The sequence below is a fragment of the Pelodiscus sinensis genome, chromosome 4, assembly GCF_049634645.1.
Source record: "Pelodiscus sinensis isolate JC-2024 chromosome 4, ASM4963464v1, whole genome shotgun sequence".
In the NCBI taxonomy this organism is placed as follows: Eukaryota; Metazoa; Chordata; order Testudines; family Trionychidae; genus Pelodiscus; species Pelodiscus sinensis.
The window spans coordinates 44,026,925-44,152,716 of NC_134714.1; the positions used below are offsets into that span (position 1 = coordinate 44,026,925).

At 45.7% G+C, this 125,792-nt stretch overlaps 5 protein-coding genes across 16 annotated transcripts; 3 read left to right on the forward strand and 2 right to left on the reverse strand.

Annotated features, from left to right (window-relative positions):
* Nucleotides 1–10,147: 10,147 nt before the first annotated feature.
* On the forward strand, nucleotides 10,148–47,630 carry NEK9 (NIMA related kinase 9). Of its 3 annotated transcripts, none has more exons than XM_075926859.1 (22): nucleotides 10,148–10,587; nucleotides 12,396–12,573; nucleotides 17,985–18,040; nucleotides 18,951–19,021; nucleotides 20,296–20,401; nucleotides 26,380–26,511; nucleotides 27,525–27,635; nucleotides 28,680–28,744; nucleotides 29,963–30,013; nucleotides 33,884–34,076; nucleotides 35,520–35,664; nucleotides 36,005–36,205; nucleotides 36,730–36,776; nucleotides 38,077–38,232; nucleotides 38,676–38,784; nucleotides 39,507–39,668; nucleotides 40,130–40,300; nucleotides 40,530–40,589; nucleotides 41,753–41,943; nucleotides 43,484–43,648; nucleotides 44,369–44,581; nucleotides 45,142–47,630. In XM_075926859.1, the coding sequence occupies exons 1-22, from the start codon at nucleotides 10,399–10,401 to the stop codon at nucleotides 45,256–45,258; spliced, it is 2,889 nt and encodes a 962-aa protein (XP_075782974.1). In that variant the 5' UTR covers nucleotides 10,148–10,398; the 3' UTR covers nucleotides 45,259–47,630. The 3 variants fall into 3 exon arrangements, with proteins under 3 accessions (XP_075782974.1, XP_075782973.1, XP_075782975.1); XM_075926858.1 differs by having other exon boundaries at nucleotides 10,152–10,587; nucleotides 45,136–47,630; XM_075926860.1 differs by lacking the exon at nucleotides 12,396–12,573 and adding an exon at nucleotides 19,423–19,579 and having other exon boundaries at nucleotides 10,497–10,587; nucleotides 45,136–47,630.
* Nucleotides 47,631–50,603: 2,973 nt separating this feature from the next.
* On the reverse strand, nucleotides 50,604–55,174 carry ZC2HC1C (zinc finger C2HC-type containing 1C). 4 transcript variants are annotated; one of them, XM_006117763.4, is made up of 3 exons: nucleotides 55,037–55,174; nucleotides 51,784–53,050; nucleotides 50,604–51,062 (listed from the first exon to the last, which is right to left on the reverse strand). In XM_006117763.4, exons 2-3 carry the CDS (start codon nucleotides 53,041–53,043, stop codon nucleotides 50,799–50,801), a joined length of 1,524 nt encoding a protein of 507 aa, XP_006117825.2. In that variant the 5' UTR covers nucleotides 53,044–53,050; nucleotides 55,037–55,174; the 3' UTR covers nucleotides 50,604–50,798. The 4 variants fall into 4 exon arrangements, with proteins under 4 accessions (XP_006117825.2, XP_075782976.1, XP_025037758.2 ...); XM_075926861.1 differs by lacking the exon at nucleotides 55,037–55,174 and adding an exon at nucleotides 54,678–54,815; XM_025181973.2 differs by lacking the exon at nucleotides 55,037–55,174 and adding an exon at nucleotides 54,489–54,626.
* A 27-nt stretch (nucleotides 55,175–55,201) lies between these two features.
* On the forward strand, nucleotides 55,202–57,149 carry ACYP1 (acylphosphatase 1). 2 transcript variants are annotated; one of them, XM_006117765.4, is made up of 3 exons: nucleotides 55,202–55,348; nucleotides 55,747–55,842; nucleotides 56,685–57,149. In XM_006117765.4, exons 1-3 carry the CDS (start codon nucleotides 55,202–55,204, stop codon nucleotides 56,898–56,900), a joined length of 459 nt encoding a protein of 152 aa, XP_006117827.2. In that variant the 3' UTR covers nucleotides 56,901–57,149. The 2 variants fall into 2 exon arrangements, with proteins under 2 accessions (XP_006117827.2, XP_006117828.2); XM_006117766.4 differs by having other exon boundaries at nucleotides 55,300–55,436.
* Nucleotides 57,150–59,330: 2,181 nt separating this feature from the next.
* MLH3 (mutL homolog 3) lies at nucleotides 59,331–92,142 on the forward strand. Of its 6 annotated transcripts, none has more exons than XM_014570804.3 (13): nucleotides 59,331–59,481; nucleotides 61,534–64,862; nucleotides 66,452–66,583; nucleotides 67,402–67,469; nucleotides 74,716–74,820; nucleotides 76,480–76,552; nucleotides 77,588–77,659; nucleotides 78,979–79,087; nucleotides 82,850–83,009; nucleotides 87,276–87,299; nucleotides 87,529–87,607; nucleotides 89,137–89,288; nucleotides 90,995–92,142. In XM_014570804.3, exons 2-13 carry the CDS (start codon nucleotides 61,604–61,606, stop codon nucleotides 91,064–91,066), a joined length of 4,305 nt encoding a protein of 1,434 aa, XP_014426290.2. In that variant the 5' UTR covers nucleotides 59,331–59,481; nucleotides 61,534–61,603; the 3' UTR covers nucleotides 91,067–92,142. The 6 variants fall into 6 exon arrangements, with proteins under 6 accessions (XP_014426290.2, XP_075782978.1, XP_006117822.2 ...); XM_006117760.4 differs by having other exon boundaries at nucleotides 59,332–59,477; nucleotides 66,394–66,492; XM_006117759.4 differs by having other exon boundaries at nucleotides 59,332–59,477.
* EIF2B2 (eukaryotic translation initiation factor 2B subunit beta) lies at nucleotides 91,404–100,550 on the reverse strand. Its single transcript, XM_075926866.1, has 8 exons — nucleotides 100,286–100,550; nucleotides 99,209–99,329; nucleotides 97,901–98,049; nucleotides 96,539–96,702; nucleotides 96,097–96,192; nucleotides 95,319–95,456; nucleotides 94,310–94,376; nucleotides 91,404–92,650 (listed from the first exon to the last, which is right to left on the reverse strand). The coding sequence occupies exons 1-8, from the start codon at nucleotides 100,446–100,448 to the stop codon at nucleotides 92,493–92,495; spliced, it is 1,056 nt and encodes a 351-aa protein (XP_075782981.1). The 5' UTR covers nucleotides 100,449–100,550; the 3' UTR covers nucleotides 91,404–92,492.
* Between the last annotated feature and the right edge of the window lie 25,242 nt (nucleotides 100,551–125,792).

The following is a 125,792-nucleotide window of genomic DNA, read 5'->3' on the forward strand; positions in this document are numbered from 1 at the left end:
CTACACTGGCATGATTTTCCGGAAATGCTTAAAACAGAACAGTTTTCCGTTATAAGTATTTCCAGAAAAGCACTTTTTCCGGAAAAGCATCCGTGCCAATGTAGACACGCTTTTCCGCAAAAAAGCCCCGATCGTCATTTTCGCAATCGGGGCTTTTTTGCGGAAAAGAAATCTGTGTGTCTACACTGGCCCTTTTCCGGAAAAGGACTTTTGTCCGAACGGGAGCAGCATAGTTTTTCCGGAAAAGCACTGATGATTTTACAGTAGATCGTCAGTGCTTTTCCGGAAATTCAAGGGGCCAGTGTAGACAGCTGGCAAGTTATTCCAGAAAAGCGGCTGATTTTCCGGAATAAGTGGCCAGTGTAGACACAGCCTAAGAGAAGTGGAGTTAACCTCAAGTCTATTCTACAGAGAGAACTTACATTCCCAAATGGGCTTGCCCCATGTGAGTGACAAACATGCACTGAAAGGAGGGACTACAAGGCCATTCCCTTATCATATGCAGGCAGCGATCTCTGCTGAGCCCCTGTACCTCTTGCTGGGAGACACTGGGGCTGTGTCTACATTGGCACCCTTTTCCGGAAAAGGGATGCTAATGAGACCAGTCGGAATTGCAAATGCCGCGGGGGATTTAAATACCCCCCGCGGCATTTGCATGAACATGGCTGCCGCTTTTTTCCGGCTCAGGGTTTTGCCGGAGAAAAGCGCCAGTCTAGACGGGATCTTGTGGAAAATAAACCCTAGGAATAAGGGATCTTGCGGAAAAAGGGTTTATTTTCCGCAAGATCCCGTCTAGACTGGCGCTTTTCTCCAGCAAAACCCCGAGCCGGAAAAAAGCGGCAGCCATGTTCATGCAAATGCCGCGGGGATATTTAAATCCCCCGCGGCATTTGCAATTCCAACTGGTCTCATTAGCATCCCTTTTCCGGAAAAGGGTGCCAATGTAGACACAGCCTGGAACTTTAATCTTGGAAACCTCCACTATTTCCCAAAGTGCCCCATACAGTGAGAAGAATAGTCACTAACTCTCCTCATAACCAGTGCTGCTGCATCGTTCTTGGGACACCCCCCGGCTTTGCTGGAATAGTACAAGGAAGGATTTCAAACCCATGTTTTCAGGAGAGCGTCCATTCTGTCCGGTGAAGTTTTGTAGCCAAAACAAATCCATGTTTTTATGGCAGCTTACTTTCTCATGTGCATACTACAGATGTCTCCAGAAGAGCTGCCAGACCTTTTAGGGTTGGCTTCAGGTACAGTAGTCTAGGTCCTCTTATTCTGTATTCTTATAACATATTTGTGTTATGTTTACGCAGGGCATTGCACAATGGAGCTCAGACCTGTGGCTGCTACCGGAATAATAACTGGAAAGACAGCACTGCCATTCAGCATTTCTAGGAGGGAAATTCTCAGTCCTGTCAGATAAGGTGTAGTCTCCCTGCATAAATTTAAGTATATAATGACTATATACCGCTGTTCTTTCTTCTGGATAGTTTGGATTTGGGTCTGGATCGCCTCAAATTTCTTAGGGTATTGATGTGGCTTGTTAATTCTGTTCCAATTCTGAGCAATGGGCTCAAGCTTGTGACATACACATCATCAGTAGATGTCATTATTGAAGCAAACTGCATCAGACAGACACTGCCAGGCCTCTTCTACCCACTCATTCTAACTGAACATGACTAACAGTTACTACAATATTATTTTAACTAGAATTGCTTTAACTCAGCATATATTCTCATATATTCCATCTCTCTTCTTGAGTCAGGGCAAATTCTATGCTCCATGCAAAATACCTACTGCAGCTGCTCTGTTGTTATGAAAGTAACATCCTACTCCATATTCCACATCTCCCACGATGCATCAAAATGTGAGACAAATAACCTTGATGTGGAACACCTGTGTTTTGTTGTTATGCCATAACTACTGATATATACTCATTTTTTTAACCAATGCATGTAAAGGTTGTTTTCTCAGTGTATGAATCAAATAATCAATTTGGCAACTTTGGAGAGACAAGTGTAGTACAGTCTAACTTAGGAATCTCAGACTAGATGAGGTAACAGTCCTTTGTTAAATTAACCTCCTATGAGCCTGTAAAATGCTGGACCTAAACCTTTGTGATGGAAAGTCTTAGCTTGTTCCTCATTCTAAGCTGACAATCCTGTCTTCAGGTACAATTTAACGCACTCCTCCTTGTGGATCCAGTACATTGAGTGGTTTCTAAGGATATGAACCAGTAATCAGTTACCCGGTAAGCATCACCCTTACTGAGTGATGCTTACTGGGTAATAGTTAACTGGTTACCTGATGAGCAGCCCTCTGCGTCTGGTGGCTGGGGCCAGAAGTTGGCCCCAGCAGCTGGGGGCTGGGAGCTGGTAGAGCCTGTCCCAGCCCCAGCCCCAGCCCCGCCTGGGGGCCAGGAACCAGCAGAATAAGCCCCATCCCCAGCACGGGCCAGGTGCAAGAGCCCTGTGGGCTGGCGGGTTGGAGTGGTGAGTTCCTGCTAGTTTGTTAACCAGTTAAACATTAGATTTAACTGATTAACCAGGATTTTATATCCCTAGGGAAGTGAAAGGCATGGGGCTTTAATCTGCACCAAACTCAAATACTGGTAAGTAGTGAGGATTCAGCATTTCAACTCTGACTGGCTGAAGACATTTGTGGCAGCTCACAGGGAGCAAGACAAGGTACCTTACAGTTGATTGTCTTTTGCATAAAATATTCTGTGTGGTTCTTCATACACAAGTATTTTATTGCATAAGCATAGAGGCGTGTATGTTTAATGTATGTAATTAAAGATGTTATTACATAACTTACACGTTAAGCCACACTGTTCATCATGCAGCCTGCCTGGTTCATCTTCACTACCTAAAATAAACTGTGAGGCCTAAGGTCTTTCTCTATTTATCTCCTCTGCTGCCCAGCAGTGCTACCAAGCTAACCAAGGAAAGAAAGAGAGCAAAAGTACTCTGCATAGACTAGGAATGCTAGGAGGAAGTACGCACTAGGAGCGCCAGAGTTATGGGTCATGGGAGAGGAGTGGTAATGAGGAGCAGGATGCTCATGCAGTTTTATTTCTGATATTTGCCACAGTCCATTTGATTAAGAGCATTTCCTGTGTAGCTAAGGATTAAAGATAACCGGTATATGTAGTATATAAAGGTGAAATATAAGAATTAATATTGTAACAAGATAAAACAACAGCTTAGCTAAACTAACTAAGGCCTAAGACCCAAATACTTGACATAAGCCACTAACCAATAAGTAACCCTAGATCACAAATTGTCACAATATAACAGTAACCCTCTTATCACAAGATGTCACTAACATGAATAACTCACACAGAAAACTAAGTTAAAATTCAGGAGGAGCCTTAAGAACATGTTAAAAGGGTGTTTCCCATCAAACCCCTCTCACATTTACCCTTTTAAACAACAATGAAGTGGTTATGCTGAAAATTTTACATGTTGGCCTTTGTAAGAAGAAACTAGTTTATTTATATTACAGTGATGCTTAGAGGCTCTAGTCAGGATTGGAGTGCCATTTTGCTTGTAATTACACAAACATATTTGTCCTTGCTCTGAATCACTTCCTGTCTAAATTGGAACAAGATGTAGTGGGAGGTGTGGAACAAACCACATAGTGAGGGGAACGATAAAGTCAGTAATAGGAACACAGCTTGCATACATTTCTTAAGATTACAGTTGTGTGTGTGTGTGTGTAGTTAGATAGCTATCAAGGATCATTAAAGGCCTATGGTGATTCTTTAGTTTCACTTATTCACTCTTTTTAGGAATGCTAATACGGTTTTTAATATTTATTTTCTTATGCAGCACTATTAAATGTTATAAGGGACGGAGTCTCCCTTCCCACCTGTATGTGAACTTGCATGAAAGGCCCAATCAAGTAAATGGCTTCTCAGTATATCTACCCAGAACACAATTTAGGCAAACACCTATTGCCTCCTGGCTCACGGATCCAAGGTTGGTGACAGACATCACTGGGCCATGGGCAGTGAGGGAGGGGCTTGGCTCTGTGCCCCTATAAGAGGCAGGGCCTCAGGTAGAAGGGGCGGGTCTAGAGGCAGCCAGCCCTCAGCACCACCTGGATTGTGCTGCACCTCTCCACCCAGCGGTCAGCATTGCATGAGGCTCCAGCAGCAATTTAAAAGGCCCAGGGCACCAGTCGCTGTTGCTGCCATGGTAGCAGCAGCAGTGGCCAGAGCCCTAGACCCTCTTAAATTGCTAGGTGCTGGGACAACTGCTTCTTTACCCTTCTCCCTGTCAGCAGCCTCTCTGCATCCTGTACTTAAGCACCTGTGTCTGAAAGAGGGTCAGGGCTTCACATACTCTCCTCTTGTCAGTGTCTCCCATTGGCTAGCTTAGGCAGCTCCCAGTGTACAGTGATGACTCTGTGGATCACATGCTCAGGTACCTATCTGTTCCCATTCATTGTACAGAAATCTAGATACCTAACTCAGGCTTTGTGGATCACAGTAGTGTGCTTGTGATTTTCTAGGAACCTGAAAAGTTAGGCACCATGATGCTCATCCATTTACATAGCAATCTCAATGTAAAATTTGAGTAAAGATAAAGCACAGTAGTTTTTTTTCTTGGATGTAGCTTGTGGATATTAAGCTCAGGCAGGGAGGGGGGCATAGGGTTAACCTGCACTAGCTATATCAAGGTTTAACTCCACTTGCCCTCACTAGGATTTTACATTACAACAGTGATTCTCAGTATAAAACCACACTTTTTTGTAGCAAAAACATGGCTTCTCAGGATTGCATAGTAGCTGGGGTTATCTGATTCGCTGAGAGTATTTAAGAGAGAAGCTGGATGAAGTAGTATCTTTTATTGGACCATTTTCTGTTGGTGAGAGAGACAAGCCTTTGAGCCACCCAGAGGGCAAATCTACAATTCAGCTGCTAAAGCTACAATACAGTTATGGTGCTGCAGCTGAGTTGCTGTAGTGTAAATACTTCCTACATTGGCAGAAAGGGATTTTCTGTCAAAGTAATCTACCCACCACTCTGCGAGGCAGTAGCTAAGTTGACAGAAGAATTCTCCCATTGACCTAGCCACATCTACAGAGGAGAATAGGTTGACTACAACAGACAGTGCAAAATTTTTCACAGCTCCCAGTGACAGCTTGTTTGATCTCATTTTTAAGTGAAGACAAGGCCTAAGGCTTGCATAGCTATTTGCGTGTCTTTTGGTGCATCTCCTTGTGCCAATTGAGGTGGATAGATGTCTATTACATGTTGTCGCTTGAAATATGTTTTACAAGTTTGAGAATTTGCATCAGAGTGAATTATTACATGGTGCAGAATGTTTTTAATTCATTTTGTAACAGATGAGTTTGGCATATCTCAAATGACAATGAGTGTTTTGTCATATGCTTTGTTGGACCTTTTTGTGCCTCTGAAACAGCTGAGCCTGAGGTTTTGTTGCAACAGTAAAATGGTTGTATTCATCTATGTTGTAAGTGCTCGACATGGCCTGTCATCTTTCATCTTAAACTATTCATTGGCTTTTTTCCCCCATGTTGCCCAAACAGGCTCTGTCATGGGATTGATGATAGTTGGGTAGCATTCCCAATGCTCATGCACACACACAGCTGATATGAGAGCTGCTATTTCCTTGAGGCCACCTTTGATTTGTATTATTTCATTTTCTGATACTAGTGATTTAGATGTTGAATAATTTACTCCTGAGAACTGTTACACAAAGAATAGTTAGTGAATGGTTCTCATAAAACGTAATCTCATCTCCTTGGTGGTTTCCTCTCACTCATTTTCCTTCTATAGTTAATCACCTTGAGGTATCTTTGCCCTTGAGCTGTTGAGTCATGTACAAACTAACCCAGGAATGGGTTATAAAAGAACGGCGTCCTGCAGGGTTAGTTCTTGGCTGGCCACTGCTGCTGCTATGTTTACCCATGCCTCTGCAGGTATGGGAAGATCGCAGCTCTCATTGGCCACGAATCGCCATTTGCTGCCAATATGAGCGGTGGGAAGTGTCACGGACTGGGAGCCACTTCCTGCTGCTTACACTGGTTGTGAATGGTGATTTGCAGCCAACGAGAATTGCGATCCTCCGATACCTGAAAAGGTGCAGGTAAACATGGAGCTGGGGGCCTGCCAGGGATCAACCCTGCATACTGCATCTGGCCCAGGGGCCAGAATTTCCCCACCCCTGAATTAACCTGTGTAATTTTGTATAAACAACATTGGGGGGACTAGGTTATATTATAGCTTTAGACAGAGGAACTCATCTCTCTCTGCTTTGGGACATGGTGCCACAATAGATGCAGCACAAAATCTTTGCAGCCATATCACATGAGACTTCTGCCTGCTTTTCTGCAAACTAGGAATGTAACAGAATAACTGTTTAAATGGCTAACTGATCAGCATGAGCTGATCAGTTACTGTAATGGTTACATGCCAGCCCCCTGAGAGCCAGCTGCACTGCAAGTTCTTTAATATAAGCTTTATACTGCAGAGCCCACAGAGCATAACCGCTAATATTTTCAGCAGTTAGATTTACTAATTAACTGCTTTTTAACATCCCCACTGCAAATCTTCCTTGGTTTCGTTCGCCCATTCCTGCTTCCCAGGTTTTTTCTTCCCATTCAGTGTCTTGTTATAGAATAATTTTCCTCCAGGTGTATAAATATTAGTAGTGATGTTAAATGATTAACCATGAGCATACTGGTAAGCATGAGGCTTACTGGTACTCTTAGCAGTTATCCAGCCCTTGCTGGTGAATTCCAGCAGCGACATATTGCATCAGGCTGGAGCAGCACCTGTCACAGAGGAGCCAGCAGGACTTCATGGCTGCGGTGGGACTGGCAGCAGGCACTGAATTAAAAAGTTCACCATTTAAACATCCCTCAATATTAGCTATATTTTCCCATGCTGAATTTCATTCTGTTTTTATATTTCTAGACACTTTTCATTTCTCTCTCATTGGTCTGGTCTGCTGCTCTTAATTTAGTAACATTTAAGAACTTTATAATGTGGGGTCTTGACCCTTTTGAAGATCATCAATGAAGATATTAAATTACTTCCTATCAACAGATCCATCCATGAGTCTTCGTATTCAAATCAGTTTTGATTAATCTTTCAATTAAGATTTTTTGTCACATAATATGGAATGCTATGCTTCATCAAAATCCAAACATATTCTAACGTAAATAATTTCTTATTGGCTTTTTTTAAAAGCAAACAGGTCTGTCTGACCGGACATATTGGCTACGTCTAGACTGGCATGATTTTCCGCAAATGCTTTTAACGGAAAAGTTTTCCGTTAAAAGCATTTGTGGAAAAGAGCATCTAGATTGGCACGGACGCTTTTCCGCAAGAGCACTTTTTGCGGAAAAGCATCCGTGCCAATCTAGACGCGCTTTTGCGCAAAAAAGCCCCGATCGCCATTTTCGCAATCGGGGCTTTTTTGCGCAAAACAAATCTGAGCTGTCTACACTAGCCCTTTTGCGCAAAAGGACTTTTGCCCGAACGGGAGCAGCATAGTATTTCCGCAAGAAGCACTGATTTCTTACATGAGATCGTCAGTGTTCTTGGGGAAATTCAAGCGGCCAGTGTAGACAGCTGGCAAGTTTTTCCGCAAAAACAGCTGCTTTTGAGGAAAAACTTGCCAGTCTAGACACAGCCTGTATTCACTGCCAATGTTTCTTATTAGTCATAGTTCCATTACCCTCTTTAGGCCAGATTCTGCCATTCTTCCTTCTACTGAGGAATATTTTACGATGCAAGTAGTCTCACTGATTTGAGTAGGGCAACTTGCAGAGTAAGTAATGCTGAATATAAGGGTTGTAGATATTTTGTGATTTTTCTTCTCTCATCATTTTATGGACAGAAGTTAAATCTATAAGATAATAATGGACAAAATTACTCATTTTAAAAGGGGTACTCATTTAAAAGTGATTTTCAACTTGTCTTCAAGTATCCCACTCTTTACTCCAGACCCGTTAAACTCACTAGGGTGCGTCTAGACTGGCAAGATTTTGCGCAAAAGCAGTCGCTTTTTTGCAAAAATGTGCCAGCTGTCTACACTGGCCACATGAATTTGAGCAAGAGCACTGACTTTGTAATGTACAAAATCAGTGCTTCTTGCGCAAATACTTTCACGCTCCCGCTCAGGAAAAAGCCCTCTTGCACAAGAATACCAAGGGGTATTCTCAAGGGGACCAGTGTAGACAGGGAAGAACTGTTTTGTGCAAAAAAGCCCCGATGGATAAAATGGCGATCGGGGCTTTCTTGCGCAAAAGTGCGTCTAGACTGGCTACGGATGCTTTTGCGCAAAAGCATCCATGCCAATCTAGATGCGCTTTTGCAGAAATACTTTTAACGGAAAAACTTTTCCGTTAAAAGTATTTCCGCAAAATCATGCCAGTCTAGACGCAGCCACTAATGTTTTCATTGTGCAAGATCCCTTCTTCATGATGCAGGGATGAGTACAGGTTAGTCAAGAATACTATCTGAGCTTTCACGTGCTTCTGTAAAAATCCTTTATTTATGAAGCTGAGAATGTGGCACTACCATTTTTTCCTTTTAGAACACCTTAGCTTTGGAGGACAGGCCAGACAGAAGAGAAAACTTAGTGTGTAGATAATTATGTCACACAACAAATTAACTGGGCACATTATTGCTCTTAAAATATAATGAAAATGCTGAGTAGTTCTTTAGCCCTAGCAGCATTAGCTAGCACCATCATAATCATATGTATATATATGTTTGTTTTGTTGGCAAATAAGCTCTTGTTTAAAGTCATTAGTGCTTTCTTATAACAGAGGAGTTATTTAAACTTCAAGACTCAATATTATTTCTTGGTCTGCTGATAAGCTTACTTTGTCTTGGGTAGAGAAAGATTTGACATTGAGTTGCACAAAATAGTGTAATTCATTCTTTATTATTAAATGTTTGAGCTGTTTAATTTAAATGACATTAAGCCCATCACAAATCACCTAATCAGAAATGCCTTGCTGCCTTCTACCTGATATAGAACTAGACTCAACCCTCCCTTATTCCATTCTGTGCTTGATTACAGAAGAGTTTTTAATTGCACTAACCACGGAAGTCATTCGGAAGCTCGGGCTAGTCCAGAACGCAGCCCTATATTTTTAATTGTGCAGAACCCTATTGAACTGCGCTGACTCCCTCTGCTGGTTGCTATTTGCAAAGCCCTGAATACTTTTGATCCAACTTCCTTTAAAGGTGGTTGTTCATCCAAAATGCAGGACAATGTAGCACTTTAAAGACTAACAAGATGGTTTATTAGATGATGAGCTTTCGTGGGCCAGACCCACTTCCTCAGATCAAATAGTGGAAGAAAGTAGTCACAACCATATATACCAAAGGATACAATTAAAAAAATGAACAAATATGAAGAAACTCGCACAGATACAGACTATTTTCATATTTGTTCATTTTTTTAATTGTATCCTTTGGTATATATGGTTGTGACTACTTTCTTCCACTATTTGATCTGAGGAAGTGGGTCTGGCCCACGAAAACTCATCATCTAATAAACCATCTTGTTAGTCTTTAAAGTGCTACATTGTCCTGCATTTTGCTTCAACTACCCCAGACTAACACGGCTACATTTCTATCACTGTTGTTCATCCAGGCTTCCTTGCAGCCAAACACAACCGAATCACCGGCCCTTTCTCCAGCAAGAGCTTAAATAAAGTGGCATTAGCCAATAGGGCCACTCTTGACATTCGGGTCTGGAGAAACGGTAAAGACTTTAAACCCGAATGGCAGAAGATTTGTGACGAAGCAGGTGCATAGTCGCGGTCAGGCTTCCTCTCAGCACCATTGGTGCCTGGCCAGGCTCCCTCGGAAGAAGCCGCTTTCTCATGAGACAAGCTAACCGAGACAATGCGAACCCCCGGGCCCAGGTTCAAGCAATGATGGGTGAAGAAAAGGTCCCAGCCAACGGGACTAATGGAATCCACAGGGCTTCCCTCCCACCATAGCCCACCCCCTTGGAGTGCTCCTCGCAGAGCCCGCGCTCAACGCCCTCCAGCCCCGCAAGTGTTTTCCCCACGACCCCCCCATAGAGCCGCTCTCGGGACGCTCCCACAGAGACCCCCCCCTTAGCGTGGCCCCCCAACAGCGCTCTTCGCTCCCTCTTCCGCGGGTGTGCGCTGGGCGGCGGGAGCGCGCAGGTCACGGCGGCGGCCGGAAGCGATTCTGGGACTTGCGGGAGCCAACATGGAGCCTGTCGGGGCTGCGGGGCCTCGGTGAGGGAGGGGCGTCCGACCGGTGCGGAGCAGGCGTGGGGCGCAGCGCGCGGCCTGGGACGCGGCAGGTCTTTTCTGCCCGAGCGGGACCGCCCCTCTCCTGCGAGCGCCCGGCTCTGCGGCGGCCGGACCATGTCTCTGGGCGAGTACGAGCGGCACTGCGACTCCATCAGCTCCGACTTCGGCAGCGAGTCCTCAGGCCGGGCCGGGCCCCGCGCGGGCCCCAGCCTGGGCGCCGAGCAGGAGGAGCTGCACTACGTCCCCATCCGCATCCTGGGCCGCGGCGCCTTCGGGGAGGCCACCCTCTACCGCCGGACCGAGGTACCGCCCCGGGCTCCCCTGCACAAGGGGTCCCAGGCCTGAGGGCGTAATCCGCCCCCGGTTGTGGCTGAGCCAGCCGCCTCCTCCGCTCGCCAGGGCCGCGCAGCACCAAGCGGCCGCGCAGGCTAGCCCCTTGTGAAGCGGAGGCGGGCATGGCTAGCTTGGCACAGGCCCCCGCCCGGGAGACAGGTTCTGTGGCCTCTCTCTTAGCTTGTGCCTGGAAAGAGGGGCCCGGAGCGCCCCGCAGATAAAACCCCGCTACCGTCGGTCCCTTCTGTCTAGGAAGCCGGCACCTGCTTCCTAGACAGAAGGGGGACCAGCATGGGCCTGGCCACACCTCTTCACGTGTTGCTGCCACTGGCGTTGCTGTTATTGTCTGGGCTGAGTGCTCGCCAGTTTACTTCCAGATACTTGCCAATCTCTTTAGGGGACTGGGATGGCAGAGAAACTGTGGCGTGATGTGTGCTGAAATAGATATAGAGCCGAGTGTTTTCAGCATAATGCCTTTCCCGTGGAATCCTCCTTTCTGCATTGAACAGGAGGAATGGAGTCCAGAGAGAGCCTTTGGGAAAGAAGGGTAGTTCTTGAACGAACTGTCTGTCACTGGCTTGTCTCGTGAGGGGAGCTAAAATACAACAAAGTATTGCCATATGCCTTTGCAGGGGCCTATGTGGACATCACCTGGTCATGGCTATCCGAGATCTAATTATTATGGATGCTTACCATTGCAAGGCAGATATCTTCTGTCATACATAGTACAATTTCTGTGTCATACCCAGGCCTGAAAGCTAATTGTTTGAACAGAAAAGCTGAGAAATTGAGGTGCTATTGGCTTGCCCTGTGACAAGTTTCTCCCCAAAAATAGGTTAAGGCCCAAGTGATGACTGGAAATGTTTTTTTGGACTTGTGTCTGGCTAATGATGCTTAGAGGATTGTTGGCCTTTTAGCCTCCCTCATTTTTAAAGTGAGGCATCAAGAAGCCTTGCCATTAATTGACCTCAAACTTTTCTGCTGCTTTCACCCGTTATGACAGAAGCCATCTTGCAGAGTTGACTGAAGCTCTAATAGTATGTTCACAATCTCAGTAAAAACAGAGGAAACTCAAACATAGAAACCAGAGATCTCTCTTTTCCTCTTTGTTACATCCATCCAGATTCTTCCATTGATTTTTGTTGTTGTTGTTGATGCTGGCAGAGAGAAACACTTGATTCCCATTATAAAATTGTCTAGCATTTATTACATCTGCCGAAAGCAGATATTATAGCATGGATGGCTGAGGACAAACGATGTTTCACCGAGGCACTGGCAGAATGACTCAATTAATGGATAGTGTAATTCCACAATTGGGTTGGTCCATAAGGGCAGACAGTTAACATTTTCGGTTGCTCCTGAAGCCACCGTTAGGAGAAACTTGCGCCATATCCTACATTTATGTTTGTAGGGAAAATAATGAATCATAGCAGAATTATTGTTATACTGAGGAAAGCACAATGTGTTTGTGCAAGAGAAAAACCTGACTAATCAAAACAACAGCAAAAACCTCCCATACCCCTATAATACTTTACTTGGTAAATTTCTAATATGTTTTAAAACAAGGGAGTGCTAGCTGACTAGAAAAACAGGTGGAGTAATTTCTAGACTCCAAAGTAGAGAAACTTTTTAATTCTGTGCAAAAACTTTGTCTGAAATCTGTAAGCGGGAGAAAGTGTGTTTACCTTTCATGAAGGTTTAATTTCCTGATTCAAGGGTACATGTTGTTCTTTCCCTTTCCCAGCAATATGTTTTAATTAAAAGTCTTTGTGTTTCAGGATGACTCGCTTGTCGTGTGGAAGGAGGTGGATCTGACCCGATTGTCAGAAAAAGAGCGTCGTGATGCTTTGAATGAAATAGTTATCCTTGCTCTATTGCAGCATGACAACATCATTGCCTACTACAATCATTTCATGGATAACACCACACTGCTAATAGAGTTGGAATACTGTAATGGTGAGATCCCTAGTCCCACCTGTAAAAGGGAGGATGCTACACAGCAGAATCTCTGCTGCAACATTAACTGTATTTCTTGAAAAATCTCAGAGTGGTAGCCATAACTTTAAAAATAACAAGTAGTCCTGTGGCACCTTAGGCTACATTTATACTGCAGTGCTATTTCGGAATAGCAGAATATCCCGAAATAGCTATCCCACCTCTTAATAGCAAGCCCATTATTTTGGGCTCACTCTTCTGACGTCCCTGTAAACCTCATTCCACGAGGAGTAAGGGACATTTTGGAATAATGGGTTATTTCAAATTTGGTGCTGTGTAGACAGTGCCAAATTACGAAATAAGCTATTTCAAAGTAAGGACAAAATAAGAGGTGCAATTTGCGTAGCTCAAATTGTGTATCTTATTTTGAACTACAGAGCAGTGTATACATAGCCTTAAAGACTAACCAAAATATATAGAATCATGAGCTTTTGTGGGAAAACCCACTTCATCAGATGAATTGGAATGGAAATAACTTGAGTGACAAGACTCAAAATGTTCCTCTGCAAGAAGTCAGTTGTGCCCTCAAAAGCTCATGATACTATCTATATTTTTTTATCAAAGGGGTAGCCATGTTAGTTTGGATCTGCAAAAGTGACAAGGAGTCCTGTAGCACCTTATAGACTAAATATAAGGTGCTACAGGACTCCTTGTCGATTCAATATTTTTTGTTGCTCTCTAAGGTGCTACAGGACTACTCACTGTTTTTAAGGGTTTTTTAAAGTTACAGACTAGCATGGCTATCCCTCTGATAGGTTTATGTGTATTATCATTCCTCATGTCTGATTTGTGTCTATTTATCCTTTGTCATAGAGACTGTCCAGTTTGGCCAATATATATGGCAGACACACATTGCTGGCACATATCATATTAGAGGATGTGCAGTTGTATGAGCCCCTGATGTTGTGGTTTATGTGGTTAGGTCCTGTGATGGTGTCGCTTGTATAGTTACGTGGACAAAGTTGGCAACAGGATTTGTTGCACTGGTAGGTGCCTGGGTGAGTGTATCTAAGGTGTGATGTAGCTGCTGGAAAGGATTTTTTCAGGTTGTAGGGTTGTCTGTGAGTATTGGCCTAACTCCCAAGGCCTGTGAGAGTGAAGGATCATTTTCCAGGATATGCCTTAGATTATCAGTGATGCACTGGAGAAGTTTAAGCTGAGGGCTGTAGGTGTTGTTTTCCTTGTTGAGCCTGTCTTGAAGTAGTTGACTTCTGAATACTTGTCTGGTTCTGTCAGTATGTTTCCTTACTTCCCCAGGTGGGTATTTAAGTTTTAAGACTGCCTAATAAAGATCTTGTAGGTGTTTGTCTACAGCCAAGCCCTAAAATACAACTGGATTTGCTCTGATCCCACAGACAATCAGTAGTATGATGTCCTAGATGGAAGCTAGAGGCGTGTAGCATAAGAATAGTGGTCAGTAGGTTTCCCGTATAGGATGGTGTTTTGTGACTGCAGTTTATTTGTACTGTAGTGTCAAGGAAGTGGCTCTCTTGTGTAGACTGGTCCAGGCTGAGGTTGATAGTGAGGTGGAAATTGTTGAAATCCCTGTGGAATTCAAGGGACTCCTTCCCCATGGTCCATATGTTGATGTCATCAATGTATTTCTTGAGCATTTTCCAGAGAGGTGGTATACATCCAAATCTTGTAGTGCAGATAGTGAAGTAGGATATTGCAGGATGCCAAAGAGAGAAGCTAAGTGATCAGGCTTGGTAGTTCCGGAGACTGACCAGTTTGTGAAGAATTGTCAATAGATGGAGCATTGAAAGAAGTGGAGATATTTTTAATACAGAACTCTAAATAAATCTCTCACATTTGAGCATGTACATAGGTCTTTCTGCACTGTCCTTCTATCAGGTTGTCTGCTCCGTCTTCCTGCCAGTACAGGGCATATCTCTGTTTTAGAGATATGGACAGCAGACAAGCACCTTTTTTAAATGAGCCTTTTCTTTTGGTAGCGTTATAACCAGTACTTGAAAATCCACCACTCTTGCGTAAGAAGGAATCTTTTCTGAGCAAGTGCCATCAGCTTTTGTAGACATCTTCTATTGGAAAAATGGTTTCTAGCCCTTGTGGCTGTAGAGAGAACTCAGCCAAGTTTAAACCAATGCAAATCCGAAGAGAGATTGATCCTGTTTTGGGAATAAGGAGGCCAGCAGATGTCATTATTGGGAGGGGTAAGGGGCCAGGCTATTGCTAATGTTAAGGAAGCTGAGAGAAGAGCGAATGTGCAGTTGCTATTGTTAGAACGAGAGAGCTTTGGGTGGTGCTACTATCTCCACTTCCTGGAATAGGGGGCATTGTTGTGGGGGAGCCCAATCAGCCCAGAAGATGATTGTGTGTGTTTGGGGCGTTCTGTCAATGCTACCTGCTACTCGAGCAGATGATTTTGTGTGGGGAGAAGGTCCTTCATACTGCCACCATCACCACAGGAAAGGTGAGGACTCCACACATGCACAGCATTTTGGAGGTGCCTCACACTCAGGGTTCTCAGCTTGTGGGAATATTGGCAGGAAGAGGCCCTTGTACAAGAACCCTGCAGTAGAGTAGCAAGCAGAGGACCTACTTTCATTGGGTTTAATGCTGGCCAGAGCCTCTCTGTTCCTCAGGTCTATTGCCCTTGTTTTTAGGTGAGATTAGGTTTCAGTCGAGGAGGAGGGGAAACATTCTTTGGCATCACTGGTGGGAATCCTGTCACTCTGACAGAGACCCTGGATTTGGGGCCAGTATAAATTGATGTGAGGGTGCAGAGAATTGGCCATCATTAATAGTCACACTCCCACCATTTACATATATGCGTGTACATGCACTCTCTTTCTCTCTCTCTCTAAATTGTTTTACTTGAGGGCAGAGATGACCAGGAGGAGGGTGTGTGGCTTTAGGCATAGCTATATTTTGGCCTAACAAATGGGCTTTGTGTTTGAACTAGTCATTGTTGGGTGTTGGAAAATTGTATAATCCCTGAAGATTATAGTGGGGAAAATGAAATACTGGAAATGTTACTCTTCTTATGCCTCTTTGTTTTATTTCTGCTGCTAGCAGTGGGTTCTAGTTTAGTAATTAGATGTTTCTGCATTGTATCCTTCCAGATAACTAATGAATGTGTTAGATAAGACCATGCCTAGTTCAGTTATTCACAATGCCGTTAGACATCTCTTGAAAATGGGATGCTTTAAAAGTTTATTATTGCTCTGTCTTTGCAGTTCTTCAGCCAAATTTCAGTCCAAGATAATTTATTTTCAGTTTTCAAGCAAGATTTCATTAGATACTCTCAAATATACCTTGGCGATCCAAAACCATGTTATGGACAGAAATAATATTGGTAATACTTGTCATTTATATAACTCTTCTCTTCCAAGGATCATGAAGGGATTTACAAATGTAGTTAATTATTATCCTCTTTTTACAGATGAGGATTCTGTGGGAAGTTGTGACTTGTATAAGGTCATACAGCAGTAGTGGCAAAGCTGATACTAGACTCAGATTCATCATGAAAGAATGCTACATAATACATTTGTGGAAAATAACCTGAAGTGTAATTGATGGGGGGGGCGGCGAACCTGGGAAGCAAGAATGAACAAGAAAGACACCAGTGTATTAGACAACAAGATAGACGTGTGTTTGCAATGATTTGATATGACAGTTAAAAAGAAAAAAGCAAATAGGCATCACATAACCAAGCAGGGAGATAAAGTGTCTCCTTGCATACGACAATGGAGATACTGTACCTGAAACACAGCATTTATTTCTGGGCAGTTCTGTTCCAAAAAGATGCAGGTACATTTAAAGGAGTTCAGAGAATAGTAATAAAAATGATTAAGGGGCTGCAAGTATGAGGGGGAAAGGGAGTTTGATTTTTGAAGCAGGAAAAGAGCTAAATATATAAGCTTGGCTTTTAAATTACTAATGGGGAAGATGCATTGTTTTAAAATGTTTTAGAAGTGTGAATGCAAAGTGGAAAAAAGTTTCCGTGCAGCCTGGGTATGACTAGGAAGAATGGGAAGACATTAAGCAAAAGGAAATTTACACTGAATATCCTTATTGGGAGATCTATAGACCTCTCTCTCAAGGGATGTCAAGGAGTGCCATCACCACCTCTTAGGAAACCTGAGAGTTGGGGGGGAAAAAAAAAGCCTTGGAGAATGTTCTTCCAAATGTCCTGTGCCATCCCCATGGAAATGGAAAAAGAGGGCCTTCATCCTTTACATCTATGATAATCATCACTAGAACACGAGCAGAGGATGGCTGAGGACTAAAATGGCACAGGAGGTAATCAGTGGAGATTGGGACTTGTCAATAAGATGCTGGCTTGGTCGGGAGTTTTTTCTTGCTCACTGCTTTCCACAATCCATTCGTACATCATTCCATTTAGCTTTCCTTGAGCTTCAACTCATCTTCCTGGAATTGCAAGGCAATATAAAGAGAGAGATTGATCACCAATTAAGGCTTCTGCTCTGGTTGTATCGCTGTTGCCATGTAATATATCTTTCATCAGGACATTTGATAGTCACAAACCTAGATAACGGGACTGGCATAGGCAGGGAAGATGGGGATGTAATCACTGCTGCTCTTGGGGACTTTTCTGAAATGATTGGTGTTATGTTTATTTTGTGTTGAGTTTTTTTTGCTCTGCTTTTCAGAGCAGTTTAGTTTGGTTTCCTGTGCATGGTATAAAAGCCAGCCCATTTTAGGAAGCACTGTTTCCTAAGGAACTAAGGAGAACAGGCTATTATTTCATATCCATCTTTTAGAACAAATAGAAGGTGAGGCTTAGAGAGAATAATCCCTTTGTGACGGCAGCCCCTGTCCGCCGGGATCCCGGCCCCCCCATGGACAAGGACTGCTGCTGTAGCAACCTCTGTCTACGGCCAGCACCAAAGTACCATTGTATCAGAGGCAGCAGCATGGGGTGGCAGGCAGCCGGTCTGTGAGGGGAGCTGTTTTTTTAACCGTCTCCCCTCATGTACCAGTTCCTTCCTGGCACCCCACGCTGCTACCTCTGTATCAGAGGCACATTGAGGGAGGGCAGAGGGCTCCTCGGTAGTGGGGCCATATTTCATTGGCTGCCGTCCACACTGCTGAGGACTATAGAATAGTCACTAACTGCTAAGAATTCATCAGTTGATTGACTGTTCAATTAACTGATAGCTAACATCCTACTTTCTAGCTTTAGAGATGCCAGTTTACTTATTAATGAAAAGAGGTGGGCATTCTGAAGAACTTGTTTATGGGAGACACTGCAGAGTCAAAGTGAAGAGCACAAAGGGAGAAGAGCTACTTCTGAAGAGGGGCTTCCTAACTGGATTCAAATGATACATCAACAGAACATTTACCATCATTAACTAAGATGTTCTCTCTCTCTCTTTTAATTATAGGTGGGAACCTCTATGATAAGATCCTGCGGCAGAAAGACAAGTTGTTTGAGGAAGAGGTAATTTGGGCTGTTTGAGGAGAGGAGTGGCATTGGTTTCCGTGCTACTTGAACCTATCTAGTTGCATGGTATAATTACCTACACTCCTTCCCATAGCATTAGCTTACCTCTATTCATGTCAGGGGTCTCTTTCTTGTATCCTTTGGGCTGTAGTTCTGCCTCTCCTTTTGGACATCATAAGCAGATCTGAGGCAAAAGGAAGCCTTTTTCTTTGTCTATAAATATCTCTAGACAATCATACCATGCAAAGAATAATGGAGGAAGAATCAGTGGCTGTGGCTCCTTTATAGTCTCAGATGAGATTTTGCTCCAAGATTTTTCCATTCTGCATTCCCTTCTGGCTATCACTCTGCTTATTTCTCTGTTACGGCCTTCCAAGGGCTTTTATAAATATGGCTCATTCGCTAACTACTTTATAAACATTTCTGATGATGGGCTTTTTCTTGGGCCATACTTGTTACTTTACTGTTCTTTTCTCATTAGCTCGTACATTCTCACGTCTTCCTTCTCCCACCTTATATTAAGATTCTCACATTTGCACAGCTTATAAAATAAGTTTAAAGAATTTGAGAGTGTTGTAAAGATAAAATGGTCCAAGTTAGGAGTTGCAAACTCCAACCCGCCCCAAATTCACTCAGTTTATTTTTACTGGTAAGTAAGATTTTTGTAGCACATATCTCAGTGCACTTTGAAGATTACTTACAGAAAGTTATCTTGTGGTGGTTCCCACTTCTAAGGATTCCCAAATTGGGATATTCCCCAGGGAATGAAAAAAGATGACCTCCCTGATGGAGCCTCCAGCCTGGATATTCATGGCTGATGGACACTAGGTTCTCTTTGTATCACTTGCCATGAGAATAGTGTGTGTTATTTTTGGGCCTCATGTGGCCTTTGTTTCTGCCTCTATAGATGGTGGTGTGGTACCTGTTTCAGATTGCATCAGCTGTGAGCTGTATCCATAGAGCTGGAATCCTTCACAGGTAGGTGTCTAATGTAACAGAACTCGGGTGAAAGTGGGATTCATGTGTCCGAGTGCAGAATCCATATGAAAATCTCTGTGCTCCCACTTCTGCAGCATCATACCCTTAGTTAGCAGGAGGCATGGGGAGATGGGAAATCTGACTATATCTGTTTGATGTTCTTTGGGAAGCTTTACTGCTCAGGGCATGTCTGGGTGCTTTGGCATGAAATGCCTGCTCATCTCATGAGTTCAGGTTAGAAGCTGCATTGCTGATTTTTCACAGTGAACTAGAAAATAATTGCTCTACATGGCCCATGCTGCAGCCATTGGACTCTATTTATTGAGTAAAAATAATTACCAATAAAGGGAATAAATAAACCTCTGACTTGAAGCACAAAACAAATTTATTTCCTAAATCAGGCAGGTTGGAGGTAATCACTAGTGGAGAACACTGTCCCCATCTGCAATAATATCCCAGCATCAGATCAGTGTGTGAATCTGCATCATTACTCATGTGGGCTAACCACATCAGACCAGTGCTCCATGGACTGCAGTGGCTGCTTCTTCATAATTCCAGGTGCTGATGTTGATATGTAGAACTCTAAATATAAAATAGTGGGAGGGACTATGTTTTCAAGGAGGGGCTTAAAGCTCTGGATTCACATTCCTTCATACTTGACTGTCTCCCAACCTTCAGGGCTTAGTATAAAGCTCAACTGTTCCCAAAGGCCTTTTCCTAAGGCCAGGGGTGCTGGAACAGTTTGTATAATGGGGGAGCAGGGGAGGAGCTGAGAGCTACTGAATCAAACTGTTAACACTGTATATAATGGAAACCACTTCAAGCCAGGGGATTTGGCAGTACCCCTAGTTCTAGCACCTATGTCCAAGGGTGAAGCAGAGCACTCTTGTGTTTAACAGATAAGTTCTAGGATTGGGGAGCTTTTACACTTTCTTATGCTAAAAAAAATTTCCATGGCAGATGTCAGAGAATGGCCCATTTCTGAAAATGGAAAAATAAAACTGTCTTTAATGGTCCTCATTAGGGTTCACAGGAGAAAGAACCAGCCTGTACATTTGTTTGTGCATGGGACTGTGGGATGAGAAGCTCTGTTAATAACTGCAACACTAGGCATTCCATGTCTGAAGAAGTGCTAATGAAGTATGATACAGTGAGAGACTCCATCCAAGGCTAACAGAAAAAGGAAGGCAATAAGTTCAATCCAAATCCTGAGGAGCAGAAAAACACTCAAGTGCCTCAGCTTCATAGTGACCCCTCTCTCTCTCTCTCACCAGAGATATAAAGACATTAAATATCTTCCTCACAAAGGCAAACCTGATTAAGCTGGGAGACTATGGGTTGGCAAAGAAGCTGAACTCTGAATACTCCATGGCTGAGACTGTGAGTATTTTGTAGCAGAGCAATTTTGGGGCAATGTAATCAGAGATTGTTTTTTTTTTTTTTTTTCAATTACACATGTGACTGTTTGCTGGATGGGGAAGTCCTTTGTAGTGGAGGGTTGGCAGGAACACAGACATGAGGCTGCATCAAATGGAGGGGGATTATGGAGAAGAGATAAATTAAGCTGGAGTTAGGGGCTTGAGTGCTCAAGTGAAGGGAAGGGATGCTAGCAAGGAGACATTGGGTAAATTTCAAAAGGACTGGAGGAGAACAGAGGCAGGAGTGCTGGTCAGCCGTGCTGGTCAGTTCTACATTTTTCCCTTCTGTTTTGTATGTGCCCTTCATGGAGCTGAGATATGGAGGGCCTTGTCTTGGGAGCTATGCCAGGTCCTGGGAGGCTGCTGTCCACCCTTCTGAGTTCGATCCTGCTTCCCTGATCCCCTCATGTGAGTCAGGTTCTGGAGGAGTCCCTGTACACAAGTTTCATGTGAGCTACAGGTGTCCATCTCTGGTGGGAGAGTGGCTGAGAGTCCATATCTCTGAGCCTTATGGTTATGTCTACACAGCAAATACAAATCCATAGCTGGCCCAAGCCAGACAACTTGGGCTGCAAGGCTATTTCATTGCTGTGTAGACTTCTAGGCTCCAGTCTGAGCCCGGAATTCTGCACAGCAGTAAAACAGCCTGAGCCCCATATACCCATGTGAGCTGGCACAGGGCGGCAGCAGCAGGTTTTCTTTTCTATATAGACATACCCTACGTGAGCCAGGATCTGGAGAAGCCCTACACTTCTGTGGGGAGCTGTGAACAGCACCAGGAACAGTCTGCTGATGCAAGTGAAGAGTTGAAAACAGTCCTGCTTGATGTATATCACAGCCCTTCCAAAGCTGGTGCAGGGAAATGGAAACACCTCCTGATAAATGGAGCAATGAACACATCTCAGAGTTATTGTTTTAGTCTGTGTTCATTTCTGTGGGCTGTTCTTAGTAAGCTGAGACCATCACACCTCTCCAAGCATCCTGTGCTTTTAGGATTATCCTGTAGGGTATCTGTATATAAAAAAGCAGTTGCGGATGATTAATTTCACCAGTATAGCAGAACAGTAGTTCTGCTATAGTTAGGATTGAGAACGTTTTGCAGTTTAAAGGATGATTTTCCTAAGATCTTATCTACACTGGATATCAATGTAGAATTTATGAAAGTCGATTTTCTAGCACTCAGTTTTGTAAAGTCGAAGGTGCATATCCCCACTGTGTGCAAGAATTGAACATAATTAGACATAGTGCATCCCCCTATAAGGTGGTTAGCATCAAATTTGAGAGCGATGCTTTGTGGGTAGCCATCCTACAGTTCCTGTCATCCCTTTACATTCTGGCTTATGCTCCCAGTGCATGCTGGGACAAAAACTGTGCAGTTGATGGTTTGGGGTACATGTTGTCATAATGTACTCATCTCCTCCCTCTCCTCAACTTGGAAGCAAAGGCAAAAATCTTTTCACGCCCTTTTTTCCCCAGGTTATCCATGCAGACACCATAGCAGAGTAAGCATGGAACCCACAATGGAGCCCATTCGGCATCAAAGTATTATGGCAGTCATATTAACCATCATTTGCCTTATCCTGGAGTATACCCAAAGCATATCTAGGGTCCACCAGAACAAGGAAGAATCTTGAAAGGACATGAACATGCTTTTCGGTGAAGCACTTGAGTTGTATGACTGGCAAATGCTACTAGCATTTGATCCTCTTGATACAGTGAATGCCGGTTCTGGTGCCATGAGACAAGCACAGTCTGGTGAGACCGCATAGTTATGTAGGTATGGCATGATCAGCAGTGGCTGCAAAACATTCACATGCAGAAGGCCACTTTCATGGAAGTTTGCAAACTGCTTTCCCCCAGCACTGAAGCACAGGAATAACAGAATGAGACTAGGGATGTGACTGATTAACCGGTAAGCATCACCCAGTCAGGTGATGCTTACTGGCTACAGTTAACTGGTCGGGGCTAGAGCAGCCTCCCAACCACTGTGGGCTGGAGCCCAGCTGGAGCAACCCCTGACCTGTCCAGCAGATGGGGGTGCTCCAGCCTGGCCAGAGCAGCCCCTGCTTGTGGCATGGGGCCGCTCCATCCCAGCTGTCCCCATTTCAGCAGTTAACTGGTTACATAACGTTTAACCGATTAACTGATTAAATGGGATTTTACATCCCTAAATGAGATCTGCACTGACGGTGGAGAAGTGAGTGGCAATAGCCCTGTGGAAACTTGGAATGCCAATAGATACCTGTCAGTTGGGAATCAGTTTGGATTCGGGAAATTTACAGTGGGGCTATTGTGATCCAAGTAAGCAAGGCAATCAATACCTTTCTTCTACAAAGGGTAGTCACTCTGAGAAACATGCAGGACTTTATGGATGGCTTTCCTGTGATGGGGTTCCCCAAATGTGGTGGAGTGATAGACAGAATGCACATCCTTATTTTGGCACCTGACCACCTTGCCAAAGACTACATAAACTGCAAGAGGTACTTCTCAATGGTTCTGTAGGCAATGGTGGATCATAAGGACTGTTTCACCAACAACAATGTGCGATGATTGGAAAAGGTTCATGATCTTTACAAACTCCTGTGTCTTCAGAAAGCTGAAAACTGGAACTTTTCACAGACCAGAAAATTAACATTGAAATGCCAGTAGAGATCCTTGGAGACCCAGCCTACCTCTTGCTGTTGTGGCTCATGAAGCTGTACACAGGCAGCCTGGACCATAGTAAGAAACAGATAAACTACAGGCTGCGCAAGTGCAGAATGGTAGTAAAATGTACTTTTGGACATTGAAAGGGAAGGTTTTGCAGTTTGACTAGATTAGATCTCAACAAAAGCAACATTTCCATTGTTGTGACAGCCCTGCTGTGTGCTTCATAATATCTGTGAAAGTAAGGGGGAAAGTTTTATGCCAGTGTGGGTGGCCGTGGCATAGTATCTAACCAGTAATTATGAGCTATGCTGCCTGCTCTGAGGTCTGCTTGCCACACTGGTCACACAGGAAATGAAACTCAGATTTTCCCTGGGCTTTTCCGGTGCACCTGGAAAGCAGTAGAGTTAAAAGTCCTGGCCAGAGCATTCACAGTGGGGCACTGTAGGACATCTCTCAGAGGCCAAGAATGCTGACTTTCACAGTGCTGCATCAACACAACCATCAAGTTGACTTTGCAAAGTCAAATTTAGTGTTACTTTTTTTGAAAAGCAGGAATATGAAAATTGATTTTAATGTCCCTTAAAGTTGATGGAATGGGCGTGGTGGTGTGGTTTTATTGTTTAGAAAATCAACCTAATGTGGCTGTGTTTGACCTAAACTCCCAGTGTAGATCAGACCTTAGTGTTCCAAAATCTGCAAGCCTGTCCATGTTGTCTTGAAATTTGCTGTGTCTTAGGGGTGCAGGGGTTTGTGATCCAAATTTGGGGGCCATTTGACCAAGGGTTTCCCTAGATGTGACCCCAACCCACCCCCTGGAGGAAAAAACTTTTCTTAACGTTCACAGATTCTTCCAGCCTCTTGTGGCGCACAGCAGACTTCTGAAATACTAATGGTTTAATGAGACAGGAAGAGGAGGGTGAACTAGAAATGGCGAGGGAGTTGTGTTGCAGGGAGTATTGGGGTGGAGGGGAGGAGAAAGAGATACCTGTCTTCTCTCACAAAACCAAAAGCACCAAGCCACTCAGACTCTGATGTAGCCCACGTGTTTGGAGCACATTGTCCTGGAACATCTAATACAGTTCTGTTAAAGGAACTCTTTTTCTCCCTCCATGATCTAATGTGTGATGTTTCTAAAGTATCTGCTACTTTGTAGTTTAATTCAGAGTTTAGATTTCAGACAAGCAAGAGAATTCAGAACAAATGGTATTTTCTCTTTCCCTCTTAAGCAAGGGGATATGAATAAAAATTAATTTTATTTATGATATAATTACTGAAAGGAACATTTTACACTTTAGTCTGAACAGTCAACTTGAGCTCACCACAGTCCCTTTCAGCAAGGAGTGACAATGTTAGAATTCTGATGCTGAGAATACTCTTGCTGTTAGCAGCTGATATCTTACTTAGACTGGGTCTCCCAGCTCCATTGTTCCTGTGGTGATTAATAGGCTTGGAATGGGAGACTGCTCTGAGCTCTCAATCTGTTAAGGATTTATAAATTAGGACACCTGCCAACACACACTTTTTCACACTATTGCAGCTGTTGGTGTTTTGTTAAGATGCTTCCTTCCTTTGAAAACTTCCTTCCAGAACATCAGCACTATTACACAACTCCATAACAGTGGGAATTTATGGTTATTGTACGATGCCCTGGTAGCTCTTATGTAACAGAACCATGTTAGTTTCCTCACATTCAGAAATTCACCTTTTGTGTTGAGAATTTCCATGCTTGATTTTTTTCTCAAAGGGGGCTCTGTGGAGGAGGGAGGTGCTCTTTTTTGGGGGGGGACGGGAGTGGAAGGTTTGATCAAAATTCATTGTGACAGTTTTGGATCCTCCGAGGGTGAAAGTAAATGCATGCTGAAGTTGATATTTGACTATGTGACTAAAGCTTGTGAAGTTATATAACTACCACCCAGCTGAAAGGAAAATGCGTAGTGGATGATAAAGTACGAAGGGATTGAAATATTCCCATGCATGTGTTCAGTAGGCCACTAGTAAAATTATGAAAGACTAATGAAAAACTCACCTCCTTTGTGACAAGCTGTCTGTTTTCCCAGGGTCTGTGGCTAAGACAGTTTGCATAAGGAGGATCATTAATGTTCCCTTTGATATATTCTCATTTTTTTCTTAATTTCATTCCACAGTGGTTAGTCTGACTCATTGCTAAGGGGAAGAGACTATTCATCTGGAAGCTTCTTCTAAGTTATACTGTTTGTCGTGTTCATTCTTAGTTTCTCAGGGTATGTCTATACTACCACTCTCGTTCGAACTAGAGTGGTTAATGTAGTCAATCGAAGTCGCAAATGAAGCCCGGGATTTAAATATCCCGGGCTTCGTTTGCATCTTGCCGGGCGCCGCCATTTTTAAATCCCCGGTAGTTCGGACTCCGTGCCCGCGGCTACATGCGGCACGGAGTAGGTAGTTCGAATTAGGCTTTCTAATTCGAACTACTGTTACTCCTCGTGGAGTAACAGTTCCACGAGGAGTAACGGTAGTTCGAATTAGAAAGCCTAATTCGAACTACCTACTCCGTGCCGCGTGTAGCCGCAAGCACGGAGTCCGAACTACCGGGGATTTAAAAATGGCGGCGCCCGGCAAGATGCAAATGAAGCCTGGGATATTTAAATCCCGGGCTTCATTTGCGACTTCGATTGACTACATTAACCACCCTCGTTCGAACTAGGGTGGTAGTGTAGACATACCCTCATTGTGATTTTGAGCTGTTCATCTTTCATGTGGTGTTCATGATGGCTTCTTCACTTAACTAAAATATAGATTCCATTGTTGAGGAAAGTTCAGTCCTGAAGTGAAAGTCTTCCAGATGGGACCCAGGACAGCTTTTTGGCTTCCTGATCCTGAAAGCTTCCCTCTTTGTTCTGAAACAGAGCAGCTTTTGTCTAACACCCCACAGTCAGAGCTGCTTAGCAGCTATGAGCTGGCAGCTGCTTTCACATGCTTTGTCAGATCCCTTGCCCTTCATCTTCCCAAGACAAGGTGGGAGGTTAGGAAGGAATGAATGGCTGAGCCTGAGGTGTTGTCATCACCTACTTGGCAGCCCAGTGTGCCTTCAACTGCAAAGTAGTGAAGTGGGAGGTGTGGGCTATAGGTCCTCTCTCCTGAAGGTAGTGACTTCCACTATGTGCTATATCAGAGTCAGAGCAGCTTGGGTACTATGGGTTTTCTGTAAACATTAGAAAATTAAGATCTGCAATGGAAACATTGATGGGCCCATAATTATTATGGTGGGTCTGGGTGGAATGTGTGTGAAGATTTTCTGCTTTTGTTGTCTAGCTGGTGGGAACCCCATACTACATGTCCCCAGAGCTCTGCCAGGGAGTGAAATACAACTTCAAATCTGATATCTGGGCTGTGGGCTGTGTTGTCTTTGAGCTTCTCACCCTGAAGAGAACCTTTGATGCTACAGTAAGTCCATAGATTGTTAATGTTCTAGTGTCTCTACTTGTCCTATAGCTTTTCTAACTTTTATTTTAATTTCTTCATGGCTATTGATAATGTGAGTATTTATGAAGGTGAGGGTCTGAGAGCATTACCAAGAACTGACGGTAATATGGGCAAACTTTTCCTGCCTGGCTTTGTTGATACTCTTTGATTCTCCTTGCAGACACGGAGAGTGCAGATGGTCCTGATTTGTACCATTGTTTGAAGGGAAATGTTCCCTTTTGACCAGAGCAGGACTTCATGAATTGTCTGTGCAATCAAGTTCCATCTTTTTTCCCTCCGTTAAGTTTTACGCTGATTGTTGGGAGTTTCACAGTACAACATCCTGTTGTGAGCGTTTGTAATCTCTGGACCTCTGAGGATTTAATTATGTTGTTGTGTTCCACAGCTTGATTATGTGAGGAATGTGGCTGGCTGGCACAGCTATGAGTTACCGCACAGCCATGTGGAGAACATGGCTGGCTGGCATATGTGGGTGGGTGTCAGCTAGTGTAGTGTAGTGTAGCCATGTGGGGAATGCAGCTGGTTGACATGGTGTGGCTGTGATATGTTCTGTGCAAAGTAAGGGGCCAGTCACATCACTGTCCTTTTCTGACTTTCCATTGTCAGTGATACCTAGGCTCCAGTACATGAGTGCCTGTGTGGTAGCTTCAGAGCTGGACAGCTTCTGTTCATTGATGGAGCCTGACATGCAGGGAGGAGCCCATCCTTCTCTCCCTTAGTGGCTTTTTTGGAGAAAAGCTTGGTGTTACCACCAAGCTCTAGATTGGAAAGGCTGCCTGGAAGATGTAGCATTTCTGCCGGGGAGGTGACTAGGTTGCTGCAGTACCTTATAGCAGTTGCACTGAGAAGAGGAGGGACATGTCAAATATCCATTCAGAGAAGGAGATGGTAAACATCAGAGGACTGCAGCAACCCTCTTTGGGAAGCTCAACTCCGCTCAGTTCCTTTACAGCTGGTCATTGTTTCTTTTCTAGAATCCCCTAAACCTGTGTGTGAAGATTGTACAGGGAAATCGGGCCATGGAAGTTGATTCCACTGTGTATTCCTTGGAGCTGATCCAGATGGTGCACTCCTGCCTTGATCAGGTTGGTAATGTTCTCTTCACATCCTCTGCCCAATTGCCTCAGTCTGATAGCTCCAGAGCTGTGGATGTGTATTTCAGAGGGGAGTATGTATGTGCAGTCAGATTCCCACATGCAGCTGCTAGGGATGTAAAGGTGTAATCCTGCCGGGTGATGCTTACCAGTAACCGGTTAGGCCTAGCTGGAGCAGTATGTGGATGGGGGGCTGCTCCATCTTGATGTGTCTGGCCCAGCCAGAACAGCCCTTGTCCGCAGTGCAACATGGCTGGATAGTTAAAGTTAACCGGTTAAACATATAGTTTAACTGGTTAAACATATATTTTAACCAGTTAACGTTGTGAACAGGATTTTACATTCCTAGCAGCTGCCTGTCTGTTTCTGGTGTATCAGTGAGAGTGACCTCTGCTTTCTCTTGGACTCTGAGAACTTCCTATTTGTATTAAGGATGTTAAAGACTGGTCGACTATCTGATAAGCATTTGCTTATTGGATAGTCTTTTGACTAGTCAATAGGCACTTCCACATTCCTACTGGGGCTCTTGTACATTTCAAAGGAGGAATGCGGAACTCCGTGTACAGCCCGGGGCCAGTGGGAAGTCCCGCTGACTCCTTCGAGTTGCACGTGGATGCCTTCTTTGAAATGCACAAGAGTCCCCAGTGGGGGCTCTTGTGCATTTCAAAGCCATGGAGCCTGGGATCAGCAGCAGACTCCCCAGCTGATCCCAGGCTCCCAGGCATTTCCCCAGAATGTGCGGTGCAGTGTCTGTCCTTTTGCGCTACACATCTGCACAATTCAAAGAGCATGTGCTTCTTGGAGGCAGTTAAAGTGCCCATATCTTTGGAGTGTGAGTCCATACTTTGAATATCTGTGCTGTCCAGAGACATGATGCTCTTTGGTTCATTTCAGTTTAAGAGCTTGTCTTTCTGAAAGCAAGCAGGACATGAAGGAGAGACCAATGGGAGTTGGAATGACTATTCTATGTCAGGCTTTCACTGTAGACAATGACCCCCTTTCCTTAGGGAGTGACATGTTGTTCACCTCTTTCAGGATCCTGAGAAGAGGCCAACTGCTGATGAGCTGCTTGAACATGTTCTTCTCCGTAAACGTAGGAGGTAGACAAATGTTCTCATCTTGGACATAGAAGGGCTGTAGGGGTCAGGAGGGATCTCGGAGCTTTATACAAATTAATAATTTTGATGCTTCCCAAATTTAGCCCTTAGATTGATTTCTGGCTGATAGGTGATGTGCCTTGAAATGGACTCCACTCATTGTGAAATAAGAGAGTGGATTGCTGCATGACGGAGTCATGATAGTACCTTTTAATTAATCCATGTACCTGTGAGAGCATGAAGGGCTGAGGAGTGCCCATCTGCCCTCTTTCACCTAACAGCTGATATGCGGAACTATGGTGTTTTTCTTTAAGACTCCTCGGGTGGACCGTGGTTACTGACATTCAAGTTAGACCTTTGGGAACACACAGCAGTGTTCAGACACTTAAAAGGGATTTTATAATGACCTTACATCTTCTGTATCCCATGAAATAAGCCTAGTCCAGCATTTTTCTCTTTACCGCTCTCTGTAGAGTTGGGATGAAAATGCCCCATTTCAGTGGGTGTCCCTACTTAGATGCACTAAAGACCATGTTGGCAACTTACCAGAAGCCTGCGGGCTGTGCTTGATTATATGACTACCCTCATCTGAGGAGCAGCCCACAGAGACTGCAAGTCATGTCCTGAGATGTGCTGCTTCAGGGTGTTTTAAGTGGTTTGGCTGAGATGCAACCTACCTATTCCTTCATAAAGGATGAGGGTGGCTGTGGTCCGTGCTGTTGGAGTGTTTGAATTACCCTTTGGCCACCCTGCTGGTAGTAGATTTATTTCTTTGTTTTAAGGTGCTTTTCATTGGTAGGCAGCCCCGAGTATGATGCTACACAGTGTTGTCTTGCTGAACATGCCATCTTTAAAATGAGATTTAAAACCCACATCCTGTCCACTTGTGGTTGTTAATGATCCATTGGCATTTTTCACAGAAGTTGGGGTATCAGCTTCAGCACTGTGGCCAAATTCTGGCTCTGGTATATACTATTTGCCTCTCTTAATTCCCATGACCGTTTGATAGCTCTGTGGTGTTACTTCTGCCCTAAAATATGTATTACTGTGGGATGTGTAAATAGCTGCTGTGATCCACCTGGAAGGAGCAGCATTTCATTTGAAGGGAAAGTAATCCCAATATATGGCTTGTCAATTTTTGGAATCTGTAAAGTGTTTGGGGCTATAATAATATGTTGTTACTATTTTCTGTAATGTTTTTATTTTTTTCATCTGTGGTAGGGAGATGGAGGAGAAAGTCACGCTGCTAAATGGGCCAACCAAACGACCAAGGTAATGATTTGGACATATATTTGAAGATAGATTTGTGGAGAATAGCTCTCACCTAGAAATTTTGCTGCAAGTGTTAAAGATGAGGCTGTAAAATCCTTAATGGGAGTATTAGGGTATGTCTAGACTACATGGCTCCGTCGACGGAGCCATGTGGATGAGTTTACTAGACATAGGGAAACAAAGCGGTGATTTAAATAATTGCTGCTTCATTTACATCAAAATGGCCACTGCGCTGTGCTCATCAGCTGTTTGGTGGCACAGTACGGTAGTCTGGACGCTCCGCAGTCAGCAACCATGGTCATTCCACGAGGCATAACGGAGTGGTCGACAAAGGCTTCCGTTGTCGACCGCGGAGCGTCCAGACTACCGCACTGTGCCACCAAACAGCTGATGAGCACAGCGCAGTGGCCATTTTGATGTAAATGAAGCAGCAATTATTTAAATCACCGCTTTGTTTCCCTATGTCTAGTAAACTCATCCACATGGCTCCGTCGACAGAGCCATGTAGTCTAGACATACCCTTATAGTTAGGAAAAAAAAAAAAAAAGCTGCCTTGAATATTTTAAATAGAAAGGTGGGGTAAAAATATTTCAATAAACAAACAAATAAATAAAAACTTCAAATGCTAGAGACTTGGAGGGTGGTGTTGTATGCACATCAGTGTCTGAGGCTATAATTTGACCTCCCATCCTTTCAGGCTCATCTCAAGTAGATAGGAGTCTACTCCATGTGGGGAGAGTGTTGGGTGGATCATTCTGTTTCTGAGATAAGTCATTTGTTTGAGGAGCCCCAAAGTTGGCAGATAACATGCAACTAACTGACACTAAAGCAGCATGTAAGACCCAGTTCAGAAGAGCAGGAGGTATCTTTTGTGTGTGTGTGTGTGTATGTTCTCAGGTTACATTTTTATGTCACTTTGCTTGATGAGTGACTTAGGGGAAAGGGCTGGGGTATGGAGGAGGTGCTGTTTGGATTCTGAAAAGGCTGCCAAGCACAGCCTATTTCTGTCAGCTGTCTATCCTTCTCCAGCAAGAGAGGGCTGGTTTACGCCTCTTCCCCCCCCGCCATGCTTGGCTGTCTGGTAGTTTGGGCTTCATGGACAGTATGAAGGTTGGCTCTGGCCTAGGGTATGATCTAGGAATGTTAAATTGCAGATAATCAGCTAATCGAGTAGTCGATGGAATTTCCATAGACTACTCGATTAGTTGATGAGGGGGCACTCGCTACCGGTGGCTCTGCTGTTTAAATGTAGTAAGAGCGACCGTACTGGGAGGAACCAGTTTTTAAGCTGGCTCCCCCCAGCACTGGCTCCTGCTTCATCCCCTCCCCTTGCTGCCTACGATATAGAAGCAACAAGGGGGGAATATTATTAGTTGACTATCCAGCTTCTCTGTTACAACCCTAGTATGATCTCTGATTGGCATTGGGAGGGTAAATGACATAGTCACAGTGGGTTTCTAGGCCAGATACAGAGGATAGTCAGTATAGACAGAACTCTTCAGGCCATAGTGGAATAGAGGAGATATGTTTATACTGTGTAGAGGGTGAAATGTGAGATGTTGGGGAACAGCAGAATGGTTAGTTGGGTAGATAATGGATTTGTAGCACAAGGGAGATGATGGGCTGTATGTGGTGGACAGAAACGTAAATGGAATAAGATGAACGTTGACAAGGGGACAAAACTAACGTTGATATTTTCTGATCTTTTACATGTGCAACTTTCTATAAAGTTCTGTTAGCAACCTTTTGATGGTGGTAAATTCTGAATCCTAATTCAATCCTAATGATGATTTTGCTGGAGAATTCCATTTTATTAAGTTTGGATGACGGAAATGGTCTTATGCTCAGAAAACTCAAAAATAGTACAGGCAGTCCCCGGGTTACATGGATCCGACTTACATCGGATCCCTACTTACAAACGGGGTGAGGCAACCCTGCACTAGTTGCTTCCCCCCAGCAGACCACGGAGATGCGAAGCTAGCGCCCGCCCCCCCCCCCCCCCCCCCCCAGCAGACCAGGGAGACGCGGAGCGGCTTTTCTCAGCAGACACCTCAGCTTGAAAATAAAGGACTGAGGGAAGTGAGGTGTGGGAGAATAAAACTGAGCTCTGGAGAAATGTTTGGCTAGAGTTTCCCCTACAATATGTACCAGTTCCGACTTACATACAAATTCAACTTAAGAACAAACCTACAGTCCCTATCTTGTACGTAACCCGGGGACTGCCTGTACTGGAACAATAACTCAAATTAGCTATGATTGTGGTGTGGAGATGAGCACATATTAACTGAGGCGGGTAGAACAGTGATTATACTCAAACAAAAGAAAATTACAATAAATAATCCATAGTTTTTAAGATAAATGCCATAAGAAACTCACATTCCTAGAGATTAGTTTCCACTTTGAAGCTTTTGAAAATAAGGAGGTCTAAAAGATAGCCTTTATTTTTTAAAACGAGGTGAATTGGTATTCATAACAGCCATCAGCACTCCAGGACATAGTTATCACTGCCTGCAAGCACCATGCTGCTAGTGAGATGTTGAACTATTCATTTGACTTGTGTTACAGGTTTTCGTAAAACTGTGTGTGTGTGAGTACTCCTTTGATCCCAGCTAATGAGCTAATTTTTATCAACTTCTGCAATAAATATAGCTGTTTTTCTGCTGGTGAATTATCAGTTGGATTTTCACAAAACAATTATTTAAAAGCATTGGCTCAGCCCTGTGTGTGACTGTGTCAGTCCTTGTGTTGTTCAGAAATGACTTGCTTTGACTGTAGCTTCTGTTTTGTGGTTTGTTGTTTGTGGAGTGATTGGTAACCCACGTTACATAGCATGTTTTTGCTCCCAGGTTGGATGGCTGAAATTCTGTTAGAGGGAATTATGTTTTTTTGTGTATGTTTGCCTGAATATTTGTGAAACTTACTTTTCTCAGCACTTTTTCCTGAGTACTCATGAGACCTTCACATTTGATGCATACAGACTGTCATGTCAGTGTTCTAAATGTCATCAGACTGGATTCTGTTGTTGTTTGAATGATTGTTGGGAGCTCTTTTTTCTGCAGTGCTCACCCAGCTCTGTTCCTGAGCATGTTTAGAACACACCAGATTAAGGATGTTAAGGAACAGGTATTTTGGTAATCGGGTAGTTGATAGTTTGCTTAGACTATACGATTAATTGAAAGCAGGAGCTCGCCCTGGGACCGCTACACCACTGCATTTAAAATGCAGTAAGAGCCGTAAGCTCCCTGGGCTCTTACTACATTTTAAATGTAGTGGCACAGTGGTCCCGGACTGGGGCGAGCTGGGACTGCTTCATCCTGGCTTGTGCCAGGTCCAGAAGCCCCTGTTCGCATCGGGCAGGAGCTGCTCCGGCAGCAGCCTCTGGGTGCGGACAGGGGCTGCTTTGCAGCAGCCTCCCCTACTGTCCCTCCCCTTGCTGCAGGAGTACTTGATTATTTGCTTTGGCCCCGCTTGCTGCCCGTTCTGTATGAGAGGCAGTGGGGGAGGCGGCTCTGCAGAGACAGTGCTGAGAGAACCTGCCTCATACAGAGGAAGCAAGCCGGGGGCGAAGTGAGTAGTTGAGTACTCCACTCAACTACCTGATAAGCTTAGGCTTATCGGGTAGTTGAATAGTCAAATACTCACTTACATCCCTACTCCAGATCTCAGTGTCTAAGAAGAGAAGAATTTTTGTAAAGAAAAACCTCCTAATGCTTGTGAAGTGCTGCAGCTCAGAACCAAGCAATCCAGTTCTCTTCTAGCTTCTTCTCAACATGAGAACCAGAGGAATGGTTTGGGTTGAAAAGTGTTGACAATGGTCATAGATTCATACTAAAAGCACTTGTGTTCTGTGGCGGGGTTTTTTTAATACAGATCGAGCACCGTCAGTGAGACACCAATTGCAGTGGTGACTTCACGCACTAGTGAAGTGTATGTTTGGGGGGGTGGAAAATCCACCCCCCAGAAGTTGGATGTCATCAAAAGTGGCTGCAGTGCACGCCAGGTGTGTGCTGGAAACACTCATTTTGCTGTGGTGACGGTGGAGAAGGAGCTTTACACTTGGGTGGTAAGTGAGCCCAGCAGAAAGAACTTGGGGATGCTGGGAGGCCAGGGATACAATATCTCAAAATTAGAGTATCCAGCCATGGGTCAGTTTATCAGAATATTAGAAACAGGAGCATGGGGGCTCAGGAAGGAGAGAGATGAAGTATAGACAAGTTTTTGGGGATTGGATGAAGTAGCAAAAATGATTGAAGGCATTGCTAACCTAAATCTCTCAAATATATTAATATTTTTATGGCATGGCAGGGTTCTGCTGTGCGATCAGGTGTTGAAGAGCTGCTTCATAAGTTAGGGAGTATGTCATGATGCCCTGAGCCAAGCACCGTCCTTTCCCTCTGCATCCTGAAGTGCACTGGTGGTCTTGTACTATTCCAGTGGCCTGTATCTGTTTTTTGGAAAGGGTTTTCAGAGACCATACAGAATGATTGTGGGAGCCCATTAGAATGCAGGACTGATGTGCTGAGTTGCAGGAATCATGGCTTGGCTGGATATAGGTAGGATTCTGAGTATTTTGCAGCAAGCTGGTTCCAGATTCTGCAACAAGAGCCCCTGCTTTCACTGACCAAGATGGAGTGAAAAAAATTGAATTTTACAGTGAATTTTAAAGCAACTCATTTTAGATTCCCCTGTTGCTTTGGTATCAAACTAAACAATTGTATTTTGCACCTATATTTTCAGTGTTCTTCAGATTTTTGTATGGACAACCCATAACTGCAGCATAAAACCTTTTCAGAGGAGAAAGGGAAGAAGCAAGAAATGTTGATAATTGAGTAGGGTCTCTTGGGGAGCGGGATTTGTCCCATAATCTCAGTTGGGGATTATGAGACAAATATATTCATTACTAAAATTATCAGTGAGATCATTAATATTGTTGATATTTTATTTGTCATATTTAGGTTTAATCAAAATGAATGGGGAAGTTCACGATTCTCAGAGCTATTGTTTGTCTGTCTGCAGACATTGCTGCATCAGACACACTTGTTGCATGTGCTAAAGGATTTCTTTACACCCATAAGCTTTAGTAGAGCATGTAATAATAAAAGCTGGAATCCCTGAGCACAATTCAGCAGTAATGAGTTATATTCTTCAGCCTCAGAGATTGTGGGGCTTTAACCATATAATGCGTCTGTCCATTTGGGTAAACATAGAAGAGGGGAGCATTCATTCCTGACCCCCATGGCCATCAACAGACAGCTTGAAACCTGGTTGCTCCTCCTTAGGGCTTAACCTAAGCTACCTGAAAGCCCAAGGTGTCATCTGAGTGATGCTTGATGTTATGCTCCACTGAGACATCAGTCCCTTCCTTAGGATAGGGTAGCTAAAGCACTTTCCCTTGTCTCCATTGCTATTTTCTTCTTTCTTCCTCATCTTCAGAAGCTTCAAGGATAGTAACAATATCCCCCTGAGATCTGGATATGCATCTTTACCAAGCTTCTATGTATTGCAGAATATGCAGGGGGGAACAAAGCTTCATGGTCAGCTGGGGCATGGAGACAAAGCTTCCTATCGGCAGCCAAAGCGTGTGGAGAAGTTGCAGGGGAAGGCTATCAACCAGGTGTCCTGTGGGGATGACTTTACTGTTTGCATCACAGGTGAGAGATTGATTGGGTGGCATGAAAAGAGACCCTGGTTTGTTTCACTGTGGATCAGTTAGCCTCCAAAACCAGATCAGCAAAGCAACTTTACAAGGGGAAAAGGCTACAATTTGTCTTTCTCTGAGCTCCTCAGACAAGAGGCCTGCTGGTCCCAGCATGCAATGATCCATCTTAATATGAACAACCGGGTTACATTTCAGTCAAAGATTTTATAGTCTCTGAAACCACTCCTCTGTATTAAAGAGGAGGGTGACCACAGGGATTGTGCTCAGGTGGTTAATAGGCAGCTTGAGGCAAGCTCCATGTGCTGATTGAGTTTCCACCTTCTTTCATGCAGATGAAGGCCAGGTGTATGCCTTTGGCTCAGATTATTATGGCTGCATGGGTGTTGACAAAGCATTTGGGTCTGAGGTCCTGGACCCCCTACATCTGGATTTCTTCCTTGGCAATCCTGTGGAGCAGGTTTCCTGTGGAGATAATCATGTGGTTGTTCTGACTAGAAATAGAGAGGTCTACTCCTGGGGATGTGGGGAGTATGGTAAGTATAGTCACACCATGTCCTCTTCCTGGGTCCTGTTCCAAGCTTTCGAGGCCTGTAGATTTGGACACTGTTTGGCCCTGAGAAGGAATGGGGAGACATCCACTTTTACTCTCAGCTGGCAGGATCGTGGCTAAGATGCAGTTACATAAGGCAGAGAATGCAGGTGGCCTGCCTAGGACACCTTGGGAGTCAAAAAACACTTAGTTGTTCATGGAGGTTTCTTTCCAATTTACATTGAGACAAGAGGAATGAGCCTTTGGATTTTTCTCTCTAAAGTTTGGAGGCAAAGTGATTTCCTTAGGAATAGATACTCTCTGCCTTTGGGATGGAGGATTCCTTGGGAACTGAAGCTGTCTTTGGAGGGGTTGCCCTGATGAATGGGAAGCAGCACTGTTTTCCCAGAAGCAGGACTCCTAGCTTTGGGGGATTCTTCTAGGAGTGGGGAAGGACGAGGACATGCTCCTCAGTCATGGGAATATTGTGCATAACTGTGTCTCACCAATGTCTCTTTGCTGACCCAGGGCGCCTGGGTTTGGATTCAGAAGAGGATCACTACACCCCTCAGAAGGTAAAACTTACCTGCCTCCTGAAACATCTCTTGTGTATTAATAAAGGTGCAAATGAGTCACTGTTTTTGAAAATTTGCTGCTTGAGTTTGTTTTTCTGAAGGCACTGCAGAGTTTTGAGGGTTCCATATACATATTCACCTAACCAGTCACTGGCCCTAGATTTAATGGCAGCTATGTGTCTGTATGAGAAGGTAAATATAGTTCTTAAAATGCTCCCCCTGCCTTGTTACTTCCAACTTCACTGCTCTGAGACCTCCTTGCAGAGAGAAACAACAAGGGCAGAATTTGACAAGAAAGCTCCATGGGAAGGGAGCTTCCCAAACTATTAGTACCAAATTCCATGCCCCAGATATACAGAGGAAAATTGCGCTTCTCTAACCTACTGGAATTCTTTCAGCGTTTCACAAAATAATGGCAAAAGGAAAATTTGGTATAATTTGCCAAAGATTATTTGGAAGTCCATATAAAATCCCTCTCAAAAAGGAGTGGGAGATAAAGTTTATAAACCACCTGATAAAGGATACTAATTTTCTTCATGGAGGGGTCAAGTGTTGTTTGGTGTATTAAAGATTAGAACAGGAGGATGAAGGGGTGGAGGGTTAAATTTAGAGGATTATACAAAATTAGGTAGGTTAGTCAAGAGAACACTGAGGCATTCTGGAACCTCACAAGGAAACAACGAATTGTGTGCATGGCTGAAATGTTTTTGTGATTATTTTCCCCCATTCACTACAAAGATCACTCCTCACTGTCTTTTCTTTATCAAAAAGATGTTTAGATAAACAGTCACTTGATCTTACAATTGTTCTTACTTCCCTTGCACTCATTGTATGTTCTAATTCAGTGAAGTATCAGATGCAAAAGATAATACAGGATAGAAGATGCAGAAGGGAAGAAAAACGTGTTGGGGATAAAAGCCAAATTCTGATAATGCTTAAGAAGTAATTTCCCTTATGGAATAATATTTGCTAATGCAAGATACCATTAAGGTCACAAGCTTGGTAGGATTCACTATAGGATTCACTGTAGGAGCATATATTGATATGAATGAATTTTAGGTCATGTAACCTAACTAATTGTCAAATTGTCAGGAATATATAACTTCCCTGTGGGCAATTTATCCTGTTATGAAGTTTCTTATACATTCATCTGAAGCAGCTTGGATTGTTAGGGATAGGATGAAAACTAGACAAGCCACTGCTTTGAACCAGTCAGGTATTTCCAGTGTTCTAGGTTTGGTCCTTGGTTTCTCCTCTGTAGCTGGTAGGATTTGATCCCTGGCATTTGTTTTCAATGTAGGTGGATGTTCCAAAGACCTTGAATATCGTCTCAGTCCAGTGTGGCTGTGATGGGACTTTTCTGTTGACCCAGACAGGCAAAGTGCTGGCATGTGGACTCAACGAGTTCAACAAACTGGGCCTGAACCAATGCACATCTGGGATCATCAACCACGATGTGAGTGCATCTGGTGTTCCTGTGCCTGCTCCCAGGGTTACCTAGAAGATGGGGAAGCAGAGGTCCCCCAACAATGGCAAGGAATCCATCACATGGGATACGTCCATCCACTGGATTCCAGCTCAGAACTGCAGGGGGAAGGGAAATCCTAAGGCACCTGCTAGTATGATGAGGCAAATCATTCCACAGTCTCTCATCTGCCAGTGGGTTCATTTCACTTCTGTGGTGGTAAAAACAGCATGTTAGCTGCATCTGGGGAACTTCTACAATGTAAGTGGAATGTGAGCTGGTAGGAGTAGCTTGCCTTCTTGCAGGGCTGATAGACCCAGCACTTCTCTACCCAAGACCTACATAGACAGATCGTGGCTGGTGAATGTGCATGTGTGCGCGCCCCTGGGGTTTTGGCACTGGGCGTTATCTGATTGACTGGTCTTTTCCTTCAGACCTACCATGAAGTTCCCTACACCACTTCCCTTACTCTGGCCAAGCAGCTCTCCTTCTACAAGATCCGCACCATTGCTCCAGGAAAGACGCACACAGCTTCCATAGATGGTGAGACCTACTCACAGTGCAAGTCGTGCTGTGGAACGGCTCCCCTTCCCCTCTCCCAGTTAGATGAGTTCGTTGTAGTCCACGGAGATAGGTTTTCATTGTACACATCACTGGCTTATATGCTGTGCTCAGAGTTAGTAAGATACCATTTGTGCTGGGCCTTTAAATCCGCTCTATTCCATTTAATTCCAGTGCCACTGAGCACTGTATGTGTTCCTGAAGCCCCATCCACTGATTCTGAGCTGAATGCTGACCCCTGGGCACTGAAGATTTTAGATTGGGTCTCAGCTCCCTTTGCCAGTGGCTGTCAGTTCCTGGAGCAGGCATGAATTTTAGGTTTTTCAGCAGCAGTATCAGAGCTTGGTTCAGTCCTTTTAAGGGAAAGAGAGGCTTGTGTATAGAAAGGATGATACCTTGGAAAAACTGATATTCAGTTTCAGAACCTGATCAGGAATCTTGGTTCCCCCTGTCAGAGTACCTCAGTTGAGGGACTGGGATTAGTCATGGAATCCAGAGTTAAATATGGGAAGCAAAAAGAATTGAATGTCTGGGGGATTTGCATGGGTTGAAGTAATTCTTACTGGCTTGTAGCCCCTTCCGGCATGACCAAGTTCTTAGCAGACTCCTTTTTGGTCATGGGCCATTGCTACTAATTCTCTCTGCATACATTGTTGTTTCCTGTCTCTGGTACCTGCTATGATTCTCCTCATTCCTTCTCTCAGAACGGGGTCGCTTACTGACCTTCGGCTCCAACAAGTGTGGACAGCTGGGCGTTGGTGACTATAAGAAGCATCTGGGAATTAACCTGCTGGGAGGCCCCCTTGGGGGTAAGCAGGTGATCAGGGTTTCATGTGGAGATGAATTCACCATAGCTGCTACTGATGGTGAGTAGGAATTTGGATTCAGTGGGCTCCTATGGGCTGGGTCTGCGGAATAGTTTCAGATATTTGGCTCCCATCTTGTAGTGGGAGCATTTCCTGTATCTTCTGCTATTCAGAGCTGCACAGAATGGCTGCAGTTTTTGCGGTTATCCTAACATCATCAAGCTCTGAAAGGCTGTGACTGAAAAAAGGAAAATTTTTCCTATCTTAGTGCCATATCAGTGGGGCAGTGCAGCACAAAGTTTTAGCTAATGTCTATGGTGAGCTGGAGACTGGCTACTAGACTTCACAATGCACAATTTTAGCCTTCCAAGAACTAGTTAGGAGCAGGTTGACTAGATGCCCTGTCTGTCTTGAAATGGAGTAGTTATGGAAAAGAAGTGAGGTCTCTATAATGAGTCCAGACTGGTGGTAGAGTAATAAGGTGTTTCTAAGTTCAGGCTGATGGATTAGTTTTTCCTTAGATAATCATATCTTTGCCTGGGGCAATGGTGGGAATGGACGTCTGGCAATGACACCGACAGAGAGAGCTCATGGCTCCGATATTTGTACTTCATGGCCTCGACCGATTTTTGGGTCCCTGCATCATGTTCCAGATCTGTCCTGCCGTGGCTGGCATACCATTCTGATTGTTGGTGAGTATGATTCAGGGACAGGGGTTGCTTCAAGGACATTTGTTGTGGTAACTCAGTACTTACAAAAAGGGCTTGCTGGTTGGGCAGGGGAGGTATCAAAATCATTCTGAGGAAACTCATTGGTGAGTTCATGTTAGCCCCAGTACTTGGAAGACTGGCTTTGTCCTGTCTTGATTTGTACCACCTTTGCAAGAGCTCTTTTCCAAAGAGATATTTTTTCTTTCCATAGAAAAGGTGCTGAATTCCAAAACCATCCGATCCAACAGTAGTGGCTTGTCTATTGGTACTGGTGAGTAATCAGTCCTGGGCAGAAGCGATGTGGGTCACTCCACATCTGGGGCTTCTGGACAGAAGCAGCTTTGACACAAACTGGAAAGCTTCAGACATGTGCAGTGTCATTTCAAAGGGCTTTCAGAGCCAGTCATTACCCACCAAACCATCACTGCTTCTTGCCTGCACTGGGTTTCTCATCTCCTTCCTTGCTGGGGCCAGCTGACTGCCTCCGTCTCTAGCATTATGGTACCTAGGAGGAACATGATAATAGGAGGGTATATGCCTCAGCGCTGTGTGACACATGCTGTCTGTGTAGGTGCCAGTAAAACTGGTCCTTGTAATTCAAACCCGGTTTCAGTCCAGTCAAACCCTCTAGAAGTGTAAGACCTCAGAAAACTAGAGCAGCTAGAATTGTTGAGGAGCAAATACCTCAGCTCCTTCCAGGAGATGACAGATGTAAGTGCCAAGCACCAGAAAACAACATCTTGTATACTCAGGAGGAGGCTTACAGATGAAGTTAGATTGAGTGCAGACAGGGAGCCTCATTGTCTATGCAGGGTGGTTCTGTTGTATCCAGTCACTGTGGTGTCTATGTATGAATTATGGTATCTGTGTAACTGTACAGGCTCAGGCCTCTGTATTTTTACAGACATGGTCGTTACACCCAGTGCACTGTGTGAGTCGATGCACGGAAGTCTTATCACAGGGTTTCATTTCTTTCTTTGAAAGGCCTCAAAGAATATGAGGGACTTTCAATAACAAGAGGGAGGCCAACTAGCGCACAAGATGAGGAAAGGCTAAGCCTAAGGGGAAGGATCTGAACAGCAGGGGAGAAGAGTAGCAAGAGATGCAGGCAAGCACTGAGCTGTATGGGGCCTTGAAGATGAGAAGCTTGAACTTGATGTGGAAGGCAAGAGGACTTTTGGGTGGGGAGGGATGGGAATAAGAAGTGAGAGTGTGTGTCTTGGGGAGGGCTTCATGGTGTTTTCTGAATTGTGTAACTGGAAGAAGAGATAGTCCAGGCAAATGCACTCACTCTCGGGGTTCTGAAGTTAAAGTAGCTTCCAGGGGGATATGCTCCTTTTCTGCTTTATCTGGGATCCATTAGCAGCTGCATTCCCTGAACTGGCAGAGTCAGTGAAATGTGTAAATTTGTTGCTTTTCTTTCTTGTCTGCCAGTGGCTCAAAGCTCCACAACTGGTGGTAGTGAAGAGGAGGAAAATGAACGGGAATCTGAGACCCCTGATCCAAGTGGAGGCTTTCGAGGAACCATGGAAGCAGATCGTGGAATGGGGGGCTGGATCAGTGCCACAGAGGCCATGGAAGACAGCAGTGCCAACAGCAGCTCCTGTCCTGGCTGGCTACGTAAGGTAACTAACTGCCTCATAAATTTATCTAGTCACAGAGTCTGGGATCATAGTTCAGGGAGAACAAACTGCCTCTTCTTCCTCACAAGGCCGAGCAAGAGGAGCTCAAAGAGGCTTCTCTAAATGTTTGTAGCCTCTATTCTTCCTCACCAAAAGGCACAGGAGACACCCGCTTCACCAGATTGACATTTTTCTGCACTCCGTTCTGTGGGAATTAGGCACATAGCAGACACCACCAGTTTGGTCAACTTAATGTACCCTGTACATCCCCACACCTCATGCATCATGTGAAAGCTCATCATGCCTGCTTTAAGATGAGGTACAATATGGAGCTGTCAAGTAGTGCCATTAACTTAGAAATAGGATAAACAATTATACCATTAATACTTTGAAATACTTGCATTCATTTGTTAGCTTAATTACTCTAGGCATTACTGGATTCCATAAAAATGGATTTCTTTGTGACCCAAGGCACCCCAACAATCTAAAGCAGTGGTTTTGAAACTTGTTGGCGTATGACTCGCTTTGCTCAGTGCAGTCCTTTCTGCAGACCACCAGCCAACCATCCACGATGACAGAATGGGTCCAGGATTGGTTGGGAGTGGGGGGACTGGTGAGCTGAAAGTGTAGTGCAGTGCCAGGCTACTCTCCAGAGGAGAACCTCTCACTATTAAGTCTGACTTCAAACAAGGTGTCTGCTATGTGAGGAGCCCTTAAGCCAGGAGTGGGTGGTAATTTTTGCAGAGGGACCACGCCACAAATTCTGGGAAATCATTCTGGACCGGTGACAGGGCTGGGGGGAGAGAGAGAGAGAGAGAGAGAGAGAGAGAGAGAGTTGCCACACAAAGATTGTGTATGTGACACAGACTGGGTGTTCTGGTTGCTGCTGGGTAATTAAGAGATTCCATGTGTTGTCTCTCTGCGACACTAAAAGCTCTCTTGTTTTGTTCCTGAGCCCTATGTCTTCTCCCTTCTCTGTGGAGATGGAGTACATGGATGGGGGGGTCAGTGAGAGAGGGACTGTGAACTGGCTAATGGAGAAATCTCAAATAGTGCACTGCCTCTTTAAGAAAAGCACTCACCTCAGAGTAGACCTCAGCAGCAGTTGTGAGACCTCCTGAGCCAGACTGTCACCTCTCCCTGACCCCTGCTCTGCACAAATAGGCTGCAAGGGGAGGGAGCACCCTTACATCAGCATTTCCCTCTTCTCCCCCTCCTTGCCTCCTTCCATCTGCACAGCTAGCAGTAGACTCCTGGCTGGGCGCAGCTGCAGGACAGAGCTACATTGGAGGAGGGGCACCTGAACACATGCTGCCAGCTGAGCGGCACCGCTAATAAGCTGGGAGGCATGTGAATCTTTCCTGTGGGAGGCTGACCAGATGGAAATGTTTGTAGGCTGGATCTGGCCAGTCTGACTCTATTTTTGCCTGCCTCTGCCTTGTTTTCCACCCCAAGAGGGTGCCTGGTGCCCTTACTAAAAATATGCTGAGCATTTGGGAGCAGGAGGAATCTCTGGCATAATGTTACTTCTGTGTGTGTTCAGGAACTGGAGAATGCTGAGTTCATCCCCATGCCTGACAGCCCCTTTCCTATGAGCACTGACTCTTCAGAGCCTGAAAAGGAGACTCTTCCCTACCAGGAACTTCAAGGACTCAAAGTGGCTTCTGATGCCCCTGCTGAATTCAGCAAGCCCAAGACAGAACCTCAGGTAACATATACATACCTCCCATAATGAATGATTGATTAAAAGCTGGCAGGATCTATATATGGCAATGTTTGAGTTGTGAGGAGGTCCAGTGGGTGCCACTGAGCAAGGTTAGTTAATGGTCTGGATGAGAGCAGAAAAAGGCATGTTAATGATGTTCATAGTTAATGCTAACTTGGGAGGAACTGTGAATACCGGTCAGCAGACAGAAATTCAAGGGGTCTTGATAGGGTAGACATGTGGCAAGGAAATAAAATGAGTTTCATATTAGGAAAAATGCAGCTAATGCATCTGGAGAAATATAATCCCGTGCTGAGAGACTCCAGTGGGAGGGAGGAACCAGGGAAGCATGGACAGGCTGGAAATTATTACAGGAGTTTACTGTGATGCCATCCCTAGATGAAATGCTAATTCCTGACTTCCTTGGGAAACCAGGCAGGAGTGGGGAGGCACCAGCAAGATTCTCAGAGTGACAAGCAGGTAGGGACAAGAGCTGCAAAAAGGGAGAGGGAGGAAGGTGTGTCCTAGTTTGGGGTCATGGGAGTTGGCCGTGAAAAACATAAGGGTTAATATCATGCTGACTTGGTTCCCCAAGGATCCAGCACTTAGTGCCTGGAAATCTGCAACTTCAGCAGCTCTGGTGCCACTCTTTGTTTATGACATAAACAGTAACTGGCCTGGGAGGTTTCACACATAAAGACTCCCTTCCTCCTCTTTTGGCAGCAAACACATTCAGTTCCAGCTCTGCCCTGTATAGAAGGAAAGGCAGTGTCACCAATTGCAGCCTGTGCGTGCAGCATTTTGCAGACTGAAGTGGAGCGGCTGCAAGGTTTGGTGTTACAGTGTTTGGCTGATCAACAGAAGCTGCAGCAGGAAACCAGTCGTCTCAGTGCCCAGCTCCAGAGGTTTTGCCAGGGGACAGAGGGAATTCAGCAGGTGAGAATACCCCCTTGTGTGAAATATTCAGGTCACTAATTTAGGCTGAGAATCCTCAAAGCCCTTGGAAGGTGGGAGAGAAGGACTTAGATTGTTGGATTGAGTGGGTAGGAGGAGCTATTAATCAAACTCAAATCTCTTAAGTCAGCAGGAGATGGGACAGAGCAGAGGGGTGTAAGGTAAAAATTCCTTGTCTGTTGCTTTGGCCAGCTGCAAGGATACTCTGGTTTACTCTGTGGCAATAATTTAGTAGCCATGCAGCCATTGGGTAACTTGTATTTCTTCTTCGAGTGATTGCTCCTGTGCATTCCAATATAGGTGTGTCCATATTGGAATGGACATGAGTAACACATCTCGAAGAATCACAGTTGCGAGGTAAGTAACTGTTCGTTCTTCTGCCCAAGAATTGGGGAGCACTTAGATATAGTGTGCCCTGGCTGGGACTGTCATAGTAGCTCTCTCTGTGATGGTAGAAACTGCATGTGGAATAGCCAGCAAAACGTGTGTGGTCTGCAGCTGAGTTCTGGAAGTGACTGACTGTTTTGTCTGGACAGCTGCAGGTTCTTTCCAAAGGAACACAGACAGCTAAAGAAGATATGGAAACAGATCCAAAAACTGACTTGGATTCAGATTCCTGGTGTCTCTTGGGAACGGACTCCTGCCGCTCCACCCTCTAGTCTCCTGTGCCTGCTAGGATCCATCCAACTTCACAGCACACTAACTGAATGCAGAGAGCAGCTTTCCTGGCTTTGGGTCACTTGCAGACAAGGAGTAAGGCCGGAGGCTCCAGAGCAGCACCCATGTACATTTGGTGGGAGATACCTCCTTTACATATGATCTAGGAGTGAGTTTTGAGAAGCAGAGTCTTGAGCTCCAGGTTGTGGTCCAGCTCAGTGACTATGGCAGCAGCAGCTCCTTTCTGTACCTCATCTGTCAATCCTGCCCTTGAGGCAAGATGACCCTGGACCCATCATGTGATGGCTCCAGTAGCAACTTGTGGCCCTTTTGTTGTTTTGCTGTTTCCTGGGAGCTGCCCTTGGTACCCCAGCATTAGTCACCGCATTTCTATATGAGAGAGAGAGAACAGTTGAGTGTGGAAGGTGGCTGAATCCTGTCTCCCCACGTTCACTTTAGAGCAGTGAAGAACTCTGAGCTGTTTCCAGCAATTATGACAGTGGGCAGAGCCCTAAACCTGTAGACAGCTCAATGCTGTTCACAGGCAAAAGAGCCTTGACTGTGCTTTACTTTAGAGGCATTGGGGAAATGGTGATGGAAAACATGCCCCTGGCCTGAGGTGCAGCCTTTAGCCATACAGCTGTGCCCCCTAGTCCTAGAGATAAAGTTCAGATGTTCTATTTTGAGAGCCTAGCACTCAGCTAGTGCTTTTTCACTCACCAAGCACTGCACAAACAGGAATATTGGATGTAGTTTGCAGTTGTAGCAGAGGAAACAGCTTGAGATAGGGTCCTTGAGTTTAGATCAGCTGCTTTATAACTAGAAAAGAGGAGTCTGGATCTCAGGCTGTGATACACTCATAGTTGCACAGACACGGTAAATTGTGGGTGCCAGAGCGCCTCTTGTTATGTTTGATTTTTCAGTGTGAGCCAATTGCTACTCCTGCTTTGCTTCTATTTATCCCTCACCTAATGCTGGTACACAGTTTCAAGGCTTGTGAGGCCTTGTCAGTATTTTCTTTCCGTCCAGTGTTTTGACAGAGTAGGAGCACAGCTGCCCCCTCAGCATAGGCATCTAAAACAGTGAATACAGGATGTATCTTTCCCAATGGCAGTAGATGGTTTGGCCTGAGGCCAAAGCTGACCCTTTCTCTAGCAGTACCAGGTTCTCTCCCAAGGAACTTGAAATGGCCTGACAGCTGGGACTCTCCCATATCCCTAGTAGGAAGTGACTTTTTTCTAAATTGTTTAGCTAATTGACATGGTGTAGATCCTCTGGAGTGGGAAGGACTTCTAGGAGGCAGTTAGTTCCTTATCCTTCCCTAAGGTGGGGCTTCTAGGAAGTAGAGTCCTCTCCTTTGCAATGGAGGGGGCTATTGTGTCATTACCCCTGAACTGTCCCCATCACAAGCATCTCTAGTTTTGCCTTGTATTTTTCAATGAGAGCTTTTTCATCTGCCTGAGAACTTTTCTTCATCTTCTGTCTGGGGACAGATGCCAAGGCATCCTGCTTGGAATCAGTGCTTTTTTAGGATCTTCCCTAGTATTTTAGATTGAATCAAATGCAGTTTGTTCTGCACAGCAACTGGGCAGAGTTCTATCTGGCTGTCCTTATTGAGGGAGGGAAGGAGAGGGTCAGCTCCAATGTAGGGTCTTGAGTGCCTGGAGTTCAAGAGTTGCGTGGCTACTATTGCTGACTGCGCTCTCTCTTCTTCCATATGTATGGGAGCCAGTTCTCAGGTTAGGATTCCCAGCATAAGAGTTCTGTTGCTGCAGTGAAGATGGAGTCTGTCATGTTGCAGCAGTGGCTTTGAGAAGGAGCAAAGTACTAAGCCTGAGCTATGTCTACTAAGCGAGCACCAAGCTGATAGGAGTTGCTCTCCTGCAGTGCACTGCTATCCTCATTGCTCAAGGCTCTGCAGTTGGGAAGCTAGGTGCACAGTCTGGATTCCCCTTGGATCTAATAAAGGATTCATATCCCTGGCAGACGGTGTCCAACCTCATATTTACCTTAGAGGATTCATGCTATCCAAATTGTGCCTACTACAGACCACTAATTTTCACACCAGCCAGCTATGCAACCAAAAAAGCAGTTTAAACCCAGCACCATGTTTTGGACTGGAAAGTAAAGGGAAAATGGGCAGAAGTGCCTTTGAACAGTTTCAAACCCTTTTTACTCTTCCCCTTTTTGTGTTCCTAGCTCCATACGTCAGTCTTCTGCTCGTTTTGCTATTGAGTTGTTATAGAAGAACATGACTTATGCCTGCTCTGACACTGGCAAAGTAACTAGTTTGTCATTGTCTTTCTTTTGAAAGATTAAAGAATGGAGTGGTTTGTAGTTTGTTTCAATAAATGTTTAAACTAATTCTCCAGTATGTCCTGACTCTGCATATTCCTTTCATTCCTCTATCTCCCCACTCCCCCTCCCATAGTGCAGAATCAAGGCTTGGGGCAAAGTCCTGTTGAAGCAGGGTCTCCTGTGTTCTCCTTCCACCAAGAGATGTGGAAAAATGCATGCACGCAGTTTAAGTGGTATGTTCATATCTGTGGAGTGGCAAGTTTTGCATTACAAGAGAAATCTCCATGAAGAAGCTCTGTGTTCCCTGAGACACCTCGTCTGTTGATGTTGCTTTTCTTCCTGATGATGCCATTTTTACAACAGCTCCAATATGGGGTATGAGTAGCAGGAAGAGGTGGGCTCAAAAGAAGCAAGATCCTCGTTCTCTTAGAAGAGATTTTACTGGAGCTTTAAGTGTCCCACAGTCACTTGCTCAGCTGTTATAACAAGTTGTTCTGCTGCCAGTTATGCTGACTTATTATTTGTATTACCATAGGACTAAGAGCACCATTTATGGATCAGGGTCCCACTGTGCTGGGTGCATTTAACCAATATAAAAGCTGTCTGATTCTCTCTCACTTCTCTGGAAGTTTTATTCAGGGCCTCCTGCGTTCCATGGTGTCTATATGCTTACCTGAGTCAGCAGATGAACTGAAACAATAGCTCAACAAGAGCACTGAACTGCCCATTGTTAGCTCTGAAACATAAAGATGGCAAACCTATTAACTCTTGACGTAATACCATTAACTTCTGTGGTGTTACCCCACCAGACAACTTGGCCTGCAATTTCAGTGTCAGCATTAGCTATTTAATCTGCTCATCGTTTTAGCAGACCCTTCTAATGAATGTGTGCCACTACCAATTATCTCCCACAACTTCCGAAGAGCTAAAAGTCTCATTTTCCCCACTCTCAGCTTCTTCCTGCTGACTTGTATGATGCAGATCAGCATTGTTGACTCCAACAATTTTTGGCACATTGACAAGAGGGTAAGACTGGTGTAAAATTGGATTTAATAATCTAAACACATTACAGGTTACTATATCGATTTTCTTAACTGCTTTCATGTTTAGTTCATTTAAAACATTTTATCCATCAGGTCAGAGGAATTTCCATTCTCCCCCTCCTGTGCATTTTCTTGCTGTTTATTCCTCTCCTGCCTTCTTGTCACCTCTGCTACCCTCCAACAATAAAACCAGAAATGGAGTTACTAAGCCACATGCCAAGACCCTTGTAATCATTCTTTAAATCCATTTCATATCCTGGGTCTGGATTTTTATTATTTCTTCTTAGGCTGTAAGCTCTTAAATGCTTACACAGTGCCCTGCACTATGCAGTTTAGCCAATTGGTGCTTTTCACTTATTGTGGGGACAGGAGAGCTACTTCCTTGGGAGACTCTTCTATCCCTCACACTCAAGGACTGACTATATAGCCTCTGACTAAGCCTAGTTCAATCTGGCCTATATGTAGTTATTCCAGGCTGTGCTGGGGCAGGATTACCATGGCCCTTGAAGAAAAAGCTTTTGATCATATTTTTTCTCACAAATTACTTGTTCTTCCAGTGGTATCCGTACACTGCTTGTGACCCACTTGCTAGGGTTTTGTTAGTATTGAACAACCTTCTTCTAACACGAGAAAACATGCAGTAAGAATATCTGACTGCCAGGATGCTCTCCAGGGAAAATTGAGGTTGGAAAGAACCTTGCATCTGAGTTCAAGTTCATGTATCTGGTAAGTAATACCTTTGTAACAGTCACCCTGTTGCCTAAAGGTCCTGGCCCAGTTCTAGGAGTCTTTACCATTCCACATTTGACACTGGAACAAGCACAGATGCACTGAAAGTCACCCCTCCAAATACTCAATAAGTGGCTAGTGGTGCATAGTTCCCCTGCTATTATGGGACCCTATCCGCAAGCTTTCTGCCCCAAGGAATTATTGTGCTGAAGCAACATTTTATGGGCCTCCCCTCCCCAATTAACTCTTCTGATTAAAGAGTTGGTATGTAAAAAATGGCCCTAAATTTAAAGTTTTTGGATGCTTAGAAGTAAAATGTTACCAACCCAAAGTCCAATAAAAACAGTTCCAGGATTTTCCTAAATTCCAGTGGAAACAAGGTAAATAAATTCTCCTGTGGGCTACTGCATGAGAAACATGGAATGAGCCTGCCTGCTCTGTTTTCATTATTCAGTAAATGAACAGGACTAAGCATGAAAAGCAGCTGAGAGGGGGAAGCAGTTCTGGATTCTGCTCCCAGTGGCTGTTAGAAACAGGAAGAAAGCAAGCTGCAGTTTGTACATTATGGTATAATGTACTAGTATCATTTATCTCCCTCGAACTACTTTTCCTGACTTATCAAAACTAAACTTACACATGGCCTTTCTGCTGCAGAGACAGCCAAACCTAGGTTTGGCAGATATAGCTCAGGAATTGATCTTTGAGGGTTTTCATGTGCCAGCACCTGCAGCTAAATGGCAGTAGAATCCCAGCTCACTCCCCAGATGAGTAGCTACTAGAAATTCTGTAGGAAGGCACTTTCTTAAGCACAGTCAGGCTGCTAACAATACAGATATCAGTTTGATCTCCTCAGCATAGGAATATTTTTGTGTGGTTGGTTCCAAGCTGAACATGTTGGTACCTAAAGACGACTTATTTCCATCTATGAACACTCATTGACCTCTGCCAGAGACAGTACTCACATTTCAGGAAAGAGCCCTAAATCTCTGCTCTAGCCTCCCCCCCCCCCCCCCCCCCATAGCAGGTAACCATGATTCTTAGAACCAGTCTATCCTTCATGGTGGTTCTTCCTTGGCTGTTGTCTTACTGACAACCCCATTCCCTATACAAAGGGCATCCCCTGCTTATACAAAGATCCACCACTCTCTTCAGCTGAGAATTGGAACTTTTTGTGGAAAGTTGTAGAAAGGTGAAGAGATTAGAACCAGCAGCATCAGGGTGGTGGCTTAAGCTGCCTTGGACCCATCTGTGCACATTCAGGAACCACTGACTGCAGCTCAAAGTAAAAGCATTTTAGTATTTGGTCAATGAGTCTGAGTCCATGACCCTGAGCTCCTCACTCACTTTACATGGTGATATCTTAAAAGTCAGCAGCCAGCTCAGGGAATGGTAAGAACACACAGCTTCCACTGCTGCCTGTAGATGGAAGCCAAGCTAAGAGAGGGAGCCAGATTCACTGTAACATGTCATCCTTAACGTCTCCTTTGTGGTGGGGGTGGAGGTCGGTTCTTGATAGTCTTGCACTTGGGAATGTGTCTCTCAGCTACCTTGGGTGCAAAGCGCCGGCTGCAGTGGGGACAGGAGACATAGTCTGGGTTCTCTACAGGGGGTAGTGGGGGCAGGTCTGAGAGCTTCCCCCCTTTGGAGATCACGTGCTGCATCTCACGGGCCTGGCGCAGGGTCTGGATGAAAGACTCATGCTTTTGTCTCCAGTTGTTGTTCTTGGGTGGTTCATTCTGCACCGAGAGGGATGGGTGGTTAGTACAGACGGCAGGAGCTATAAATGGGCTGGCTCCAGCCCCTGCCTTTACTCGGCATCTTCTCAGAGAGGGCCCAACCCCATAGCCAGCCCTGAACCCGCCTTCAGTGCAGCAACACCTCAGATTGATATCACCCATTTAAGGCCACTGAGACATGCTGATTGCCAAGGAAACACATTGGTCACCAGGAGCAGCAGGGGAAAGATACCTAAAGGGAGCTTGCAGCAGTTGGGCCAAGATACATGAGGCAGGGGCTGCTGGAGTTTAGCCAAGGGAAGAATGGGTGCTAATGCTCCCATTGCCATTCATTTGTTTTAACAATAGGCTTGTAAATCAGGTGCCAGCCTGACCCCCAGAGCAGCCTCAATTAATGTGGAGGAGCTGCAGTATAAGTACAGCTGACCCCCCTATGCCCATAAAAGATTGCCCCTGATGGGAGCATCCCAACATTGCGTGTGTGGTGGAAGCAAATTGAGCCCATTTTAATGGGAGGAGAATCTTCCCCTTGCACAATATAAAAGGCCCAGGTGATTAGCTTTTCCCTTAAAGATGGCTATATTCCACGGGGCCTGAATGAAGTGTCAGGGCCATACTAAGTATAATTAAAATAGGTATAATTCCATGCTTTTTAAAGAGTCCCATGGGGGAAGGACTGTCCTGCCCTCAGGTCAGCCAGTTGCCTGGGAGTGCATTTTACCTGGGTGGTGGTTTTGCCCTTCCAGTGTTGATATTGTTCCAGTTCAGTGCCCCTGGCTCTGGCCATGCTTGAGTCAAATACTTTCCTCTTGGAGCCTTGGCTCTTGCTGCAAATATTCATGTGTTTCTCCAGCCGAAGGTGGAGAAATTTACGCCCACAGAAGCCACATTGTGCTAGCTCTCCCTGTTCCCCACCAGTGGGAGCCTGCAAGTGCAACAGTTCTGCTCCAGGGTCTTGTTTTAAGGGAGCTGCTGCAGGTGACCTATGGCTGTGTTTCATCATGACCACCTTTGCACAGGAGGCCATGCTGTCCAAAGACATGTGCTCTTGAATTTTGCTGTTGCTGGCCACCAGCCGCCCCTTCTTGAGTCCCTCTATGCCAAGCACATAGGGAAGGTGGGTGTTGCTTGGCATGGACATGGCACCCTCTGAAGACTGTTCCCAATCAAAGTCCCCTTCACTAAGTTTGGCTGTAGCCCTGAAAATGTTTCCCCCAGAAAGCCCTGCTGTTTTCCTCTCCTTTCTCTCTTCCATCTCCACCTGCTCCTTTTCCCTCTGGATCCTCCTGAGCTCCTCCTCTGTTCTTCTCAGCTTCTCCCTGAGGAAGGCCTCTTTCTTCCGGATCTCCTCTTCCAGGCTCTTCCCAGCTGCCTCCAACCTTTGGATGTAACCCAATTCTGCCCTTCCTGGATGGGTGGCTGTTAGCTTTGGCTGCTCTGCTGCCAAAAGAGATGGCAAAATGTCTGTCTGAGTCCTGGCTGCTGGCAATCTCCCTCTCTTTTTTGAGCTAAATCTACTGCTGGGAGATTCAGCCATGGGTGGCAAGCTCCTAAGATGACCTATACTGACCTCTGGAACGCTTCCAGCTTTGTGATGAAAGACTGGTTTCAGGGGGTAGGACCGGTCCACTCCTTCTCGCCGCCTGGCTGCCCACTTGGATGGCAAAGTACTGGTCTGACTGGGGAGACACCTGCTGTGCAATCCAGCAGAGTAGAAGACCCCCTGTTCCCAGAAATCCTGCTGGCTGCTCCCAGAAGAGAGAGAGCAGGAATGATTCCGGCTTTTGCAGATGTAGAGACCCTTCAGTTTCTCCTCCTTCTCACGCAGGAGCTGCTGCTGGAAGTTATTCTTCAGGTGTTCTAGCCGGGATTGGTATCCAAGAGCCTTGAGATGGTATCTCTCAGGCCCTTTCAATGGAAGACTGGGAGCTGTCACCATAGAATCCACAGGTGGATACACAGCCAGCTGTATCTGAGCCATTCAGTGCCTGTTGGAGGACATAGGGGCAAAATCAAAGATATTACAGACAAAATCTGTTCCCAAACTTCCTCCCACAAAATCTACACTCTAGAGGGTGCTGACCAGCTCAAAGGACATTAATGGAGTTTTGAAGAGGTTCTGTGATTTTTCTGAACTCTGTGAACCTTTCCTGAGCTGCAGGTCCTCATTGCTGCCTCTCCTGGTTTTACCGTATGTACTTAGAAATAAATTTCTTCTTTGGGTGTGTCTGAACTACATGGCTCAGTCGATGGAGCCATGTAGATTAGGCTGATCGGCAGAGGGAAATGAAGCTGCAATTTAAATAACCACGGCTTCATTTAAATTTAAACTGCTGCTGCGCTCTGCCGACCAGCTGATGATCAGCTGTTTGTTGGCAAAGCGGGGCAGTCTGGACGCACCGCTGTCGACAAGGAAGCCTTTGTTGACCAGCGCAGGTATGCCTCGTGAAACAACAGGAATGTGTTCACCTAGCAGAGAAGTCTGCTACCTAATAAGATCTGCTGTTTTCCTACATATTTCTCCTTTTAGAATTTGTAAGGCTAGATAGAAAAGCAAATATTCTTTGGGTTCTGCCAACACAAATGTTCTAGAGTCAATATACAGAAACCTCCAGAATCATGCTCCAGTGCAGCAGGCTCTTCCACAGGACACAGCCTGAGCAGACAACTTGAGGTTCCTACACAGCAAGGCCCATTATTCCTCATCACAAATTAGCAAAAGTCCCTGCACTTGGGGTGTAATTTAAACTAAATGTACAGCAGATGATGAAGATATGTAGGTTTTGGGCTGCGCAATGCTCACGTAAATGTCATTATGGGGGGGGAGGTAATTTATTTGCAGTCTAATCCCCAGCTGCTGAAAAGGTTGTTAGAATTCCAGAGGCATATCCACCAGACTGCAACAAGTTTAAGACAGGTACTACTGGCAGTTGTGCGTTCACTACCACTAGACTGAAGTCATGTGATCAGGTGTGCTTAAAAATCACACTTATAGCACTATCATAGAGGTACAAACATCCACCATTTGCTTTATAGGTATCAAGGAGTTTTGCCAAATTGGACAATAGGTTACAGATGTTTTTAATTGAAATGAAAACAGTTGAACAGATAATGGGTTAGAAGGGACTGTGACAGCAGCAGTAATTTAGTTATGAAAAGCAGTAAGGGAGGAAGCTCTTGACTGGGCACTTGATTGAGTTTTGAGTGGGCTAGTGTCTAGGTTAATTTGCAAGCTCTGGACTCAGTTCTACCTTCTAATTATTGTGCTTTGATAGAACTTATAGTGCCCCTGTTTTGTTTTAAATTCAAACACACTGGAGCTTCAAGAGCTGGGTTCTGAGGTCAGTCAGCAGCACTGTTTTGTGGTCCTTTTTTGTGATCAAATGGCTATTCAAATGAGAATAAGAAACTGATATTAGAACTCACCAAATCCTAACGGGCACATTACAAACTGCTGAGCGTGGGACAGGTTTGCAGGGACTCTTGTCAAATTAAACAGCATGTATGTATTGTTCTAACACTCCTTTATCTTATCAAACAGCCCTTGAGCTTGCTGAAGCTGAATGAATTTTTTGCAGTTGATTGTTTTTATAGCCCTTGTCTCCGCCCACGTACTGAAAAATCAAAGAGGTCACGTTCTCTGATGCGACATGTCCGTGTCCCAGTCCCAGTCAGACACTGAGGCAAAGTCTCATCTTGCTCCGCGAGAGGTGGCTGAGCTGGACCTTGACCCAGTCAGGCACCTTCCTCCTTTTCGCTTGGGGAAGTCCCTCTCGGGGGGTGGTGGTTATCCCCACGTCCGCAAAGGGGAAGCAACGCTGGCTTTCCTCGCGGAGGCGGGGCCGCTCAGGGGGCGCGAGGCTGCCCAGACACGAGCTGACAGCCGGCACCCACCCCCTGCCCTGACTCCCGCCCGGGGAAGGTGCTGCCCTCGCGCACCCCTGAGGAAACAAACGCCCCGCCGCCCTCCTCACCTGGGCCTCCGGCAGCGCTGGACTGCTTGGGCTTGCGCACTGACTGTTTACTACAGTTGCTTGGAAACCAGCACGCCAACGCCGTCTCCAGGGTCGCGCTGGCTTCCGGCTGAGTCGGCCTCTCTGGCACTCGGCTCTCTATGGTTCTAGCTAGGGCCCGCCCGAATGCGCTTGATAACCGTTCTGCTCCGCAGCCGGACTCCGCTCTATGGTCTGGGGCCGCTCTGTTCCCGCTTGGAGGCGGCGGAGGCCGAAGCGCGCTGCGGCCGTTGGGGGGCGTTAGGTTTCGCTCTGGCTGCAGGCCCCCGGCTGGTGAGTCCGGCCGGACCGGGCCAGAGGGGCTCGGACCCCGGGTCGCCTCCCTCGCTTTTCGTGAAGTTGCTGGTGGAGATGGGGACAGGTGGGCGGAGCCAGGACGCTGCCCGGGGCTGGCGGAGGCCTAACCCCGCCCCAGGGCACGGCAGGGAGCCCGGGATGCCCTCTGCCTTGCGCCGGGCGGCTGCCCATTGGCTCCTTCTTGGACACGGGTCGTGGCACGTTAGGGACCCAATAAGGCGCGGTCTCGGCCCGCCGGTCCTGTCCTCTCCCCGAGCCATGCAATGCAGCCTCTGCGGGGTCCTGCGGGAAGCCCGTCCGACACGCGAAGAGGAGGAAGGTGGGGTCATTCCCCTTGGGCTCTACTAATGGTCGCCACTTTATTTTTGTACCAGGTGCGCGTGACCATGGCTGAGGACGACAGCCTCATCTCTGTGGACTATGAGATCTTTGGAAGAGTCCAAGGAGTGTTCTTCCGCAAGTACACCCAGGTGTGTCTGCTGCAAGCGCTGGGGCAGAGGGCAAGGCTGACAGCTCAGCCAAGATGGGGCTGCTCAGGCACCTTGATCTAGTCACCACAGAGGCCTAGGCTGTACTGAAGTCCCCTCTGCATAGGCTGGCCGTTGTGTCACTGGTCTTGCGGTTTTGATTCATCACATTTTGGGGTGAGGAATGGGGTGGTCCCGGTGTGACTTGCTGGGGACTTCTCACTAAATAAGTACAGTCCATTACATTTCAATTCCTAGAGTACTGTCTTGGCACTGGAGTGGTGGTCTAGGTATTGCTGTCCTGTTAGAAAACAAAAGCTGAGTAGAATTTTGTACTTTAATGAAAAAGATTAACATTCAAGGCTAAAGTCTTTTCCTTTTTGAATCTCCCATACTGTGGAGTCACCTTCCCCTCTTCCTGGTCAGCCAACATTCTGTTGTGGTCTCCTAATGGTCTCCATCACAGGCTCCATCCTGTCAAAGTTCTAGAGGTTTTTGTGAGGTTTCTGAGTCATATGTAAATCTGAAACTGAGTCAGGAAAGCCTTTGCTGAGTTACTAGCATGACTTTTATACCCACAGTTGTGCTTTGTTTGGGCTCTAGCTGTGGACAGTGCCAGGGTTGAATTCCTTAGAGATAACTCAAAGGCTGTATTGCATTTTCAATGGAAAGGTGTTACAATAGCTGAATTAATCCCACAGTACATTCTGTCTGGCTTCAATGGTATCTCTTATAGATGGCTTGTCTATGGTCCTGACAGAGGATTAATTCCAATATAAAGATGGTCTGTAGTCCACCTTCAGTTCAGACTAACCTTATCTTCATCTCATATTTCCTTTTTTTAGAATGAGGGTAAGAAGCTAGGGGTGGTTGGCTGGGTCCAAAACACGGAAGATGGCACTGTGGAAGGACAAATCCAAGGCCCCATAGTCAAGGTACGGGAGATGCAGGAATGGCTCAGGAAGAAAGGAAGCCCAAGATCCCACATTGAACGAGCAGAATTCCGCAATGAGAAGAAGATTTTTGCACTAGAGCACAAGAACTTCAGCATTGTGAAATAACTAGACTGAAAGCCAGAAAGCGCTGAGAAGGTGGTTTACCACTCAAAAACTTCCCCACCATCTATACTTGTTTAGTCAGATAGTATCCAAATCTAGAGAGCTCTTAGTTTTATTTATCTTGTTACTGTTCTAATTTATTGTCTGTTTAATATACTATTTAACCGTGAACCTTCACAAATGCCATGGGTAAGAAACAGGCAAACTGGAAGATGAGGCTGCCTTTAATAAAGGGATTGTTTGGAAACCCAAGCTCTCGTATCTGAATTTATTTGCAACCATTCAAACTTATTTTCCATATAAGAGATCACACAGCCAGTAAAGTTTCCTATCACATCTACCTCACAGAAGTCATATAACTAGCCTTGGAATTGATACCTTGGAAGGTAGAACCATTGAATTTTGGCTTCTTCTAATACTAAACACTGTTAATCATTTATCTCTGTTTATTTTTAAAATTTCCAGTTCTCAGAAACAGGTGCCTTTTTGAGCTGTTTTATCTTCCATCCAGCAATGCCTGTATTTGGTAGTTCTGTTCTATTGGATGCCATGCATGTACTTTGCACCAGCATCTTATGTTTTGAGTGATAGCTGGCCAACCTTGGAAAGCTTTTAGTGGTACTGCAGCAACACAGCCAGCAAGGAGTATTGCTGTTATTTCTAGTGGAGTTTTCCCACAATTTATGAATGAATATACAGCTGGTACAAAATAAAAAGCCCTAGAAAATGAAGTCCTCTGTCTAACCCCTCAGATTGGTACAGCATATTCAATGCTTTGCTAATTCTCCAGGAGGGAGAGGAGAATTCAATCTGTAGCCAATTCAGTTTTTAGGCTGTGTACTAAGACTTCCAATAAAGTCGTTGATTAAAACAAATTGTGGTGGTGGGCTTTTTGTTTAGCTTTTTTTTGTCCTGTGGACTCTTGGCTATTGGCAAACAGACCTACCAATTCATTTCACAGTGGAGCTGCCATAATGGGTTTGAAATAGGACCCTCTTCTAAGGGTTATAGTATTACTATTATTTGGCATGCATCACTGTGCCCACATATCTATACTAGTGAATTAATCACTGGAGCTAACAACATAAGCTACCAAATCAAAAGGTCATTTGACTGCACATCCAGTAATTTGATCTATGCCATCAAATACCAGCAATGCCCCACTGCTATAGATATTAGACAAACTGGACAATCTCTGTGGGAAAGAATCAATGGAAACAAATCAGATATATGTAAAGGTAACATACAGAAGGCTGTTGGGGAACATTTCAATCGTCCTAATCATAGTTTAAAAGATCTTCAAATGGCTGTCTTGTCACAAACCAATTCTACTAGCCAGATATACAGAGAAGCATTGGAATTAGAGTTCATCTGCAAATTCAGTTTGCATGCTAATGGATTTAGTCATGATGAAGGCTAGCTGGGGCACTTAACTTTCAATAGAGGTGAAAACAGCTCTTTGTGTAGATTCCTATGTCGGGAAGGATAAGAATTGACTTTGATTCTTATCTGCTTCCTTTTAACTACCCAATCTTAAAATACTCACTGATTCCCTTAACCCCCTTATTTTCTATACCCTCTGCTCCCTGTCTCCCTCCCCCCCCCCCCCTATTTATTTTGGGTCTGCACATCCTAAACTCAGAACTCCGGTCATCTGAAGAAGTGGGCTGTGCCCATGAAAGTTTATGATACCATCTACATGTTTTGTTAGTCTATAAAGTGTTATCAGACCATTTGTTGTTTTTTTTCTGTACAGACTAACTTGGCTACCCCCTGAAACTGTGTAATCATTGTATGCCATTGTTATTAGTTCATCCAGTAATACTGAATCATAAGATTTTTTGATCCCATTTTCAGTAAACTTAGCCTGCCCACTGCTACTTTTTGTGAGCCTAGATCACTTTGTGGTTGACGCAGCATGCTACACTGCCAGCACTCTGAGGTTTTAGGTACACTACTATATAAGCCATGCCATGGGCTGCTGGGCCTTCTGTCAATGTTAACCTAGGGAGAGGAAAGAAGAAGTTAATAGGGAAAGCAGAAGCATCATCCCATATGGCTAGTGACCTCCAGTCCATCTACACCCTTAAGGGTGCTTACTAGAGATTTATAAGGAAGGCATCAATCACAATGCTATTCTAATCCCCAGTATGCCATCTGCTGTCTGATCAGCTCTCCCAGAGTCCCTGCTGCTGCATTCATGAGCTTGTTCAAGGGATGGTAGGGAAATGAAAGTAGGCAGCCTTAGGCGCACATCCTGGCCTGCCCCACTGAACAGTACTGGCAATATGCTGCGTTTGCCCAGGAACCGGCGGGACGCTCCCAACTGACAAAATGCAACAGAGGTGGCCGCCATCAATCAAGCCCTTAGGAGACTACAACTCCCAGCATGCACTGAACCACGCTGTAATGTATGCTGGGAATTGTAGTCACCTCCGGCGCGCCGTGGTTCTTCCCTCTCCCCCACACACCTTCACTGCGCATGTGCTTCTGCCATAGGCCTTTCGTCTCCGCCTTCCTTCTTTCCAGCGAGCTCTGTGTCGGTACCTTGCGAGCCGAAGACGTCGCGGCTGGCGGTTGGTCGGTCTGTCTCGTGCCCCGGTGTTTGGTGCGGAGGGGCCCCTCCCTCCTCCAGCTGGTTCTGAGGGAGTGAAGGGGGGGCACGTTGGGGGGACATTTAATTCCGTTACCAAAACGTCGCTGCCGCCCCGAGCTGGTGGAACTGGCTGGGAGCCCCCTGGTTGGCATTGGCCAGGGCTGGGCCAGCGCGGAGCCCTCACCCTGCTGCTGCAGGAGGTCTGGGCGGGCTCCTTTACAAGGGCATGTCGCTTGTAAGCCGATAGATGTAGTCCCTCGACTGACCTACCACTTGTCTCCCTTCTCTCCTTGACATCGAGGCAGTGCCCTGGCGAGAGTGGGCACTGAGCTCTCCCAGCCGAGAGCTAGCGCAGTAACCTGCTGGCTCTCCTGTTCTTGGCTTTGCACGGGCACCTGCGTGGTGGCAACTCCATCTCAACGTGGTCCTAGGGCAAGTGGCCATGGCCTGCACAAAGCAAAAAGCCTGTTGGTCACAGCCTGTAGTGGGGCAGGGCCTAACTCAAGTGGGGAAATGTTTGGGTCTGGGCTGCTGACCCAGAGAATAATCAGTCAGAAGCCTCACAGAAGTGAGAAGCAAAAAAACACAAAAAACAAAACCTCTCACTGACATGGCCCCCAACTGAGGAGAAAGCCACTCTTGCACACCAGAACGTAGAGGGGCCCAGCCTAGTAGATTTTGTGTGCTTCAGCCCTGTGATAGGACAGTGGGAGGGCTGGGGGACAGCATGGGCTCCCCAATACTGGGGGAGGGCCCTAAGCCTTGGGGGCTGGATCCACGCAAGCCATGGGCCATATCTGGCCCCAGACCTGAGTTTCCCCACCCCTGACCTAACTGATTGCACTGACCCCTGAGACTAGGCTAAATACTGGGATCCAGGACATGGATGAAGTAGATTGAAATGGGAAGGGGAGCACTCAGCTGTACCTGCCGAGAAAGAGAGATGCTAAGCAGGAATGCTGCTCCCCTAGGAAGACTCAGATGGTAGCCGTCTTATATTGTAACTTTAAAAATAATGAGCAATCCAGAGAGAAGCCTTCCTCTGCTTTAAGGATGTTAAACAGTTGAACGCTAAGCATATCAGTAAGCTAACCGGTATACTAACTGGTTAACCGGCCCTTGCCGGTGAACTCTACTGACAGCCAGCTGCGCCATGCCAGAACAGCCCAGGCCATAGGAGGGGCCGGGTGCTGGGATCTTATGGCCACAGCGGGACCCATGAAGGGCAGGGAGGCAGGCCTTAAGTTAAACTGTTTTAACATCCCTTTTAGTACAGGAAGGGGAACTGTGCTTCCCCATTACCCTTCACTTTAACCTGGAGATGTGAGGTTCAAGGGAAAAGTGTACATTCTACTCCATACCAATTGGTGATGAATAAACCCCAAATGGTATAAAATAATCATAATAGAAAGAAAAGCTTGGAAAATAATTAGTTTTTACTATAAACAATTTATTTGACACCCCACCATCACCTTTGAGCCAGCCCTTTGGCTAGTGGGGTTTTATGGCAATTGCATCATCACAGCTGGATGCATGTTGTGGTGTTTCTTAGGAGTGGATGCTGTCTGGACATGGTGAAGGTGGACATCCTGAGTCCTCTTGAAAATAGAATATCAAAATAAGTTTCTTCGATAACAGTGATATGAAGAGGGCTCTGAGCCTGGCTCTTGATGGCATTCTGTATATGTTGCTGAAGTTACTAGCAACTAGTGCTTTCCCTGTGCAGGGTGTTGATTGCTTGTTTTTGGTTTCAATGTGTTTGGATTTTCTTTTAGAAAGCATAATTTGGAAAAAGTTAATAAGGATCATGAAAATGGACGCACTTTTATTTTGGGTTGTTGCACTTTTATTCCTAAGGTGTTGGCTGATTCCTACTCAGAGCCTGAGTAGGGAAAGTGAGTATAGAAAAGTGCTCTGAATATCGGGACAAAATTCATGCATTCATGGAAGCAAAATTAACTTTTTTAAATGGTAACTTGTTATACAGTAAATGTAACAGATTTTCGGACTCTGAGTAACTTTGTCTGTTTTCTTTAACAGTGGACTATTCCAAAGGAGGAGGAATCATGTTCCTGAAATTTCTTGGATTCCTCATCTTTCTACTTTTGCCATGATCAAATGTTTGGTGGAAGATGTACGAACCAGGTTACGCTCTGGAGTGGCCATCAACTCACTGGGCCAGTGTGTTGAGGAACTTGTCCTCAATAGTATTGATGCTAAAGCAACATGTGTGGCCATCCGTGTGGATTTGGAAACCTTCAAGATCCAGGTGGTGGACAATGGCTCTGGGATGGGGAGAGAGGACCTAAATAGAGTGGGTAATAGATATTTCACTAGTAAGTGCAAGTCAGTGGAGGATTTAGAGAATCTGAAGTTCTATGGTTTCCGAGGGGAGGCTGTGGCCAGCATAGCAAGTGTGGCCAGCATTGTAGAAATTTCATCCAAGACTAACAAGATTGCAAAAACCTTCATGAAACTGTTTCAGAATGGGAAAGCACTTGAGGTTTGTGAAGCTGAATTGACTAGACCAAGTGGTGGAACGACAGTGACTGTGTATAACTTATTCCATCAATTACCCGTGAGGAGAAAGTGCATGGATCTCATGCTGGAATTTGAGAGGGTGAGGCAGAAGGTAGAAGCTCTCTCACTCATGCATCCTTCCGTCTCCTTTTCCTTAAGAAATGATGCTTCTTGTTCTATGATGCTTCAACTCCCCAAGACAAAAGATATGTGTTCCCGTTTTTGTCAAATTTATGGACTGGGAAGAACACAGAAATTACGAAAAATAAATTATACATCTGGGGGGTTTGAGTTAAGTGGCTATATCAGTTCTGAAGGGCATTACAATAAGAATATGCAGTTTTTGTATGTGAATAATAGGTTGGTTTTAAAAACAAGATTGCATAAACTCATGGACTTTTTATTGAGGAAAGAAAGTGTTATTTGCAAAACAAAAGGGGGCCCTGCCAACAGACAAATGAGTTCAAGTCCTATTCGGCATCGTGGCCCAGAACTCTATGGAATCTTTGTTATCAATGTGAAATGTCAATACTGTGAATATGATGTGAGTCTGGAACCTGCAAAAACTCTGATAGAATTCCGTAATTGGGATGCTCTTTTGGCTTGCATAGAGGAAGGAGTGAAAACATTTTTAAAGCAAGAACACTTATTTGTTGAACTGTCTAGTGAAGACATAAAAGAATTTGATGAAGACAATGGATTTAGTTTGTACAGGACCAGAGCTCTGCAACCTATGCTCTTTGAAGAAAAGAGCATACAAGACAATTTTAGGAAAACTTGTGGTGATATTGTAGATTCCTATGAAATGTTTAATTTGCAATCAAAAGCTGTCAAAAGAAAAGTGGTGGTTCAGGAAAAATCTTCAGATCTAATAGCTTCAAAAGATAATGCTGCAGAAAAAGAAGTCTCCCCAGCTCTGATCTTTGCTGAATCAGAGGACACTGTGAGTCCTCTGCTCAACAAAGAAAGCATAACTTCTGATTTCTTAGAATCAGATATATTAGAACAAGAGCCAAAAGAGTTCAATAGTCCCAAGTCTTCAGAAAATCTCTGTGGAGAATCCATATCAGAAGAAGTAGAAATAGACAGTTATGCTGAAATGCCAGATTGTACTGAGAATTGTATGGAAGATACAAGAACACAGGACAGAGCAGCTCAGAAGAGCAACATCAATATTGCCTTTGAAAATGGTGTAATGCTGGGGCAGCATGAGAGAGTTGAAGATACAGCTGATGGACCAGGGAGAGCATTGATGGAAATGTATGATGTGATGAAAGAAGACAGTGGAAAAAGTAAAGGGCCAAATAATGATTCTGCAGGAAGGGTAGCTAGATCAGTTCCACCAAAGTTGTATTCCACAGGCCTTATAACTCATATGTTGCAAAATCAGTCACAACATGAACAAACTGAAAGGAATTCTAGACTTGGCCCTGTAAGTGCCAAGGACATATATAGAACTAAGAGGAGTTTTTCAGTTCAGAGTCTAAATGTTCAGGATATTTCTAATGTTTTAAATAAAGAGCGTACTTTACTATCCAATAGAAAAGTATGTACAGTATATGCAAATGAATGGTTAGAAAATGAGACTGCATCAGGCCAGAAGAATGAGGAAATAGCATCAATCACTGCAAGAGGTAAAAAAGAGAGTGTAACTTCACACATTAGAGAGTTGCTTCCAGTCACTTCCTTGGGTTTTCCTCATAATGAAAATAATCCAAGCAACAGAAGGCATATGGCTCAGCTATCTGTTACACCCAGAACCCAAGCCTATAAGAAGCTGAGCTTGTCCATACAGCTGGGGTCTTTAGAGAGATTTAAGAGACATTTTGGGAAGGTTGGGAGTGCACCATCAATATCTATTCCAGATAAGAAGAGTGAATTACAACCCTCACATGTTCTTGATTCTCTGTATGATCTTGACACCTTCAAAAATCAGAATAACAGTGTTGAATGTGTTAACATTTGTGAAACTCCGGCTCTGGAACATGCTGATGCTAGTAATAGTTGCCCAGCTAGTTGCCCCCTTTCCTTGGAGAGGACTCAGTTCTATGCCAAAGAAACTTTGTTAAACAGAAAAGCTGCTTGTGTGAGAGAGAGTCCCTTGACATTGACTGACTACTGTCAAATTAGAAGGAAAGATCTAAGCAGCAGTGGATCACTAGCTTCTAAACTGTCCAAAATGAAGGGTGCCCACAAGGAACTTTTAGCTACAGAAGTTGTAGGACAGCTTGATGAACAATTTCAAACAGATTTAAGCAGAAAAGATTTTGACAAATCACATCTTTTGTCTCAAAATGATGATGTTTTGCAGAGTCCTTATCAAATGTGTCAAAGGTCCTCACAAGAAGCAGGTGTAGATGGTTACATCCATTCATCAGCCTCTGATAAACAGGCTGCTCCCTGCAAAATGTATAGCACAAGATCAGGGACCAGAGAAAATATTGTGAATCAGTCCCTGCTCATCAACACAGATGGGGAGTACATGACCCTTCCAAACAATGGTTTGGCATTACACAGTAAAAAGAGTTCTGAATGTATTTGTGAAGATGGAAATATTGTGGATATATCTGCAAAGCAGACTTCAGAAGCCACTGAGCTTCCCAGAGTAACCATATCAAGTAGTTTGGAAATACCTGGAGATGTCACAAGTGCAGTTCAATCTAAAAATGAAGAATCAACATTGTGTTCTTCTATCTGGACGCAACATTTTGATGTTTCATTGGGTAAGATGGTATACATCAACAAAATTACTGGACTAAGCACCTACAGTACTCCTCCAGCTGAAGAACTTCAGGCTGCTTGTACTCAAGATATAACTACCATGGTTGTGAATGTTGTCTTACAGAGTGGTAAGTACTTGATGTTTAATTATGTTACAGGGAAAGAATGATACAGATATTTGGGGTCCTCCGGCAGTTTAAAATACTCTTTGTGGCAATGCCTCAATTTCCACAGTGAAATAACTATTGCCTCACATGAATTGTGTTGAACACAGGAAAATTTTGATGACAATATGGAAATAATATTGTTGATTTTAAAAAGATATTAAAATAGCATGCTGATTAACAGACAGTCACCCCAGTAAGACCCTGCATTGTGTTCTGAAAATTGTTGTGATCATAATCCATTTTGTCATCTGCAAAGTGAGAGGCATATTTGAAAGTAAGGATACTGGATAATCACAGCATTTATGTACCTCCTGCCATGCGCAGTCATGTTCCTAAATACATTTTGATGCAAACAACACAGGCAACCAGTATCAATCTGTAAAAATCAGGTTTTGTTCAGCAATTTTACTGGATTTATATCAAAAGATAAATACAAAATATCTATAGTATAAAAAAAGTTCTCTAGTACTGCTGGAATCAAAATTACAACTGTTTCTGTAAGATGGTTGTTGCCAGCAGGAGCTCCGAATATCCAAAATCATAATTTTACCTTTTATTTTCAAATAGAGCACTCAGTTCAATTCTAATCAAAAGCATATCTTCCCATGGATTTCATCAGAACCCTGTGCTGAGCGAAAGGGTCAGTTTCTTGTAACAGTAATTACCAGTATATCAATATCTTAGGGAATGTCTACACTAGCCACCCTAGTTCGAACTAGGGTGGCTAATGTAGTCATTCGAACTTGCAAATGAAGCTCGGGGTTAAAATATCGCGGGCTTTATTTGCATGTTCCCGGGTGCCGCCATTTTTAATTGCCCGGTAGTTCGAACTCCCTGCCTGTGGTTACACGAGGCACAGGCTAGGTAGTTCGAATTAAAGCTCCTAATTTGAACTACCATTACTCCTCCTGTAATGCATCTGGTGGTTTTGAAAATCTCGTTAGGCACCTAACTGTACCTAAATACCTTTACAAATCTGGGCCTGCATCTCTGTGTCTATCAGTTTCTCTCTGTAAAGCATTTTGTCATATTTCATATAAAAGACACAACATAATCACACATTATGTGTGTTTAGTATTCACTGCATTTTGCAGAAGTATATTGTATTACATAGATATGTCTTTCTGTGTTCAGTGTCTTAGTCTTTGCTCATATCCTTCATTAAAATACACCTTTTCTGCCAGTCATCCAGTATTCTCCCAGCCACATTAGAAGTCGTGTTAGTAAGTACTTATATTAATGTATTTTAAACACAGTTCCCTATACTAGCTTTTGATCATTCAGAGTACTCTGGTTTCTCTTCAGAGTGTATAAATATTTTGCATTATTATTTCTTCATTGTAGATTCTAGCTCTATGGGGCAAGAATAATATCTTCGTTTTTTGTACAGATAATGATTTAGTTAATAAAAATATGAATGAGAGTGCTCAAGAGATGGTTGAAACTTTGTGTCTGTTAAATTTGCAGCAGTAAATTTTTGTTGTGTGTTTAGGGTTTCAGTGCAAGTGCCATCCTTTTAGAAGTGAGCTTGTTCTACCCTTCCTTCCTAGACCTCGAGAAGAGAGGCTTCTGGCAAGCCAAGGTTTCAGAGGTAGGATCAGTTTGCCAGGACATAGACCACAGTGAAAAACAACCCAAAGAACTCTGGCAGCTGTCCCAACAGGAACCCAGAATTATTCAAGGTCTGTTAACAATGGGACTATGTGAGTCATCTGGTATGTTGAGTTGGAAAAAAATCCTTCATGGCTGAAGACTCTTAGGAAGTGTTTATATTTACAGGATGATGTTCCTAGTAGGGATGTAAAATCCCATTTAATTGGCTAACTAGTGAAAACATTGTTTAACCAATTAGCTGCTTAAAGGGAGATGAGCAGGGGGACTGCCCAGCCCAGCTGGAACGGCCCCTCTGCGTGCTGCTGGGCTAGACCTTCCCCACCACAGATAGGGGTTGTTCCAGCCTGGCCAGAGCAACCTCTGCCTGTGCCCTCCTGCCCTTTCCCACTTCAGGCAGGGGCTGCACCAGCCAGGACGCCGAAGCAGACCCTACCTGCGGAGGGCCAGGGTTGCCCCACAGGCAGGGGCTGCTCCAGTGTCCTGGTCAGAGCAGCCTCTGCCCCCTCATCTATTTTCACATTCCAGTCTGAGTGTGTAGAAATTAGTTTAGTCCTTGGAATTCTTTCCCAAGAAGGATGAAATCAATGTTTTGGTATGTAGCATTGTCCAGACAGTGTGAGCAGCTGAGTTTATTCATCTTTTCCTTTCCAGGTTTTATTGAATTGTTCTGTAGTACAACCGGAGTCAAAAAAGTTACCCAGAGTCCAACTCCCATTTGACATTAGGAAGGAGCAATCCTTTATTCTCCCTTTCATTCAAAAGGAAAAGGAAAAAGATAAGAAATCCAGACAGTTTGAGTTTGATGGGAATGAACAATCTGAGTATATCTTCTGTTGACACTGCTAAGACTTTCTTAATCCCATGTTATATACACATTCTCTCCTAGATGCTGATGGGGAGTCTCTCCACTCCTTTTCAGAATGGGATAATCCTGTGTTTGCTCGCTGCCCAGAGGTGGGTAGTAGTATGTTATAGATAGTTTCAGTGGAAACCATTTCTATTATGTATGTTTATTTTTTAACTGAAATGGCAAATACTATAATTGTTGTGTATATTTATTCTTCTTCGAGTAGTCCCCGTGGGTGCTCTACTCTGGGTGCTGGTGCGTCCTCACGCCGCGACTGGAGACTTTTTCCAGCAGTTTCTGCCGCACTGCGCAGGTGCCAGAGAGCCCCCTAGTGCCGTTGGAATCCTAAGGTGCCTGTGCGGCGCAGCTCCTCAGTTCCTTCTCTACTGTCCTTGGCAGCAGACAGAGCCACTGAGTTCTCCTCGTTTTCTGTTTAAAAATAGATAAAACCTGTTCAACTCCCTAGTTTTCCTCAGCATCTAAGTTTTTTAGCCCTTTTCTCCTTACCCAGCCTGTTTTTAAAAAAAAATTTTTTTTTCTTCTGTTGCGGCCCGCCGCTTTTCCCCCGGGCGCCTCATGCCTGGCTCACCCAGCTTTAAACAATGTGAGGCATGCCGCAATGCTATGCCTGTCTCTGATGGGCACTCTAAATGTATAAAGTACTTGGGAGAGGCACACCAGATGCACAAGTGCTCCCACTGCCTTAAACTCACCGCGAGAGCACACTGTGACCAAGCCAATAGACTCAAGGTGTTCCTTTACGAGAAGTCCCTTTGCCATTCTTCTGAGGACTCTCCCGCAGCTCCCAAACCAGCAGCACAGAGTGAGGATATGGATAAAAATCATCCCTCTACCCACTCCGGCCATACAGCCTTGAAAACTGGCCTTTCCCAAACTCCTTTGCTACCCTCGTCACTGATGGCCGCATGGTTCAGCACCAGAGAGAAACTGAGGACTTCAGGCATGGTGCCGTGTAAGTCGGTGCCGACTCCTAAGAGAGCCCACTCGGAGCCGAAGCAGAGGCCAACGGCACCACAACCTACGGCACTGGGGCCACACAAGACTCTGACCGTAACAGCTGGCTAGAGTTCCAACCGATCGGCACCGAAGCAACATCCGAAACAGTCACGGATGCCCGCACCGAAGAAGCCATGCACTGATGCCCCGCCGCCTAAATGCCCGGCACTGGAGCTGGTTGCCATTCCTCCATCACCTCCGGTACCCACGGTGCCTCCAGCGTCTACAACAACCTCAGCACCGAGGCCATCCTCGGTACCAGATAGACACCACCGTTCGGCACCGAGAGAGTGCCGCACTCGGCACCGTTCACCCGCACGGAGCCATGCTTCATTGGCACCGATTTCACCAGGCTTTTCTGTTAATTCCGTACAGTCTTGATGATCCTCTGTGGTTTCTTGTTCCCCAAGTAAAACAGGTACCGGGTCTAGAAGCAGGTTTTCCTCACAACACTCTAGTCCGAAACCTAGACAACCATCCTGGCAACCTGCTACAATACAGTACGCATACCCCCCTCCTCCGCCAGCATGGTATGCTCAACAGTATGCCTATCTACCACTGCAGTATGCCACTCAATGGCAACCTTGGGAGCCACATCCAAAAAAGAACCACCGCCGCGCTCCTTCTACTGTTTCCAGTGCACCACCAGCCTCCCCATCCTCTACCACTCCTGTTACTGAACCAGCCTCTCCACCTCACTCCGACATACAGGACTCCCTTTCTGAGGGGGAAGATAGGTCACCCTTGCATAATTCATCGTCGTCTCTGGATGACGCAGTCACAACGGAAACCTCACTATCAGGCGACGACACCAAAAAATGTCAAGACCTGTTCAAGAGGGTGTTTTTGGCACAACAACGAGACCTTCAGGAGGTCCAGGTAAAGCACTATCCCCTTCTGCGCATGTTGCAACCTCCTACTGCCTCTAGGATAGCGATCCCCATGGATGAAGCCATCATGGATCCAAAATCATCATGGATCCGCCCGGCCTCTGTTACCCCCACAAACAAAAGAGCTGACCGCAAATATTTCACTCATCCCCCCTCCGAATTCACTAGTGATGGACTCTGCTCGACATAAGGGTAAACAGCCTAATTTCAGAAATACCCCACAAGACAGAGACCATAAGAAGGGTGACATCATGGTTGGTAAAGTTTACACTTCTGCTACTCTGCTCCTTAGAGCATCAAACTATACTGCCATGCTTGCTGACTACGACCACACTAACTATTCCAAGTTGCAGGATCTTCTCCCACACCTCCCGGAACACAAGCGACCGACCCTGCTGAACATCATGCAGGAGGGTCATAGTATCTCCCGCACCGCCCTACAGTCCACTATGGACGTGGTGGACACTGCGGATCGTATCACTACGTCCGCCATTGTCCTGAGAAGGCTGTCTTGGCTACAGGCATCAGGGGTTCCGAGAGACCTACAGAAAAAGGTAGAAGATCTACCATTTGACAAGACTAACTTATTTTCAGCCAAAATGGATGAAGTCTTACACTCCATGAAAGACTCTCGGACTACTCTCAGAACCCTGGGGATGTACACTCCCACTTTAAGAGGACCAGATATCAACCTACCAACGCTCCAGAGAGCCTTTCAGGCAACATACCAGATACTACTCCCGCCAGAGACAAAGTCCCCAGCGTCGTAGGCCTCAACGTCAGCAGCAACAACACCCCGCTACTCATCCACCAGCAAATAAACAGCAGATTTGAAAATTATGTTGACAGCCAGAAAGCCATTCCTCCATCACTGAAAACCGGTATTTTTCAATTCCACCACCCCCTTCGGGCCTTCTACCACCAATGGGCCCTCATTACATCAGACAAATGGGTCCTGGAATTGATCCAATATGGCTACGCTATCCCATTTACTTCCCACCTCCCACCTATCCTCCTATCCCGTCCCTTTTCAGAGACCCATCTCACGAAACCCTTCTCCTTCAAGAGGTTTCACACCTTCTACAACTGGGTGCTATAGAACCAGTTCCACCAGAGTTCCAAAGTCGAGGATTCTACTCAACCTACTTCCTAACTCAGAAGAAGAGTGGAGGATGGCGACCCTCTTGGATTTGAGGCGACTCAATAAGTATATCACCTACAAACATTTCAAGATGGTAACTTTAGCAACAATAATCCTGTCACTTGATCAAGGAGATTGGCTTTCGGCACTTGACCTCCAGGTTGCCTACTTCCATATTATGATCCACCCTGCTCACAGATGTTTTCTGCATTTTACCGTAGGTACCCAACTCTACCAGTACCGAGTGCTCCCCTTTGGCCTTTCGACCGCCCCAAGGGTCTTCTCCAAAACCCTAGCAGTCGTAATGGCCGCACTCCGTCGTCAGAGGGTCATGATATACCCATACTTGGACGATTGCCTCATAAAAGGTTCCTCCTTACAAGAAACCAAGACCATGACCGATACCACAATGCACTTTTTGGTCAACCTAGGATTTCATATAAACCACGCAAAATCCTCTCTACTTCCAGCACAGAGGTTAGAGTTCATAGGTGCTTACCTCCACACGATAGCAAAGCTACCCTACCTGAACACAAGTTTGTTACCATCTGGGACCTGATCAATACAGCATGTCTAACCCTTTCCATGACGATACGCAAATGCCTCAAAATTCTTGGACGTATGGCCTCTACGATGTACGTAGTGAAGCTTGCCAGACTCCTTATGAGGAGTCTACAGTCATGGCTGGCAACATCCTACAAGCCTTCCAGAGATTCGCTTTCCAAAGTGGTAGCTATTCCACCCCGTCTTCTCAATTCCTTCCACTGGTGGACAGATCCACAGAACATGCTAGCAGGCATTCCCTTCCAGAATCCTCCTCCTACGCTCACAATTGTGATGGATGCTTCCTTTTTGGGCTGGGGAGCCCATTTGGGCAATACTACAGCACAGGGCAAATGGTCCTTGACAGAACAAACCTTCCATATCAGTTTTCTCAAACTACGAGCAGTCAGATATGCATGCCAACATTTCAAACAATACATTGCACACAAGTCGATTACCATCATGACAGACAACACCACGTGCGTGTATTACATCAACTGACGGGGGGGTGCTAGATAACTATCCCTGTGCACGGAAGCTATCAAGTTTTGGAACTGGTACCTTATACATCAAGTGACTCAGATAGCCATTTACCTCCCACGGGTACTCAACATCACAGCGGACACTCTTAAGCCGCACATTTCACGATCAAGACAAATGGGAAATAGACAGGCGTGCCCTCATCCCTCTCCGGTGGGGACAACCAGACAGATCTCTTCGCTACAAAGAACAACAGAAAATGCCACCTCTATTGCTCCAGAGGAGCCCTGGGGAAACATTCCCTCGGAGACGCCTTTTCCATCTCATGGAACACTCATCTTCTTTACGCCTTCCCACCCTTCCCCCTACTGCTCAAAGTCCTCAACAAAATCAGGACGGACCAAGCACGAGTTATTCTGGTGGCACCAGCTTGGCCCAGACAAACATGGTACCCCTACCTCCCAGGATGACAATGTCAGATCCGTTCCCATTTCCGCTCCAGCACAACCTCCTGTCACAGGATCACGGGATGACTCTTCACCCGGACCTCCGCAAGCTCCATCTCCACGCCTGGTTCCTTCATGGCTCCAGGATGCCAAGATGGCCTGTTCGGGACTGGTAAAAGAGATACTAGTTAATAGCAGAAGACTATCCACACGGAAATCATACCTATACAAATGGAAAAGATTCTCTCACTGGTATAATGATCTCCACACAACATGCCCGGACTCCACCCCCCTCCCTGTTTTGCTGGACTACCTATTATCCCTAAAACAGTCGGGCCTCGCCCTTAGCACAATCAGAATGCATGCAGCTGCCATAGCAGCCTTTCATCACCCAATTGATGGCGTTTCCTTCCTCGCTAACCCGTTAACTAAACGCTTCCTTAAGGGACTGCAGAACACCTTCCCACCCGTCCGCCCACCAGTCCCTGTCTGGGATCTCAACCATGTCCTTAAAAGTTTGACGAAGCCACCGTTTGAACCGCTGGCGACCTGCTCTTGGTCCTATTTGTCTATGAAGGTGTCCTTCCTCGTTGCCATAACCTCCAGCAAGAGGATGAGCGAACTCACAGCTTTGATGACTGACCCCCCTTACACAGTATTCACTAAGGACAGGGTGATACTTCGACCCCACCCGAAGTTCCTCTCTAAAATATCCTCCACCTTTCATGTTAACGAACCAATACACTTAACTGTGTTTTTCCCCAAACCGCATGCCAACCCAATCCAGGCTGCATGGCATACACTCGACGTCCAGAGGGCACTAGCATTTTACGTGGATCAAACCAAAGCTTGGCGAGCTTGTCCCAAGCTGCTGTTGTCCTACGCTGAATAATCTAGAGGACAGGCAGTCTCATCTCAGAGAATTTCTAAGTGGATCACCTCCTGCATTAGAACTTGCTATGACTTATATGATAAACACTTACCTGAATCAAGAACAGCTCATTCCACGAGAGCTATGTCTTCCACAACAGCCTTCCTGAACAACGTTCCTCTTCAGGATATCTGCAGCACCGCCACTTGGTCATCTGACCGCACATTTGCACAACACTATGCACTCTCTTCTTCCATTGTATCCTCTATGGCAGAGGGACATGCAGTACTATCATCAGTGACTACGACATGGCTCCAAACCCACCTTCGTGAGCTGACAACCTCTCTGTAGTCACCCAGAGTGGAGCACACACGGGGACCACTCGAAGAAGAAGAAAGAGTTACCCTGTGCAATAATAGTGGTTCTTCGAGATGTGTCCCCGTGGGTGCTCCACTACCCTCCCTCCTTCCCCTGCTTTGGAGCTTCTTATTCTGGCAGGTAGAGAAGGAACGGAGGAGCCGCGCCGCGCAGGCGCCTTAGGATTCCAGTGGCACTAGGGGGTGCTCTGGCACCTGTGCGGCACGGCAGAAACTGCTGGAAAAAGTCCCCAGTTGCTGGCGCAAGGATGCACCAGCACCCAGAGTGGAGCACCCACGGGGACACATCTCGAAGAACCACCGTTACTGCACAGGGTGAGTAACTCTTTCTTCTATTGTATATATGTCTGCGGTACTGTTTTATAGATTGTTTAAATGTGAGTTCATTTTGTGGGTTTGTGCAAATCAGAAGTGGTTGATATTACAGCTGATTTTAAAGAACACTGTACCTAGTATTGTTTGGAAACAAAACTGTTTATTGTCGGCTTAAAATTCTGTCCCTTGCAATACTCCCCTCCCCATTGCTTGTGTTATATGGATCATTTAAATATGTTTATAATATGAGGGAGAAACAATGTTGCACACTACGTCTATGGAACTTTGAGTAATTTCCTTTATAGTCACAGGGAAGTAGTGTGCGTAAATGTACAATTTCAGTCAGGATGTGCAATATATACATATTTCCACTTGTGTACAATAGAGATGCAGTAGTAAACCACCTGTTGAGTTTCTGAAGGGGACCAATTCTTTAGAACATCTGCTGGAGTAACAGTCATTCTGAGATCATACATTTTCCTGGATGTTTAGCTTACTGAGTGTGTATGTGCAGACTGACAACTAATGTCAGATTGTTGACTGTAATAGCTGTAAGTATGTGGGAGAGTGCTGAGAAAGGAAAAGAGGGATTACCTAGTGGTATTTTGAATCATAGAATCATAGAATACTAGGACTCAAAGAGACCTCGAGAGGTCATCGAGTCAAGTACCCTGCCCTCATGGCAGGACCAAATACTATCTAGACCATACCTGATAGACATTTATCTAACCTACTCTTAAATATCTCCAGAGACAGGGATTCCACAAACTCCCTGGGCAATTTATTCCAGTGTTTGACTACCCTGACAGTTAGGAACTTTTCCCTAATGTCCAACCTAAACCTCCCTTGCTGCAGTTTAAGCCCATTGCTTCTTGTTCTATCCCCAGAGGCCAAGATAAACAAGTTTTCTCCCTCCTCCTTATGACACCCTTTAGATACCTGAAAATGGCTATCATGTGTCTCCCCCCCCCCAATCTTCTCTTTTCTAAACTAAACAAACCCAATTCTTTCAGCCTTCCTTCATAGGTCATGTTCTCTAGACCTTTAATCATTCTTGTTGCTCTTCTCTGGACCCTCTCCAGTTTCTCCACATCTTTCTTGAAATGCGGTTCTTGAGCTAATTTTGTCCTTGTTAGAGGAACCAATGTGCTATGTTCAGAAGGACCCCTTTTCAGAATAGCCCTTACTCAAAGCTGGCTGTTTGATTTTGTGGCTTTAAGCTCAATAGTTAAGTCTGCATCCTATAAATTATCTGTGTTCATCTTCTCCACAGGTTGCTATTGATGTGAGCAGTGGCCAGGCTGAGAGACTGGCGGTGAAAATTCATAATATCTTGTATCCCTATCGTTTCACCAAGGAGATGATTAACTCAATGCAGGTACACTAAAAGTCCAATAGCAGTTTTGTGTAAACACTAATGTTTCAACTGCTACTAGCCAAATAGTATTCCATAATATTTGTTAATATTTCTGCTGGAAGAAAAGGATGCAGGTAATACTTTTAATTTGCAAAAATAAAGGCATTATTTGTTTGAGAGACACACCCCAACAAATATATGGTACCATGAGCTTTTGTGGGCACAGCCTACTTCTTCAGATGACCGGAGTTATGATTAGAAGATAAGGAAACTCTAAATAAATAGGAGAAGGGAAGTGCGGGGAGAGAAAGATGTTCTGTCGCCAACCCCCCAACCTCTATGCATAAAGTATCAGGAGAAAGGGTGCTAAACCTGAGTAGATAAAGATCAAAGTCAGTGGATGGATAAGGCAGGAAGGATATCATTCAGAAAGTAGTTAGCACCTTCATTCACCACCCCATACCTTGATTAAGTCCATAATTAATTGAATTGAATTTGCATATGTATTGTAATTCCAAGCTTTCCCTGTGGATTTGACTTGAGGAACTGGCCTGTGACAAGACGGCCACCTTCAGATCTGTGAGATTATGGTTAGGTAAACAGAAATGTTCTGCCACTGGCTTCTGAGTATTTTCTTTATGTATATCCGATTTGTGTCCATTGATTCTTTCACATAGAGAACATCCAGTTTGACCAATATATATAGTAGAGGGGCACTGTTGGCATTTGATGGTGTAGATCAAATTACTAGATGAGCAGTCAAATGATCCTTTGATTTTGTGGCTAATGTTGTTTGCTCCAGTGATGAATTCGTCAGTGTAGATATGTGAGCAGAGTTGGCATCTTTTCTGGTTGCAGGGCTGGGTTCCTGGATCCTTATGATGTGGTTGAGTGGCATGGTTATCAGAAAGAATACATTTCAGGTTAGGGGGTTGTCTGTAAGCAAGAATAGGTTTTTCTCCCAAGGCCTCTGAGAGTGAGGGATTATTTTCCAGGATGGGTTGTAGATTGTGTTGCTTCTGTAGGGCTAATGGGTATAAAACCATTTGTCACTGAAGCAACAGTGATAGAAATGTAGCCGTGTTAGTCTGGTGTAGCTGAAACAAAAAACAGGACTATGTAGCACTTTAAAGACTAACAAGATGTGTTTCTGTGTGGATTTGTTCCTGAGTAGCTGTAGGGAGGCTTTTAAGGAGACAGTGTAGTTTCTTTTGGTATTCCGAGGTAGGATCAGAGGAGAGAGGTTTGTAAAATGTGGTGCTGGAGAAATGTGGTGTTCTGAAATTTGATTTGTCCTTTTCATATGTGTTCATTTTTTAAATTGTATCCTTTGGTATATATGGTTGTGACAATTTTCTTCCACTATTTGATCTGAGGAAGTGGGTCTGGCCCACGAAAGCTCATCACCTAATAAACCATCTTGTTAGTCTTTAAAGTGCTACATAGTCCTGTTTTTTGTTAAAAGCAACAGGTTTGTCTGAAACATTGGGAAAGAGATCTGGAAACCTGAAGGTTTCATTTTTAAATTAACTTTTTTCAGGTGGAACTGCACTTTAACTCATCCAGTAGTCCCAATATTATCTTGGTGAGGAAAGGAGTTTTTCTCTGTAAAAATTTGTGTGTTTCCCTTCTAAATAATGGTTTTAACAGTGGATAATTAACATTTTGAATATGTTACAGGTTCTTCACCAAGTGGACAATAAATTTATTGCTTGTTTAATCAACACTAGAAATGAAGTGAATGCAGATGCCGGTAAGAGTGTCCATTGGTGAGCTAGCCCTCACCTACAGTTTCAGTGCAGATAAGACACTGTCCTCATATTCTGAAACATGTTTAGAAGATGTCATTTTTTTCCAAGAAGTGTATTCTTTGGTTTTATAGTATCATGATGCTAAATGCAAAATAACAATGCAAAATTTCTATTTCAATTATATTAAGGCTCTAACTTATATTTCACAAAAACCAGAAAATTGAAAGCAGATTCCAGTACTGTGTTTGCTATTGGAGGATAAGGGAAAAAACACGTTATTGTGAATTAAGTAGAGTGCTAGTCTTCATTTGTAATTTCCTGGATTTCTTTCTTTCTTTTCTTTTCTTTTCTTTTCTTTTCTTTTCTTTTCTTTTCTTTTCTTTTCTTTTCTTTTCTTTTCTTTTCTTTTCTTTTCTTTTCTTTTCTTTTCTTTTCTTTTCTTTTCTTTTCTTTTCTTTTCTTTTCTTTTCTTTTCTCTCTCCTCTCTCTCTCTCTCTCAGATTGCTAAAGGACTTTGTTGATGCTGCTTCTCTGAGGGTGTGGTGATTAGTGCTGCTGTAGATAAACCCATTATACTTCACATTACCAAAAGTATTGAGTTTCATTTTCAGTTAATGGATGCATTTCATCTTCTGAATTGAAACTAACTTGAGTTATTTTAAAAAAAATGCTCTCCAAACCAATAGCTGCTTGTTTTTTATCTACTCTGCATAATAAAATGGAACAGATTGTAGTTAACCTCATCTTTAATATATATAGAGAAGAGGAATTTGGCTGATGACAGCTTTGTACATACAACTCCTTGAACCTCAGTCTGGCCACCCTGGGTTTAAGTGACTCATCTGGATCCCCACATTTCAGTGTTACTTTCTATTAACCCAACTTCCTCCTGAATTTAGCTTTGTTAAATAGACTGGTCCCCAGGTGCTAAATCTGATCTCTAAAGGAGACTTGAGCCATGCTCCTTCCTCCTCCCAACATTGCAGTTGTTTGGTATGAAGGTTCCTTGTTTTTAACCTCCTACATTATGCTTCTAGATGGAAATTTGCTGGTGTTGGTGGATCAGCATGCAGCCCATGAGCGTATCCGCTTGGAGCAACTTATTGCAGGTGAGAATTCAGATATCCAAAGAAAGCTCTTCACCATCCCAGCAAAGTGAAACTGAGAGCAAAATGCCCATGAGACAGCATGCTAACAAAATTATTTTAAATATGAATTACCTTGTGGGGTCCAGAGATCCAGTTTGATCCTCCATCTTCCCCATATCATTAGCCACTAGAAGCATACAGGCATCTGGTGGAGGGAGTACACTTGGACCTCCCTAATCTGGGTGTCCCTTATCCAGGATCACCCATGGTTCGGACCCCAGCAGAGGGCAAAGGAAGTGGCTCTGTGCACTGCCGCTCTCCTTCCCCTCTCCCAGCTGGGAGAACAGCAGCATAGCGAAGCACTTCTCTGCACAGGGGCTGGGGAAGGGGTGGGGTGGAACCATGGTGCCAAGTAAGCACTCCACCCCTCGCACACCTTCCCCCACTCCCAGATCCCACCCCAGTGCCCTCCCATGGTCCAAAACATTCTTTAATCAAGCATACCCTATCTCGCCGAATTAAAGAGGTTCAAGTGTAGTAGTAATATTGGCACATAAAGGAGTACTAGGTGTGTTTCAAAACAGATAGAAAAATCCATGCCCCAGGGAGCTTTCAGATTGAAATACATTTGGTATACTAGGGGCTAATAAGACAGGCAGGATGGATAAAGTCAGGAAAATGGGGGTAACATCAATAAGATTGAGGTTTAGCAGTGCAGACCAATGCATGGAATGATGGAGCATGGGTTGTTTTTGTTGTTGTTTAATTAAACACCATGATCAGAAGAAAAACCTAAAACACCTGATTTAGTCATCTGAAGCTTTATGCAGAAGGATAAAGAAGTCTTTTCTCTTGATTAGCTAAATTTTGGTTATAGATCTATAAAATACAGTGCCTGTTCATTGAGCACTTAAAAGATCACTAACCTTCTTTTTCATCTCTTTCTCCTCCCTGGCATAACGTGTCTGTTGGGTTGGTTGGTAGCAAGCCACTGGATGAGAGCAGGCAAGCATCAGATGACTGGGAAACCTGCAGAGCCAGAGAGGGATGTCACAGTACACTTATTTCAGATTACTCAATAAAAAATTGCATCCCATGAGCTGACCTAACTCTTTGTCATGTAGGGTAACTCCTGTTTGGCACTGAGGGGGATCCAAGTGTGGAATTAACCATACTCCCTAATAGTTATTGTCTCTTCCATGACCGGGTCCCCTATGAGTCTAATAGGGAAAAGTCTTGTGGTTGCTTCTTAATTAAAGCACAGAGGGCTACAGGCCAAGCCATAGGGCAATCGAGGATAAAGCCTGAATTTACAGTATTTCTAATTTTTCTGCCCACAGATTCCTATGAGAAACAACCTGAAGAATCTGGCAAGAAGAAATTGCTGTCCTCCACCATTTCTCCCCCATTGGAGATTGAAGTAACAGAGGAACAGAGAAGACTCTTACGGTTAGTAATGGCTGATGGCGCCAATATCTTGGATAGGACTCCAGTAGGTTTGTGTGTTGTTTTGAATACCACAGCCTTTACTGGAGTTGCATTCATTCTGTTTTAGGTGCACACTGAGTGAGTTCTAACAGCAACAATGTGAGGACAGCATAATAGAGAGGTATAGGATGTTTGTATGATGAATAGTTAAAAATTAAGAGCTTCTCTGTTCTTCAGTGACAGAAATCAAAATCTCTGAAATGGTTCTCAAACGTTTTGGAATAGTGGATAGGCTACTGTCAAGAATTTTTCTGCCCTGTGCAAGAATTTAGATTAGATGCAGATTTGATTTTGAGCACTTACATTTATCTAGAGTTAATCAGAGGTTTATTCAGAAATGTCTGCTCTCTCTCTGATCAGGAACTCAAGTGGGGTGGATATTTAGAATTACCAAGTGTTCTCTCCTTTTGTACTCAGAGCAGGTTTGTTTGGCGGTGACGACTTTTCTGCCTTTCTTGTGTGGACTCCTTAGGAACATCTGTACTAGATCATATGGGCCGTCCATCTAGTTCAGTATTTTCCCTGACAGTAGCTAGCACCAAAATCTTCAGAGACAGGTGCAAGAAATTACATAATGGATAACCATGGAACAACCTGTCCATAGAAGAAGATTAAGAAAGAGGATAAATAAGAGCACCCAATTTACCTTTATCCCTACCGTTATCTTTTATCTTTATTATTATTTTGTATGCCTCAGCCAGCTCCTCTAATATTCTTTAATTTTTCTTAATAGGAAAATCTTTCTGGACCATTAATAATTTTTATCACCCTTCTATTTCTAGTATATCTTCTTTGAGATAGGATGACCAGAACTGAAAATAGAATTCCAGGTGACAATGTTCCATTGTATTATTCAATGACATTATGATGGGTTCTCTGGGGTCCAGTGTGGAATTGAGGTACCACTGAGTCCTCTGTTTTACCACTCTGGGCTCCCTCTCACACTGTGATGCTTTCTATTGCACTTGTACAGACATCCACAGGCAGGGTAAAACCCAGCATGAATGCTTTTATCAGCCACTCATGAACCATCAACAGAGAGGCTCCAGCCAATTCCCTACAGCTTTCCAGCCTAGGACCCCAGAACTGTATTGTCTTGCCCTGGTGAGAAGTCTCACCCAGTGTAAATCTGTTACCCAGCACACCTCTTTGTCTATGTGGAGAAGATGTGCACAAGGTCTTGTTCCTGAGCAAATTTCCCTTACACTTCAGGCACAACCCATTTGTTTACCTAAAATATAAAACAGATTTATTAACCACAGAAAGATAGATTTTAAGTGATTATAAGTACTGAGTGTACAGATCAAAGTTGATCAACCTAAAAATAAAAGTAGAATTGCAATCTGAGTTCTGTAAACTAGTCAGGATTTGAATCAAGCAATGTCTAACCATGAAGAAATAGTTCCTTAAATATACAAGCTAGGATTCTCCTTTGTAGCATGGATCCATCTCCCCAGTTCACTATCTTTGTTGTCCAGTCATGTTTCCAGGTGTTGAGTGGCAGGAGTGAGGCCAAGCGATTATGTCACTTCCCTCTTTTATAGCTTCTTCCAGATGGCTGGAAAGATTCTTTGCTATGACATGAGTCAAGCAGTCTCCATTGTTTAACTCTACAGGCTATTTCTGAGAGATCTCCATTGAATATGGTTCCTAGGACTGTCCTTTTGAGTGTGTATTCTACTTAATGGGCCATCATCAGTTCTGGTTTCTCCTTTGTTTTACCTGAAATGCTGATTGTGGGTGTTCCCAACCTTACAACATATTTCAGTAACGCACATATAACAAACTTTGTAACTTCACATATAATGATAGCTCATACCATCCAACAGGATATTAATGTTCAGCAAATCAAGACTTCTAAAATGACACCCAGCAAGGCATTCTTTCAACAAAATATATAATAATCATATTACCATGGTAAATATGGGGGTACAGGGTGTCACAGACATTATAATATTTCCATATTATTTTATGTCTCATACCTACCATACTATTTTGTGTGCTTTTTTTGTCTACCATTACACGTTGAGCTGTCACAATGACATACAGGTTTTTTTGTTTGGGTTGCAATTAATTTAGAATTCAACATAGTGTCTGAAAATATCTAATTATTGCTCCTAATGTGTGTGCATTTGTCATTGGAATTTCACCTCCCATAATGCTGCACGCTTTTCCCAGATTTGTGGTCCTCTAAAGTTTCACACAGTCTATTCTAGTCTAAACTAATTTAAATCATTTTATATCTTGTGAAGAATTAGCTTTACCTCTTACCCCATAGCAACTTAGTGTGTTTTTAGCCTCTTCTCAGGAATTGTGTCAAAGAATAGGGATGTCATTGTGTAGACAACTACACAATTAACCAATTAGCGCAGACTTATCGGTTAATTCTGTCAACTACACACATTCCCCACGCCCCCTTGCTGTTTCTGTAACAGGTACCTGTGAGGAGCCAGCTGGTCCCCATGAGCACCGGATTCTATGGAGCCTCCTGCTCCCCCACCCCCATGCATGTTGCCTCTGATAGAGGGGCAGCAGCATAAAGGGCGAAGAGGGGCAGGTGGAAGCCAGTACACGCAGGAAGCCGGCGCTCTGCTCGTATCAGCTCCTGTGACGCTGCATCTTCTCCCCCTTTCTGCCTCCAACAGAGGGGGCAGGCAGGAGCCGGCTCACAGTGGGGAAAGCCAGGTTACATGGGGAGTTAGGTGGTTTTATTTGCATCGCTCAGAGGTATGGATTTTTCACACCTGACAGCAACATAATTATGTTGACCTGATTTCCTACTGTAGCCCAGACCTTTATAAATCTAATTCCCTCAGGCATCTCCTATCAGGTAAATTGGCCCTTCTCCATCTCATTAACTCCTTCCGTGATAGTGTGGGAGTGATTGCCCTATCATAATATTGCATTGTGTATAATACATTGTAGTCACTGTTATTTGAACCTCCTGTGCATATTTTAGGAAAAGGGAATTGTAGACATGAAAAAAAGTGTACTACAGGTTGGACTTCTCTGGTCCAGAACCCCGGGGATCTGATCAATACCAAACGAGCGATTTTGCTGGACCAGGGGAAGTCCCTTGCGACCGGCCCCCCAGCCTACCACCCCTTCCCACTGCCAGCCCTAACCACCCCCCACCAAGATGTTGCCATGCTGCTGTGGCCCTAACCCCACAACCAGGGCTGCTGCGTCCCTGGCCCCAGCTCTGCTACTGTGGCTGCCATGGCTGCTGCATCCTGAGCCCTAGCCCCACTACTGGGGCTGCCATATCCTGACTCCACTACTGGGGCTGCTGCAGCCCTGGCTGCGCTGCTGGGGCTCTGGCCCTAGCCCCAGTCCTACAGGGATCTGAGCCACCAGCCCTCTTGCCACTGGGGCTCCCAGCCAGGACTCACCGGTTCAGGAACTTCTGTGGTCCCACTGGATGTTGCCAGACCAGAGAGTCCCAGTTTTGGGAGGTCCAGCATGTACTGGACAATAAAGCAAACTCTTGGGATCTCAGAAACATGGAGCCAGCATTCTGCACAAACTGAATGGAGAGAAATGTGGAGGTGAAAGTGGACTCAAAAAGAAGCAATGCTGGGAAATCCTGAAATGCTATTATGTAGGTGGAGGAGATGGGGAGCTTCTGCATGAGGAGTGCAGAAGCATCCATCTCTGAGACTGATCCTGTAGGTGTGTGGAAGAGGGTGTTTCAGTATCTAATTTCTAAGATTTTCTTCTCAGATGCTGTTACAAAAGCCTGGAGGAATTAGGCCTTGAATTATCATTTCCAGAAAACAACAGCTCCCAAATTCTAGTTGGGAAGGTTCCCTTGTGTTTTATGGAGAGAGAGGCCAATGAATTACGACGGAAAAGACAGCCTGTGGCTAAAAGCATTGTGGAGGTTAGTCCTAGATGCAGAACATGAGCAAATTACATTATGATGGTGTCATTCTGCTCTATGTTAAAGGTTCAGGATGTTTGAAGAGTGGCTCCCAAGTGAGAGAGCTAAAGAGAGCCCTTGCTATGCTTTCTGCAAAACTATGTTAATTTGGCTCAGGATTCCTTTTTGCAGGTGTACTTTTAATCTTAAATAAGAAAGTAGCTCCTCCAGAAAATGAAAGGCGCATGAGTTATCAATGTTACACTATCCCTGTGGGATAAAACAGAGCAAAGATTTTCTTATTAATTGCATAAGAGGCTACATGGCTAGATGGAAAGACTATAATTTTACATGTAATACAAATAAAAAGAGATTTGTGGAGGCCAGTGTTCAGCAGTGTGAGCAACAAGGCTGGTTAAGAGGGTTCCTGCTGTTTCTGGTGAAGAGGAGTGAACCACTAGCTTCTCTCCTCTTGCTCTGTGTTGCAGCAGAATTGATAGTACCTGCGAGCTCATGTACCTTAGATAGAGGAGCAGCTCTGATAAAGCACTGGACTGGGATTCAGGAGAGCTCAGTTATATTCCCAGTTGACTGCTGACGTAACTCAGGGAAACTCAGCTCATCTCTCTCTACTTCAATTAAATAGTAATGATGTTCTTTGTAAAGCGCTTTGAGATCTAGTAAAAATAAGCACTAGATTATAATTTATTATTATTGGGCATAATTAGCATCAGACAGTGATGTTTGTTTTCTTTTAGTTTCATAACTAGGCTAACTATAAGTCTGTAAGGGTATGTCTATAATGCCACCCTAGTTCGAACTAGGTGGCTAATGTAGGCATTCGAACTTGCAAATGAAACCTGGGATTTAAATATCCCACGCTTGATTTGCATGTTCCCGGGCGGGCGCCATTTTTAAATGCCCGTAGTTCGAACTACCTGCCTGCGGCTACACGCGGCACGGACTAGGTAGTTCGAATTAAAGCTCCTAATTCTAACTACCATTAAACCTCCCGTGTAGCCGCGGGCAGGTAGTTCGAACTACGGGCATTTAAAAATGGCGCCTGCCCGGGAACATGCAAATGAAGCCCAGGATATTTAAATCCCGGGCTTCATTTGCAAGTTCGAATGCCTACATTAGTCGCCCTCGTTCGAATTAGGGTGGCATTATAGACATACCCTAACTGATATAATTAGGGATGATTGCAGATTTGGGAAGGCGTATGAAATAAAAATCCTGGTGGACAAGATGCAAGGAGTCTTGCATTTAAAGACAAAAACAAATCAAAACATTATTGTTTTAAAGACTCCTTTGCTCCACTTGTATCTGTGTGGCTTTCAGTTGCACTTGAGAAGAATTAAACTTTGAAATTCCCTGGAAAATGTTGATGGCATGAAACAGTATCTGTAATCAAGAATCAGATTTGAAAAATGTAAGTGGCAGTAATCTCTTGTATTCTGATCACACTTCAAGCTTCATCCATTCATGATGCCAAAATCATATATGTTTTATAATAGATCATTCATAATTTGACTGCCCCTCTTTTTTGAGTACTTTGATCAATAGTAACACAGTTAACAAAATTGACATTTAATTGTCATCATTAGGTGTCAAAGTTAAACAAATAGGATCAGTTCATCTCTCTCAGAGCTATTGTTTCAGGCATTTTGCAAACTAAGGCAGAAATTGCTTTAATTGTTTGCAGTTCACGCTTGAAGATTTTCTTTGCACCTGTAAGCATTAGAAGAGGGATGGGAAAAATACAGCCCATGGGCCACATCTGGCCTGCCAAATATTTGCTATGATGGTCTGGGCCGCCAATGTCCTGCGGCCCAGTGGGACTGTCAGCCCACAAGCTGTTCAAAGTGGCAGGCTGCTGAGTCTCTGCAGAGCGCACGCCTGTTGGGGGCAGGGAGATTTCTACATCCTACCCCTACCCCCCCAGCACAATCCTCACAACTCCCATTGGCTGGGAACCGGCCAATGGGATATACCTGGGCTATGCTCGAGGTCACATACAACAGGCAGACACCCCCATGCCAGGGGTGTCCTGAATGGAGACACATAGTCTGGCTGCAGCAGCTGGCCGTTTTGAATGGCCTGCGGGTGCACAGCTGGAAGAGAAACTGCTTGAGGGTCCCATTGATATGCTGGCTGAGAGTCGCCTACAGTAAGTGCCTCCCAGCCAGAGCCTGCACCTGGATTTGAACAGATTCTGGAAATTATATGGTGTTTGCCCTTTTACTGCAATCTTGAAAATTCCAGTGAGTTTGGTAGTTCGCTATGGTGACTTCAGTCTGGCCCTCTGTCTATGGTACTCATGGCCTTTATCATATAACTAGCCAATTAGCCTGTTATAAGACGGGATTTTCAGGTCTCTCCTCCACGTCGGTCTTCTCTCCTGAGCCTCCGGTCTCTCGCACCGTCTCTCTCTCTCTCTCTCTCTCTCTCTCTCCGCCTACTGCCTCTCCCCTCTCTCTCAACTCTCCTCTGCCTCCTGCCTCTCTCTCTGTATCTCTCTTTCTCTTCTCCTCCCCCTCCTGCCTCTCACTTGGGGGACCATGGAGCCCAAATGGCTGTTTGGGCTCAGCACTCCTTGTGCTGCATGGGGGGCGCGGAGCCCAAGTGGCCTCTTGCGCCACTTGCTCCCATGCGGTGGCCTGGCTGAGTGGCGCAGTAGTCAGCCTGGTGCCACGGCGGGAAACGAAGGAGGGTGGGGCAGTGACGTTTATGGCCAGGGGGCGGGGCCTAGAGCCGCTGTCACGCCACACGTCACCGCCCCTCCCCTCTTCCCCTTCCACCGTGGCGCTCTGCTGACTTTTGCACCCCTCAGCTGAGCCGCTGGGGGGAGCAAGCGGCGCAAGAGGCCATTTGGGCCCCGCACTCACCATGCAGCACGAGCCACCCAGAGGGAACAGCCAGCATTTCAGCATTACAGACTCTGACATTGGGCTACTATATCATATAACTAGCCAATTTGCCCGTCATAAGATGGGATTTTCAGGTCTCTCCTCCATGTCGGTCTCTCGCTCCATCTCTCTCTTTCTCCTCCTCCTACTGCCTCTCTCTCTGTCTCTCTTTCACTTCTCCTCCCCCTCCTGCCTCTCACTCGGGGGACCGTGGAGCCCAAATGGCCGTTTGGTCTCCGCATTCCCTGTGCTGCATGTGGGGGGTGCGGAGCCCAAATGGTCGCTTGCGCCGCTTGCTCCCCCGCGGCAGCTCGGCTGAGCAGCGCAGAAGTCAGCCGAGCGCCACAGCGGGAGGTGAAGGGGGGCGGGGTGGTGACGTTCACAGCCAGGAGGCGGGGCCTGGAGCCGCTGTCACGCTGCACGTCACCGCCCTGCCCCCCCTTTGCCTCCCACTGTGGCACTCGGCTGACTTCTGCGCCGCTCAGCCAGGTTGCCATGGGAGAGCAAGTGGCACAAGCGGCCGTTTGGGCCCCGCACTCCCCAGGCAGCACGGGCCGCCCAGAGGGCACAGCCAGCATTTCGGCGTTACAGACTCACAGACACTGGGCTACTATATATATACGATACCTGAAATTCACAATCATTAATGTATTTAGCTTCTAAACATCCCTATGGGCAATGTTTCCTGTGAGCTGTGTGCATGTGCGACCATTCAGGAGAAAGGCAAATGCCTCCCACTGCTAGATTTTTTTGTTTCTACTGATGGTGCACATTCACATATGCCTCAGTGCACATAAAAATGTATTCTGCTCATGGATTGAAAACATTTGCACGTTGATGGAAAAGATTAGAGGGAACAGTACTTGTGAGGTGCTGTCATCCCCATTTTGCAAAGGGGAACTAAGGCTGTGTCTACATTGCAGCGTGTCTTTTGAGGGTGTCCGTTATTTTAAAATATTACGGGCTAGTTATTCCAACATCCCTGTAAACCTCAGTCCACAAGGACGTTTTGGAATATCAATTTATTTAGAGAAAAGTGCTGTATAGACAGCACCAAATTTCGAAATAAGCTATTTCAAAATAACATCGAAATAAGATACGTAATTTGCGTAGCTCAAATTGCGTATCTTATTTTGACTTATGGTGCAGTATAGATGCACCCTAAGTGACTTGTCCATATCTATGGCAGAGTGGGGACTTCAAACTGGATCTCCCACTGCCTAGGATTATGTTCCAACCACTAGCCCATCCTTCCTGATTATTTATCACAGTGAGTGGCTTGGAACTGATACAGTAAATATGGCCATGTTTGGAGAACAGATGTAACAGGTGAGGAGGGAAAAAATAGTAACTGATTGTTCTGCCTCTTGCTTTCCAGGAGTTGATTCAAGAACAAGTTGAGGTAAGTAGTACTCTTCTTTGAAGTAGTCAGTCTACTTAAAGTTTTGTTGCTTAGAACGGGACAAAACCTTGGAGAATACCTGCAGTTAGCTCTTAAGGATTGACAGTGGGGAGATGTGGACCAGATGGGCCTTACTAGGTCTTCCTCCTCTGTTCCTTCTCTAATATTACTATTCTTTCCTTTTCATACTGACTGGAAAGTTGGACCATATTCTCTTTTCTACTTTTAGCTATTGCAAACCACAGGAGGTGCACAAGGGACACTTCCACTAACCTTTCTAAAGGTGCTGGCATCCCAAGCATGCCATGGTAAGTGAGCTGAACTTCTCTACCTTTTCATTTCTACACTGCACATTCTGGGGCTGTGGCACAACAGGGCTCATTGAAGGGTTGGAGGAGTCTGAGTTTTTAGAGACAGGGTGTCTACTAGGTGGCAGGAAGCAGTTGCCCTCTTTTGTAAAGGTCTGCCAAGGACAGAACATGCTGCCCTTATTTGCATTGTGGCTTCACATTCCTATTCAGATACGAAATGCTGACAAAATGGAGCCCTAATGTGCATCAGTCTATATGAGTATTTATAATTCAATGGGGGGAGAGGGGCTGCCCTATTGTCAAAGAACACATATTTTACTGCCCCAAATGGTAAGTTGTAGAAATGACAGCATATGCTATTCTGAAGCCCCTGGAAGTGCCCATTGTCTAGATCCATGTTGAGCATCTAGTGCATTTTCTGGGCTTTCAGAAGCCCAAAGCAGGCGGCAGTAATTCTAGCTCTTCATGCCAGCAGTGATGTTGCATATTGCATTAATATTCCCCTTATGGCTAAAAGACACATATGGGTTGGTAGTACTGTTGCAATGGCACAACACTAGAGTTTACGGGCAGCAGACTACAGAAAAGACTTCTTTTGGCTAGAAGAGCAGGACCAAGTACCTTTCTGAATTGAAGGGTACAAACTGTTAAAGTGGGAAGTAAATGAAACCATAGATTCTCACACTCTCTGTAGTTTAGGAAAGATAAAGATTGTTAAAGTACCAGAGATACCTTATTATCCTGCCTGGATTTGCAGTGGTTGCATTAAATGCCCAGTTGTGGGAAAGAGTGAGTGATTACTGAGGTGGTACTCCGGCTCTAAGGGTATGTCTACACAGTAGGGCTTAACTCGAAATAAGCTACACAAAATGGAGCTACGTCAATTGCATAGCTTATTTCAAAATTGGTAGCATCTACACAGCACTTATTTTGAAATAGAGCACTCCTCCTCTGATTTCCCTTACTCCTTGTACAATGAGGGTTACAGGAGTCAGAGTAAGAAGTCCTCCAGCTTGACAGTATTTTGACGTTATTTCGAAATAGTTGCCTGCTGTGTAGACATGGATGAAGTTATTTTCAAATAACACTAGTTATCTCGAAATAATGTTGTGTAGATTTACCCTAGGTAAGGTATTCAGTCTCTTAACTTTGGTTACTCTTCATTTGTGGAGTGACCTTGTTTTTAGTTCCAGAAGAAGTTATTCCTGTTGCCTTGTCTGCATCTGGAAGCAAGGAAATAGTTGCCCTGCCAACTAGCAGCCTCAGACAAGACCCAGAAGTTTAGACTATGGAGAAACTAGTGTGTATGTGCCAGGAGGCTTCTGGGGGGGAAGGGGGGGGGTCTGATTAACTGGAGCTGAAGTATGGTGTACTGTGGCCTGTGCTGTTGGTTTGTGGTCTCAGGGTGGGGAAGGAAGTGGGAGCTGCCTATATTAACTTCTGTGCCATCCATAGTTCCCAGAGGGGAGCTTGTTAGCTGAGCTGAACTCTTGCCAGCACATGCTGTAATTTGCCTCTCTTTTCAGGAGCTATTAAGTTTAATGACAGCTTGACTAAGGAGGAGAGCTGCCAACTTATTGAAGCTTTGTCCTCTTGCCAGCTGCCTTTCCAGTGTGCTCATGGAAGACCTTCCATGATGCCACTTGCAGACATAGATCATCTGAAGCAGGAAAAGCAGGTACAGTGTGAAGTGCTAGGTGGAGAAACACAAGCACAGGGTGTGTTGTCTGAAAAGATGTGTTAAATCTTGCTAATTCTTTTCATCCAAATTCAGATTAACCAATAACACAGTTTGCTCTGTATCCACCACTTAATACAAGCAGCGGTATCCTGACTGAAATAACCATTGACCACATGTGGTGTAAATAAATCTATAGCTCCTGTTCCTCCCTTAACTATTCCTGTATTATTCCCCACAGTATTGTGTATAAATGAAGGATGCGACTTTATTGGGCACAAAGGGCCAGATGCTATTTTAGACTCCACTCACATGGTGTATTGCATATTTGCCTTTAGAATCCTACTGTTAAAATGCTATTTCCTGTACTATTGCTTCCTGAAGTTGCATAGGCTTAGTAAGTGGCCATTGACAATGGTTATTCAGCTATCCTGTGTCATCTTAGAGGGTCACACTATTAGTAACATTCTGTCAATGAAACATTGTCATAAACTCATATATAAGGACAAACTGGAGCAAGTTCAAAGAGGAGCAACAAAAAATGGCTAGGGAATTGCAGACTTATGAGGGAGAGAACAAGACTAAAACTAAATAGATTTAACTAGATAAACTCCAGTCATCTGAAGAAGTGGGCTGTGCCCACAAAAGCTCATGATACCATCCATATGTTTTGTTAGCACTTTACAGACTACCAGACCATTTGTTGTTTTTTAAGTTAGATTTTAACTATGTAAGAGATAACTAGTAGTGGGGAAAGAACCAATAATGTGCCCCTTTCTAAAGCTCCCTACTAAGTGTGCTGTTCCATAAACATGTTGAGTACATGGGATATCCCACAGCATATCAGTACTCTTGCTTTTTTCTATTCTTTCATAACTCAGTTTCTTAGGAAATGACTACCTAAAACAGTACATGTGTTCTGTGTCTGGATGGGTAAATCTGCTACTGTGGAATTATTTAGGGTGATGGGAGTTACAACCAAGAGGCATGGAATGAAATAAAGAAAATCTAGGCTGAACATTAGAAGAACATTTTTACACGGATTGGCTTTTTAAATCAAATTGAGGGTTTGTAAAATTAATTGAAAAATATGTACTATTGTATATTTTCATCTAAAGTTTGTAATGAACTATTTTTAAATTATACTTCTGGTAGGGTATTTGAATTTTACGAAAGTAAATTGAATAGTATGGCCCTGATCCTGTAAACAAGAGGGTGAGTAACTTTATTCACAAGAAAAACTTAAAAAACAACAAATAGTCTTGCAGCACCTTAGAAACTAACAAAAAATGTAGAGGGCATCATGAGCTTTCATGGGCACAACCCACTTCTTCAGAGTGTTCACAAGAGTACCCCCATTTACTTTCATGGGTTTATAGTGTTTAAAATTAAACATGTCAAAATGTTCTCCTGGTGTTCAGCATAGATTTTTCTATATTTCATCCCATGTCTCTTGCTTATAACTCCCATCATCCTAAATAATTCGGCCTTTCAAATAGCAGTAGATTTACCCACTCTGCTGCCAAAGCACTGTATGAGACTGAGAAACTGGCATCTACTAAGGAAGTCATGGAGGACACTTAAAATTAGATTTGATAAAACACTTAAGCATCTGTCTGTGAGGGAGAGGACTGTGGAGGTCAGTAAAATCCCTTTTGCTTAATGAAACTATGTATCAATTCTGTTGTTCTCTTTTCTCCTACCAGCCTAAACCTAATTTGGCTAAACTGCGGAGAATGGCCCGAGCCTGGCAGCTGTTTGGGAAACAAGGACAGTAGTATAGAACTGTGAGGTGAAAACCAGCCTCTCCAGGCGTGTTGATGTCACACAACCCCTCAAACTTCTAGCCAGCAACATGAAACTAGTGTTCCTTGCTTAGATACAACTCCTGAGCCATTGTGGTGTCAGAAATCCTACCTGCACAGTTGACCTTTTGAGGAGCAGAGATCATCCCAGGGAATGTATACTCCTATGTTGACAGACTATACTGTGTGTCCAGAACTGGCTATTCAATGGTAGAAAGTGCCTCACACTTGAAAGTGTTAAATTCCCTTCTTCTGAGAATGGCAGGACTCATAGAAGGGTTGTTTTAATCTATTTACAATGCTCTGGAAGTATAGAGGGCTAAGTATTTATTAATAAACCAACAGCTCTTTCCTCAGCCTCTTTCTGACTGGAATGAGTATAGTTGATCTCAAATTTTGTAGGCAGAGTCAGACCATAAAAGAACCAAAACTGTCACTAGTCAACCAAGCGTCTAATAGCAGAACAACCCCAGATTGCTGTTTTTCTTGCCTGCAGCTTTCACAGCACCGTCCTCTTCTCAAAGTGAAGGGGAGATCTCAAAAAATATAGCCAGTTCACTAGAGAAAGTAACTAAGGATCCTAGAGCATTTCTAGGATAAGAAGCCCTGCTCATACTCTAATTTTATTTTCCCTCTGCTCTTCAATTCACCTTGCAGATTTAACTAGATTGGGGTTTATTTCTATCCCAGTAAGGGGTTATGTTACAAGTTCATATTTACTTATTTATAAACATTACTGTAACACAGGATTTAAGTGCCTAAATTAAAAGCAAGAATCCTGGCTCAGCAAATTTTAGTCTAAACAAAGCCAGAAAAGGGGTGGGGGTATTTCATTTCTTACCCTAAATTGTGATGTAGAATTGCTGTGCTCTGTTATTGCCAGACACAGCTAAAAAGAATGGATAAGGCCTTTTAGTTTGCATCTATCAAAGTCACTACAGCTATCTTGCTACAACAACAGCTCATCACCAGGGCCACTTTGCTGCTTCTGTTTGAAGAATACTGTTGGCTAATATTCTATACAAGAATAAAATGCTCACATACTACAAGCAATCTTTTTTGTAGCACACTAAGGTAATGCAGCTTCATGACAGCAGAATCCCATTTATACCTTGTCCATTATCAAATCAGAACTTGTGGAAATACACAAGAATGGCAACAGTTCCAAAAATAAAATAGATTAAAGACTGCTGTGTGGGGCTTGTAATACAGGTGACAGAAGCAAAGCCAGGATCTCTACTGCTCTTGGCTAGGGAGGAATTCTGTACTCCATACAGATGCTTCCTTCTGAAGACAGTCACCCCCATTTCTGCAGTCCTGGGTTCATTTAACTGCTGGATCTCCTCAAGGAACAAGATAGGAAGAGCCTGGACACCAAGGCAGTTCAAGCCAGTAGAACTTAGAGTTCATGATCATCAGGATGGTAGAGCTCACTCATGAGGCGATAGATGTAGGAGGGTGCATTACCCCCAATGTTGGAGATGAAGAGAGTAATCAGCTCTGGGGGAACATAGTCAAACACCGGACAGTGAACACTGATCTTTGACAGGATCTCCCCTGAAAAGGAAACAGTCATGTAATTAGAGATGAGCAATGGACAAGATGATGTGGAGCATGGTTTCACTATACGCTGCCTGGACACAAGATGTGACCCTTGTCCCACAACCCCCTAAAGTCAGCACTGAGATGGCATAACATTCAAGACAGCTTCAACATGTTAGGTTTATTTGAATTATGGGTATAGAGAACAGTCTTGAGAAGTATGATAGAACTTTCCCTGCTGATGGCTGTTGCTAAGCAAAAGAACCTTCAGATTGAAAAATCTGCAAAATGCCACAATACAGGCCCAAAACTGCCATAGCCCGGCGCTTGCAGGGTCCTGCTGCACAGAAACACTCATGTGGGAGTTTGTTTGCTACATAAATGGGCACCAGATCTTTCATCTTTTAGAAGATGAAATGTCAGAATTTAAGGCCCAAAGGGACCATCACAATCACATAGTCTGACCTATGTCTCATGCCACAGAACTTTACCCACACTTCCTGCAATAGGCTCAGAATCACTGGCTCAGTTAGGATTGAATAACTCAAATCTTGATGTAAAGAGAGCAAGTTACAGAGACTCCACCATTTATTCTATTCAAACCAGCATGTGACTAGTGCCCCATACTACTGGAAAAGGCAACCCCTTCTCCCCTCCCCTGGTCTCTGCCACTCTGGTCTGAGGGTTGTAACATATTATCCCCAGTATGGTGATCAATTAGATTGTGAGCATGGGGACAAGACCCAAAAGAAATGGCTGTAATAACTCTGCCCTCCTCAGCTAGTAGTGTTTTATTTCCAGCCATTAGAGATATTTGCTAACAGCAGTTGTAGATGAGTGATATACCATTGTAGACAACCGCACCATAACAGCCCCTCCATAAATGAATCAAGCCCAGTTTTAAAACAGGTTAGGGTTTTTGTCTCCACTACTTCCCTCGCCAAGGCAGTTCCAGAATTTTACTACTCTGATGGTTATAAACATTCATCTAATTTCAAACCTAAACTTAATGGCCAATTTTATATCCCTTTGTTCTTGTGCCAACACTGGCACTTAATTTCAGTCCTTTCACTGCCTAGTGTCTCCTAGAAATCAATCACATCTCCCTGCAGCCTTTGGTTTCTTAAGCAAAACAAGCCAAGCTCTTTGGGGGTTTTTTTCTTGTAAGGAAAATTCTCCATTCCTCTGAATAGCCTAGTAGCCCGTCTCTGTATCTATTCCAATTTGAATTCATCTTTCTTAAGCCACATGGTAGAAACATAACCATGTCAGCCAGGAAGTCCCACTACTTATGAGAGCTATGCAGAAGCTAACTTGGTTTCTCTGACATTATACTAGGTCTGTGCCACCCACCAGCAGGCAGTCATCACCAGAAACTTGATTTTAAAAAAAATTATTACATGAATAAAAAAAGTGTTCCGTAGGGCAGGAACCCAACTGCAAGTATGGAGTTCAGCAGTAACCCTGTTCCATTCTTCCCATCAGCCAAATTGCATGTACATTAGGACAGAGGTTAAAATCATTCCGGAGCTTAAGACAATGGGAAGTGTTTCCTGCCTTTGGTTACAAGCTAATCCAGTCTTTAACTTTGTAAGATGGGTGTCACTTCCTGTCAGCTGTAATCAACCCTGTTAGTTCCTCTTCAAAATCCCACACAAAAAAGAGGCCCAGTACCTTCTGTGAATGGCAGAACTTCTTGTGGGGAGACAAACTTGTGGAATGAATCCTCTTCATTAGGGAACTGGAAGAAAAAGCAATAGTGTCAGAAGACGCCACCAATCCCCATTATACCATATCGAGCTGGGGCTGGAAGGGATCGAGCTAAGTAAATGCTTTACATTACAAATTAAGTCTGTAGAAGGTACAGCAGTCACCTGCAGCTTTAGTCTGGAATGTGCAAGGCAACTGCAGGTGAAACTGCAGCAAGGGATTCAGATGAGCCACACATTCCTAGTCCTTTGCCTGATTATGTTGTGGCTGCTCTACAGGAAATCCTGATAGGACAAGAGGGGAGAGACATGACTGCTCCAAGCCACTCTTCTGTGACTTGAAACAGGATCCGTGTTACAATATCGAAGGACCAGAGCAGGAAAGTCCTAAACATTTCCTTTCACCTCTGAAGATGTGAGTTCAAATCACCATTGAATTAAGGGAAATTAGTATGGTAGCTCTCAGGCTCCAGTGGATGTTAGCCTATATCACAAGAGCCCACTATTCAGCATATCTGGCAGTCAGGGCTGGAGCAAAGACCTGAGCTGCATTAGCAGAGCTGTTAGGGAGAAGTGCATCAATGGGGAGGGGTGCCCTTGTATTAGGGCTCAAGGTGCATTACCAGGGTTGGTAGAAGCATTCCAGGTTGCCAACCGGTATTTTAGCCAGTCAGTGCTATTCATTCCTCACTTCACAAGCAAGATAGGCCCTTCTGTTTGCCAGGAGATATAGAATATATGGAGATATACCTCTCATGGAACTTGAAGGGACTTCGAGAGGTCATCGAGTCCAGTCCCCTGCCTTCATGGCAGGACCAAGTACCATCCCTGACAGATTTGCCCCAGATCCCTAAATGGCCCTCCTAAAGGACTGAGCTCACAACCCTGGATTTAGCAGGCCAGTGCTCAAACCACTGAGCTATGCTCCCACCCCACAAAGGGCAAATGATTGTAATCAAAGTTGCTACACTTACCTGTGGTGAAAGCTTGAACATAGGTGCACAGACAATAAGAGGAGTGGAGTGGTGTTTAGCTGCCAGTGCCAAAGTATGAGTTCCACTTACAGCGATCAACGCACCATTGGCCAGGATTGTCTTTGTACCAATGATCACCTTCCAAGTACAAATTAGTTATTAGTGCACTTTAGGGATATTAGATACCAGGTAATTGGAGGAGACGGAAGTTAGGTCCATCAATGGCTTTTAGCCAGGATGGGTAGGAATGGTGTCCCCAGCCTCTGTTTCTCTGGAGGTGGGTGACAGGGGAGGGATCACATGAGGATTACCTGTTGTGATCCCTCCCTCTGGGGCATCTGGTATTGGCCACTGTCGGCAGACAGGATACTGGGCTGAATGGACTGTTGGTCTGACCCAGTATGGCCATTCTTATGTTCTTAAGTAATTGACAAGATTAATCAATGAGCCTAGGCTTACCGGTTAATCGTATAGTCAACTATACATTGACATCCCTAGTGCACTTTGCAATGTATTGTGATAGGTAGGGGAAAGGAGTCACAGATCCAAGGGGGGGGGGGAGGGGTTCTCTTTCTATATGTCTGTACAGTAGCATTCCCATTGTGCTGGGTACAAGATGTAAATATTAACCCCCTCCTGAGATGCACTCTCACCACCTCTCTCTGGGGTCTTTGCTATGCGAAGCAAACTCACTTGACAACACTGCCTATGGATGGCCCTATGAGGCCTGAGCCCAGCACTTCCTGACTCTTCCCTCCCACCCCCCCACCAAACCTACTTTGTTAACTCGAGACATGACAGCAAAGATGGCTGCATCGCTCATGACAGTGGTTTCAATCTCCTCTTTGGACAGACTGACGGCCATTTCATGACCCTGTAGAAGAGAGATTCTGGTGAGCCTTGAGGGACCAGACAATGAAGCTCCAGCGCTGGACTCTATGCAGTACCAGACACATTCAGCTCACGCCAGAAGCTACATTTTCTGAGCCAGAAACATGTCAGGGATATAGCATATATGTGGTCCTCTAAATCACTGGTGGGGGAAGCAATGAGTTTGCCCCACTTCTTGGCCACAGCCAGCAGTCATTTGGGGCAGCCAGGATCCTCCCTCATGCTGAGCAGAAGTACCTGTTATTTGGACACCTGCTCCTCCTAAGATAGATAAAGCACTGCAGATACCACAGACAGGGCCCGGAGAACACGGCTAGGCAGGGTCCTACCTGGCAGAAGGGTGCACACTCTGCTACAATGACATGGAATTTCCGCTTGCGTGCTGCCTCCTTCAGGAAGGCCTCCACGGTGCGAGAATAACCAATGGTCATGATCACCTCGTTGGAGTGGATGTGCTCCAGCGCCTGCATTGCAATGTTATCCGTGGTTCCCTCTGCAAGGGAAGCCATCCAGCAGTGAGAGGAGAGTCAGGCCTAATACCTACCATACTGAGTCCAGCCACAGACAGCACCAACAGAAGGCCTTCTGCCACTGCACACAACTGCAATTCCCTTTCTCCAGAGCTACCTCACAGGCCAATTAAAAAAAATAATCTGACAGAACTTTTTAGAGCTCTGGGTTGGCAGGGAGAGATGTGAGATTCTGACTTACAACCTGATGAAAGGATACAACATTCCTTAGCTGAACACTGAGACCCCCGATTTGGCAATGAAGTTATTACCTGTTCCCCAAATTAGGCTGTGTCACATCACTCTTCACTCCAACAGCAACATGAGCACTGATGGAGCAGCCTGAGCTCAGTTCCACAGCCCTTGCACCAGCTCCAACCAAGCTAGAGCCTGGCTGCAAGTGCCTTGTGGCAGCATAAAGGGCACTGTAATCTGACTTCCACAGGCTCCCAAACTGCCCAGGAAATAAGGCATATTGAAAATTCCAAGGGGAGCAGAAAGGACCAGCATCAACCCTTCCCATAGTAGGAATGTTAAATTATGATTAATCAGCTAATCGAGCAGTCGATGGAATTTCAATGGGGAGGAGTGCTAACTGCCCCTGCTACAGCTCTGCAGTTTAAATGCACCTAGTTCCTACTATGTTTAAATTGCAGAGCCGCAGCGGGGGTAGCTCGAGCCGGGACTAAGCAGTCCTAGCTCGTGCCAGCCCCCAACTGCTGTGGCTCTGCCTTATAAATGTAGTAAGAGCTACCGGGTCCCACGCTATGCCTGGCAGCTCTTACTACATTCAAAATGCAGAGCTGCAGCAGTCAGGGACCTGAGTGAAGACCGCTTCGGTCCCCGCGCACACCGGATCCCAAGCTGCAGTTCCGCCTTTTAAACATAGTACAAACCAGGAGGCAGGGGACCGGCTTTTAAGTGGAACACCCCCAGCATCAGCTCCTGCATTCCCTCCTCCCTGGCTGCCTCTATATCAGAAGCAGGAAGGGCGGGGGGGAATGTGAGTAGTCAACTATTCGACTACTCTTTTTTCATCCCTAGAACACACACATTATGCAAAACTGAGCTTCACAGCTCCCTATGCTTTCCATTCAAGCTGGGAACAGGATCTTCTCCATCCATAATCCCATGAGCAGCCTTTTCTCCCACCCTCTGATAGGATGGTCTTAGTTCACCCACCTAGCTCTATCAGCAGCTCACTAATAGCTTCAATCACGTTAGCCCTGAGTAGGGGATAGGGAGCGCTGAAATCCTCACTGAGCCCTCCAGAGGTCAGAAGCTTATGTAGTGACTCCTGCTGATCACTCTCCTCACTGCGCCCTCGGAGCCTATGGAGAGAACACAGCCCATCACACCAGGAAGAGAGCACAAGTAAATAACCTGATGAAGGCCTATGGAAGGAGCTGCTTTTCCCAGAGCAGAGAAATAAGGGGCCTCATTTATCAACGGTTGGATAAGGGAGCCACACCTACTTTCTCAAACAGGATCCAGAGCTATCTGTGGCAGAAAGCTACCTGAAGCTTTGCCAATCAACTGTACCTTCTGAAAACTACCTAAGTAAATGCTGAAAGCTGCAGGAGGTACATGGAACAGCCTGGCTCAAAGACTCTCTCTCCTGAGAAAGTGGGCAAAGAACAGCATGTGTAATACATGGTCAGAACACAAAGTTCTGCAGCAGAGGTTCACACAACAGTAATATATACTGGAGCATAGGTTCCCAAACTGGGGGGCATGAAGAAATTCCAGAAGGGGGCGCGAGGCGACCCAGCCTTCCCCACCATCAAGTTTTGCTGCCCCACTCAGTTCCTTTTTTTTTTTTTTGGCTCAACAATTCTTGCTGCTATTTTGGGGGGGGGGGGGGGGGGGAGGGACATGAGGGTTTTTCAAAAATCAAAAAGGGGGGGCGTGATGCCAAAACATTTGGGAACCATTGTACTAGAGGAAATGTCAGTTGCAGGAAAACTACAAGGCTCATAGGGACTACAAACATTTCTACAAAGGAATTAAAGAGGTTTAATCTTGAAGGAAAAACTTTGAGGACAAGGACCACAGGCATCTCATTTAGGCTACATCTACACTATCACAGTAACTCAACCTAAGGTATGGCAACTGCAGCTACATTAATAATACAGTTGGAATCAACATACCTTAAATTGATTTACCTGGGCATCTACACTATTGTGGGAGGGTTTATGGGAGAGTTTACTCTTACTCTTCTCGTCTGGGGTAAGGAAAGGGGTAGACTGCAGAGCACTCTTAACTAGACCCACTAAATTGATCTCTGGTGGATTGATCTCAGAGCTTGGATCTGAGCTGTAGCATAGAAAATAAGCTTAGACTTCTGAAGAGGTCTCACATGAACAGCAAGACAGCAAAAGAAGACACCATACAGAATACAAATGATTCTGTCAGAAAGATCTTCTCCCAGGACTTGGGAGTCTCCTAACTTGGATACGCACAGGCAGCAGGGGGAAGGGAGAGCTTGACCTGCTATACTCTTCACGAATTATCTTCAGCACTCGCCGCACCATGTTTCCCACAGTGGTCTCTGATGGTTGGGCTGCAGTCATTCTCTTGCCCTCTTTCCGAATAAGGTCCATCAGCTCCCCTGAAACATGAGAGTGGCTTACCAGCCAAGTCTTGATCACAGCCTAACATAACTCCCCAGCCACTGGCTCTTTATTACCTTAAAACCAATCTCCTTTCAACAGCCCTACACCTGGTTCAATTGCTACTAACATACTGGAACAAATATTTAAACAGAAAACCTAGCACTGCGACCTAGAAAATAATAAAGCCATAAGCACAGGTGGGCTATACAGGAGAGATCGTTCCAAACTTGATGAGATGGTATTTTTACTATAGTATTTCTTCACACAGTATATCACTAAATCCCACGCACAAAACTAAGTCAAAGTGGTTTGGATGTCACACTGATAAAAGGATCATAAACAGTAAAGCCCTGAGTTCAGGGAGGGGGAATGGTGAGTACTGAGTGGGTCTGCAGTAGCTCTCGACTTATTTAGCAGTGCATACAAATACCAGCAGGGAGGGAGAAATCCAACAGGGCGTACAAAAAGGCAGAAAAAAAAATGAGGCTCCATATCCAGAAGGAAGTAGCCCAAGCCCAGACATGCGGTGGGCAGCAGAGAGCGTTTTTCCAGCCCAGACTAGAGTGGGGCTCGCTAAGGAGCTAACCCCCTGGGGCAGGCCCTGATTGGGGGGGAGGGGGATCAGTGCAAGAGCCAAGAACCCCGGGGAGGGGGGTTATGCAGGGGACTTAGGTTGCCAGATGGTTTCAACAAAAATACCGGACACACCTGACATTGCATCACAATCTACATTACATCTTATTTAGAAAATACCGGACATTTATATTTTCTCCCTTTGTTTCCCGAACAAAAAGCTCAAATACTGGACACCTGGCAACCCTAAGGGCGATCCTGGGCCTGTGACTGGGGGGGACACCGGGGGCCGAGCGGAGCGGCCGAATCCCGGACGCGGCTCAGCCCCTTGGCAGCGGGACGGGGCTGGGGGGAGGGGTCCCTGCCCGCCCCGCTTCACCTGCGCTGCCCCAGCGCCCATGGGCGATGATCTTCCGCAGCAGCCCCACCGTCTGCCGCGCCGCCTCCTCCGAGCTCAGCCGCTGCCCGCCCCGCTTCAGCCGTGCCACGAAGGCCTCGATCCGCTCCGACAGCTCCGACTCCTTCTCGGCCGCGCCCGGCATCTTGGCGGCGGGACAGAACCGAGCTGGGAACTGTGGGATCTAGTCAGGGCACCGCTCCCACCCGGACCCAGCCCAAAACCGGACCACTTCCGCTTCAGTCCGCTGCCATTGGCCGAGAGCCATGCACTTCCCGCCCAGTCCAGGCCTTTCAGCCAATCGCAGAGAAGATTGAGGCGCCTCTCGGGCGCTGGTTTCGTCAGCGCGTAGGGCACGCGGGTAGTGTGTGTTTCGTCTGGGGTCAGGTTGTGACTGACCCTGCCCCAAGCTGGCGTCATTGCAGAGCCCGCCTCCGAGTCCGGCCGCGCGGGCTCTGCAGGGGGCGGGGCTGGGTTGGTGGCGCTAGCGGAGGCTTCCACGTGGGCAAAGTGAGACCCACGTGCCTGGCGCGGGAGGAGGGGACTGACGAAGGGAGCCACGTGCCTGGGGTGCTGGGGAGGGGGAACAAGACGCCGGGGCCTGGGACATTTGGGGGGTGGGGGAGGCCGCATGAAGCGAGACCCCCGGGCAGGCCGCCCAGCATTTCAAATGGCTGAAGTGGGATTCTGCCCCTTGGCAGGCCAGATTTGCTATTGCGACCTAGCCTATGTGGGTTGCATTGCTGGCTGGCCGGCCAGAGACCGCAGAGGGACAGCTCAGCCTCAGTGGCGCTGTGATCTTGAGCCTAGGTGGCAGTGCCCCTTGGTTTGGGGGCCCAGGGAAAACTGCCCCGCCTACTGCTCCCCTTCCTAGGCTGCCCTGAATGTGGGAACTGTTCATTTTCCATTGGGACAGAGCAGAGTTGTGTGTCAAAATGAACAGTCCTGTGAAACTTGGGACTGTTGGGATGTCTGCATGTGTGTGAGGCATAAGGGATGCACAAAGCAAGTTGCATGTGCCAGGTATATGTTGGCGGGAAAGGCCCAATAACATACTAGAGATGTGCAGAGTTAACCAATAAGCTTCAATGGGCGAAGCTTACCGGCTAGGGTTAACCAGTAGGGCTGCTCCAGCCTCATGGGCAGGCCTGCTGTGGACAGGGGCTGCTCCCACACAACCCCTGCCTGTGGCAGGCCCAGGTGTCCTACAGGTAGGGGCTGCTCTGACCTGCCTAGGGGGTGCTCTGGCCAGACTGGAGCAACCCCTGCCTGCAAAACAATGGAGGAGGAGAAGAAATTGCGCGCGCGCACACACACACACACACACCCCACCCGCCCCTGCTCACTCCCTTTAATCGTTAAATGTTTAAATGGTTAGCCAATTAAATGGGATTTTACATCTCTGTAACATCCTGGACATGACATAAGGACATAAGAATGGCCATACTGGGTCAAACCAAAGATCCATCTAGCCCAGTACCCTGTCTGTCGACAGTGGCCAATACCAGGTGTCCCAGAGGGAGTGAATCAAACAGGTAATGATCAAGCGATTTCTCTCCTGCCATCCATCTCCCACCTTCTGACGAACAAAGGCTAGGGACACCATTCCTTACCCATACTGGCTAATAGCCATTTATGGACTTAAATTCTATGGCTACTTCTAGACTGGCATGATTTTCCGCAAATGCTTTTAACGGAAAAGTTTTCCGTTAAAAGCATTTTCGGAACAGAGCGTCTAGATTGGCAAGGACGCTTTTCCGCAAAAGCACTTTTTGCGGAAAAGTGTCTGTGCCAATCTAGACGCGCTTTTGTGCAAAAAAGCCCCGATCGCCATTTTCGCGATCGGGGCTTTTTTGTGCAAAACAAATCTGAGCTGTCTACACTGGCCCTTTTGCACAAAAGCTTTTGAGCAAAAGGACTTTTATCTGAACAGGAGCAGCATAGTATTTCTGCAAGAAGGACTGATTTTTTACATGAGATCGTCAGTGTTCTTGCGGAAATTCAAGCAGCCAGTGTAGACAGCTGGTAAGTTTTTCCGCAAAAGCAGCTGCTTTTGTGGAAAAACTTGCCAGTCTAGACACAGCCCATGAATGTATCTAGTTCTTTTTTAAACCCTGTCATAGTCCTAGCTTTCATTACCTCCTCAGGCAAGGAGTTCCACAGATTGACTATGCGCTCTGTGAAGAAGAACTTCCTTTTATTTGTTTTAAACCTGCTGCCCATTAATTTCATTTGGTGGCCCCTAGTTCTTCTATTATGGGAACAAGTAAATAACTTTTTCTTATTCACTTTCTCCAGATCACTCGTGATTTTATAAACCTTTATTATATCCCCCCTTAGTCTCCTGTTTTCCAAGCTGAAAAGTCCCAGTCTCTTTAATCTTTCCTCATATGGGACCCATTCCAAACCCCTAATCATTTTAGTTGCCCTTCTCTGAATCTTTTCTAATGCCAGTATATCTTTTTTGAGATGAAGAGACCACATCTGTACGCAGTATCCAAGATGTGAGTGTACCATGGATTTATATAAGGGCAACAAGATATTCTCCATCTTATTCTCTATCCCTTTTTTAATGCTTCCTAACATCCTGTTTGCTTTTTTGACTGCCGCTGCATACTGCGTGGATGTCTTCAGAGAACTATCCATGATGACTCCAAGATCTCTCTCCTGATTGGTTGTAGCTAAATTAGCTCACATCATATTATATGTATAGGTGGGGTTATTTTTTCCAATGTGCATTACTTTACATTTATCCACATTAAATTTCATTTGCCATTTTGTTGTCCAGTCACTTAGTTTGGTGAGATCTTTTTGAAGTTCTTCACAGTCTGCTTTGGTCTTAACTACCGTGAGCAGTTTAGTAACGTCTGCAAACTTTGCCACCTCACTGTTTACCCCTTTCTCCAGATCATTTATTAATATGTTGAATAGAACTGGTCCTAGGACTGACCCTTGGGGAACATCACTAGTTACCCCTCTCCATTCTGAAAATTTACCATTTATTCCTACCCTTTGTTTCCTGTCTTTTAACCAGTTCACAGTCCATGAAAGGATCTTTCCTCTTATCTCATGACAACTTAATTTATGTAAGAGCCTTTGGTGATGGACCTTGGTAAAGGCTTTCTGGAAATCTACTGGATCCCCCTTGTCCACATGTTTGTTGACCCCTTCAGAGAACTCTAATAGATTAGTAAGACATGATTTCCCTTTACAGAAACCATGTTGACTTTTGCCCAACTAATTATGTTCTTCTATGTGTCTGACAATTTTATTCTTTACTATTGTTTCAATTAATTTGCCCAGTACTAACATTAGACTTAGCGGACTGTAATTGCTGGGGTCGCCTCTAGAGCCCTTTTTAAATATTGGCGCTACATTAGCTATCTTCCAGTCATTGGGTACAGAAGCTGATTTAAAGGATAGGTTACAAACCATAGTTAATAATTCAACAATTTCACATTTGAGTTCTTTCAGAACCATTGGGTGAATGCCATCTGGTCCCGGTGGCTTGTTACTGTTAAGTTTATCAATTAATTCCAAAACCTCCTCTAATGACACTTCAATTGGTGACAAGTCCTCAGATTTGTCACCTACAAAGGATGGGTCAGGTTTGGGAATCTCCCTAACATCCTCAGCCCTGAAGACTGAAGCAAAGAAATCATTTAGTTTCTCCGCAATGAATCGTCTTTAAGTGCTCCTTTTGTATCTCGATCGTCCAGGGGCCCCCACTGGTTGTTTAGCAGGCTTCCTGCTTCTGATGTACTTAAAAATCATTTTATTATTACCTTTTGAGTTTTTGGCTAGCTGTTCTTCAAACTCCTTTTTGGCTTTTCTTATTACGTTTTTACACTTAATTTGGCAGTGTTTATGCTCCTTTCTATTTACCTCACTAGGATTTGACTTCCACTTTTTAAAAGATGTCTTTGTATCTCTCACTGCTCCTTTTACATGGTTGTTAAGCCACAGTGGCTCTTGTTTAGTTCTTCTACTATGTTTTTTAATTTGGGGGTATACATTTAAGTTGGGCCTCTATTATGGTGTCTTTGAAAAGAGTCCATGCAGCTTGCAGGGATTTTACTTTAATCACTGTACCTTTTAATTTCTATTTAACTAACCTCCTCATTTTTGCATAGTTCCCCTTTTTGAAATTAAATGCGACAGTGTTGGGCTGCTGAGGTGTTCTTCCCACCACAGGAATGTTAAAGTCACTATTTCCAAACAGTCCTGTTATAGTTACCACTTGGACCAGATCCTGCGAGCCACTCAGGACTAAATCGAGAATTGCCTCTCCCCTTGTGGGTTCCTGTACCAGCTGCTCCAAGAAGCAGTCATTTAAGGTATCAAGAAATTTTGTCTCCGCATCTCGTCCTGAGGTGACATGTACCCAGTCAATATGGGGATAGTTGAAATCCCCCACTATTATTGAGTTCTTTATTTTGATAGCCTCTCTAATCTCCCTTAGCATTTCATAGTCACTATTACTGTCCCGGTTAGGTGATCGATAATAGATCCTTACTGTTATATTCTTATTAGAGCAGGGAATTACTGCCCATAGAGATTCTATGGAACATGTTGATTCATTTAAGATTTTTACTTCATTTGATTCTAAATTTTCTTTCACATATAGTGCCGCTCCCCCACCCGCATGACCTGTTCTGTCATTCTGATATATTTTGTACCCTGGAATGATTGTGTCCCATTGATTGTCCTCACTCCACCAGGTTTCTGTGATGCCTATTATATCAGTATCCTCCTTTAACACAAGGCACTCTAGTTCACCCATCTTATTTTTTAGACTTCTAGCATTTGTGTACAAGCACTTTAAAAACTTGTCATTGTTTATTTGACTGCCCTTTTCTGATGTGTCAGATTCTTTTTTATGTGAATGTTTTTCGTCTGATCTGGCCCATACTTTATCCTCTTCCATCCTCTCCTCCTGACTAAAACCTAGAGAATCTCTATCAATAGACTCTCCTCTAAGAGACGTCTCTGTCCGATCCATGTGCTCCTCCGCACCAATCGTCTTTCCCCCATCTCTTAGTTTAAAAACTGCTCTGCGACCTTTTTAATGTTAAGTGCCAGCAGTCTGGATCCACTATGGTTTAGGTGGAGCCCATCCTTCCTGTATTGGCTCCCCCATCCCAAAAGTTTCCCCAGTTCCTTATAAAGCTAAACCGCTCCTCCCTACACCATCGTCTCATCCACGCATTGAGACTCTGAAGCTCTGCCTGCCACCCTGGCTCTGTGCGTAAAATTGGAAGCATTTCTGACAATGCCACCATAGAGGTCCTGGATTTCAGTCTGTTTCCTAGCAGCCTAAATCTGGCCTCCAGGACATCTCTGCTACCCTTCCCTATGTCATTGGTACCAACATGTACCACGATCACTGGCTCCTCCCCAGCACTATACAAAAGTCTATCTAGATGCCGCAACCTTCACACCAGGCAGGCAAGTCACCATACAGTTCTCCTGGTCATTGCAAACCCAGCTATCTACATTTCTAATGATCAAATCTCCCATTACTAACAACTGCCTTTTCCTACTGACTGGAGTTCCCTCCCCCAGAGAGGTAACCTCAGTGCGAGAGGATACCCCAGCATCTGAAAGGAGAGTGCCAACTATGGGAAGGTTTCCCTCTGCTCCCGTTGACTGGTCTCCTTCCCTGAGCCTTTCATCCTCCTTAATAGTGCAGGGGCTGTCTGACCCGAGGTGGGGCAATTCTACAGTGTCCCAAAAAGCCTCACCTACGTACCTCTCTGCCTCCCTCAGCTCCTCCAGTTCAGCCACCCTGGCCTCCAAACCCCGTACGCGGTCTCTGAGGGCCAGGAGCTCCTTGCACCGAATACACATACCACCATTAAGGCAGGTAATCATACATGCTACAATGAATGCAATAAACAAGATAGCCCCCACTCTGCTGCTGGGCTTCTGCCTGCATTCTCTTCTACAGCTACATAGGTTATTGATAGGGTTTCTAGTTAAATCAGGAAGTTTTTATTAAAACCTTTAAACTAAACTATAAAGAATGGCAAGTGTACCTTGGCCCCTTCCCACTCCCTCTCAAAACTCCCTGTTTGCTGGTCCCTGGTCAGTGACTCACTGCTTTATAAAGCCCTGGCGTTCCTGATAGCCCCGCCCCCTGACTAAGGCTCAGCCAGTTAACAGAGGCTTTTAGATTTCAAACCTTTAGGAGCTTACAGCTTCCAACTGCCAGCTACAGCACACACTCCTTCAAACAAACAAGCAAACAAACACAAGCTCAACACACAGCTTGTGAAGCAAGCCACAAAGACCCAGGGAGGGAAGGGAATGAGCCCTAATGGCACTTAAATGTAATGTGAAGGATTAGGGAAGTGTGACGGGCCGCCGCGGGCCCGCACTCCCGGGGGTCCGGCCGCCCAGGGGACTCGCGCGGCGGCAGGCGGAACGCCCCGTCGCCGAGGCCGTGGCTGTGGCGGCGGCGGCGGCAGCCGGAATCTGCCTCCGCGGCTGCGCCGACGCGAGGCAGACAGCCCCCACCCTGGGGCATCAGGGGGAGGGGCCACGAGCGCCGCTCAGGATGCCGCAGACACGCCGGCCACGTCAGCAAGGGAGCGGGGCCGACGTCAGGGCCGGCGGGGCAGTTTAAAACGCCCCACTGGCACAGGGAGGAGGTCTCTCCTCCGGGGGAGCGGGCGATAGGCCGCGTCCCAGGACGGACCGGGGATGCACCCGACCGCGGCTGGGGGCGCAACCCCGCGCTCGGGGATCCCAGGCCAGCCCTCAGCGCAGACGGGACACTAGCCCGGGCTCCAGCAGTGACCCGGTCGGGACGCGACGCCCACGGAGGGAGCGGCCCGAACGGGCGAGAAGGCAGGGCGGACGATTGGCTCCCGGATTCGACATGGACCAACACCCGACCCCAACAACTGAGGCACGGTAGGCCGGGCCAATGGACGGACCATCCGAAGGGGGGGGGGTGAAGGGAGGAAGCAGCCCGGGGCGGAAGCCTTCTGGCGCCCGTGGGTAGACGGGTTACGGGCGGAGTGACCCCCGTCTACCGCGTTGGGGCGCGAGCAAGCCCTGACACTTAGGGCCCCGGGCTGGGACCCGGAGAGAGGGTGGGACCAGATCCCCCTCCCTCCACCAGAAGAGCATCCAGCTCCAAGCAATGCCGGCGTAGGCGGGTGACCGAACCAAGTCCCGCAACCCCGGGAAAAGGGGGTCGGGCTAAGGGGCGCGAGCCCCCCCCGCAGGGACGGGTAACAATTACTGGGTCCGCAGACCGCCCCCCTCCTTCCAGGGAGGGGGGTGATCGCACCCGATCGCCTGGGCTTCCGGTCAGGAGCCTGGCCGTGAGACAAACCGAAGGGGGCAAAGTGGGCCGCTGAACCCCCCTCTCGAGCCAGGAGGGGGTGATCGCACCCCGAACCCTCCACAGGAAGTAAGCCCCAAATGCCCAAAAGAAATGGAAGGAAAATAAACCCGTGTTTCATCAGAGGGCTCTCATACACAACTGAAGGTGCTCACATTTTGCAACCTGATGAAAGGATGAGAGACTTAGCCAAGTGGTATAAAAGGGAAGGCACTGGGATACCCACAGTCAACTTTGCAGAGCACTGCTCCTTGAAAGTCTACAGTCTCAAAGTGCAATACATGCTCTTGATCTGAGTTGTGACTGCTTCAGGTTCAGTTAAGGCCTGGCTTACTGAGCAGTCATCTCCCAGACTGAACTGTCCTATTGAAGGTGTGGATGATTGTGGGCAAATTGCTATTTAATTTAGCTGTGCATGTACAAAATACAAGTCAAAGTGATGTCTAAGTGCTGTTTAATTCACTGGTTGCCTTGGAAGAGACAGAATAGGATCTGTTGGTTAGATGCAAGGTCTCACAAGTGCACAGAAGGACACTTCCACATGGTGGAGATTTAGAGCATTTGTGAGCACAGCAAAGTGGATGTATGGTGTCTGCATTGCAGAGAAGAGAAGAGACAGACTGGGAAGAGAAGGGTGGAAGCCAATTAAGCTACGTAATCTTTTTCACTCACCTTTTAAACCTTCTTTGGGATCTCTTAATGCTAGCGGCTGATATTCTGCTCATAGCAGTTTATTCTTTTCCATTGCCCACATGACATTTATTGTCCTCTCAAAGGCTGATTTTGGCCAAGAAGAATTCTGACTTTACCCACAACTGAATTGGAGTGGGAAAGTGCTGCCCAGGACAGAGATTGGGAGTGTCCCTCTTGTGGGAATCTCCATTGGCAAAGATTTCCGCAGGGCTAATTTGAAAAGGAGGTGGGAGGAAGGGCTTTGGGTCACATCTCATGCCCACAGTGCAGCCCTGCCAGTTCTCAGGAGCTCTGTTTTCTTTACTCACAATCCCCATGGTATCCTCTGATGGAAATAGTAACAATCCCACGATTCCTAATAGCAGCATCTGAGTGAGACATTCCTGAGGTCACTTTCCTCTCTGCCCGTCTCCTCTTGAGGCTGCCTTCTCAGCCCCTGGGTTCTTGCAGCTTGTCTCTGGCTAGGTTTGTGCAGATATAGTGTGGGGACAGCCTGACTTGTGCCCCTTTCCCTTGGGTCTGCAGAGGCTATGCTACTTGGAGCCGCTTCCAGTCTTGTTTGCTGCTCCATACATTGATTCTGAGTCCTGGTAGCTCTACTTTCTGCTGCAATAACAAGGCTTTGGGTTAAGGCAGTTAAATGTTATTTCAGCTGGGAAAGGGCGGGATCGGCAGTGGAAAGAAATGGCTACAGTACAAACTGCCTGAGAAAACCCATCTGGAGTGTTCCCAGGGAGGGAAAGTGGGGCCTAAGCACCAAAAGTCCCTCAGTTGGGGAGTGAGGGAGTGGAGAAAAGGGGAAGTGGAGGCAGTGCTGCTCTCAGTCCCAGAATCTCTCCCCACACACAGATAACAGGGACCTAGCTTCTCATGCTGCAGCTCAGAGCATGTTACTGACACTAATTAATGGGGCCTCCTGTGGTCCCTGGGTAGCAGGAGAGGATTGCTATGCCTGATTTTCAGATGAGAAATGACTTGTCCAAGACTGTACTGGCTCTGAGCCAGCCCCTTCACCTCAGTGTTGCCAATCCATTTCCAGAGATCCCTTCCCCACTGTCAGCTAACTAGAACAGGAATGGGAAGGTGCTCATGGGGGGCGGGAGGGGCAGTGGAAAGGGTCTCATTGCTTCTATCACTGCACTCACCCCAAGGGCTATGAGTGCTGCGGCAGTGGCCTGGAAGGAAGACTGAATAGGGATCCCCAGTTAGGCTCTCTGAAAGATGTGGTGTGGAGAAGAGGGAAATGTTTGCAGGTGTCAGATTGTCCTGCAGCGCCTCAAGCATGAGAACTGACCTCAGGGCAGGCTCTTAGGAAGCAGGACACAAACCCCAAATTGGCTAGGAGTTCCAAATTTAAATGTCACCAGCTGTCAAGTGTAAACATCTTAGTCACTATAACAGCCTAGGCATGAAATCATAGCCAGTCCCCTTGGGAACTCCTGTCTATAGGCACCAACTCTGGGGGGCTTTGGGGCTGGATCACCCAGAGAAAAAATGGTGCTCAGCACCCACCTGCACACTCCACCAACCATCTCTTCCACCCTGCACCTTCCACTAGTTGCTGATTGGATCTTCAGCAGGGGGCAGGAGGTGCTGGGAGGAGGAGGAGAAGTGGGGACAGAGACAGAACTAGAGCAGGACATATTTAAGGAAGGGGATGGGGAAAGGTGGGGTGAGGGTGGGGCCTTGGAGGAAGGGATGGAGTGAGTACCAAGCCTGGGGCAAAGTAGTAATTGAGCATCCTCCAGGAAATCAGAAAGCCAGCACCACTGCACCAATCTATCTTTCTACTTAGACAAGCTTACTTTTGTTATAGATGCTTAGTACACCAAAAAATCACAATATTTAGATTACTCCCAGTCCCAAAGGACCAGTCACTTATCCAAAGTCAGTTGCACCTTAGATCTCAAAGACAATGCTTGTAGCCCATCCTATAATGAACTATCTACAGATTCATTAATGAGGAAAAGGCAATCAGGGTTATTTCACAAGGTTAAAGCAGGGGAACGTACACACAAATGAATTACAATCTTAAATTTCAAAAGGTGATAGAAGATTCTATAATGTCCCTTAGAGCTAATCCAGACTAAATGCTAGGGATCTTTTGCTGATGCCTAAAAAATCTTGCCATCTCAGAGTCTAAGCAGCATAGGGATATAGTTTCTCCTTGACAGGGAATTTTATTCCCTTTCCCTCTTCTCTGAGCTGTCCATTCAATTGATGGGAGGTGTATTCACTTGCACATCTCTTGTGGAATGGGGAAAGCAATTAACAAGGTGTTTTGTCCTCTGATATTCTGCAACAGCTCATCTGGTGGTGATAAGCTTCTCTATTGGGCTGAAGAGAGAGGCGGATTATCATTTTGTGGAGCCCTGGCCCAGGACAAGCTGGAGCCATGCCCCCACCCTTTCCATCTGCGCTCTTCTACGCTGCCCCTGCATTCCAGCTAGGCTTGGAGCAGTGGGGCTTGCCCAATTCTGCCTACCAGGCACTCCTGCAGGGGAGCAGGGTCAGGGAGTAGGGGGTGACCATTTTTCTGGGGATCCCCCAATTGGCTGGGATCCCTGGGCACAGGCCCCTTTGGCCTAGTGGCTAATCTGCTACTGGTTAGAGATAACACCTCCAGTTGGAGACTTAGAATTTCACACTCTTTAATGCTTCTCTCCTCTGGTGATTTACGGTTACAGAGAATCACAATGCAAACACTCAGATATGACCTTCCAGTGTAGGTAACAGATGTTACAAGTGACATTAATAATGCAGCAACTTACACATATCCAATAAAGTTTAAATATTAAGCAGGTTTTTATAACCCTAATATAACAACACTGACACACAAGTGAGCAAAACTAATTCCCGCTATGTATTTGTCAGTGTCCAAATGAGACACAGCAAAATGCAGGACAATGTAGCACTTTAAAGACTAACAAGATGGTTTATTAGATGATGAGCTTTCGTGGGCCAGACCCACTTCCTCAGATCAAATAGTGGAAGAAAGTAGTCACAACCATATATACCAAAGGATACAATTAAAAAAAATGAACAAATATGAAAAGGACAAATCACATTGCAAATGAGACACAGGGACCTTGGCATAAGCTGGCACCTGGTTTGCCAGCATCACAGCAAGTCAAAGAGTAAAAGTGACAGGCTTCTAACTGAGACCCTCCCTTGGAGCAGATTGCCCACAGGCTGGATCCCTAGAGGAATCATAGACATGGGTGCAAATATATGATCTCAGATAATACTTGAGGAGTTAGGTCAAGGAAGCTAGTGGAAAAAGGATATGGATGCCCATTCATAGAAGTGGACCCCACATATTGTGGCTTCTGCTGGGCCCCAAATCATCTTTCACTGTCAATGTTCCCTCTAATCTTTTCCATACATGTGAAGATTAATTTGTATGTGCACTGAGATAGGTGCAAATGTGCACTACCAATAGAAACACACAACCTAGCTGGGGGTGCTCTGCTAATCAGTTGGGCAGCATTTACATTTCTCCTGAGTGGCTGCACAAGTGCCCAGCTTACTGGGAACACTGCTCATTGGAGAAACTCACCCTGCACTGTGGCTTCCAGGTGTCACATGTACATGACCTGTAATATGGGTGCGACATGAAATGCAAGGTGTAGGCAGTGACTGGAGTTGGGGAAAGTAAGGGCAAATGCTATTCAGCCTAAATAGGCAAGTGGCCCAAGGTGCAGACTGGGTTCGTATGATATAGTAGGCAGCATCTGCCTGGGAGAAACTGGGATTTGTGCCACAGAGCGCAAGGTACCTGTACTGGAGCAGAACAGAGGACTCTGGGAGCAATGGGAAGGGTGGATGAGAGAACCCAGTCTTTGCACCACAGAACAAGAGGTGTGTCCCTGGGAAGGATACAGGGCTTGTTTTGGACAAGTCAATGTTGTAGAAAATTACAGCCAAAGCAAATGGGCTGGGAGAGCAGCAGTTCCTGGCAGCTTGATTGTGCTTGATGGCAAAGCCAAAACCTACCCAGGCTGCTCTTTGTCTCCAGTTGCTGGAACTCGGTGTCCACGTCTGAAGCAGTAGCAGCAGCATATTTCACATACCTGCTCCATTCTACTTGCCAGGCACCCTCCCCTGCTGCACCCTGTTCTGTCAGGTTGTGCAAAACAAAGCAAACTGGCCTCTGCCCTATGACCAAAGCTGTTCATCGGGTCCTGTCCACCCCTGTCTCACCTTGTTCTGGTTTGTTCCACTCCCAACCTCCATGTGATGAGTGCCTGGGCACAGGGCAGTATGACACCAATTCAGGCTTGGGGTGTTGGAGCATCAGAAACTTGGTATCAGATGATTAATTCAGTCCCGCTCCTCTTACTAGCAGACCCCTTGCCCCTGAGAGTCCTGTGTCTCTGGTGGGGTTTTGTGCAGGGAAAGGGAGGAGTTACTTATCCCAAAAGAGTCTGCCTTAGTAGATAGGTTCTACTCAACAAGATCAATGGCTGCATGGCCAGCCTTGTTCACACATACATGGGGTTGCATAGTGTGGCCAGCTGACAGCTGAGAGAGACTTACGGGGACTGGCCTCCAAAAGATTTCTCCTGGAAGCATCTGCCCCACTCCAACACCCCTTCAACCGGGGTGGGCAATAATTTTTAATGGGGGGTGGGGGGCACTCCAAGATTTTGATAAGTGGTCAAGGGCTGCACTTCCATTGAGGTGGTCCGGGATCTGGGACAGAGATTGGGTGCAGAAGGAAGTTTGGGGTAGGGGATGTGGTGCAGGAGAGGGTGTGGGGTCTAAGGAGAAGGAGAAGGTTGTGATCTGGGGCAGGGGCTTGCAATGCAGGATTTGGGAGGGGGTATGAGATGATTCTGGCCTGGAGGATGGGTGTAAGAGGGAGTACAGGGTTTTGGAGGGAGTTGTGGCCTGGAGGAGGTGGGGAGAGAGAATATAGAGGGTTTAGGTGGTGACCTGAGGCAGATAGTTGGGAGGAGAGAGGGGGTGGGATGCTAGAGGCTCTGACTGGGAGGTGCTTATCTAGGCAGCTCCCAGTCAGCAGTCCTACAGGAACCTGAGGCAGGCTCTCTGCCTGTCTTCTGCAGTCCCAGCCTGGTCAAAACAGCTGACTGCTCCATGTGGCTCTGCATCAGCCCAGAGGTGAGAGGGGAGCATTGTATGCTGCCAGAAACTGGCCGATGGGAGCTGAGAGATTTTGCTGGGGCACAGGGACAGCATGCAAAGCCTCCTTCTCCCTCCCCAGTGTCCAGAGCAGAAAGCAGCCAGCTGTTTAAAGTGCCATGAGCTACTTTAACAGCCCTGGTGAGGTGCCTGTGTGGTGTGAGTGCGCCCGGCAGCTTGGCGGGCCGGATTCGGCCCGCAGGATGCATCTTGCCCACCCCTGCTCTAAACAGAATTACCCTACCTAGGCAGCTCCCTTCACATGTCCATGGAAAATGGCTAAACTTTCTCCCTGCATTCTGTGCCATGTCCCATCTGTAGCAGGAGTTACACGCAGTGCATTATTGGACCCAATTCTTCTCATACACTGAATGGTCTATACTGGAGCTACCTTTAGCCTGGAGAAGTTCAGAGAGACACTTTAACAAGTTGATCAATGTGTGTGTGAACGTGTCTGGGTTTGCCTGGGTCTGAGCAGCCGTGACTGACTGCTGCAGACAAGTGCTGCAACACACTCCCTGTACCATAACTCATTAGTGATAATATTGATGTGCCAAAATATCAAAAAGTACAATAATACTGGAATGGTGTTCGGAGCATTCCAATGTAACTCCAGCCCTGCTGTGCAGGAGTGTCTGGCTAGTTCTGTGTGTGGGCTGCACGCCCTTCTGCCTTGTACCTTGTGTCATCATTTGCAGCAGTGCAAAGTGAGCATAAAATGCTGCTTCCCCAGCAGTAAATATCAGGAAAAAAAACACCTTAACAATAATTGGGCAGCTGCTGTGTCTCTACTGTGCTGACCAGTTCTGTCTCATTCCAAATATATTTCCCAGACTTCTGTGTGACTTGAAAGCATGTCTCTCTCACCAACAGATGGGACAGTCCTAGATATTACCTCAGCCACTTCATCATTATTCTTTCCTAGCAGTGCTCCCCTTGCATCTTGCATCCATCTGCTGTCTGTTGTCCTGTACTGAGCTTGTAAGTTCCTTGGGGCAGGGGTTGGCATTCTGTGTTCCCACAGTACCCAGAATGGTGGACACATAGGCCTTACTGTGCTATAAATCACAATTAGAGGTGCAAGGCTTCGGAGAGTAAGGCCCTGTGTGAGCACCCACCTCCATGCACGCCTGTCTCTGCCTGGGCATGTAAGCACCTGTCTCTGCTTGTCTTTATGCCTGTTTGGGCATGTGCATGCTTGTGTCAGTGTGCTCTTGTACTTCTGTGCATGCAGCTGGGGACCAGGGCATAGAGTATCAGCCAAAAATAATTTCTTCAGTGCTTTCCTTTGTTTGTTTCCTTTTCGCTCTAGTAAACAGAGCAGCCCCCCGAGATTAGGAAGGCGGGAGCAGGAGGAAGAGAAACTGGACTCTGAGGTTATGGCCTCCTTGTGGATCCTGGCTTGTTTACATTCCCCTGTTTCTGCCCCATGCTGACTAGTGGCTGGGTCTGAGGTAGCCAGGAGCTCAGACCGGTCCTGCAGTGTTCCCTGCAGTCAGGCACTCCCCCCACAGCCAGTGAGTGAAGTTGCATGTCACTTTCATGAATGGAGAGCTCCTGAATGGGGATTTCAGGAGCTTTTAGCCCCTGTGCCTTCACGTGGCTGGAACATGCCAAAGCCTGATGCCCTCAGGGAACTGAAGGGAAATGTTGGATTGTGGCTGCTTGGAAGGATTACAGTGCAAGAGACAAGTAGCATCTGGTTGTCATTAGCGAGGAGCTGCTGCCAGGACCCGGACAGAGTTAGGCAAGAAATGCCCAGGAATATCTAAAGGGAGAGAGGAGATTTAAGGCACATGAAAAGGAGAGGATGGAGTGGGACAAGGAACACAGGGCATGGGGTGAGGGGTAAGGAGAAGGGCATAATTTTCTCCAATATACAATTTCTACAGCACTGAAATCCCATCTCCTGGGGCTCATCAGCTGCACAGAAAACCCAGGCAATGAGATTGGAAGGGAATGTAACAGGAGTGTCTGCACCCACTGCTCCTAGTGGAACTTAGAGAGCTTGGAAGTGGGCTCCAAAGACTTTAGGGGAGAGCTGAGTCATGTAACCAGCACTAATCTTCCTGACTCCAGTGAGGGGGCAGCCACAGCTTGGAATGTGACTAAAGCTCTGGGACAACGGACCTTTTCTGTGTCCTGCTGCCAGACCCTTTCCTATTTCCCTGCCTCCTGCCCAGTCTCTGAGGCAGGGCTGGCCAAACTTTACTGGCCTTAAAAGCTGCATCTGACAATTTCTTTTAGATATGGGATTGCCCTTTGCTTCCTGTGCTAGGTGGCAGTGGTATAGTTCATCAGCTGCCATGTTGCACCTCCATTTGGGTGAGCGTTAGTGATCTGAGTCTGCACATCCTGTAAAGTTCTTTAGGGTGAAGCCTTAGGTTTACATATGTTCATCCTCACTGAGATTAATTTGAGCAAGCTCTTCAGAAGTGCCCTCTTATCAGCAGGTGTGGCAACCGGAGGTGGTGTTTGGAAGCAACTCAGCCTCCTGCCCCGGTCTGCACAATGTCGGAGCCTGCTGCTCCCCTCATCCTCCTATGTTTTCACTCCACAGCAAGGCAGGATCCTGCCTTCCCTATTATTTCATTCTAAGTCAATATTATGACAGCTAAAGCCAAGAGAGCTGCATCCACATGATAAGCAGCCAGAGACACTAGTTGGGTGTGGATGGTGCCTGAGTTTGGCAGTGAAGAAAGAGTTTCTGACAGCATCTTCCTCTGTGCTCCCAGCATAATTAAGGACAGATTGTGGGCGGGGGCAATAGGTGAGGCAAATTGATGAATAATTGTCTCCTACCTCTTGGATAATTGCCCCCTGCTTTTCCCTAACCCAGGTGAGGAGCATAATAACCATATCCCTAAGGGAAGGGGACTAGAGTAGTGGTTATGTACCTGGGGTGTGGTTATGTACCACTGGGGGTATGCAGAGGTGTTCCGGGGGTACATCAACTCATCTAGATATTTGCCTGTTTTTACAGTGGGCTACATAAAAAGCATTAGCAAAGCCAGTACAAACAAAAAGTTCATACAGCGACTTGTGTATACTGCTCTGTGTATTATACACTCAAATGTCAGTACAATAGTTATATACCAAGTGATTTATTTTATAATTATATGATAAAAATGAGAAAGTAGCAATGTTTCAGCTCTTGTGTGCTGGGACACTTTTGTACTGTTATGTCTGATTTTGTAAGCACACAGTTTTTAAGTGAGGTGAAACTTGGGCGCACACCCGACTAATGAGACTTCTGAAAGGGCTACAGTAATCTGGGAAGACTGAGGGCCACTGAGCTAGAGGATCTGATCAGGTGTTGGGCTCCCCTCCCCTTATTAGCCCATTCTCAGGGAGGGGATCAGTTCCGATCTCAGTGCAATATGACTTGCAGGAGGTCTCTACTGCTTCCTCCTCAGTGGCACTCCTGTATCTGCCTTGGGAGTTCTCAGCTCTGCTTGTGCTGTCAAACAGTGGCAGAGGCAGCGCAAACTTAGCCTTTCCCTGCCCCTTACACTGCGCTTGTTACAGTTATAGCCCTGCTATGCTGGCTGGTGCCTGGAGCCTGCTGCTCACTTTTGTCCAAACACAATTCTCTGCAGCTGTCTGCGTGATATTCCCAGAGGGCCTCTTGTTTCTGGGCTTCATTCCCTCCAGAACTTGTGGTGAAACCCAGGAAAGAAGCCTTCTCACACAGCTAGGCCATAGGATATTGCAAAGAGCCTGCTGTTTCTTTGGGACCAGATCAACATGCCCAGCACAGACCAGCCCCTCCTGGCTTGCACCTGCTGATCCAAGCCTCAACTGTGTACACCCTCCTCTGTTTGGGTGTTGCTGTGCCATTCTGTTAAGTGTGTCTCTCCATGGCCACACCTGCCCTGGGGATTTGCCCTCTCAAGAACATCTGCCTTGGTAACTAAAGCTTATTATTATCCAGGCAGGAGGGGCAGTGTGGGACAGGCTTAGAGCTATACGTGCTGTCCTTGGCTGTAAGGATGTGTTGCGGGGGCAGTCAGTGCACTGATAGCTCCCAGCCAGGCTATGGCACAGGCAGTACCAGGTAACTGTGGGAACACAAAGTTTGAGCTATCAGGACTCAGATATTCTTCCTCAAGGGCGGATATAGGGCAGGGCGAGCGGGGCGGCCGCCCCGGGCCCCACGCTTCAAGAATCCCCGCACATGCGCCGTGGCAAAGGGGGGCCCTGCGAAATTGTGCTGCCCTGGGCCCCGCAAAATGGTCATCTGCCCCTGCTCTTCCTGCTTCTCAACAAAATAGATTTGTTCTTTAGGATGAAGTCATAGGCTTACATATGTTCATCCTCACTAAGATGAATCTGGGCAAACCCCACCTGTGGTATTCCGAAGTTCCCTTGTGTCATCAGGTGTAGTATTTGGAAACTTCTGTCTGCCCTCTAGTTTGACCTCTCAGGGGAGTTTTTCAGCTCTACCTGCCACCTGCCTCCAGCCCATAAACACTGCTCAGAGCCTAGCCCTGAGCATGCTGGAATTGAAAACACAGACAGCAGCAGCTGCCTCCTTACCAGCACCAACTGCAGGGATCACACTCCCCTCAGGCTCTACTCACTCCGTACTGCAGCAGGGGCCAAGCTCAAACTCTCGGTGTTCATCATCAGGACCGTACCTAGATTTGGACCTACGTGTCTCTCCCAAAGCTTCTTTTCACGGCAACAGCCTTCTCTGGCAGCTATGTTCTTCCATGTCAATGACATTCTCAATGTTGAAGGTGAAGCTCATGAGAAGGGGAGCCTGCACTCTCTTGGGAAGAGGACCGGCACTTTGGGACCCATTGCAGAAGAGAACAGGAGGAGAATAAATCTCCAGAGCTGAGGCTACAACCCACTTCCTCAACTTAACACCCTTGCAGCTGCCACCAGTGCCAGAGAAGGGGGCAAGGAACCTTGAAATGGTAGTGGAGGAGAGAACGGGAAGGATAGATGGAGGAAGGAGAAAGCTGGCTTTCATTCTGAGATGGGAATGAGAAGGACAGGACAGCAGCAGTAAGGCATATCCTCATTTGGGGAGTACACTTGCAAAGAAAGATTCTTCGCTGCTTCCCTTGCCTGCACCTCAGACAGATCATTGTCCAGGACTTGGGCCTCAAAGACTATGTCTACACTATAGCCTCTTGCACAAAAACATATGTAAATGAGGCGAAGCCTGGAATATCGCCATGCCTCATTTGCATAATTATCGAGGCTCCGTTTTTGCGCAAGAGGAGGATTGTGAACAAAAAGGAGCAGTGTAGATGGCTCCTTTTTGTGCAAAAGCTTCTTGCGCAAAAACGGAGCTTCATTAATTATGCAAATGAGGCACAGCACTATTCCATGCTTTGCCTCATTTGCATATGTTTTTGTGCAAGAGGCTATAGTGTAGACATAGCCAAAGAGTCCACAGGGCAGCCATGACACTGCCCTCTCCCAGGGTCTGTGTGTCAGGTTTCTCTTAGAAGACTTCATTCCCCTCGGACAGTGTCAGAAGCACCGCTGTGCATCATACCCTGCTCAACCTGTCAGATGGGCAGTTTCTATGGGGGAAGGGCAAAGAGGCTGGTCAGAAGCCAGGCTCAAATGCTAGTGACTGGGTGGGCCAGCACCAAGCTGTCTGCAGCTCTTTTTCTCCCACTTTGGCCAGCCCTACAATGAAGCTATGCTCCCCAGGGTAGGCCTACGCCAGGGCCAGAGTAACAAAAATAAACAGCAGCATTCCGGGCACGTGCAGCCAGGGGTGACTAACCGCCTGCCACTTCCTGCTGTTGCTGACAGCAACAACAGCAGCCTCTGCTCACAATGCATGGGACAAGGGGGGTTGGGGATGCACACCACAGCCCACTTCCCCCAATTGTCAGCCTCCTCCTTAGCAAACAAACCTTTCCCTGTTTCCCCCCACTCCCTGCACCTGGCCTGGGAGGGAGCTTTGACGCCATAGGAATTTGCAGCCCGGGACTCAGGAATGTTCTAAGTAACACATTCCCTGGTATTGCAGGGGCTGGCGATATCGCTGCCTGGAGGACACTTGCCCTCCACACTGTACTGAATAGTTTTAATCCTTATGAAACCACAGAGACAGAGCACACGTGGCCCCTGCTACAATGCACCTCACTCTTATGCAGCACCACTCCCTGCTACTCCAACCTTGGATTCCCCACACAGCTCTGCTCACCCAATGCACTTCATTCTGCACCTCTTATTGGCTAAAGAAGGAAAGTGGGTGAGGGCTGCTTCTCTTGTACTTAGCATCATATAATGATTAAATGTGAAATTATGATGCTTCCAAAAAGCCATCTAACACTTATTTCTTGTAAACATCACTACTGCCTCATGCTTGCACTGTCTCCTGGTGTCTTAGCTACTGGGCATACTGTGTTGTTAGTGTGCATATTAGACTGTACATTCTTTGGGTTATGGAGCTTGTTTCTAGATGCAAGCCCAAAACTGTATTGGCTCTTGATAAATGTGTTCCCTTTGGAGCTTTGCTGGGCTGTTTTTGTTATGAGGAGAAATTGATGCTAAGTCTGTTATTTCTTTGGTGCAATCCTGTTTATTTGCAAAGACTACACAAAATCTTGCTTTCCTGACCATAGTGGAAACAATCAACAGCTGGTAGTTTCCTTGCTCAGAAATCCAAGTCTCACACAGCTGGAACCAATCAGCCCCAGGGAAACCTCTTATTCTCCAGAGGCTAGATCTTGCTCAAGTATTACCATAAGCCAACTTGGGTGGTGGGTTTTATTGTTTTAACTATCACTGTGTAAAAGGGCTTTTACTTACTCCTTCCATTTAGCCAGAATGAAGCTTAGGTCTGTGATTGTCTAGCAATCAAAACTTGCTTGATGGCTGCTGTGAACATCTGCCAGCATAACAATAATAAACAGGGACACCTGCAATGGGCTGTTTTCCTTTGTGCTTCCTTTTACAGACATTCTGATATACTATGAGGTAAGCCTCTCTGTAGGGTCTGCCTCCTGCCCAGGAGCATGCCAATGGAATGGGAATGCTCCCTATGAACTATGTAGCTTGATTTCACCAGAGCAAGCTGGAGCAATAGCAAACAAAGGGGCTGTGGGGAGGATGGGAGATCTCAAGCTGCCTACATCCCCAGGTACAGTGGTAATATTTGTTAGACACTGGGCAGATTTTGCTCTATAGGAATCACCCTGCATCTGGGGAAATGTTCCTCTTTTCTTTGTGTCCTACTGTCTTTCTCCTGAGCCTTGAATGTCTCTTGCCTTAGCAGTGGATGGCTCAATTTCCCATTCCCAATGATTTGTGCCAGCCAGTCTGTGGGGCATTAGGGAGTGCATGCAGTGCCAGCCAATCTGTGGGGCATTAGGGAGTGCATGCAGTATGTGGCCAAGTCGTGGGGGCTGAGCTCTGCTGTTGTGGAGTGCCATGATGTTCTTGCATTGTGACAAGGCCTAAGGGCACCTGCCCATCCAGCCTGTGTTGGCTTTTTAATGTTCTTTCTTCTTTCCCCATTGTGATAATTTGGGGAATCCATTATCCGGCTGATGAATTCTGGTGCATTTTATGAAATTGCTGCATCATTGAATTCCTCAGTGAGTCAGCCATGGGCTGTTGAGATTCCCCGACTCTTTCCCTCACCCTGTCTGGGAGAAGCTACAATCCAAACAAAATAAGTCATTAACCTTAATGACTGTGCAGGCATCATATCAGAGGTATGCTGAGGAGGGTTCCTGAGCTGGAAAACCTGTTTAACCAAGTTTATCAAGGGAGTGCTGATATAAAGACAAGAAGTTTCAGGCAGGGGAGAGAATGAAGGGGCTGGCATACTTTTATAGCAGAGAGCTCCTTTTTGACTGTGGGGCCAGCCATGGCTGGTGTGAGGCATGTGCAGTCAGTCCCCCCTGCATGTGGCCCCGTGCTTTATTATTGGTCCCACCTGCCTGGGTGGCATGTCCTACCTGAGGCACTGCCTGAAGCAGTAGACTGTGCATGGCAGTGGTAGCCCCCCCCCCCCCCCCCCCCGCCCAGTGGGGTCTGCGGGAGAAGAGGAGGAGCCTGTTTTGGATGCCAGTGCCTCTGGCGATCTGGCTCCTCATGCTGTCAGCCCAGGAGCTCTTCATGCTGCTGAGAGAGCAGCTGCTGCAGCCCCACCTGGGCAGAGCCAGAGTCCCCGGTCCACTGTGAAGCTATTGGTGGCCCAGGCCCCACCATCCTATTCTAACTAAGCCCTGCAAATAATCATGCCTGCCCTGGGGCCAGCTGGTGAAGAAGAAAGCTACTTGCAGCGAAGAAACATTCTGTGATTTGAAGGAGAGGCATGTGCAGGAAGGGAATCCTGGAGTCCAACCAAATCCCAAAGAACACTCCCAAGGGGTAAGGAAGCTGAGGCAGGGAACAGCATGTAGATGTGGTGTTATTTTTACCTCAGTCTGTATCTCTCTTGGGCTCACTAATGTGATTGTGTTAGAAACTTTTACAAACCCCCTGTATTATGGGCTTCGGCAATCACGTACTCCTCTGGAGTTGGACTGTAACTCAAGTGCCTATACGCAGTGATGTGGTAGAAATGTAGCCGTGTTAGTCTGGTGCAGCTTAGGCTTGCGAGTGGGCCACATGAGTCGCCCTCCTTCACCTCAGTGGGCTGCGAGATTGATATAACCAAAATGGGTTCCCAAGGTAGAGTAGTTTTGCTCACTGTGCTTGAGTCCTAGAATTTGCAAGGTATGGCAATTGAACCTAGCAAGGCTTTGATTGGATGCAGAGGGAGTGCACAGCTCTCACAGTCAGTGTTGTTGCAATGAGCATACACTTCACCTCAGGTACCCTTTCTGTAAGTGCATGTTGTTTTAGTAATACCAGGAGGAAGAAAACTACGTGGCTGGAAACCAGTGGACTCTGGCAACCCGGCACATGGGCAACAGTAAACAAAATGCCTCACAAGCCACACACAGAACCCGAGTAGGCCTCCGGTTGCCCACTACTGAATCATGGGGTTGGAGCTCTGGACAAAGATGTCCCTAAGCTATCAGGCAGTCTTGGAGGTGGTTAGCACTGATCTTGGGTCCTAGGGCAGCTGTGTGGTGAGCTGCTGTCTCTATGAAGATGTAACAGACAAGCTGTGCCTGGGAAGTGTGCCAGAGAGGCCAAAGACCAAAGGGCTTAAAGTGCAATGGGCCCAGTGTGTTGGGATCCAAACACAACAGCCTTGGTGAGTGTTCAGAAAGGGGAGCTTGACTAGGGCTGTGACACCAGAAATGGGATGGCTTGTCATGTCCATGAGCTCAGCAGGGATATGTTGGATGGGTTCAGACAACATGTAAGCCTTGCTGGGTTGCTGACAAATGATTCCTCATCACCACCTCCCTCATGTCCTTGTGAAGGTGGAGGCTTGGGCTGGGAAGTGCTTTCCTGGTTTGTCCCTCAATCTTGGGAAGGCTGAGATGGAACAGACAGAGAAGCAGGCTCTGCCCTGGTCTGTTATTGACAAGAATGCGTGTCTGCTGGAGCCGCATTCCAGCGCCTGGTGCACACACCCTGGGAACATGAGCCCACAAAGCAGCCAGATGCAGCTCAGCACTGAGGAATTCCAGCTCATCACAGGGGCCTCTTGCTCCTCTCAGAGCATAAGTGGATCGTGTTTGCTCCCTTGTGCAAAGACTCAGGAGGATAAGGATTTAATCTCCCCTGTCATGGGAAGCCTTAGTTGCCACACTGGGGGGCCATGTCTATTTCCTGGGAGGACAAGAGAATTCTGAACCCTGACATGAATCCCACTGTGCAGAGCTGTTACTAGTGTCCCATTTTGGATCATGCTACCTTCAGGTGCCCAAATCTGCCCTACCCACCAGAACTGCAGCTTTGCCAAGACTCCCTGGGTTAGAGAGAGAACATAACTGTCCTGGTTATTCCTTCACACCAGCACACTGACAACAGAGTTTGGCTCCTCGTGTTGTCAGGGATTGTTATTTCTGATTACCAGAGAGTTAATTTCCCACGCTCTTCTATCTGTAGCCCTGACTCAGCCTAACAGCCACCACTTCCTCGCTCAGGAGATTTCACTCTCCAGTGTGTTAAAAAGCAAAATGAGACTGTCACAATACATTGCCAGCGACTAGAGTTTGAAACTCTTTGGGGCTTTTCTCTTCAGAAGGCAGCTGATCTGGCAAGAACAGAAAAGCTTCAGAGTGGATTGGTGGTATGGTACCAGGGTGCAAAGAGCCCTCAGACGGATCTCTTTGCAAGTCTGCACCAAAATAACTACACTGGATTTAATTCACACCTTTTGTTGTTTCAGTAGAAGTTTGTATATATAAAAGCGCTTAAATAGTAGGATAACAAACTTAGATTTAAAAAGACATTGAAAACCCTCTTGCAAGAAAGTGTTAGCATAGGTGGGATTATATGAAAAGCAATTAGAAGTACAGGCATCTCAGGTCTCAGCCCTGACCTAGGATTGAGCTGGTGAGCAGCAGTGTAGCATATTGACACACTGCTTCCAAGTGCCTTTCTTGTTCTTCCATTCTCAAGAAAGAGTAATAAGCAAAAGTAACTTGGAAGCTGTTATGCCTGCAGAGAAGTCCTTGAAAATGTGACCCATGTGCACAGCAGTGCAGTAATATGTGCCTGAGTTGCAGAATACTGGGCTCAGTATCTCTGCTTGACAGGTGGAGTTTATTGTGGGCAGAACATGGCAGAGTACTGCTATTCCCCTTCTCCCCAATTTGATGCTTGGTTTTGAACCAACTGAAAACCATTGGCAAGCAGGCTGGGAAGCCCAAAGGAAGTGTAAATGTTGGAGTTCTTGCAAGAAAATACAATTTGAGCGACAGTCCCCTCATTGTACTATAGCTGTGATGAGTCTGCCTTCGCATATTTTGCAGTGAGCAGCACTGTCCCATTTTATACACTTGAGTTATGTGGGGAGGGGTTCTTGGGGATGGGGACAGCTGGCTTGTACAGCTATCTAAAAGAGTAGATTCTTGTTATTTATTAAGTGCTGACTGCATTCAAGACTCTGTAGATGCCAGAATCCCTGCCCCATGGGATATACAAAAATAAATAGCCATAACCAGATGCACTGGCAGAGCCAGTGGATGATGCTAACCTGGAGTTTTTTTAAACACTTATGGTAGCAGTTTGTACTAACAGGGCCTTCCTGAGCCATGTGGAGGAAGGAAGTATGAAGGAGGGAGGTTGGATATTGGCATTTTGGGACGTGGAGAAGGTTTCAGCCATAGGATGTTAGCTCTCCATGTCTCTGTAGATCATGCCCTCTTGACTAACACAGACAACCAGGCACCTCTAAGAAATCAGAATACTCTTATTTTTCTTCTAGCTGAAGCAAAGTAGTTGGCTCCTCAGCACAACATGTTATGGCTCTGGGCTGATGCATGCAGAGTACAAAGGCAGCAGTTCTGCAAGGCGCATCTTAAATTAGCTTTATCAACTCCAACTGTCTCTTAAAAATCAGAGAAAAGAGGAATCTGTGCCTCTGGTCCCTGGGGCAGCTCAACAGCCCAAGGTTGGCGTCCTTCCTCAGCTTTCTCTGAGCTCCCGTACCAGACAGGTTTAACTTGGCAGCTGTCATGAAGGGTCAATTGTTACCATTAAATCCACTCACCCATGTGTCAACTGTCTCAGATTTAAATAAACATAAAAATCACCGTGTCCAATACCACAGTCCAGGGTCTGCAACATTCCAGTCGGCAGTGTATTTCATAGGGATTAATAGAGAAATGATTCTTTATATTGTGAGTTCTCAGGGCAAGGACCATGTCCATGTCTCTATGTACAGCACTGTGCACTTCGTGGCCCCAATGGAGGCCTCCAGGCACTGCCACAGAACAAATGCTTATTAAGAGAACTAGTTCAAGGGAAAGCCTATAGAAAGGCCTAACCCCCAGGAGAAGCCGGGATAAGGTTCAGCCTGAACTTGAGTTCTCAACATCAGTATAATATAAAAGCGCAGGAGAGCCAGCGAGGGTGGGGAAGGGAGAACCAGGCACACACATTACACAGAATGAAGCTGAGAGTTATAGGGGTTAGAGATTAAAGCGCTCTGTTGGCTCCTGTCTATTCCCTCACTGGAGATCCAGGGCAGATCATTTTCTACACTCTATTGGCCAAGGTCCGGTCATATTTGAAGGGTCTCAAGCGATGTGGTTGTAGGGCCTAAAACCCCCATTGACTCTCCCATTGCACGTGCGGGGGGTGGGGGGGGGGTTAGGAGAGAACAGCCTCACTTCCCCCGGGCACCCCTGCCCGGGCGCTCGCTCCCAGCTGCCTGAACCCACGACATCGCTCACAGCCACAGCT

What these genes read in the sequence shown, in the direction of transcription:
- ZC2HC1C (XM_006117763.4), bottom strand. Translation starts at nt 53,043, where the DNA reads ATGGCTCAGATACAGCTGGCTGTGTATCCACCTGTGGATTCTATGGTG. An exon ending in AGGGCAAAACCACCACCCAG is followed by an intron (nt 51,063 to 51,783) that starts GTAAAATGCACT and finishes CTCTCGGTGCAG; the next exon opens with AATGAACCACCCAAGAACAA.
- MLH3 (XM_006117759.4), top strand. Translation starts at nt 59,380, where the DNA reads ATGTGCTTCTGCCATAGGCCTTTCGTCTCCGCCTTCCTTCTTTCCAGC. An exon ending in GACGTCGCGGCTGGCGGTTG is followed by an intron (nt 59,478 to 61,533) that starts GTCGGTCTGTCT and finishes TTTCTTTAACAG; the next exon opens with TGGACTATTCCAAAGGAGGA. An exon ending in TGATTCAAGAACAAGTTGAG is followed by an intron (nt 87,300 to 87,528) that starts GTAAGTAGTACT and finishes TTCTACTTTTAG; the next exon opens with CTATTGCAAACCACAGGAGG.
- ACYP1 (XM_006117765.4), top strand. Translation starts at nt 55,202, where the DNA reads ATGCGCTTGATAACCGTTCTGCTCCGCAGCCGGACTCCGCTCTATGGT. An exon ending in TGGCTGCAGGCCCCCGGCTG is followed by an intron (nt 55,349 to 55,746) that starts GTGAGTCCGGCC and finishes TTTTTGTACCAG; the next exon opens with GTGCGCGTGACCATGGCTGA. An exon ending in TCTTCCGCAAGTACACCCAG is followed by an intron (nt 55,843 to 56,684) that starts GTGTGTCTGCTG and finishes TCCTTTTTTTAG; the next exon opens with AATGAGGGTAAGAAGCTAGG.
- NEK9 (XM_075926858.1), top strand. Translation starts at nt 10,399, where the DNA reads ATGTCTCTGGGCGAGTACGAGCGGCACTGCGACTCCATCAGCTCCGAC. An exon ending in AGAGAACCTTTGATGCTACA is followed by an intron (nt 26,512 to 27,524) that starts GTAAGTCCATAG and finishes TTTCTTTTCTAG; the next exon opens with AATCCCCTAAACCTGTGTGT. An exon ending in ATCACTACACCCCTCAGAAG is followed by an intron (nt 36,777 to 38,076) that starts GTAAAACTTACC and finishes TTTTCAATGTAG; the next exon opens with GTGGATGTTCCAAAGACCTT.
- EIF2B2 (XM_075926866.1), bottom strand. Translation starts at nt 100,448, where the DNA reads ATGCCGGGCGCGGCCGAGAAGGAGTCGGAGCTGTCGGAGCGGATCGAG. An exon ending in TGGGCGCTGGGGCAGCGCAG is followed by an intron (nt 99,330 to 100,285) that starts GTGAAGCGGGGC and finishes CTCATGTTTCAG; the next exon opens with GGGAGCTGATGGACCTTATT. An exon ending in ATTCGTGAAGAGTATAGCAG is followed by an intron (nt 98,050 to 99,208) that starts GTCAAGCTCTCC and finishes TTCTCTCCATAG; the next exon opens with GCTCCGAGGGCGCAGTGAGG.